Source organism: Mastacembelus armatus, chromosome 22 (genome assembly GCF_900324485.2).
Source record: "Mastacembelus armatus chromosome 22, fMasArm1.2, whole genome shotgun sequence".
Taxonomy (NCBI): domain Eukaryota; kingdom Metazoa; phylum Chordata; class Actinopteri; order Synbranchiformes; family Mastacembelidae; genus Mastacembelus; species Mastacembelus armatus.
This window is the reverse complement of record NC_046654.1, coordinates 1,479,964-1,602,987: the sequence shown is the minus strand read 5'-3', so window position 1 is coordinate 1,602,987 and position 123,024 is coordinate 1,479,964. Positions and strand designations below refer to the sequence as shown.

Here is a 123,024-nt window from a genome sequence, read left to right as displayed (position 1 = left end):
AAAGTATTTACTGTGTGGTATTTTCATCAATTAATAATTTGTTGATTATTTCCTGTTAATCAGTTTAATGTATAAAAAGTCAGAGAATAGTGAAAAATACTCACGTTGGTGACACTGAATGTGTGGGGTTTTGTTGGATCAAGTCTGAAAATATTTAATTTACAGTAAAGTAAATCAGTAAATCCCCCACAGGAGAAGCTGGAACTAGAATGTTTTGGACATTTTGACTTAACAGAACAGTAACAGACTCAAGTATTGTCACCTTCACACAGCAGGTAAAGAAATGCTCAGCATGTATTTGTATGACTCAGCCACAGCTTTGGCTTCATGGAGAAAATAACCAGTGTTTAGTTAGAAAACACCAACAAACACACCTGAATCTACCAGCTTTCAGCAGCTTTGTGTGTTTTATTTCTACATTTCGATCCATTTTAATCTCTGTCAAGTGCTGATGAAACCACTCTGAGCAGCAGTGCATTACTTTCAAAGAGAAATTCACCAAAATGGAAAAGACATGAAGTGATTCTCTTGTTTCTTTACCTGTAAAACGCTGCTTCTTTCCTGAGCATGTTCTGGGGAAATAAAAACTGAACTCGCTGTTTAGTGAAGTTAGAGAAATAAACTCACCCTGAGGGTTTAGGAGACTTTTAAAAGAATCTCATTCAGACTCTATAAAAGTTTTATCGTCAGACTTTCAGACCGTAAATCACTTTTATCCCATTAGCATCTTCAGTGCATCACATGGGGACTGGGCATCGCTCACCCTTGTTACCATGACAACGAAATAGATGCTGCAGCCTCCTCACACACCGCTCCACGACTCAGAGAATTTGCACATCCACATTTATTAAATACAGGGTTATTCTCCTGTTTTCATGTGTGTGTGGCATGAAATGGAACCGTGGTTCCTCAGAGCGTTGCAGAACTTTAACCCTGCAGGTCAAATACGAAACACACTCGTCCTCACACAGTAAATAAATGTTCCTGGATGAGACTGTGTGTCCTCTAATTATGGCGTCATTAGAGAGTAACGAGCACTGGAGGTTCAGCAGGTTCCTCTGAATGACCCACACCTTTACGACACGCTGACTTGTTTTTTACTCTTTAGTTTCACTGTAATTGTGGGGGGACATGTCTGAAAACGGAAGTGCTTCCCCCTCCAGCAAAATATTGTCCAGCTTAACTGTATTTGAAGAATAAAACAGTCAAATTCAGTCTGTGCTTGATCTGATGTGTAGTCTGTAAATTACTATAATTTACAATTCTGAAGTACTATGAAGTACTTCACATTTTCCACTGCATTTATATGACGGCTATATTTACTAGTTAAATTGGTTTAATGAGCATAGAAAATATGCTGCTTTGTTCTGTTGAGCACATCATGTTTACAGTTATGCTTCACTGCCTGATGTCATCGAGGAAATACTGCGGATGAGTAAAACTCTGTGGTACTTGTACTTTGAGTATTTTACCTTATGCTGTTTTGTTTTTCTACTCCGCCACATTTCCATTATTTGTACAACACACGGACGTACTAATGACTTTGCAAATGAAACATTAGGAAAGAAACGAGAAGGAAGATTTAGACGCTGAAAATATTCTGATTTTTTCTAATACCTGGCAGTAATAAGGAAAGTTTGACTCCACACTTTCACATAAATGATAAATAGAAAAAACATTTCTCTTAAAGTCGCCCTAATTTTAAACTAATGCTATTTCAGATGTGAATATAATATTTATGATATGTAATAAAATTGATATGTACTATTCATTTTCTGGGGATATTTAGTTCTGCTGCAAAACATAAACACTCCACTGCTCGACGAACCACGTGATCTGGACCCTGCGCTCTGATTGGTCCCCCAAACTGTCAGTCATGTAGGGGCGTGTCCAGACGGGAGTTGGACGTTGAACAGTCCGGACTGTTCGGACGAACAACAGACGGAAAATGTCTTCGGTCCCTGACGGAAAGAAGCTGGTTCGGAGCCCCAGCGGCCTCCGCATGGTCCCGGAAAACGGTGCCTTTAACAGCCCCTTCTCCCTGGACGAGCCGCAGTGGGTCCCGGATAAAGAGGTGAGATTTGTTTGACGTGACCAGAGACACGGAGAGCAGAGAAGCTAGCTAAGACCCTGAGCTAAGTGCGTCCGGTCGGGATTTTCAAAATAAATCATCTGGTTCTATCGTGCTTGAAAGAAAGTTTCCAAATAGGGAGTGTGTAGACTGTTTAAAACTCAATTTACGAAATTTACTGTGTCTGTGAAGGTGTAACAATATTGCAGTTTCACACCAGACTAAATCTCCATCAGAAATGATATATTTAGACTTGTTAAAGAGAAGATTGGAGAAGATTTATATATAGTTTTAGTTTTACACAGGATTGAGAACTTTTCTACTCTGTGAAATCATAAAATTGAGTGGCTGTTCAGTTTTACAAAGAGTTGAAAATGTTATTTTATTAATTAATTCCAGGGTAATTAAAAACATCCCATTAATACCACTACTAATAGACTAAAGAATCTAGTAACAATCCACGCACCACTGTAAAAACAGTGTTGGTTTAAAAAATGTTTTTGAATAAATTGGTACCCACAGACTTCAGTACAGGTGGGAGATGATGCCTGTTCTTTGGCCCAGTCAGGTGTGTTGTTGCTGCATTTTGGACCAGCTGTTTCCCGCATACAAAGAGTATGAGAAAATAAAACCCTCTACTATAATCCCAAACTCTTGGTACAGAATTTCTGTTCACCATTTAAAACTGTATAACCATAACACAAATTTACTGTACTCAAGTTAAGTACAATCACCTAGAATTACTTGTTTATCCCAAACTGATGAGGGAAAGTAGCTGGTTTCTGTCCACCACTGGTATAAAGGCATACTGTTGTAAATAAAGTGCTTTTACTCTGAAATCAGACAGCTCCACATCCGGTCTCCTCCGCGCTAACCGCGGGGAAATTGAGGGGCTTCGTCGTCGTTAGCCCCCCGGACTGGGCGTCGCAGGCGGCCAGGGCCAGCCTGGAGGCTCCGGGAGTGTGTCACACATGCTGCCCGGACTCTTTGTCACACACACTCCTGATTTTTATCGCAGCCACGGGCTGTTAGAGCCGTTTTCTGTGTTAGCCCCGTCAACACGCAGCTAGCAGTTAGCACGTAGCTAGCTGCTAAGCTAACTGTCCATGCTGTGACTGTTGTCAGCAAAAGTGCAGAAAGACAAACAGCACCTGTCTGCTGGCTGCTCCCACACTGAACCACAGCCACAAAGCCCAGCATTTAGCACCTGGTCAGGAGGAGAAGCAGGGTCAAGGAATCTGCAGGTCTTTAAGAGACTTTAAAAAGTCTCTTCAGTCTTTGACTAAAACAGCTGCAGGACATCTGGACACATTTCACTTAAAAAACAAAAAAAGCTTCTTATTGCTCATTTGGTTATTGTAGGAAAATGTGATTTTAGTCATCCTCCTAAATTGCATTCCCAGTTGTGTTTAAGTCATTTTTAACCGTGTCCATCTGACATCACATGACGTCTTGTGGCTTCTTGTTTATGTGTATAACAAAGGTTTCAGTTTAGTGGCTGAGTTAGAGCTAACAGCACATGCTTTGGGAAGTCATTTTGGAGCTGCTGTTGAATCTGCCCAGCTCAGCATGTTGTGTAACATCCTGTTTTTCATCTCTTCCCGTCTTCCAGTGCCCCAGATGTATGCAGTGTGACACCAAGTTCGACTTCATCAGGAGAAAGGTCTGTTTTGTTTCTCAGCGACACCGTGACAACATGACAGCCTCATACGACTGTGAAAAACAAGATGTGGGAAAGTTGTGAAATCTGAGATGGTTTTTGTTTTGTTTGTTTTTTCCTCGTTTGGATTCTGTTCAAAGGCACTGAGAGCTCCCATGTGACATGTCTTGCCAAGGTCTACTGACATAGTAACACTGTAGGCTTGTTTACAGTCAAATCAGTTCAGAAAATGTTAAACAGCAGCTCGTGTCTGCGTGAGTGAAAATAAGACGTCTGAATGAGAGCTGTGTGACTGAAATGAGAGTCGGTGAATATGCACAGTGTGTTCGAAGTGTCGAGGTCGGTCAACAGAAGTTGAATTGCATGATTGTTTCTCACTTCAGTTACGTTGAGCTTTAACAAAATAGTTTTAGTGTTTTTCTGCATTTTAAAACTCCATGACCTGCAGGCCTGAGGTGTTTCCTATGATTTATCATCAACAGACGATTCACATAACAAATGTAAAAGTTTTAAAAATCTCCCTGTAACAACAGATGGTCTCAGCATATCTGCGCTCTGTGATTCAGACTTTCTTTACCAGCTCAACAAAACACTGACTTCCTGTCCCTTCACTCAGAATCAGACAGAGACCAGGCAGGATGTTTCTAGCGTGACTCACTCAGTACTTGACATGATGCTGTGTTAGTCTGCCTGTCGTGCTGTGTCCTCTACATTCAGCAGAGGCTCGGGGCCCAAAGGGGCCCGAAGGTGAACTCTCTGTCCTCTCAACCAAACAAAGTGCCGGTAACACCGACTGTAACTCGTTTCCCCTGCAGCACCACTGTCGGCGGTGCGGCCGGTGCTTCTGCGATAAGTGCTGCAGCAAGAAGGTGGCGCTGCCGCGAATGTGTTTCGTGGATCCGGTGCGTCAGTGTGCCGAGTGCAGCCTGGTCTCACAGAAAGAGATGGAGTTCTACGACAAACAGCTCAGAGTGCTCCTGGGAGGTGAGAAGTTCATTATCTTGGACTGCGCACATGGGGTTTTATTATGGGATGCTTATATGGTTTTAATTGAACAGCAAGAATAATCACTCACAAAACTTTGATGGTTAGGGTTCCTGGAATTATTAACAAAAGTGATCAGGAGCTTTGGTATATTTCAGATACTCATGTCTCATGTCAGGATATTTTCCCCTTGGTGTTTTGTCTTTAACTTTTTAATTCGGGGCTTTTGTTTAAAAAATCAATGATTAGTTTCCTATTAACTTCCTGTAGATCAACTCATTTATTGTCAAATTGTTTCAGCTCCAGCATTTACAGTGTTTTGTCATTTCTAGATGACAGAATTCTCCCAATGAGCCCCAGCTTAGATCCAAACAGGAGAGCAAAGAAAATCATCACTGAGAATAAGAAGACTGGAAATATTAACATCCTGAAATCAATGAGTTTTGGGTTGGAGTTTGTTTGATCTCTGCGTGTAATGAAGTTAGAATAAAAGTAATAAAGTCAGAGCTTCAGGTTTTCCCTTCACTCCAAACATGATCAGACTCATTTCTAGCTGTAAATACTTGTGCTTTATTGATGACAGGGTTTTGACCAGCTCAGCAGAAACGCCTGTGATCCTTTGATACAAACATCAGTGGGTTTGGAGACGTTCTGTGGCTGTTTGATCATCTGCATATGGTTTAACACCTGCTGCTGGTGCTGCTGCAGATAATCTGCATTTCTGTCGTTATTGTGGGTGGAGTGTGTGCACAGTAGGCTTTTCTGTTTACGGCACCTTTTCTCCTCCAGGGGGAACCTTCGTCGTCACTTTGGGAACATCAGAGAAGTCTGAAACCATGACGTGTCGCCTCTCCAACAACCACAGGTGAGCACTGCGAACACTAAAGGAGCAGTCCGCTTAAATTACAGATACATATTTCTGTCTTACCACTGCTGGTGTCCGAACAGGCCTGTAGTTTCAGTTCTATGTGATGTGTCTGCTTCAAACAGTGAAGACAACAGCAACACATCTTTTCACAAACAGTTTCACACAGCCTGTGTTTATTGTTTTGATATGGAGGCAGAAATATTAGAAACTGATTTCACATCCAGTAAAATTTAAACTACCTGCAGAAAACAAAACCTTAATCAGTGCGTTAAATAATAAGGATGTTCTGTGTGATCCTGGTGGACAGGATGTTAGATTAGGAAAATACTTTCTCAGTTTTTCCTGCAGTGAAGTGTTTTGGTTTCTGGATTTTAATGAGTTTTTCAGCCTCACAGGGAAACTGGTGCAGCTGCAAACTGTCCGTCAAGTTGTTTCCTTCGTTTTAGCACCGGTCTGTTTTTTTTTAATGTTTCAGCTGTTAGCAGTGCAGAAGTGAAATTGGAGTCCAGGTGGTCATTGAAGAAACAGTTGGAGAAACAATATTCTTACATTCAAAGTGGATCAACACACTGAGGATGTGTCAAGATACTGGATATAAAATCCTAAAGTTTGAGTCTCAGCAGATGTTGATGTGTTTACTTTCAAATAGACAGAGCACGAGATTCTAAAAGTAAAAATGTCCTGTTAGACTCTGAGGGATTGATGAAAACTTATTATTAGTCTATCAGGTGTGATTTACTGCGATTTGACGTCTTTTTTCGGACCCAAACTCCAGGTACCTGTTCCTCGACGGTGAAAGCCACTTCGAGGTGGAGCTGTCTCGGATCTCCAGCATGCAGATTTTGACAGACGGGACCAGTCCAGGAGGTGAGTCCGTGTGTGGAGTTTAGAAACAAAGAGGTGTTGCAGATGCCCCAAAATAATCTGATTTGAAATCTGAAGTTTAGTGAATTTTGATTGATCTCGTGTCTGTCTGGAACATTTCCTGATTACCACTAAAAGCTGTTTTTCTGAGCTGATGCTAACAAACTGTTTGTCTTCTGCTGCTTTGACTCTGGTGACCGGGCGCTTCCTCTCTGCGCTCAGAGAACGATGTTCACACTTACACCAGTCTGCTGGACAGTCACTGTCTTTCTGAAGGTTAGCTCCGGGTCTCTCCCCACAGCCTCCGTCTGAGTCGCTCCATCCCCCTTTATTCCTGATCTGTTTCCTGAGTCTGCGTCAAGCTGCCTGAGAATCTAATCACTGATGGTTTGTGATTGATTTTTTTTTGCCACATCTTTGTGGAAAATGAAACACTACAAACGTGGTTTTTCAAAGTGTCACGTTCCACTGCCTAAATATTAGCAGTGATATGAAACGGAGAAAAGCAGAGAAATCCTCGTTTTGGACGCTGGAAACAGATTTAGTTTCAGTATTGGACTGGACGTCTGGTGACTTGTGATGCTGTTTGCTTCTTGGTGTGTGTTTGACTGAAACTGGACCACGGGAGCAGCACAGCAGCTCACAGACTAACCAGCACCGTCTGGAACGTCAGCCATTGTTCTATAGAAACCAGAACACGGGGTTTGTACTGTCAGCGTGTGTGTCCGCATGTTTCCCACCTCCTGCATACAGCATGTGTGTCTCCATGACAACACCTCATCACCAACTGCTCGTCGTGTTGTGGTTTTCTTGAGTCATGTTGACGCCTCCTGCTTTACTGTCAGTAGAATCTCATCATTCATTGGTGCTTCGTTTTATTTTGAAAATCCACGACGTTGTGCTTCTGTTCTGTTTTTGATTTGATCTTTACTGCTCTGACATCTGTGTTATTGCATCTCCACACATCTTAACCTTTGGTTTATTCTGTTTATTAGATGTGTGACTGTACCACACTCTTCTCTTTTTACTTTATCATTTACCTTCAGCTTTGTGATTTCGTTAAACAAACCTGCAACTGTTTTAAATGCACCAACAGAGAAATGCTGAAGTGGATGTTGGTTCTGGAAAATAACTTTCTTTTCAGTGTTTACTGCGGAATAACTTTTCCAAAGTGTTAGAGAGAACAGTCTTTAAATGTCACTTTAACTCTCTTTCCAAACTGACCTGTTAGTCTTTCTGTAAGACAGAGACACAGATTGAATTGTAGCAGCAAAGTTTCTTTCATTAATTTATTAAATGTTAAATGTCTAAACCCCCAAATATTCAGTTGAATATGATAAAATAGGGAGAAGGAGGAAATATTTGTATTTAAGTCTTAAAATAATTCTGATTATTTTTCTCTCACTTTAATTGTTGGTAGAATTAATTGTGTGTGTGTGTGTGTGTGTGTGTGTGTGTGTGTGTGTGTGTGTGTGTGTGTGTGTGTGTGTGTGTGTGTGTGTGTGTGTGTGTGTGTGTGTGTGTGTGTGTGTGTGTGTGTGTGTGTGTATGTAGGGGGGACGTCACGGGCCAGCGGCATGCTGCTCCACTACAAGCCAATGGGCTCTCAGGACGCCCAGCAGCTCCGCATGGAGGCCGCAGACGATAAGAAAGTGGCCTCGTTGTGGCTGGTTGCGATGCACAAGGTGCAATAAACAGACACACAAAACTCTGCTCTGACTTTTCTGAACTTTTCCATACACGTGTCCGGCCCACATGAACTCACAAAACACCACCAAATTAAATACTGTTGCATTAGTGAAAGTCTGTTCATCCAGCATTGTATTACATTAGACTGCAATGACAGACACCTGGTTCCTGTCTCCTGTGGATCAGATCAGCCACAGCTTCAATTCCTTGTCCCATTTTCTGACACTAATAAAAAGGTTTCAAGAAATGAAACGTTCTTATGACGTTTGATCCCGTTTCATCTAATGGCTTAGTTCGCTAGTTGTAACTTTGTTCACTTCATATATTTCAAGGCATCGTAAAAAAGTGAAAAGGGATGTTACACACACAGTTTAGAGCAAGTACAAGAATTATAGATGAGAGAAAAGCAGGAATAAAAACAAAGATGTGAAGAAGCACTAAGCTGTACAGGGCAACACACGTCTTATTTCTCTGTCTGTCTTCCCCACAGGCGGCCAAGCTGCTGTATGAAGCTCGGGATCAGTGAGGTGCAGGTGGTCTGCAGGACCCAGCCCCAGGCAGCACACACCCAAGTGTTTCACACCGCGTCTCACTGGGGTTTGAATTAGATTAACACCGGTTCTGATTCGGCTTATCCGTTTGATTCCTCCTCAGTTGGATACCAGTGCTTACCATGGTCATATTTGCAAAAAAAAATCTTTATATAAAAAACACTTTATTACCTCTATAATCACACGTTTGTACGCCAGGTCTACCACGATTTTACATCTCTGAGAATTCTTTAATCCATAAATCAGGGCATGCAGCATTAAAACTGTAACACACTGAGCAGAGAGACCACAGGAAACGAGCTGCACAACACTAGTTTATGTCTGTGGTTGATTCCTGTTTCTCTGATGTGAGAGCTGGACACCATCCTCTGATACTAGAGGTTGTTTTGGTAGAACATCCATGAAATGTGACATCGTACCTTTGACCTTCTTACAGTTGTTTCATGACGACACAACAGCTTTAAAAGCTGCAGTTCAGTTTTTTTTCTCTGTGCGCAGGGATTTATTTTCCTGGTGAAAGTGATGAGACACTTTTCGATCCCTGTAGGGTCATTTTTTTATTTTATTTGCTGGCACTGCTTCCTGAGATGTCAGCCAAACAGCACCAAGTAGGGACTTTCAGCAGATCCCAGATCTTCCAGTTGAAATGTTGTTTCACATGCGGTGAAGGACAAATCCACCCTCTAACCCTTTAGACTGAAGAGAAAAGCAGAGATTTGTGATGTACTTTGCATTTCATGGTTTCATCCCACCGATGTCAGAGCTTTTGCTTCAGCAGACCTTACTAGCAGCAGATTTCTCTGTGTGTTTTGTTCTGCTGGAGGTTATTCCTGAAATGCAAAGAGCGTCGCAGATTGAAGTAAAAATCGGCGTTAACGTGACGTCACGTGGTGGATATTTCCTTTAACCGAGCGTCTGTGACTGCAGTTTTGTTTGAAATGGGATGAAAGTCGTTAGTGTTTATAGCTCTGCTCTCTGCTGCAAATATTTCCAGACTTAAATCTTTAGGCTGCTGCGTCTAAGGAAGCCACAAACTGTTCACTGATTCTAGTGAAGCATGAACACACACAGACATAAAGAAATGCTTTAAAGTTTTGTATCGGCTATTTTGTTAAATATTCCTACTTTAACACACAGTGTGTACGTACTTACATGATTTTTAACGCTGAATTTGACTAGTTTTTGTAACACTTGTATAAAGTTGTTCCTTTTGTCTGTCCTCTAAGGCCTCAACAGTCAGTCTGTTCTTTTTATTGTTTTTCAGCCAAGCGCAGCCGCTTTGGTCGAGCGTGTTCGTTCGTCAGCTCAGCAGGTTCAGTTGTGCTTCCACAGACCAGTTCTGAACAGAATCTTAGTTTTTATTTAATCTTGAAATATCTCCCTGAAATTTACTACATTCAAAATATCTCAGAAAAGAAGGGCTGAGTTTGTGCCTCTTGTGTATCAGTGCATTGGCCTCACACAGTTATGCCTCCGTTCTTCTGACCGGCGTCTGTATTCAAACGCCGTGTGCTCATGTGTTAGCACTGTGGACAGGTGCAGGTGTAACCACAGGTGCTGCCAAGTCAACCACAACATCACTTTCCACATTCCTCAATAACTTCTCCCCATCTGGACTGAATCCGCTCTGTCGGCCGCAGGCTGATGAAGATTTTTAACCTGTTTCCCAGTTTGCAGCTCTGTTATTTCTGGGTAACACCTTTATGTGAATTAGATGTTGAAATGTGGACAACTGGTTTGAATCGTAATCACCAGTGGACGGAATATTTTTCCATCCAGGTGTTGAGGCCAGCGTTGCATGTTGCATGTTGTAGTTGTTGTGTTTATCCTGTGAGTGTTGGTGATACATGAGAGGCACAAACCTCAGAATAGACTTTTCAGTTTTCTGCCATGTGAATCCATGTTGGGGCACAGAATCAGGGAAAGTCTTTAACAGGTTTTTAATCTGAAACCTGGACTTTAAGTCTGAATTAAAGATGGAGACTGTAGGTTAATACGACACAAGTTTGACCTTAGAGTCTACAGCCTGGCCTTCTTCCCCTGAGCACGACTCAGACTTTAAATCTGTCAAAACCCTGAGCAAACAGAGAAATTAAAACCGTCTGGTTGTGCTTCACTTGGTACCACAGTGTTTTGACTTCACAATAATGTGCTTTTTTTCTTCTGAGCTTGTAGAAAAGACTTGAAATGGTTTTACGGAGGCACAGAATCGACTGACTGTGGGTTTGTGGGCCTTTTTTCTTTATCAGTATCCTTGGACGAAAACCACCTCACCTCTCTTTCTGACAGAGTTTATTTTTCTACGCTGCTCACCTAAGATTTGAAATCACTAGTCGTCATTTGCTTTAGGGCTTTCAGGACAGAGACGGAGAAGAAGATTGTGTAAGGAAAGATGTCTGTGTGGTTCAGTTCAAACATTACCAAGATTTTCCAGTTATATACCTTTTTTTATTATCAATTGTATTGTCTTTATATGTCAGTGCTCTTCCATTATACAGCTGTTTGAGATTACGACAGATGTGAGGGCTGCATGGTTGGAATTTTTTACTATAAGATGCATTAACTCTTTAGGTTAAATCCTAAAACTAGTGTTTGCTCCTTTTTCTAAAACATTCTGCCAAGTAAACGAAGTTTCTGAAAGGACAGAAGTTATATGACCCCGTCAGACTGTCTCCATTAAAACATTAATCATGACTTTCTGTATGTTTGCAGTAATAGCACCAAGTCAGTACTCAACCAATGTTTGTACCTGCACTTTATAACCATCCTGATTCAGCCTGTTTTTATCTCACTGCTTCATTTATTACGCTGAAAATATATACTACAGCTTTTGTTGGATTATTCTGTTCGGAATAAAATCAAGTATTTATACGTTTGTGGTATCTGTGTGATTTTTATTTAAAGGCAGAGACAAACACAGAACCAAGATATTGTATAAAATAGTTTGGCATCAGGAAATATTTCTGACCAGGTGTTTATGGCACCAAACCTCAAGACCTCTGGCCTATAAATATAAATGAGTCCATGAACCTGCAGCAACACTGGCTCCGTCAGGTCTTTCACATTGCTCTAGTATTACATACAGTCTCACTATGTGCATAGAAGAAATTCACCCTGCATAAGATAGTAAGGTGTTAAAATATTACATTTATAAAGTGACAATATTTTAAAAAGCACATCAGCAGCTTTGAAGAGAATAAGACATGTTAAAAATAAAGTAGGAAAACGCAAATTAAATGGCCCCACTTGAATTTAAGATGCAGATGAAAACAGAAATGTGTTAAACCGACTGAGGTGTCATAAAAATAAGCATAAAATACACTAAATATGACTTTATTTCATACTTTCACTGTAATTTCATTGAATTTGATTCCACATTTTTTAACTAGTGAAGAAGCGCCCAACTGTGTGTGTGTGTGGGGGGGGGGGTCTGACACCTTTACATGATAAAAGTATCTGGTGCAGAGCTGACTTTATATTTTTCTGTCACTAGACACAACATGGACATTACTAACTTACATTTCCAACATCTTAGCTCCTGTGTAAAAAAAAATATTTTATTTAAACCCGACCGAGACATCGCGCCACCCCCCCCCGCACCGCGTTGGTCTCGCCCGAGTGTCCCCGCATCAGACGCACATGCTCGGCGTGTTGTGTTGAGCTTTGCGGTGATATTGCAGCATTTAGCAAACGTGCGTGGTCTGGCACGCTCCCCTGTGCTCCGTGAAGGCCTCCGGTACCGGAGCCGAGCGAACAGTCGGTGGGAGAAACTCAAAAAACGCCGTTTAGCGGCGGAAACAGCTGTTGGTTTGCGCCGAGGAGGCTGACACGCGTCCCGGCGTCGTGGTGCTGCGGGACTTCACTGCTCTGTGGGTACGTACGGTCAACACACACTGTTCGTGTATGTGTGCGTGCGTGTGAGGTTGTTTCATGTGACACACACTCAATACAGCGTGCGTGCACGTCGAAGCCATGTTTGCCGGCTAGCAGCTCCGTTAGCTTCCCAACCAGCTGTTCAGCGGCTCCATGTGGAGGCTCGGACTCCAGCTGTTCAGGGGCTCCCTGACACTAATGCGGCCCGTGAATGACACCTGCTGTGTTGGAAGTAAAAGGCACAGGTGGTGACTGTGACACACCAGCGTGAGACCTGCAGGGGGACCCAGAATCCGAAGAGCAGACCAGAGAAACGCTGAGCTAGCCGCCGGTGCTGGGCAGTGCCACGTAGCTAAGCGGCTAATGGAGCAGAGCAGCCCGGAGGTTCTGCACAATCACTGCAGTTTATCTACAGCTGCTCGTGTGTTAACATGCACCGACCTTCTCTAACAAAACCTTCACATCTACAGGCAGCTTTCCTAAAAATGTCCCCCTGCCTGTTGTCAGGGAGTTAAAATGCTGGATCAGGTTAATTAGATCATTAGGACTTACATGATCCACACCTTCATACTCTGTCCAGGTTTATTGGGACACTTTCATCCATTTCAGTTCTGTTTGGTTCTAAAAGTCTGAAATGGAACCTGATAAACCTGTTTTCATGCTGATCAGCTTTGGACCTAGACTAAACTTTATTGATCCACAAGGGATCACAAGCTTTGGTCAGGTGGGTTAGGTGGATCAGGTAGGTCTGGGGTTCTTCTTCTCCTTTGGGCTGCTCCCTTCAGGGGTCGCCACAGCCAATCATCTGCCTCCATTTAACCCTATCCTCTGTATCCTCCTCACCCACACCAACTATCCTCATGTCCTCCTTCACTACATCCAAGAACCTCCTCTTTGGTCTTCCTCTAGGCCTCCTTCCTGGCAGCTCTAACCTCAGCATCCTTTTACCAATGTATTCACTGTCCCTCCTCTGAACATGTCCAAACCATCTCAATCTGGCTTCCCTGGCTTTTTCTCCAAACCATCTAACATGAGCTGTCCCTCTGATGTCCTCATTCCTGATCCTATCCATCCTCGTCACTCCCAGAGAGAACCTCAACATCTTCAGCTCTGCTACCTCCAGCTCTGCCTCCTGTCTGTCTCAGTGCCACTGTCTCTAAACCAGACAACATTGCTGGTCTCACCACTGTCTTGTCCACCTTTCCTTTCATTCTTGCTGACACTCTTTTGTCACACATCACACCTGACACTTTCCTCCACCCGTTCCAACCTGCTTGCACACGTCTCTGGCAGCTGAGATTTGATGTTTTTCCTGTTAAATGGCTCAAACGGTTTGTTCTAGATTCGTTAGGAACAGTTGGGAACCTGAAGGTCTGAGCTCGTGTTGTTTGACCCTGACATTTCTGCCTTAACTCCCAAAACCCTCAGAGGAAACACAAGAGAACGAGACTGTGGCGTCCCTGATGTGTCACAGTTTAAAACCCCTGAAAAGGAAAACTTCAAAAACAAACACTTCCAAATGTCCTTAAATTAAAAAGACTATTCTCCCGAATGCTGAAGTTTTTCCTTTTCTGACTCTCGTGTTTTCCCATCAGGCTTTTTGAGTCTTTGCCGTGCGACACCATGAGCTCCAAGGTGTGTAAGAACTGCGGCAGCTCGGACATCGATGTGGACCAGGCGCGAGGAGACGCCGTCTGCATGACCTGCGGCTCCGTGCTGGAGGACAACATCATCGTGTCCGAGGTGGAGTTTGTGGAGACGGGCGGCGGAGGATCTCTGGCCGTCGGACAGTTCGTCTCAGCGGAAGGTGAGAACGACGACCCGAGTGTTTTCCTGCCGTGATTTAGTTGTTGTTTCTAGATGTTTGTCTATTTATGTCAACCAGCAGCTAAAACTTTACATTGTTCAGATACTGTGAAAATGCTCCTTACATTTACCCAAAGCTGAGGGTGATCTCTTTACTAAGGGGTCCAAAACCCAAATCCAAAACCGATCGATCAATAGATTAGTGGTTCACCTGTTTAAATGTGAGAATTAAAGGGTTTTGATTGATAAAATCAATGGAAAATGTTTAGGTTTTGAACTGTTGGTCAGACCAAAGACAATATTTAATGATGTGACCTGGTGCAGAGGATTCTCACTAATCAGGAAAACATTGATCAGAGACATTGATCCTTGACAGACATTCGAGGTCTGTTTTAAAGAAACATAGAAACACTTTTTTCCAGGTTGTCGCCTTTTTTCTGTAGTTTAATATATCGAAGGATTAAAAACAGGAGGAAACGATGAGTCTCTGCTGATGTTTAACAGGTTTCCTTTAAAGTGCGTGTTGGTCCTCAGCTGATTACCTGTGTGTGACATTTACCTGCAGGACTTTTTCCTCAGGCTCAGTCTGCACACAAACGTCTTAGACGGCAGTGTCTGTGGTGCAGTTCACAGGACCGTCCACTAGAGGCAGCAGTTGATTACACTGCAGTGCCATCAGAGGGACACGTCCAGGGTCTTTTGGTCTGTTTCACAGGAGATTCTGTCCTAAACTGTGTATTTACAAAGAAGGATTTCAACCAATTAAGACAAAGTTAAAACACTGTTCAAATTAAAATAAAAACATCTAGACAAAGTAAAGAAACCAGAACCACAGCTGTGCTGCAGTGAAAAAGTAATTTGTCCTCAGTGCAACAGAAACAACAAAAACGCTGCAGAGAAAATGGTTTAAAATTCACGTTTTCTGGAATAAATGGAAGAAATAAATAAATAAATAAATTTCCTGCGTCTGTTCGTTACGTACTTTGGAGGTGAAAATGTATGAAGCACAAACTGAAGGAAGATAGAAGGAGGTGACGCTGTAGAGCTTTTTCCTCAGAGCATGGAGTCAGTGGTGCTGAGTGGACACAGGTGAACAGCAGAGCAGTCAGATCTGGATGAACTGCAACTTAACGTGTTGTTCTTTTTTAAATATGCACATCTGTCTGCAGCTGGATCCAACCAACCCTCCTTTGGAGACATGCACTTCTCAGGAATGGGGAAGGAGTCCAGAGCTCGGGTGCTGCAGAGAGGTGAGTGACCAGCAGATGGCGCCACTTACCTTCATTAACGTGTGAACCTGTTCGTCTGCTGGCTGATGAAAGTCTGACTGAGCGTGTCGGAGCTTCATGTTAGTCTCTTGTTTTGTTGCTTCAAACTTCAGTGGTTTTCTGTTTTCAGAAGGGAGTTCAGAGAGTTTGTGTTGGACTCGTGTTTGTGTAGTGGACTTACTGAGCCTCAGGATTACCCTCCGTACAGCAGTGACAAAGTAGGAGCAGGTTTTCAGTTCAGGAGCCGACGAAGGCGACTTCAGGATGTTTAAACCTCCAGAGGTTTGAGTTTTACAGCTGGAAGAAATGGAATCTGTGTTTTCTCAGCTGTTTCTGATTTAATCTTCACTGGTTGGATATTGGTGCGAAGTTCTCCTCTGAAAGCTGCTGTGTAGCAACACGTCAGTGTTTTTAACCAACAGACCAGTAACTAAAGGCTTTTTAGCTTCAACTTGAATCTTTTCATCCTGTTTGTTCAAAGAGCTCCTCTCATTTCTGCATCTTAAAGTCACTGCAGGATGATTTTGTCTTTGCTGCTTTGCAGATATTCTCCATTTTGACTCTACACTTTCATGTAACTTAAAAAGTTCTATCATCTCAGCTGTAGGTGGCAGATTCCTCCGTCTCTGACAGTTTATTTGTCAGGCTCTAAATTGAATTGTCCTCATTGTTCTGGGGCCCCTGGAGGCCCCTGGGGGGGGTCTCATGAGTGTCCTCAGAGCCAACACTGATGCACGAGTTTCAGTGTGCTCCAGAAACACACCAACAAGTTGCAGACAAAGACAAACTGCTCAGCTGAGGGTTGTCAGGCTGCCCGGCACAGCGCCAGGGCTCGGATACGATGGCGAGCAGCTGGTTACCGCGGCGACGACCGTCTGCTCAGTTGATGTTGTTTGAGCATCAGAGTCACAGAGCTGTCAGACTGCAGCAGACGCTGAGTAATGATGAGTGTGTAGATACAGGGTGTGTGTGTGTGTGTGTGTGTGTGTGTGTGTGTGTGTGTGTGTGTGTGTGTGAGAATAAAGGTTGTATCACTGTCACATGTTGCTGAAAAGAAGATCAGGTTTTATGAAAATACTCTCATCCTGCTAAGATGATTTGAGCAAAACCATCTTGTGTCTCAATCTCTTAATCTCAAACTGGCGCCAGGAGGATCTAGTCTTAGTTTATCTTAGCATAAAGGCTGGGAAGCTGTGAGTGTAGTAACAAAACCCCCCACCAGCTCCTGTAAACGTCACTATGACATTTTTATACCACAGACAGTGACGTTACTCTTTGTATATCTGCAGTATAGGTCTTCCACTGTCCCCTTTTCAATGACCAGTACAGACTACTGCCCCCTGCTGGTGTGGAGAGGACAAGCGTACGAGCTGATTGGCCGTTGGCTGGAGACCGTGTGGTGCGTTCAAGGGACAGTTTTTGGTCCCAACAAAGGCGACGTTCAGTGACCCAACAACTCAGCCTTTGTTATAGTGTTTTGCTGTTGGCTCGGTGAGTCTCTGCCCTAATGCAGCAGGCCTGCACTAGACCCTGTTTCATGATAGTTAGAAAAGTGTGTGTGTGTGTGTGTGTGTGTGTGTGAGTGAGAGATAGCCCAGTCATGCTCTGTGTGATGGGTCTGTAGGGAAATTTATGGTCGTCTGTGGCTCTGGGAGTCTGCAGGTGACTCAGACAGAAACAGCTCTTCTTCTTCTTCTTCTTCCTGTCCTTCAGAAATGTTCCCCCATGACCGTCTGTGCCGCCTCCTCCTCCCCGCCGCCGCCTGATTCATGTCTGGGAGCGTAGCCCCTGCCCCCTGCTGTTTGTGTTGGACAGTAATGTATCACCAGTCCCCCATGTATCGCTGCAGTGTAGGTGTGATGACTGGAATTTAAATGCAGCTTGAAAAAACTGCTCCAGGGAAGATTTAATGTACAAAAACACACTTTGTCTCAACAGCCTGAACCACAAAGTGAAGCTGCAGTAAAAAAAAAAAAAAAGACAGTCTGCTTCACATAAATGTGTCTGTAGAACCAGAAGGTGTGTGAATATGTTTAATGGTGCAGGCAGGTTTTACTCCAGTGTCCACACATTGTTGCTGCTGTGGTTTTCAGGTGCTTTGACTTCTCTAAGGTCAAATATAAACTTCAACAGGCCTTCGGTTATAAACCAACATGGCTGATGTTTTCTCTCTGCTCTCTCTGAGGGTGGGGGGGTGGTGTCAGGCCCATAGCTCACCTGTTTGTCTTTTTGAGGATCCTGTTGAGGACTTAGTTGCTCTTATGATGCTGGTTATTTATTTGGATTTTAATTTTACACCTGCCCTGATTCCACCTGCAGCAGAGCCTCTGCCCTACTTATCATCTGTGACGGTAACTTGGCAGAACTTAGGGCCCCAGTTAATGTTTTCTGTTTGCTGTCGACTGCATGATGCAAATGTGGCGTGTGTTCCAACAGCATCTCAGAGGGTTTTATAGTGCAACTCCTCCATAAGCAGCCTCAGCCTCAGGGAGACTGTCTGACGTTTGTGATGTGAACAGGAAATCTGGACGTCCGACAGCAGCCAGCTGTCACTCACATCTGGATACAGCTGTATGGTTGTAGCTTCCACCAAAACGCTGGTGACGTCCTGCAGGAGTTGTGAGAGACGTGTGTGTGTGTGTGTGTGTGTGTGTGTGTGTGTGTGTGTGTGTGTGTGTGTGTGTGTGTGTGTGTGTGTGTGTGTGTGTGTGTGTGTGTGTGTGTGTGTGTGAACAACACAACATGAGCTCAGCCTCTCCTGTTCCCAGACATCAGTCAGTTCAGTGGGTCAAGCACATCTGGTTTGTGTACGAGGAGGCTCGACATGCTGAGCTCATCCGAGGTTGTGAAACACACACACACACGTATGGGACATGTCCTGCAGCTCTGCAGTAATTGTACATATTTTGGTCGAGCCTCCACCTGGTGTTACACCTGGTGTGTGTGAGAGTGTGTGAGAGAGGGAGAGGGAGAGAGAGGGAGAGAGAGAGAGAGAGAGAGAGGACATAGTTATGTGGGATTGCTCATGCACGTTTGCAGACGTGTGTGTATAACTGAGCCCTCGTGCTTGTCTCCAGGCATACGTTAATTCTCGTATGACTAGGAGTGTGTGTGTGTGTGTGAGTGAGAGAGAGAGTGTGACTCAGCAGAGCTGCAGCATCATGAAAGTGGGAGTAGCCAAAATCCAATTATCACACCATAGGTCATTCTATAGCACAGTATTGATTAGGTCTGCAGTTACATATTAATTTCTCTATAGATTTAATCTTTGTTTACTTTGAGTTTCTGCTTGAAAATGACATAAAACAAGTGTTAGAATAACTGTTGATTGAATTCTTGATAACAGACTAATCAATCAATCAACTTATTGCAACTACCTTAGTGTTTCTATATTTGTGATAGAGGAAATACTCAAATCAGTCACAAGACCTTATTTTCCAAGAACCGGAAACAAAAACCTTGTAGCGTTTTTCCCCTTTTACCGACAGCAGCTGAGACGAGAGATGCTCAATTGTTGTAGATGATGATGATGATGATGATGATGATGATAACGACCTGCCTGTGTCTGTGTCTCTTCAGCAAAGCAGCACATCAACACTCTGGGTCACCAGCTGCAGATGAACCAGCACTGTCTCGACACGGCCTTAAACTTCTACAAGATGGCGCTCGTCAAACACCTGACCCGCGGCCGCAAGGCCTCCCACGTCATCGCCGCCTGTCTCTACATGGTCTGCCGCACGGAGGGAACGCCCCGTATCCTAAAAATGATGCGTACGCTCAGCACGCAGTGACGCACAGTGTGTGTGTTTGGGGCCGAAATGCTGAGTCAAGTCAAGATAAACCTCCATAACTGAACAGAGCTTTGACTCCTGCATGAATAAGGAAACCCCTCACCTCCTTTCATCACCTGCCTAGTGAAGCCCAGTGTCACATGTTAAATCTGAGTGTGCAGGTTCTGGAAGTGACCCAGACCTGTCACCTTTCTTGTGTTTCCTAAGCTGCAGTTGGGAGTGACGCTTTGTGGTGGTGCTTTGGATTCTGTGCTCAGCGTGTCGTCGTGGATTTACTCCTGAGCGTCTCCAGGATGAGGATGATTGTGTTACGTAAGAGCAGCAGAGAACAGCTGGGACAGGTTTAGCTAATGAGAGCGGGGCCAGGAGCGTGGATTGACTTCCTGCTGCCCACTTTGCTGGGCTTCTGTGTGCGTCAGTGCAGGCCCGTGTGTCGGCGTATGCTCGGAGGAGTGAGGCTGCGGTAAAAATAGATCTGCTTGCTTCCTCTTCCACAGCTGGGTGTGATGTTGTCGCAGGGGAGCATGAGGCTAAAGAGGCAGGGCAGAGAGGTAAGGAAACAGCCAGCAGGTCTGGACCATACAGACGAGGTCCAGAATGTCTGGATCCAGTCTCCGACTGCAGACAGACCTGTTCTGAACGTGTCCTTCTACATCTCAGTCTTTTCCATCTTTTTTTTAAACAATTTTTCCTCTTCCCTGCCTCTTTTTCCACTCCACATGATCCGAGCAGCTTATGCATCCATGCACCAGATACAAAAATAGAACAGAAAGCTCCGTAGGAAAGCAGCAGTTATGTTGTTTGCCCGTTGTTGGAGTTAATCTCTTATATTGCTTTGTTTCTTCTTTTAGACAGAATAAACAGATGAAATCATTGGAAATAAAACGTTAGATCTGTGCAGATCAGTAAGTTTCCACACCTGGTCAGTTCCTCCTCAGTGCAGGTTTGACTGTTTGTTCGGTTTCGCGTTAGTTTGAAAGACGCCGAGGCCTGAACTCTTTCAACCATCTGCTGTTTCTATAAACATTCAAAGCTTTGACTGTGGGAGAACAGCCGCTTTAATCGTCTGATTTAAAAGCCACAGCCGTTAATATGCTGCTAGAACAGCCTCCTCTCTAGTGGTTTCAGTCTTTCCACCAGATGTTGAACCTGGCTGCACGGATGTGTTCCCATTCAGCCCATCAGTGGTCCAGCCCTGATGCTGGTGATAAGGTCTGGCTCTTCCAACCTGGGAAAACCAGCTAAGACCAGTTCTGTATGGAGCTGGTTTTGTGCACAATGGCACAGTGAAGGTGAAACTGTTGTTAGAAGCATTAACTTTTCTCTTAAAGCCATGAAAAACCTGCTCAGACCAGACATCTGTGGGCTTCATCAGTGTAAATATCCAGGGAAATGGATTGATCTGCACTGCTGCTGATTCCATTGAGGCCTTTCAGAAGTCCCTGCTGATCTACCCTGGTTGCCCCCCATCACCAGGAGACCTGCACGTCAGGGTGGACGTCCAGGCCCTGGTGAGGCAGACGTGTGTTCTGGTGAGGTCGGCGTCGGAGGTGGGGGGTTGACAGGTCTGTGTGTTCTGGTCACAGGTGCCGACTCAGCGTGTCATTAAACCCACGACACGGCACTTGCACTTTTTAACGCCACTGCTATTTGTGAGGGCTGGTCGCTCTGTTTGTTGTTTATCTGATGTGGGACGAGGAACCGACTTTATCAAACCTTTGTCTCATCTTTCTGTCTTCTGTGGGCAAACACGTCACTGCCTTAACTGCTTTTGTCAGACATGCTGCTGGATCTCAGTGACCTCGTGCAGGTAAGACTAAAAATTCAACCAATGATTATTTGAATCATTTCATCTGCAGATCATTTTCTTTGATTAATCAGTTTCATTTGGTTTATGTAACATTAAAAACCTGTGACCCGTGTCCGTTAGTTTGTTAGAAACCAGGCTGATGTTGAGTTTTGTCCAGTTTGATTTGATATGAGGAGAAACCTGAGATTTTTGCCTGATTTAAATGCGCAATCGACTATTTTCTTTCAAGAAACCTACAATAATCCCATCACGACAACCTTCAGAAGAAAACATAAACTAAACAGACTCCTGCAGACCCCTCTGTCTGATGTGTGCTGATGCCCACCCTGTTAGAGCAACCACTTAAATACACGTCACCCCTCACCACGGCTCCAGTAATGCAGCTCAGCAGAACCACATGCTCCTGCAGTCGCTCTGCCTCCAGACCTTCCCCTCGTAATTAAAGCCACGTTGAGTGTGTGTGTGTGTGTGTGTGTGTGTGTGTGTGTGTGTGTGTGTGTGTGTGTGTGTGTGTGTGTGTGTGTGTGTGTGTGTGTGTGTGTGTGTGTGTGTGTGTGTGTGTGTGTGTGTGTGTGTGTGTGTGTGTGTGTGTGTGTGTGTGTGTGTGGATAAATTTAGAAACCCTTCCATTAGTCCGCATGTTTAATGGCAGCCGAGTCCCAGTGAGTCAGGGGTGTGGTGGTGGTGGTGGGACATTTCTCGGAGTCACAGCTGGTCAGAGGCTTTTATTTTTATGTGCCCAGCTGTCCTGCAGGAGCTGGGCACCCCTCCCTCACCATCCACACCCCGGCATGTGCAGGCTGGGAGTGGATTTGAAGTGGATTTTGTGGGGGTGGGGTTGGGGGTGCGTTATTAATGCCTGGTGTTTAAGCTGCTGCGGCTGTAGGTTGGTGATATTCCACCAATCACTTTTTTATGGATCCACACCCAGGCCACTGCATTGTTTGGATGAATAGGGAGCTCGGTCAGCCTCGGTCTGTTCGCACAAAGCTGCTAACCTCCAGTTAAGAGTGTTATTGATCAGGCCTGGATCAATACAGACTTTAAATATCGGCCGTTCTCCTCGTCCTACACCCCCGATGCAGCACATCCGAATGTTTCCCATATCAGCTGCGTGTCTCTGCACATGCATGAAGGTTTTTGAGGAGCAGGTGCAGTAGAAAAGCAGACGAGCAGAAAATTTGTCAACAGCTTCTTATTCAGACGTCGTTTCGCTCTGTCAGGGGCAGCTTGTGCTTTTGGCTATGGGAGTTTTTATTGCTAGCTCTTGTGCTGAGCTCTTTTCTCCTTGAATTTGGCTTTTAACAAAGCGAGAGCAGATGTGGTCGTGAGCTCGAAAAAAAAGAAGTCTTTAATGAACTGAGGGTTTTATTTCTGTAGCTGGGTCCATTTTGGATTTTACTTGAAGCAGATTTGAATTACCAAGGCACTTAAAATAATAATAATTTTTTGTTGACGAGCTTTTATTTTGCAGCAAGATGACATTTAGGACATTGTTGTAAAATCAGGATGAGTTGGTTTATGCTTTAAAATGATTTGTAGTTGCTGTGAGACGTTCAGAAACATTGTGCATTCCTTTTTATTTTATCCAAATAATTGGCTGAAAGTGTCCACACTGTTTTTGCCTGAAGAAATAATCCGACTGTATGATTCGACTTTCAGTCAGTCATACGGGTCAAACATCAGGAATCCTTTAATTAAAACACTTTCCCCATGAGGCCTCAGTCACTGCGTCCACCTGTCGGACTCGGGCCTGATGTTTGGAGGGACTGCTACAGTGGTGTTTGACCACAGGGGTTTGAGTTTGACCTTTTGACCCAGAAGGTTTCACTCAGCGCTGCGGAAGAAAAGGTCCTTCTATTCTTCTGGGGTTGTCACTTTCACCCCAGTGCTTCTGTGATTCATTTTATCTTAGACTGATTCAAATATCATGTTCAGACCAGAGATGTTTGAAGTTTTCAGATGGTGTCTGCATGACTGGAACAAAGAAATCAACTTAAGTTAGAGTCACATGTTAGAGAAATTCATAGAACATAAAATATGTGGCTCTTCAGCGTCTAGATGTTCTGCTGTGTGTTTGCTGCTGATCAGGACGTGGACTGTGGCTTCAGGAAGGTTGATGGTGAGCACTGAAACTGAACCAAACATTAACGTTGGAGGCGTAAAGCCAAAACAATAAGCTGAAGGACCCAAAAATGTTCTACAGAATCACTTCAAGCGGCACCTAAATGGTAAAGACGAACAGATATGAGTAACAATCAATACACAGCAGATCAGAAACTTAGAAGTGATTATTTTATTTCCTTCTCCGCAAGTTCTGAGTTTTTGTATAAATTCGCTGTCTCAGAATAGCAGGGAAGCATCTGTGCCCAGGCCCGACTCCAGAGGGGGCTGAGAGCCACAGTCTGTCCGTCTGCTACAAAAACCCCTACCAGAACCCCCCCCTCAAGCCCCTGGAGGTCTGGAGAGTCAGTGTGAAGGAATGACAGCTCTCTGACCTGAGTTCATGACCTGATCCTTTCACTGCCTGCTGCTTCAGATTTCAGCCCAGAACCCTCACAAATGTCCTTCTGAGGGTTATTGCTGTTAATTTGTGGAGATGATGATAGATGTGCAGCCCTGTGGCTTTGTTCTTCCACAGTATTCATCATTAGACCCTTTCAGATGGAGTGAGGGTGGAGGAGGGGATGTCAGAATTTACTGCCAAGCCTACTGGAGGAGTTGTGGGTGAAACACAATGAAACATCTGTGCTGGGAGGTGCCAGTGTGATAACCCCAATGACACGCTCTCGCTTATCCTCCCGCCCACACTATTCTCCCTGAAACACACTGGATAGACCGGGTTTCCAACTTTCTGCTCAGCCTAGTTTAACCTCTAACCATCCACTGGTCCAGCCCTGGGACACTCACACTGTGTAAAACCTAAACTGACCTGAATTCAGTAATTCTAGTCATGAATATGATCCAGGCACAGCAGCGTATGGAACAGAAACCTTAAATATACTGTCTCTCTGCCTTTAACACAACGTGTATGTGCCTGTTCATCGTGTTGGAAAGATGAAATATACAAACTGCACAGTCTGTAAATGTAGATGAGTTTGGTCTTCAGAGAAGAAATAATCAAACAAGTGATTTGGTGCTGGACAGATTGTGTATTTTAAAAAATTATTCCAGATGGACAAATCAAAATATTAGGTACATCAAGCTCATTTATATGAACTGATGTGATAAATTGATTCATTCATCTTTGTTCCACATTTCTGTTGTGAAAATAACTTTTGCCCTCAGAGCTCAGTTACTGATCTAAAATAACCTTTTGTCTTTTTGTTGGAGGTTTGTTTTTTTTTTGTGTGTTTGCTGATGATTTTGGTGAAACAGTTGCTGGTGCTCGTCTGGGAAAGGTCACCCTTCAGGTGATAAAAATAGTGGCGTGCAGATGAGTCAGTCATGTCCTCCCCGCGGATACAGGAAGGTCATGGGGTCACAGCAACAAGCCAAAGTAAAAATCACCAAAAATAACTGCGGAGTTAAAATGTCACGTCTTTACGATCCTGTCAGTGAAAGAGAGAAAATCTCGTCCACAGGCTTTGGTCAGAAATCCACCTGCAGGGGTGGGGGGGGGTGATAATTAGAAATAAATGGACAGAGCGTACGAGCTCTTCAAATAGACCAGCGCTCGGCTTTTAATCACACGTAATGAAGTGAAACGCTCAGCCACCTTCAGGTCGATTATGTAACCAGGACACTTGACCAGACGGTGATGCAACAGCTTCATCGTCACGGCGTTTTGTCCCCTCACTCACATCATCTTTGTTCCCTCCACAGGTGAACGTCTACGTGTTGGGAAGAACCTTTCTCATCCTGGCCAGAGAACTGTGCATCAACGCTCCTGCTATAGGTACTGGGCTCAGCTTCTGCTCCGCCACACTCACAGCACGAGATTCTGTGAAGTCATGTTCTGTAAATGATGAATCGGCTCGTTTCAGTGGCCATTTATCTCACGCCTTTTATGTGGATGTGTGCGACATCTGGCTAATCTCGTTATCACTGAGTCGGCCACTTGTTTTAGTGATTAATCACTTAGTCTCTATGTCACTAAAAAAAAAAAAAAAAGGTGACTCAGTATGTCCCAGAGCAGAGGAGACGTCTTTGGATGCCTTGTCTGAACCACCTTCCATAACCACAACATTTTCAACTTCCAGTAACATAAAAGTTAAAAGCGGCAAACCTGGAACTACAGAAGGATTTGAAGGGATGGAGTAATTCATTTCTAACTTAGAACAAGGGAAATGGCAAAAATGCCTCCAGTTCCTGTGTTTGGCAGGTGGACAGTGTCTTCCACAAGAACCTGTATGTCTGGTTCCACCAAGTAATGAGGACATTAAACCACGAGCAAGTATATCATTTACGCCGATAGTCTGTGAGTGAAATAAGAATGTGGGAGGCACTGACGCTTTAAGACAGCAGTGATTTAAATTGATCCAGTGTTACTCTGGGTATCGATTCACATAAAATAAACTCAAACATTCCCCTTTTCAGATCCGCTCAGTTTAGTCTGGACGGTTCTGTTGTTAACTTTGTGCTACTAAAAATTACATCCATCCGTTCTGTGCCAGACTTGTCACCTCAGTCTTCAGTTCTGTGGACTCCAGAAGATCTAAAGTTACTGTTGTGTAGTTTGCCCGTGTTGTTGGTCAGAATCATTTGCAATGAAAAGCTCTTGTCTACCAGAGCGACTGCTTAGGGCCCTCTCCAAATATGGAATACACAATACCACAGTTCTACTATACAGCTGCTGTCACGCATGTTTCAAACTGCTTTTCTGATTTTAATAGAGTTCAAGTACACACTGTGTAGTTATATAATAGAAATCTAGCAGATCAGGCCCTGTGTCACAGATACTGATTGGGAAAGGAACAGAATTAAAGTGTGATCTCATTTTATACAGAGGCTCTTGGTTATGGGCCCCAAGGCTTTGCAGGCCCCTGATCCTGTGCCCAGTGCGCCCTTCAGTAAAGCCACTGCAGCAAGAACATCATGTTGCCATAAAATCAAGGTGTAGTTCACCCGGGTGCACCCAGGGGGCACTGCTGCCCCTCGAATCCCCAGCCCCCTCGCCCTGACAGCGTAATGATGTGACATCTGTGGCTTCAATCACATTATAACCTTTATGTTTCATCATCAGGTGAATAAGCATTCTTATACAGACACATCTGGTCCTTAACAGCATCAAGCTGTTAACACTTCAACTGTATTTTACAAAAGACACGACGTTTCTGAGGCCATCATCTGAAGTGCAAAACAAATCTGCTCGACAAGATTTTCCTGTTTGCATTTAGAATCATAACACGACATAAAGTCTGCTGCCTGCACTATAGTAACAACATTGTGTATAGACTTGCAATTACACAAATTTGAAGCAGTCCCTAGTTGTTCCAGTTGTGGAGCTCAGCTTGATTATATAACCACAAATCACTGTATTCATGTTGTTTCTACAGCAGCCACAGCCCTTAAACACAGCATCAGAGCAAATAATGGTTAACCCAGTATTTAAATAAAAAATAACATTAAATTAAATAAGATAAAACAGCTCCTTCGCTTTTAAAATAGTCTCTCAAAGAACTAGCCAGGCCATTTAGTGTGACCTCACTGGAGTGTTTTTAATGCTACATTACGTTGAAGGCTGGGAGCCGGATGAACTGAATTTTCCATCAGCAGTCCGGAGCAGCTTATGCGTAGAACACAAGCTCAGGGATCTGTCCTCCCTGTACCCCAGTCCCGTTGGTGCTGTCAGAGGAGCACTGGAATTGAAATGTCACCTTCCCACATTGCACCTCTGTCATGCCCTCCTGGCCAAAATAGCTCAGCTCGTTCCCATCCAGCACGGCGCTCACCGTGTAGAACGCGTCCTGCTCCACCTGAACAGGATGTTCGAACCACACCGGAAACGTACTGCTCGACCCGTCGGACACAAACTTTGTCAGGTTCTGCGCCAGGATCACCCCTTGTCTCTTGAGTTCGATTTTGACGCTGTACTCGGCTTTTCCGCCACTTGACCCATACAGGCCCAAACCAGCGATAAAGATCCTCTTGTCTACTGCAAACTGAATGCTGTCGCACCGGCCGCGATAGCGCCACTGATTGCTCCGGTAGGCTGAGGACTGGAAGCGGTGGCACCGCTGAGGCGCCAAACCCTTCCTCTGAGTCAGAGGGAAGTCCAGTTTGGGTTTCTTAGCTGCCGTGTACCACAGGAACACATTGTGCGTCTCCTCCAGTGTCAGAATATCAGACTGCGCCGCCCCGTTAGCAAACTCATCCAGGGTCATGGTGGGGATGCGCACTAAGAACAGCGCCTTGCCCAGGACTTCTCTCCTGTTGCGGGTGGTGGGCCCCAAACCTTGTCTCTTACACTCAGCTGTGGCCCAGTTCATAACGGCCTCGAACACCACCACCTCCTTAGTGTTAAGTGTCTCCCTTCGCAGGATGATCTCCAGCGTCTGCAGGTCGATCTCGCAGAAGCCCTCGGAGAGCAGCGCCAGCTCAGCCTGGGCATCGATAACCTCCCAGCAGCGCTGCGTCAGCTCGGGCTCCTCGAACAGGCGGCTCTGGGACAGCAGCACGCAGGCGTTCTTGGCCTCCAGGCTCGTTTCCAGGAAGTTGACGCAGGCCTTGGCCAGTGCAGGGACAATGTACTTCTTGGCAGCGTACAGGGTGGCCAGCACCGTGTCCGCCTCCAGGTCGATCTCATCACTGTACATGTACCTGGGAGAAGAAGAGGTCTCCTTTAATCACAGCTAATGAGCAGAAACCTCACTTTAAAGCACTTCCAAGACATCGCTCAACTACTTCAATATTATTCTGCATAATGAGATGTGGTGCAGCATGTAAACTCAGGGCTCTTCTTGTTTCTAGTCTTAATTCCCAGTGCATCAGGAGATTTTACACAAAGTAAAATGGAAATAATTATTCCTTTTCCTCCCAGAGAGGCCTGGACAATGACTTTAACACATCCTACCCTGTTCTCAAAAGACATATCACACAGTCCACGACGCTGTGCTGCTGAATGAGCAACAAAGACTATTTATAACTACAAGCCTGCATACATTGCCCTCTAAAAAGAAAACCGTCAGGCTGTGGATGAGGAAGAAAAAGGGGGGAAATGTTTCTGGTTGAACAATGAGTGCTGAGAAAACTAGCAATTACAAAGCACTAAGCTGTTGCCACTGCTCTCTGTGCTCAAAGCACTTTGGCATTCCCCTCAGCTTAGCGTTGGATGAGTAATAATATGCTTTGAAGTGACACTGACTGAGCTTGTCATCTCTCCTTTGGCTGTCTGTGTGAGGAATGGCGAGTGGCTTACTTCAGCAGAATTAGAAAAGCAGCAGGTTCCACATCTGGGATATGGATCTCAGACTCCTCCTCTGCCAGATCGCCGTAAAACATGGCACAGAAGACGGAGCTTCCCACGGCCAGCACATACTGGGAGGGAGGAGCAGAGGCATTAGAGACACATGCAACCAGAATCGCTCTTCTCTGCTGAGTTCAACAAAGGAGCAGAGAACGGTTCTCCTCAGCGGCGCCGGTGCAGTAAACGCAGATAGTTTCCCTACTCAGCTGAAAGTACATTTAGGTTTAGACACTTAACATTTCTCCGTTCTGGTGCGTCACCACCGCCTTCAGTGTTTTCTCATGTATTCTCTCATTAAAGGAAGTCAAACACCGTTTTATTCCAGGAGGTGAAACGTCTTTACCTTGTGTGCTGGAACCCTCTGCGATCCCCCCGTGGGGCCAACAATGAAGTGGACGTCAGCCATCAGCTCATTGTTAAACATCAAGGCGTTCCTAAAAGCAGAGTAGGTCTCATGAATAAGCCTCAAGTATTGTATAACATCTAGTCCTCCCACACTGTTTTTGCCCAGAGACGCTGGTTATATTCATAGGATCTGGGAGCATATAGCTAAACCAAAAGGCTGCAGCTGATGGTTATTTTCATTATCAATAAACCTGCTCGTTGTGCCTTTAAGTGAATCCAATCTCCATCTTTACTATCATTAAAAAAACCAAGACACAGATTTATGATAGGAACTTTAAACTTTGCTGTGCATAACTAGGTCCAACATCAAGTTTAACACTGACTGTGCAAACTGGGCCGAGCACATTGACCTTATTGCACTTTATGGTGCATTTTATCTTCCTCCTCAGCTGCTGTCACATTAAATGCACTGACCCCCAGTGTCTCATCGCCTAATACTGATCATTTCTGCCTTACTGGACTGAACCCTGGTTCTGGGAGCTGGTGCCGGTTACCTCTCCCTCAGTGTGGGGTGGCTGCACTGCCAGCTGGGTGGGTCTACGTTGTTGTTGTTGATGTTTTGCTGGGTGGTCGGGGTGGTCGCCGTGCTGCCGCCGCTGCTGCTGGCCTGGCTCACCCGCACCTCCTTCGTCTTCTCGGCGTCCGCCACCGTGGTGCCGTTGGCCAGGTTGGTGTTGTTGGTGTTGGCGGCGGGGTACAGCTCCGCAGCCATCTTCTTCTCCTTCGGCTTCTTCTTGCTCGTCAGGGACAGGGTCAGGATCTCATAACATACCGGCAGCCCGCCGGGGAGCCTGCCGACCTTCTTGGACTTTTTCAGGGTTTCTGGGAGCAGGAGTAGATAAGTCAGACACCTCATGATCCGGCCATGATGGAGCAGCCTGCAGTCTGCCGTGGGCATCGGCACAACCGCCCGATCTTGTCCGTGTTAGTATCCGCTGAACCGAATCGCGATCGAGCTCCGGTTGGACCAGAAGATTGCGGAGGGAGGATTCACCCTTTTCTGCGAGAAACTCGGCTCCTACGGCGCCGCTTCAAAGCGGCATCGACAGCGAAGTTTACACAACATGTGGAGTATTTTTTCCAACTTCGACCACCGGGACTTTTCGTCGGCTTGTGGCGGTCACCTCATCCTCTCCGGACGGAGACGCGTCCACGAAGCGCCGCAGCTTGTTTTCCCTTTTCCAGTGAAGTGGGATAATCCGGAGAGTCTCAGCTGCTTCTCTTCTCTATTTCCCCACCCAGGCTCTGTGTTAATCCCCCGCAGATATTTCTCCACTTCCTCCGGACCGGTTGTTGACCGACACGGAGCTACGACGTCCCGTTGCGGCCGTTCGCCTTCGAGCTAAATCGTCATTTGTCGGGAGTTTTTACGAGCTCTCCCTTTTTTTTCCCTTTTTTTTCCCGTCGACGCCCAGAACTCACCGAGAGCCAATCAGATTCACGCACGGTGCTGACGTCAGAAGGTCGACGCGCCTCCCTCCGCGGCTCCGCAGAGTGCGTCATGGACCAAACCGTTCCTCCTCCGCCTCAGCAACTAGAGCTCACTGTTTTAGTACGTAGTAATAAACGTATTGAAAGGAAAGTTTCTTTAGTTGGTTATTTGGGGATATTGATTAGAATAAAACTCGATCCTTATCTTGCAAAGTCTATTTACACAGTGAGGACAGGGAAATGTTTTCAAAGTCTTACATAACACACTTTGTTAGACACACCTAACGAAACTTAATGCAATTAAATCCAACAGCCCTGCAGCAAATCCTCCTCCATGACGGTGATGATGTTCAGTTTGTGCTCAGAGCTGTTGGTTTAGCTGCGTGATCATTTAATTACTCTGACGGGTGTTTCTCTTATTTTGTCCACACCATTCATCTCAATGAGGCTCTGTTCAATAACTAATAGGTCATAATAGGCTAATCTGTCCCTTTTGTATGAAGCAGTTTGTGATGATTCAGCTGCATGAGACATTTTGAAGACTGCACTTTGTGCTGCTGATGTGATGGTGCATTTTGAAAGAAAATGGGGTGGACAAAATAATAGAAACAGCTTTCAATATAACACAGCAAACGTCAACATCATGCAGCGTGTACATGTATGTGTCATAAAACAGACAAACCTGCCATGTTGCGCTTGATTTTTCAAGAGATTTGCTCGTCATTATTGTGACCCCCTATGTAAAACACTGAGCCATTGTTATCGCACCTATCAATCTCATCAGCCCCTACAAACATGACACCAGTCACTGACATTAAAATAGAAAGCCCATCATGGTTTTTACACCCACAGCGACAGAAAATAGACCAGAATGCAATGCAGCTCCAAGTTTTCAGGGAAGGGTGTTGCTTCCCCACAACTGCACAATAACATTGTAATGCCATTCATGCAGCACTGCTCCCACATTTGATTGAAAGGAGCAAGTTCGCCGTCTTTCTTTGGCGGTGGTCGAAGCACTTTTTGAGGAGTGTGGGAGCAGAAGCAGAGTGTAGGCGAGGCAGGGTGAGGGGAAGTGAGTACATAAGACGCTAACCTACAGCGCTCTCTCACAGAGTGACTCACTCATTCTGTTCAACAGTGAAAGAGGTTTTGAGGTGGATATTTCCCCCTTAAACAGCCTCTTTTTATTCTGAGGACATCTTGCCTGGCCCAACATTTACAGACACTCCAGTAAAACTTGGAGCGGCGATGACCGGCTCTGCAGACGTATCATTACAGGGAGCAGAGGGGGAAGGGATCAGCCTGGATCTTATTACCAGCTGGCTCTACCAGCTTTCCACTGGACTGCTCTTTAAAAGCAGCCACTGACTTCAAAGATACTTAACTGCACTGTCGCAGCCGGGACACGAAACTCTTTTTGTCTCCTGGCCACAGTGGAAAAGGATTTCTCCCAATTTCAGTATTAAATTAGACTTAACACAGTTAAACCGTTTTTAGAATAAAATAAAAACAGGCCACCTGCCAGGCTGTTGTTTTTATAATAAAGCAGGTGGATTTTAGCTGAATCCAAATAGTTTTCCATAAAGTTTATGATGTGCTACACAGTACAAGTTTCTCAGAGACATTTGAGAAGCACAAGTTTGAATACACGCTTGTGATTGGATTGTTGCCCGTTCACGTCCTTTTGCCAGCTGAGAAAATCTGGAACGAGAAACAGGCTGCATCATGATGCACATGAGCTAAATGCTAATCCTCCAGTTCTCCAGTGGAGCTAATTAGCAGCCAGCTGTAGGAGACTGGTTTTACTGGGGAGATCACAGGTGTTAGTAGGTTTAAATCTGCTGGAATCTAAAGCAGGATTTTGGTTAAAGAAACACGTTTTCTTTGGTGGAGAAAATAACTAATATGTACCTACATTTTCACTGAATTTCATTTAAAATAGTTTAATTGGAAAATATCCTGCAGACTGAGTTGACCTTAAAATACACGAACATTGTAATCTTCTCCAAATCTTCCTGTCCCCATCAGACCCGTGCCTGTATATTCCCCGTTTCGCCCAGATGCTGGGCTTTGGAGAGAAGAACCACGAAGTCTCCATGACAGCGATGAGGCTGGTGCAGAGGATGAAGAGGGACTGGATGCACACGGGACGGAGGCCGTCGGGACTCTGTGGAGCAGGTAACCATGAGACAAAGCAAGGCTGAACATTACTCAGTCTCTGTGGACTGTTTCTCTATTTCAGGTCGCCAGTGAGTTTCAGTCGTCTGAGAAAAACCTGCGGAGCGAGTGATGAACGCTCTGTTGGCATCCAACGTTAAGGAACATGCTTCAGCTCCTCCTGACAAGCTGCCGAGTGACCAGCAGCATTTGTAACATTTGTTCTTCTAAACCGACTCTACAACAAGCTGAGCCTTGTGTAACAGCCTCTATAGCTAAGGCTGACCTTTGACCTCTTCCTGTAGCAGGCCAGTGAAATGAGAATTGAGTGACGTAGCACCGGCACCCGAGGCCGAATGTGGTTCTTGTAACGTTACGAACAGGCAGGTTTGTGCAGCAACACATCACCTGCCTGTCTTGACAGTTGTTGCAGTCGTGATTTAAAACCTGAGTTTGTTGGTTTTCTGACAGAGACCTGTGGGCGAGGCAAACCTGCCTGAACCTACTCGAGTTTGTCTGCCTGCCGTCCTCCCTGTGTGGGCTTTGTGATGCAGTTTATGTGAAGAAGCCGAGCTCAAAGCTCTTCTCTCCTCGTGGCGTCTCAGCTGGTGACAGCACGAATCCGCTCGGCTCCGACGCGTTACCAGCCGAGACGTCCTGGACTGGATGTCCTGTAGACTGCATGTTTACACTCACGGTTTCAATTTTCGGCTTTCTCTGTTCCACTGCTGCATTGCCTGAATAATTAATTGCTTATCATAAATCATTGAGAGGGATACGCTGATGGAAGGAGGAAAAGTTTGTTCACAAATATGATGAAAAATTTTGCTGTTGATGAGCCAGAAACATGTATCCACAAAAAGCTGCTTAGGATGGAAGAGTTCGGAAACTACATTTTGCATTACTTTGAATGATTGTCACGACGAAGAGGAGAGTAAAGTCACAAATGACAAAGTTAGCTCTGCATTTAGAAAGGAAACAGGCTTTAACAACTTTATGGTTACGTGGTTTCAAGGTAATGTGATGAAAGCTTTGAGAAAGTCCTCTGTGGAGTGAAAAGCCATCACTTCAGTCCTGCAGGCTGTGAGACGTGTGCATGTAGCAGAAGGAGCGTGCATCTATCTTTTAACAGGCTCTTGAGCGAGGCAGCTCTAATGACACTTATATAACTGTTCCCCTTCAAGGCTCACACTGCATTTCATTGCATAATATTAGTGTTGTTACTCCTTTTTAAGTGTGTTTGTGAGTGGGGGTGGACTGTTGGCTCCACAGGCTGAGGAGCCCCCATTCCTCCAGTCCTCAAGGTGTTCATGCACAAACACCTAACAACCACGCACGGTGCTGGAGAGTTTAGTCATGGCTTTGTCTGTGTTCGAGTCATGTTTTCTGTGTTTGTCTACATACGTTCTGTTTTGGAAGGAGAATAAAGTCGTAAGAAAAGGGACCAGTTTACCAAAAGTAAACGTATAAAAGCGCTGACAGGTGTTTCCAGGTACAGTGAACCACCTGCAGGAGTTCAGGGGTGACACAGGTCGAGTTAAGTCTCTTATTTTTCCTGTTTCCACAGCTCTTCTTGTTGCTGCTCGTATGCATGAATTTCACTGCACCTTCAAAGACGTAATCGGCGTTGTGAAAGTGTGTGAAACCACGCTAAGAAAAAGGTGAGTGGAGCACAGAGCAAATATGATAAACCTGGAGTCTAGCATGAAAACTGACTGTATATGTGTTAAAGACGGAGGCTTCAGTGCTGTGCAACTCCTCCTCCAACAGGCTGTCGGAGTTTGAGGACACACCAACCAGCCAGCTGACCATCGAGGAGTTCATGAGGGTCGACCTGGACCAGGAGTGTGACCCGCCCTGCTTCACAGCCAACCTGAAGAGGGACAAATATCAACAGGTACGAGATTAAACGTTAAGGAAGGTGGGATATGTCTGAGCAGCAATTCTTCCATGTTCAACATCAGGAATAAATTCTGCAGCGTGTGAACATGGTAATACCCAAATGTGATATTAAATTTAATTTGATATTTTCTTGGTGATTACATGCAGCCCTCAGGGTTTCTCCAATAATTAATGAAGGATATTAACCTGTAAAATAAAACTGTCAAAGGTCAGTGTGTGTTGGTGGGATTCATTTTTAAATCTTGATAGTTCTGTGATTAAAGGTCCGTCAGCTTAGTTTAAAAGTTCACCAGCTCTGACTGAGACAGTTGCTCATTTTAGACATAAAATCTCAGATATCTTTGGTTTCATTCATTCATGTTAAACCAGAACATGTTAATGGGTTTTGAGGTGACAGTTGTTTATTGTATGTTGTGTTTGTTTTTGTTGAATTCTCTCAAATCAAACTTTTTCCTCCAGTCAAGCTTCAGCTTCAGCATCAAATCAAACATTAGTGCTGTATTTGGTATTAGGGAACGTCTGGAAATGAAAAGTCCGTCTCAAAGCTACAGCAGACTCTGTCGACCACCCACAGTCCATGTGTGAATTATTCTTTTATCCTCAGGGCTTTAACTTGGTAATCGTTTCACCCTGTAGTTACTGTTGCACTGGAAAAAGGCTTTCATTCTCACATTCAGTCGATTTGTCTTCGTCCCTCTAGCTGGAGATTGAGCTGAAGAAAAAGATGGAGGATGTTGAAGGTATGAATGCCTTATCCTTGTCTGTGGCTTTTTGACTCTCTGGCTGTTTGCTTTTCTTTTAGCTTTAAAATGTTTTCTATTAGCTTTTCTGGTCAGTTTGGTTGCACCTTCTCTTTGTCTCGTTGTGTCTGCTGTTTGGCCTTGACTAGATCAGACTGAGCTGAGGTCAGCTACAGCAGGAAGAACTGAAATGCTGCAGAGATTTTTTTAATAAACATGATTTAGTTGCTGCACAACATCAACATGTAATTAACTTTACATTATGTTAAACTGGCTCCAACAGCCGAGACTGAAAAGCACTGAAAGTTTCCCACAGTCCCTGCATCTGACTTTACTTTCTGTGTTGTCGATCCAGAAAACATTGTAGGTTTGACTCTGATGGTTTTCGTTTTTTATTTCGACAGATGAAATTCAAGGCTTCCAGGATGAAATAGATGCAGAGCTTCAGAGGAGCAGACCCAAACTGAGAGGAGTTTACGCCGCCTACGTCAAACAAGGTGCAGAGCAGAGAGGAGCGTGAGGCCGAACAAAGGTCACGCTTTGTAACACTGAACCATCAGAAATGTACACGTGCACATGTGCACAAGTATAGTTCGATCATTGAATCCAACTCAGTAAGAATGTTCTTAATGCCCTGGGACTGGAGAAAACAGTGAAAAAGAACGTCTTCTTCCCAGAAGCTCCATTGGTGAAAAATCCTACAACACCCAGGATGCATTGCACCTGGTCACATCCATTGTAGTTGATGAGAAATGAGGAATCTGGTTGGAAAGTGTCCCTTTAAAGTTCAGTAGACATTGTTCTGCACAGACACCAGTTTATTCGAACAGATTATCTCATTTACATCGTCTGTCTATGCAGATAAATAGAAACAGAATATTTTGCAACACCTGAAGCTCATTTACAGCATGTTTAGTCAATATCCTGCTACATGTCTAAACTCTAACCTGAACCTGGTCTGAACCTTCAAACAGCCTGTGTAAGGTCTGAAAATATCCTTATCGCTCACAGTGTAGTGTCAGACACACATCAGACCCTGCTCCCTGTCGCACTTTGTCTGTTTCCACCCTTCGCTCTTCATCTCTGGCTCTTTAGCTTCATCCATGTCTCTCTCTCTCTCTCTCTCTCACCCACACCCTCTGGTTTCACTCGGTGGGGCTCCGGCTGATTTCCAGTGTTGTTTTCCCCGTACCTGAAAATGATCCGGTGGCATTTCGTTTCTTCTCTCTAATAATCGAGCTGCTTCTCTGACTTGTGGGCCGAAGCCGTGCGTGAGGACATTTTAATTATGGCTGATTAAAGGACACAGTTTAATTAGACACCAGGACTGAGGGAGGACGGCCAAAATTATGAACCCAATTAATCAGCCTGAAAGTGAATATTTATCACCATTTCTATTCTCGGAGATTTGGGACACTCACTGGTTTCACTGCATTTTTAGACCTTTTCTGACTATAGTTGATTTTTATGAAATATATTTTATTATATCGTTTTTAATTGGGAAACTATAACTATGATATACACTTCTGCACAACTAATTGCACCACCTGGCCATAGTGTAAATCTGCAGCCTTATTAATCCCCAGGGAAAGCTGAGGAATCATGAGCTGCATAATAAAACTCAACACAGCACAGGTGAGACAAACTAATTATTTTTGATTTAGGCTTTTTAGCACGGGGGCACGTTTGTCCTGGTCATGCCCACCGTGGCTCAAAGGGGCTCGACGTTGTGACCTCTTAGCGGAACGTTGTCTCTTGTACCTGTTTGGCCAATTTATGATTTTTAGTTTCTGCCGCTGTTGTACAAGAAAATGTCACGTGTTGATTGGACTCAGTGACTGTCACAAACAAGACACCTGGTCGAAACCAAAGCAATTTGCTGATAACCCTGGAAACAAAGGTGGAGGGAGTGTGTTGTTTGTGCAGCATATCTGACTTTAAACACCACAAACCACAGTTTGCATCACATTTCACAGCAGAAAACACCAATGGCAAACATTTATTCTGTTGTTAGAGAACTTATTCCTATGTCTCCATTGTGGAGACATAAGCTCCTGAGGTGGCTTCAATACGTGGACATGAGGCATCGTAACCAAACTGAATAAAACAAATGGAAACATTCTTATACCCTCGTAGACATTACCCAAACAAGGACCTGATGTTGTGGGATCACAAACTGCAGCTTCCCCACATCCAAAATATTTTCGTTCAAGAATTGATTTCGCGGTCTTTAATGAGCGTCTTACATTCGCTGACGTTCTCTCCGGCTCATCTTTGAAGAAACACATTTAACAACTACAAATTAACACCAGCTCCGGTGAATCTTAACTGTTCCCAGTAGATGGTCTGCAGCTGATTCTGATCTCAGGTGTTACTTTGTTTGTTCTTAACTCCTTGTGTCTGCCCCCCCCCCCCACCAGAGTGTGTCGAGGAGGATGACGGCCGTGATGAATCGGAGGATGACGAGCTTCAGGCCTTGGCCCAGCACTTTGGCAAAGACCTGAACGAGCTCACTGTGGAGGCTCTGATCAAACTGGAACAGTCGAGCCAAGAGCAGGAAGAGGTGGGTCAGGAGGAAGATACCCAAAGGCGAAGATGCCCGTCGTTGGCGTCCATCCTGGGCACGATGTCCTCAGCGGCCGGTCTGGGTCTCCCCCACACCAGCAGCAACTGCACCGTGGACGAGAAGGAGAACAGTGAGTGCAGCCTGATTTACAGTTTTAATTCTTATTACATTACATTTTCTCACTTCACAATCCTGTTCGGTGTCACTTCACCACATATGACCCTAACTGGATTGGAGGTTTTCTTATTATGGTCACAGATTGCTGGTTTCTGGAGCATAATAATCTCATTTTTTGGTGAAAATAGCTCTGAGGTTCCTCTCTGTGCCTTGTTCTAGTTCATTTTCTTGGCTGTCATGTCTGTGATCCAAGCACAGGGACGGTGGTTGTATTTATTACGTCTCGGCCGTACACAGAGTGGATGCAGCGGAGCAGCTTGGAGAATCTGCTGCTTTTAAGACCACACCTCAGGCCTTATAGTGTTTGAGTTAAACATTCGAGTAAAAGCAGCAGAATACCAAAATAAATGCTCTCTCAGGTTTAATTGTGATAATTAACTCTGCTCCAGAATGAATTTGGCTGAGCTGTGTGTGAAATTCATCAGGGCTTGTCATGTTCCACCCTTGTTGGAGACATGAAGGGAACGTGTGGGAGACGTTCAGGAGTCGTGATGGATAAAATTCTTCACATGTGGATTTGATCCAAACAGCTGAAAGTTGATGTTGTTTTTGTGGCACATTCACATCAGGTCTCTGAGTTTGGATGAAGCCATTTGAGCTGAGGTGACCTGAGTCACTGCCCCAAGACAGAAAAAACAACTGGAGCCTGAACCCGAGTCCCAAACCAGGAAACTTTAAACTCGAATGATGCAGTTTGACATCAGTGGTTTGTGACTTCACTTTAACTTGAGATGTTTTTTGACTTGCAGCAAACCCAAAGATAAAAAGATGTCACACATAATTTACAGTGAACCAGTTCATGTTCCCAAACTGGTAAAGTTTGGATTAGGCAGCACTGATGTTGGGACTCGTGTTTATGGTTCAGGCTGTGCGGACAGACGGTTAATTAAATGCTTTGACTTTCAGCCTCCTGTCTTTAAACCTTTCTCTTGTGTTGTCTTGTAATATTTTCCATTTTCTCTTCCCTGTCTGTGGCACAGGGCACAAATACGTGTTTCATTCAAAGAGGCTCAGGAAGATCCTTACCACAGCTGGGCACAGCAAACATGCTGGACCCCAGCTGGTCCAGACGGATTTGTTTTGGTTTCCTCTGAGCCCGTGAGACTGAGCTGCCAGTATTCATCAGGCCTGTTCTTTCATGCTCTTTGCTGAGGTTTCATTTGACTTCAGTCTCCGAGACACCAGTTCCACCAGATAATTCTTGTGGCGTCGTTGCACCTTCTGTTTCTGGGCCAGAACTATAACCTTGTTCATGCATCTGTCCTTCAGTGGAAACCACACATGCTTCTCCTGCAGCGTAGTAGATCGATTCTGCAGTTTTCTTGTCTATATATATATATATATATATATATATATATATATATATATATATATATATATATATATAACGTCTTCAGAGTTGATCCTTGAAGTCAGTGTGGCTTGTGTTTACAGGCTCAGTAACGTGAACCTAAATGAACCAAACACAAAAACAGCCTGAACTTTTCAGCTGCGGTTTGGATGGAAAACAAAACAGAAAAGCGACTGTAGGAGTGATCTCTGCCTCTGTCAATGTGACTTATTAACAGTTTCAAAAATAAAACGACTGCAGGGATCCATCATGCGTTGCCTATAATTACCTAATTACATGAGTAGGATGTGCTGCGCCCCCCTGCCCCTCCTTATCTGGGTGTGCAGAGGCGTTGATGGATGCGAGGTAATGGTGCCATGCTGCTACATCTGTCCTGATGAGGAAACCTTTGTTTTTATGGCTCTGAGTGGGAGGATGGGGAGTCATAAGAGGACAGGGGTGGGGGTGAAGTGTGTTTTGATGGATGGAGGTTGTGAGGGAAGGGGGCGGTGAAGTGACCCGATGTTTAGAGAACATCCTCTAACCTAAAGGTCACAGGTTTGAATCTCAGCAGAAGCTTCTTTGTGTCTATAAATATTGACACAGGTTTCTCTAAGTGTTTTCTTCGATTTTAACACACATTTGTTCTCAAAGCTTATTTACGTCATGTGTGTTAGATATTATCAAGACTCTGTCTGCTGCAGTTTGGCACAGCGATGCTTACAGCTAAATGCTAAGGTGAGTTTACCATGCTGTCCATCTTAGTTCTCACTAACCAGTGAAAGCTAAGATGGATTTTCTGATGCTTTTATTATTATTATTATTATTATTTTCTGATGCTTTTATTAGCATCAGCTTAAACGGCCAAAATGTAAATGACTGGTTCCCTGACTCACACCACTTATTATCAAGTGAAAACATAAATGCAAATGTGAAATGTTCCTCCATAACTCAGGTCAAACTGTCTGATCAGCTGGTGAAAACGTCCCAGTGGTGCAGCTGACCCCATGGCATCATGGGAACAGAACAGGGCCGAGGTCTGAGCGAGAGGAGCCACAATAACCAAACTGAATCACAGCTCCCTGAATCATTGGCTCTTACGTTAATTATAAATGTCTTTTTAAAATTGTCTCTTACTTCGCGAGGCTCGTCGTATGCGGCCGGGCGTTAAAGCTGAAACGTGGCTGTGATTGTTTTGTGATCGTTGGCCGGTGGGACCGGAGGCTGATCTCACCAGGGAGTTGTCTGATCTGAGCAGAGCCCGTCATTCCCCTGAGAGTCTGTGTCCGTCTTCTCTTTATTCTGATTTCACCGTGTGCTGGTTTTTATTCGTAATCTCAGATTGGCCTCGTCGAGTTGTAAAGACGCTGTCATGTCGTTTCAAAAAGAATGGCTGTACCAGGGGCACGACAATATTTTTGGTAAAACATAAAACAGCGTGTTAACAGCTCATACATTTTTAAAAAATAACAGTGCTGATGTGTCCTCAACAGATGAACATGGTTGTAGATTTGCTGCTGTAAAAGCACCAATGGCGTTTATTGCTTTGCATTTGGCCTGAAGTCCTGCACAGAAAGAGTCTGGTACAAACTTCAAATGTTTGAGTGCATTGAAGCCAAAACATGTTCCTTATGTGGTTGAAAGACTCTTGGTACCAAATCGGAGTTTGTCCAAAGTGTATTGGACAAGTGGGATCCATGTTTTCCTCAAACTGCGAAGTGGATTTCCAGCATCTTGGAGAAGCTGCCACGGTTGTTCAGTGGATCCAGGCTGCCTCACTGTCTTGTCTCCTCATGTGACCCCACACTGACTCCCATGATGCTGAGATCAGGGCTCCGTGGGGGCCACACCATCTGCTGCAGGACTCCTGCTCCCTGGTGGTGAACACCGTCCTTTAGGACTGTGCTGCAGGTTTGGGCTGGTTGTCAGGCTGCAGGATGACTCTGACCCTGATGTTTGTGTGCTGGATAAGAACGTAAACGTCTGAAGTGTGTAAAACGTTCGCACGGAGCTGCACATTAGAGCAGGTTGAGATGAGCTTTTCTTAAAAAAGAATAACGCACTAACTCGAACCTCCTTCATGCTGCTGCATTTAAAAATGCTGTTTAAAAACAGCCTGTCGTGCCTTTAGTTCCTGTAATCAGACTAATTAGAGTCATGTTGGATGTTATTAAGATGCAGTGAAAAAAAAAAAAACAAATGTCCTACAGGAACTTTTCCTGCATGAGTCAGTTCTTCAGTGTTTGGCTGAAACAGACGTTTTGTATCTGAGAGTTTTTCCATACTTCTGTTTATTTGTCTGTAATTTCGTGTGTGTGTGTGCGTGTGTGTGTGCGTGTGCGCGCGCGCGCGTGTGTGTGTGCGTCCACTGAGAGCACATTTATGTCCATGTCCTCCTGCTCTGTTCAGGTTTGGAGCTGGGTGCAGACCTCTGGTCCTGGTTTGATTCAGGCTTCAGCTAATTGTGGTGGATATGGGAGGGGGGTTATCGTGACCCCCCCTCAAGCTCCGTCTTTGATGTATTAAGTGGACAGGGTACCTTGTCATTAGGGCCGAGCCTTTCATCTCTACGCCTGAGTGTGTGTGTGTGTGTGTGTGTGTGTGTGTGGTTTTTGTGGACGTTGTTCGTTGACGACAGGGCTCTGGAGGAAGTGAAAGAGGGTGTAATTTTAGATTCTCAGGAAAGAAGAAAAAAGGAAAGCGCAGTCAAAGAAGAGCTGTTTGGTTACTATTGTTTATTTACTAGCATGGACACTCGAGGCTCATTATTTCCAGGACCTGGAAAGATGAGATCCTGAGCACACAGTCGTACAGCGTTTTAATAAGGTGCAGCCACTGACGGCGCATCTTCATGAAGAGGAGACGGCAGCACAGCCATAAGCTGTCAGTCATAAGATGGGCAGGGCCTGGGTGTCTCCTAAAGGCCACTTCATGTTGATGTTTTTGTCTGAGAGTCCAGCTGACTGTATGATGTGTTCACTGTCTGTGCTGACTGTGTTGATGTGTTCACTGTCTGTGCTGACTGTGTTGATGTGTTCACTGTCTGTGCTGACTGTGTTGATGTGTTCACTGTCTGTGCTGACTGTGTGATGTGTTCACTGTCTGTGCTGACTGTGTGATGTGTTCACTGTCTGTGCTGACTGTGTTGATGTGTTCACTGTCTGTGCTGACTGTGTTGATGTGTTCACTGTCTGTGCTGACTGTGTTGATGTGTTCACTGTCTGTGCTGACTGTGTGATGTGTTCACTGTCTGTGCTGACTGTGTTGATGTGTTCACTGTCTGTGCTGACTGTGTGATGTGTTCACTGTCTGTGCTGACTGTGTTGATGTGTTCACTGTCTGTGCTGACTGTGTTGATGTGTTCACTGTCTGTGCTGACTGTGTGATGTGTTCACTGTCTGTGCTGACTGTGTGATGTGTTCACTGTCTGTGCTGACTGTGTGATGTGTTCACTGTCTGTGCTGACTGTGTTGATGTGTTCACTGTCTGTGCTGACTGTGTGATGTGTTCACTGTCTGTGCTGACTGTGTTGATGTGTTCACTGTCTGTGCTGACTGTGTTGTGTTCACTGTCTGTGCTGACTGTGTTGATGTGTTCACTGTCTGTGCTGACTGTGTTGATGTGTTCACTGTCTGTGCTGACTGTGTTGTGTTCACTGTCTGTGCTGACTGTGTTGATGTGTTCACTGTCTGTGCTGTTTATTTCCCATCCCTGAGCCTGTTCTTGTTAAGCTGCTGCTGCAAATGCTCTTTTCTTTTCGTTTGACTTCCTGCTTGTTGTTCACCCAGGTACGATACTTGTGCCCCCGGATTTATCGAACAGCGTCTGTCTGGGGGTAATCAGATGAACAGAACTTAGTGCACCTAATCGATGGAAGCAGCGCATATAAATATAAACATCATGGAGTCATAAAACACCGCGGAGTAATGTCTTGAGAGCTTCTCGTTCGATCCGTGCCCCCTCCCGTCAGGGAGGCAGAGATCTTTTCAATACTCCGGGGTTTCAGGGTGGAGGCTGGTCCATGATTTGCATTCACATCTTTCCAGATCAGATCAGTTGTGGTGTCTGTTGAGGCACCGCTTTGAGCTTTAAAAAGCTGATTCATGGAGACGCCTTCATCTTCATGCTCATTATTCTCAGGTTTTTAAAAAGATTTTCTACCAGAAATTCCCAGATTTTTGCAAAAGCAACCGGTGACTTTAAGCTGATCTGATCCAGATCTTATGTCCCAACCATCCCAATAAACATTGCTGCAGGCAGACCATAATTACTGCAGATTACACCCTCTTAATGATGAAAACAGCTTATAAAATGCTTCTAGCTTATAGGAAGTGAAGGTGAAAATGGACAGAAAGCACTGAGTGTAGTTTCTATGAATGAGCGTTTGGTCGCAGTCGACAGCTGCTCTGCAGGGGATGAAATACCAGTTTGTGTTCAGCACAAAACACTGATGTGGATAAGCAGAACCTCAAAAAGCTGCTACCACGACTGAGGACCAGTTCTTATTCACTCGTGTTTCCTCTGCTTGTGCACGATCTACATGAATGATTTTATTTTGCTTTTCATCCGACATGCTCTGGTGTGAAAAAAAAAAACAAAACAATCCATTAAGGTTGAGTTTTTCCAGGCAGTTCTCTGTTTTGGACTCGAGAACATCGCTCTAGTATGAGGGAAAGTATAATTTACAACATGCCATGTTCGATATGTTGTTTTCTATCCATTAGCTCAAAATAATTACTCCTGTCCACCACTAATTACCCTTCTTACAATGGACTGAGGCTAATGAATAAAGTTCCTACTCGTCTACTTTGCTCACAGGACAACGTTCGATCTTTCTCCCCGCCCAAATAAAAGCCCATAATTATTTATTGAATGAATTATTGTGTTTCTGTTCAATAAGAGCTAGAATGTTAGTGCTGATGTGCCAGCTGGAGATTCTTATTTAAAACGGTGGCTGTGATTTGGACACAGTGAAGAAGTGACAGCTGAGCGTCCCCAGTTAAACTCTGCTCACCCCCGTCTCACCTCGCTCCGTCATCGAGGGCCTGTCCTGTCAGAGGAGGAGCGAGCCTGAGGGCGGTCAGGCCGGCCGGCCGGAGAAACGTGACTCCGACACCTCTGGGTGACTTTGTCACATCGGTGTGTCGCCGAGGTCTCCGGGGAGCCCTGCTCCACACCATTAGAGGCGGCATTGATTGAAGCACACTGTTTTCGGTGCAGCACTTAGTTCAATCAATGACGTTTGTCCTGACCTTAACTACCTCGATGAGCTCTGCTCCCCAGCTCTTGTCAAACCGCTCTGCTGTTTTTATTGCCTGCAAACATTTGGGGAAAGAGCCATTTGAAGTGTGACAACATCTACATTTCACCGCAGCCTCTTTGAGGAATCCATTCCATTTTCAAGATCTGCCTCAGTTTCACACCCATTTCTGAAGCTATTTTACAGGTTATTTGGCCGCGTTTAAGAAAACCGACACCGTTCCCCAGACAAGTTGTCGTCCTAAAGCATTTTCTCCCTGCCATCGTCCTCGCTAACAGCATTTACCGCCGTAAATCTGGGCTCTTGGGGCTTCGGGGCGTGGTGGAAGCTCAGAGAGATCTGTGCTCTGACAGCAGCTCTGCTGAGTCAATTATCGTCTTTTAAATAAAGCAGCATCTGTCTCATCTCTCTGTCCACAGAGGAACGTCCTCATGGATGAAAGAAAACGCAGAGTCTCATCTTCTCTTTCAGCAGCAGCACACTTTACCTCCTCAGCTGTCAGATCTGAGGAAAAGAGATCTACGCTTTTTTTTTTTTTTTGGTGTTGTCTTTTTGGTATGCTAATGAGCACAGAGGTCACTGGTTTGATCCCAGCAGCCGCCCAGTGTTCCCAACTCTGATCGAGGATTTGAATCTCAGCACGTCGGTTTATTCATTTATTTTTTTTATTCCTTATATGATTTGACTCCATCAAACGTTTTAATTAGTCTAACTACACTAATGCTGTCTAACTAGTGTCCTCACATACACGCGTGTGTTAAAAAACATAAATCTCAGCCCCTGACAGATAAATATTTGATTTTCCAGCATTGTGGAGTCAACAACAGTTTGAAACCTGAGACTATCTTCTGCTGTTGGATGGTAAAAATCAGCCGTAACGTCCCTTTAATTAATTATGACTTTTTACTAATTCATGCGTCTAATCCATTCACAAACTTCTCCATCTGCTGGTTCCACTGTGCTGCTGGGACAGCTGGGCCGGCCTGTGAGTGCAGGATGGGTGGGGGTGTTTACGCCACCCGGGGTGGGACAGTAGAGCTTAACAGACATATGGTCGGGTGGATGCGACCTCTCGGAGGAGCGGAGTGACAGGATTGGACGGCAGACAGGCGATGACAGGACGGGGAGCTGGGCGTCACTGATACTCAGCAGAAACTGCAGAAGAAGAACGGTCTAATGTTTATTTCAAGGCCTCGGTGCCCTCTGTGGACGGCCAATCATACGCTTTCAAAGAGTCAGTACAAGCTAAGCCACTTCAGCAGCAGCAGTGTGGTGTGGAATAGGAAATCAGCCTGTGTGTGTGTGTTAGCAGCCAGTCTCTCTGGTGAGATGGCTGTAGCGGCCCGTCACAGCAGCCAGCTGTGATTGGAAATGATGTGCGTCTTCTGGCCCGGGGAGGGAAAGGGAAGTCGTCTCGTCTGCCGCCGCCAGCCTGACGGGAGATGACAGCTACCGTTTAGTGGGCAGGCAAAGGCAGGAAACCGTCTGCCCCTGGCTGTTACATCTCAGCAGATTTCACTGTCTCGCTGTCCTCCCTTTCCCCTCTCACGCAGCAGGACAGAGGATTTTATCGCGGGTCCCTCCCAGGTCAGCCAGGGTTTAGGACTCGCAGTGGGCAGAAACATATGAGGAGTTTTCTGTGGGGCCCGGTCACATTAAATAGACTAATCAGCCCTGACGTTGTGTCTCCTGCCTCATCCTGTGAGCAGCAGCAGGTTGACGCTCATGTCTGCAGCTCACTGAGCATCTTCTGTGAATCACGTTGAATCCAAAGTTCTGCTGTCGTGAAGAGCTCACACCTGTCTGAGCTCACACCTGTCTGAGCTCACACCTGTCTTGAGCTCACACCTGTCTTGAGCTCACACCTGTCTTTGAGCTCACACCTGTCTTTGAGCTCACACCTGTCTTTGAGCTCACACCTGTCTTTGAGCTCACACCTGTCTTTGAGCTCACACCTGTCTTGAGCTCACACCTGTCTTTGAGCTCACACCTGTCTTGAGCTCACATCTGTCTTGAGCTCACACCTGTCTTTGAGCTCACACCTGTCTGATCTGTCTGAGATCACACCTGTCTTTGAGCTCACACCTGTCTGATCTGTCTGAGATCACACCTGTCTTGAGCTCGCACCTTTGAGCTCACACCTGTCTGATCTGTCTGAGATCACACCTGTCTTTGAGCTCACACCTGTCTTGAGCTCACACCTGTCTTTGAGCTCACACCTGTCTGATCTGTCTGAGATCACACCTGTCTTTGAGCTCACACCTGTCTGATCTGTCTGAGATCACACCTGTCTTTGAGATCACACCTGTCTTTGAGCTCACACCTGTCTTGAGCTCACATCTGTCTTGAGCTCACACCTGTCTTGAGCTCACACCTGTCTTTGAGCTCACACCTGTCTGATCTGTCTGAGATCACACCTGTCTTTGAGCTCACACCTGTCTGATCTGTCTGAGATCACACCTGTCTTGAGCTCGCACCTTTGAGCTCACACCTGTCTGATCTGTCTGAGATCACACCTGTCTTTGAGCTCACACCTGTCTTGAGCTCACACCTGTCTTGAGCTCACACCTGTCTTTGAGCTCACACCTGTCTTTGAGCTCACACCTGTCTTGAGCTCACATCTGTCTTGAGCTCACACCTGTCTTTGAGCTCACACCTGTCTGATCTGTCTGAGATCACACCTGTCTTTGAGCTCACACCTGTCTGATCTGTCTGAGATCACACCTGTCTTGAGCTCGCACCTTTGAGCTCACACCTGTCTGATCTGTCTGAGATCACACCTGTCTTTGAGCTCACACCTGTCTTTGAGCTCACACCTGTCTTTGAGCTCACACCTGTCTTTGAGCTCACACCTGTCTTTGAGCTCACACCTGTCTTGAGCTCACATCTGTCTTGAGCTCACACCTGTCTGATCTGTCTGAGATCACACCTGTCTTTGAGCTCACACCTGTCTGATCTGTCTGAGATCACACCTGTCTTGAGCTCGCACCTTTGAGCTCACACCTGTCTGATCTGTCTGAGATCACACCTGTCTTTGAGATCACACCTGTCTTTGAGATCACACCTGTCTTTGAGATCACACCTGTCTTTGAGCTCACACCTGTCTTTGAGCTCACACCTGTCTTTGAGCTCACACCTGTCTTGAGATCACACCTGTCTTTGAGATCACACCTGTCTTGAGATCACACCTGTCTGCCATCCTGTGAGAAATGGATGGATAAGGACTGAAACCTGGTCATGAAAGTCAGAGATCTTTGTTCTAGACAAATCCAACATCCTCCCCACTCCAGTTGTGACGTCACGTCTACAGCTGCTGAATGTTTCTCTTCGTAGAGACCGATGGACGGTATTTTTAATTTTCCTTGTCCTCGGCCTGTCTCTGGTTCACTGTTGCTCCTTCATTAAACAAATTTTGGTCGGTACCAACCACTGCAGGGTGGGAACACCCAATAGGTTCTGCAGTCTCTGGCCCAGTCATTCAGTCATTCAGCCATCACAGTCCGGTCCTGGTCACAGTCACTCAGATCCTGATGCTGCCTGATAAACCCCCACACTGACAGGTGTCATTGGAATGAGATGATCCTTGTTATTCACTTTATCTTTAAAAATAAATTTGTATTATGGGATAAGATAAAATATTAAAAAATACTCTGTTCTTCCAGCAGAGCATTTAAAGGTTCAGGTGCTTTAGCTCAGTTTGTTCCTAAAGAAATAAACTGACTTCTCTTTGTCCTTGGGAGATAAAGTCTCCAACCCACTGTGTCCTCTCTGACCAGCCACAGTCCTGGTCCAGCCTCCTCATCTGTTCTGCTCTTTGGTTCCTGCCACATTTGGACCCGCCACTGTCGCCTGCTTTACTTTTCCTCTCCCGTGCTTCTCCATGGCAGCTGTGTACAACAGTACATTATTTATATTTATCTGGTCATAACCCTGTACCACCACTTTGGGACCCACTGGCTGAATGGCTAACTCCAGTTTATTACATCTGTGCCCTCATTCTCCCAGTTATGGCCACCATTTCATTTCTGTTCTGGCCTTCAGGCAGAGTGGACTCTGGACCAGGAGCGTCTCTGCTGATAAGCTGCATCAAAGTTGATGCTTGCTGATGGCAGCAGTAAAAAAACACGGAGCTTAAACAAATAAAACGAGTATGAATTCTCATGTTTTGCATTGACATTGACCCAAAATGGCAGAAAGGATTTTTAGGATCTTGGTCCCCCCCTCTGTGAACCTGTGGCGTCACTTATAGAAGAAGTGCCATCTTTCTGTCATCTTCACTCAGAGAAAAGAACTTCCACACCGACATGTTCACACACGACTGTGCACGTGGCTGTGACGTCATTGCCTGGCAATAAAATGATCGGCAAGAGCGAAAAATCGGCCGATCCTGGTCAGTCGGTGCATCTCTAGTGTTCAGTCATGTTAAAGTCCGTTCGATAGAGATATATACCAGAATCCTTTGCTGCTGTTGGAGCTTTTCTGTTCAGTTGGGAATGTCATTCCTGCTTATTCTCCCCTGGAAAAACAAAAATAGAAAATCAAAAACAGACGGAGAAATATTTGTAAAAACCTGAAGGAAAGTTGCTCCTCCAGGAAAAAGTACTTTTCATCACAAAATCGTCTCTGGAGCTCTTGAACCCTCAGAACCGCAGGACGTCCGAGGGCAGATTTTGTCCTTTGAGCTGACGTCTCCGATTCTGATTCCTTCCAAAGACGGTTTGTAAATATTTTCGTGCCGACGAGTGAGTTTGGTTTGGTGCATGGAAGACACAGAGAATTGATTCATGAGTGTGGCGGAGGCAACGTTTGGCTAAACATTCATGTGGTGGCGAGCTGACATTTCTAATGTTTGGCTCTCATGCACAACAATGCACACATTACACTGCTCTCATTTTTGCGACGGCGTTCTCCACATTCCTCCTCCGAGGCTGCTGTGCCGGACCACAGGGCCCGCTTCTTGTCCATCAAAGAGTCACTTCATGACATTCTTGCATCGTAGATCCACTCGGTGCTGCTGATTTATTCATCCTCCTGTTACTGTTTTGGAAAGTAGGCCGAATATTGAAGCGGGACAAATCGACAGGGCATGTCTTTGATCAAAGACTTTTATTCACGGAATGGAAAACTCGCCTCGTATTGTTCGAGAGACACGTCACTTTCAATACAAACATTTGTCTCAGTTTTGTGAGGACACACAGTTGTGGTAAATGGCAAACAAAAGCTGGTGTAATGTCTCTAGTCCAGCGTTTAGTCTGGTTCGCTTGCTGCCGCTTATTTTACTCCTGAGTCCCTCTAATGGACAACAGTGCAGTTTGGGTTCACATGAATCCTCAGTAAACTGCACTGCAGAGCAAACAAATCATGATCCGCTCAGTTTAAACAACCAGCATCAATTAAACCCAATCAGGAGCACAGGTTCACTGTCAAACAAGTTTCCATTTCTTTGTGGCGTGGATATACACCGTGGTCAGTTTATTAGGTACAGCCTAATGCAACAGCCCTGCAGAAAATCCTCTTTCCAGTTTTTGGTCGTCTGTTGTCAGCTTTGCGTTTGCATTAAATTCACGGCATGATACTGTAATTACAAAATGTTGCAACTAGACAGAGAAGAGTTTTCTGCTGCGTTTTAGATTGACCCAGATTAGACCACTTGCTCCTGTGGATTTTCACCTGTGTTGATTTAGGGAAACTAAAACTTCTGGGTTCACGTTGGGAGAGACTCACGAGCCGCTGTGAAAAACAAAAGTGCTCTGGAGGAGAGTGAAGGGAAATAAAAGTTGTGCGATCTGACAGCGGCTGAGCCTGAGCTGACAGCGCACACACACACACACTTAATGGGATTTGTTGACAACAAAAACACAGTAGATTTTAATGAAAATGTTCCAAAGCTACACACACCCAGAGGAGCGTCACTGTAGATATAAACACATCTGCACTGTGCCTGTAGGACTCTTATCGGCTCCTATATGTACAGTACACACCCCCCCTCCCTCCCTTTGTTACTGGGGGAGGAGCATACTCTGTTTGGGCCCCTCCAAGGTCGGGGAGGTCAGGTTTTAATGGGCTCTCCCGCCCTGCCCATGTCAGCGAGAATCTCTCTCTCTATTTATTGTCTCGGCCGACTGGTTATTTCTCCGGGGCAGAGCTGGCATCGAGCCTTATTACCTCATACCACTGCAGAGAAGGATTTTACCCTTTCTCTTTTGCACGTGAGGCACTTTCCTGACAACAGCCTGATCCTGGGATGTTGTAGCATGAACTGAAAGAGGGATCTGTAAATTATAATGGATCTTTACCAGAAAGAATGAATCACAATCACAGTTGGATTTATTGCTAACTTGACTTCCTGTACAGTCGCTCTCACTGTGTTTGCACCAATTACGGTTATTGCACGTGGACGGATATTGGACTGGGGCTTGTTCTCAGTGTTCTGTTGTCAGACAACATGGATTAGTGTTTGTGTTCCTCAGTGTGATGGCACGAGGGAAGAAACTGTCCTTGTGCCTGGTTGTTTTGGCGTACAGGGACCAGAGTTCAGTTTGTGATCCAGATGTGAGGGGTCTGCAGAAATCTCGGTCTTCCCTCTGACCTGTGAGCTGTACGGGTCCTCGATGGAGGGCAGGTTGGTGATTCTTTCTGCAGCCCCAGTTGTCCGTTGGAGTCTGTTCCGTCTGAACAAAACCAGTTCAGTGATGAATGAGCCGACAACAGACTCAGTCATTCCCCTGTAGAGCTGTACCACCTCCTCAGTCAGGTTGGACTTCCTGAGCCACTTCAGGTCCTGGGAGATTGTGGATCCCAGGAACTTGAAGGTCCCCACTGTTAATACAGTGCTGCTGAGTACAGTGAGGGGAATTTGAGGGTGTTATTTCTCTGATATGAGCAGAAACATGACTTATTGGTGTGTGACTGCCTGTTTCTGTAGCAGAAATATCAGTGTAGTTTTCCTGCGTATGAATCTTTTTCATGTTTTGTGGCCTTAGAGGGAAAGAACTATGAATAATAGATGTTAGATGAAGTCGCTTGTGAAGTACAAGAATAAATATTGTTCCTGCTTTAACATTTTAGGCTTGTCATAGATTGATTCTTCTGCAAATTTCATCAGGTTCTTTTAGTGTCAATAAAAAAAGAAGTCTCATTTAAAGGAAGAGTTTAACATTTTGGGAAATCTGCTGATTTAGGGTTGATTGGACTCTTATTTGTGTAAATATAGAGAGAGAGCCTGGACACAGTTATCACAGGGCTGAGCAGGTGGATAAATAGTTGACATGTCCCTTCCTCTGAGACACGTTTCTGTTTGTGTCGATTAGCAAGGTTCACAGCCAGGCTAGCAGTTTCCCTTTGCTTCCAGTGTTTATGCTAAGCTAAGCTAATTGAATGTTGCCCCAAAATGTGGAAATATTCCTTTAAGACTTCTGTTTAACTTTCTGTTAAACCAACTGATTTCTCATTAATGCTTCAGTCTTTCACATGTAAAAAGCTGCACTGCTTTCAAAACACACATGCACAGAGGAGCCAGTTTTATCTTTGCAGCAGCTGATTCCACGTTTTCCCAGTCGTCAGATGACTGGACTGATGAAAACAGCAGCCTTCACGTCTCCCTCTCGCCCCTGCAGCCCCGTGGCCGAGCTCGGTGCCGGTCGGGGGGGTTTAGTATCTAGGAGGATCAGGATTGTTGCTGACATGAAGAGCTGTGAGTCGGGATAATGTGGCTGCGTTTGAAGTGTGGATGATGGGTGATCCTGCAGCACCAGGACTACACAGCCCCATTCATCCTCCAGATCACACTCTCTCTTTGTTTTTTGGAAGGGGGGTGGAGGAGGGCGGAGAGGACAGGAGGTGTCAGCAGACTGATGCTTCCTTTTAATTTAGCCAGAGGGACTTTAGTCATTTTTCTTCCTGCTCTCCTCTGGTCTTTTCCTTCTCCACAGATCATGCTGAAATGAAATGCAGCTCAGGATTAGAAGATCACTGAGAATCCTCTTAAACCTTCGTTCTGCCTCCTCTGTCGTCCTGTCTCAGCCTTTCTCCTTCTCCTCGTGTCTTACCCCTCGTGTCTTTCTTCATGTGCACGGTCTCAGGCTTTAACTCCCCTCTTCCCTCCTGCTGCTTTTCTCCATCAGTGTCCTTGTCGCTCAGCCTCCTCCCGACCTCCTTCTTCCTCTTCTAATCTCAGCCTGTTTGTCTTTCTCTGCCTCCTTTTCTCTTTTTCTCCTTCTGCTGCTGAATCTCTGCTGCTGTTCATCGTTTCTTTTAGTAAAACCCAGGTAGCAAGTCTGACACTTAGCAACGTTAGCTTTGTAGTTGTTTGGCTTCATAACAACATATCTACAGGTCTGGGCTTGTTCCTGTTACAGTTCTGGTGCAGCTGTGAACATTATTCTCCCACCAATGGCTTCAGTGCAACAAGAGGCAAATACACATCTAAATGTCTGTGTTTATAATCATCATAAAGATGTTTGTCCTACTTTTTTTTTTTTAATGCATCAATATATTTGAGACGTGTATCTTTAGTATGATCCTCTGAGTTTGGAGCTGAGCTGTACAGATTTGTCGACAAGGACACAATCCAGGACCACACCGGGCTCATCCTTTAATATCTCTCAGCCTCGTCCCTTCAAAAGGCCGTCTCCTTCACCTGTTAGCGTTCACTCCTGCAGGGCGCGTGTTCTCACTTTCTTTGTGCTCTCTCTTTTCTTCTTTGGTATTAGAGAGACTCAGCAGTGCAGCAGATTATTCTCCTGACCACATCACACAGACTTGCCGCCACCCAGAGACAGCGATGCGTGGGAGGAGGAGGAGGAGGAGGGTATTTCGGTGTATTTCTGAAGCAGCAGGGGAGGGTCGAAGGGTAAATGTGGGGTCAGGTTACCTGTCTGTGAGGACCAGGAGACAACGTGCTGATAGAGTTTACAGCTCGCGGGCATGACGGCGCTGGATTCCTCACAGATAGATCAGACCTCTGCTGTGCTGTTGTTCTTCCCCAATTTGTCTCGACGCCGCCGGTGTTTGCCAGAGGAAATGTGATTTGGCATCTTCTCAGACGGCTGCTCAGCACGCCGCTGTGAGCAAACACGAGCGTCCGCGCTGTGACGCCAGATGAGGGGCTCACAAGTCGCAACGAGTCAGGACGAGCAGCTCCAGCAGAAATAGCTTTGAGTTGAAATATTTCTGACCTGCAGTCGATGAAGAAAAGGGTCAAATTCATGTTTGTTTGTGTGTTGGAGGTTAATTCACATCATTAGACATGAGGTTTTAGATAAACTGACTCTTTGTGGCATTAACATGACAAACTTTCTTTGTCCAACTAATTTATCACCAAAGATCTACTGATAACTACAGATCTGTGTGAATAAAACTTTTATCCTCTACCCACCCAACGCTGCCTGTTCCTCATCCCTTCCCCTCTTCTTTCAAACCATTTCTTCCATCAGCCTTTGGCCCGATCCGTCCTCCTCGTCTCTCCTCTCTGGAGGTCCGAGGTCTGTTCTGGGGGTTTTACTTTTGGAAAGCAGCAGCAGCGTCTTGGACGAGAGAAAAAAGATGTTCGGGGAATCCTGTTTCTGTATTGACGTGCAGGCAGAGCCGGATCATCGAGCGACTGAGCTGCTGCCAAAAAAACCTCCGGCTTCTGTCAGAAATAGTTTCTCACCGTGCGCAGGCTCATCAGGGAGGCGATCTCTGTTTTCCTTTAGAGTTTGGAAGTTTTGTGAATGTCCTGCAAGTCTTGGCTGCCTTCTCTTTTCTAATGAGGTGATGTCAACCACTTCCTCTTACTCCGAGTGACACAAACCACTTTGGCCTTCAGCTGTTTCCACTGATGAAGGCCAGACGGCTGCAGATTCTGTGTGTTCTGTTAAAGAGGACACACCTCATTTAGTTGTAAATTTACCGTTTGTGTATTTCTAATAATGATCACGGGGAACCTCAGTGAAACTTCATCAACAAACCTTCAAAGAAAAATGTCCCTGTTGTATTTGTTCATTTTCCTCTTTGTCTCGTCCCCTGAGTCAGTTTTTGTCTTTTGTTGGGTTTTCATCATGGAAAGGAATTTGTTCATCAACCCAGACAAATGAACTCTGAGTGAAAAGGACAAGCTCAGCTATTCAATCAGGACTGTGGTGATGGAATATTTAAGGAGCCCAGGGTGCTCAGCCCTTAACAAATGGAAAATCCTTCATTACTTCTCTGTAATTTGTGGCGAAGTCTATGCATACGGGTTCTCCTCAGGATGCATGAGACGTTTGGTGTCCTGTTTACTCAGACGTCTTTTGTTTAACGTGTTTCTGTCTCATTTTCCATCGAGCACTTTAATATCAGAGAAGTCAGCTTTTGTACTGAGCTGACACAGCTCCTCATCTACTCGTACACTGACAATTAGTAAGTATGATCCAGGAAATCTCAAATCTTTAAACACTTCCCAGCCCAACATGAAACTCTGGTATCCTGAGCTCAAGTCCAGACCAGTATCTTTTATCACCTGCCAACCTCCTCCTCCTCCTCCTCCTCCTCCTCCTCCTCCCTCTCCCTCAGTCTTTGTCAGTCAATAAAAGGACAAAACCTGGAAAAGTAGAATCAAATCTCAAACGTTAAAGTTACCTTGAGGTCTGAGCTCTGCAGATTCTTCTGCACAATCACAAAGAGCGTTTTATGGCTTTGATCAAATTAGTGAGCATAGATATATCGAAGCCGTGGCTGAATAATAACTCGGTAATTGCTCCCTCCCCCTCCTCTCTCCGGGGTTGGACGGGTCTTATCAGCACTTGGTCTCGCTGCCTCCCGGAGCCCCCGATCTGTCCCTGAGCTCGTCTCCGTCTTATCTCCCCCTCGCACTTCACAGAGGGGAAGTTCTTAGAGGGCTGGGCCCGACAGATAGCGGCTGGCCTGTCTCTTCGCTCAGGAGCGGCTTCTTTTTTTAAGGCTGCAATCTGCAAACTCAAATGGCTGATTATCCCACACCTCTTCAGCTGCGCAGCAAACACACCCTTCACTGTCTGAGGATGGGTGCACCTGTCCGTCCTTAATGAAACGGGAAAGCCGCCTGCGGACTCACGTGGCGCCTTTCAAGCTGCCGCCCTGTTTGGGAGTTTGAACTTGAGGAAGGAGGACCTCTGTGAACATGTTAAAGTTAAATGACTCCTATAAACCTGCCTCTTTAAGATGTGCCTTTCCATCTTTGCTGCCTTGGCTGCTGTCTGATGTCTGCAGGCAGCCAGGGAAGAGTTGCACTTTGTTCCCAAACATCTAATCAAGGTGATAGATCTTTGGAGTGAGAGCTGATGAAGTCCTGTTGGTTTTCTTCTGCTGTCGAAACTTATTTCTGCTCCTCAAAAGAAAATCTTTTGTTTCTTTATCAAAGTCGATCAGATTTTCCTTGAACTGTGTGCACACATGGGGGTTTCAAATGCCTCTTTCTTTTATCAGCACATTAAAACGTCTCTTGTCTCATCTTTGCAATCAGCTGCATCTGAGAAAGACGCAGGTAAAAGCGAGAGAGAAGCGCGTCTCAGGCTGCACAGCGTGAAAAATGCAAATTTCCATTTCGGCATCTCCCCGTTTTCAAAATAGAGAGTGTTGCAATCTAGAAAGCATATCGTAATTGAAAAGAAAATGTGTTAAGGTAGAGCCGCTTAAACACGAGTTAAGCCTATTAACGTCTTATCAGAAGTCACGGTGCGTTTTATTTGCCGATTAACCCCCGACGGAAGATGCTCCGTGGAGAGGAGTTTCAGCCGGATGTTGCTGTTTTTTCTGGTCAGCTGCTTTTTCCCCGTTTTATCCCTCAGGGCCACAGAAGCTGCTGTGAAAACTGTGAGTTACAGCAAATTTTCTAAGTGATTTTTGTCTCTGACAGATGATGCTGCTGACAGCGGGGAGCTGGACCTGAGCGGGATAGATGACAGTGAGATAGAGCTGGTATGTACCGTGAGCTCCGCTCTGTCTACATGTTTTCAAAAGCTCCTAAAATGCACATGTAAAGAAAAGAAAAGAAGCAGTTTACATGGTCTCTGCTGTAAAGTCAGTGTTGAGGCTGTTTCTTAGTCAGCAGGTTGTGTCACTGTGTCACGTGTCAACACATTGTGATGAAATTCAACTAAAACTTTGCTCGTGTGTGTGATTGTTGCTGCACATCCCCAAGAATCTCAGAACATCGTGAGAAGGGATTTTTTAAAAATGTATATTATAATCAATACATTTTTCATAATCCCTGCACTCACTGAATGAAAACTGCAGCAGCACCTATAATGGAAATATTATTGCTGTTTATTGCTGCTTTGTTTTGGTGCCTGGTTGCTTCGTTTTGACTCTCACTGATGATTTTGGCTCATATGTGGTTTATGAGGCTGAAAAGACATTTATTTATTTTATTTTTTTTACACAACTTGCTGAAGGGTGAGGTAGAAGTGCTCACACTGTCCTTTAGTTAACAAATACGCTGTATTTCCAGCAGTTAATAAATCACTTCACACACAGAGAAACATCACGTCACGCTCGATGTAAACAACCATCACATTTACAGACTCATTTCCTACTTCAACCTTGACCTGATGTAATACTTGTAATAGTTGTGCACACAGTTTTCCTGCCTCCAAACACAATACGTTAATGTTTATGTTATATTTGCAAATCTCTTTTACAACTACAGTGTTTTAACTATCAAAGTGTCCAAAGCTTCTGAAAACAAGACCCAAGTTGTAATAAAGTAGAATAATCCTTTGCTTCGTAACCTTTAACGACCTGCAGGGGATTTCACCTGTGCATGTTAGAAGAGTAGCGTGTTTTTGACATGTTGACCACGGTTCTGTGTTTGCTGGACACATGAAACCATGAAAACAGTCACTTCATGTTTCCACCAATGAGGAATCTGTTTCAGTGGGTCAGTGTCTAAAATATACTAATCACTAAAGTTAATCTTAATCATACACAGCACAGAGTCACTATTTGTCTTGTGTTGCATTTTTCTAATACAGACCAGGTGTTGATATCACTATTATTAATTATTGAGCTGGATTTTACTGCCAATAGACTGTGGGAGATGTGATCAGTGTTTTTCCTCCCTCTCTACAGTATCTGCTGAGTGAAAATGAAATCAAAGTCAAGACGGCGCTCTGGATGGCAGAGAACTCGGACTACCTCAAGGAGCAGAAAGGTACTTTCATGATGCAGCTTGATTTCTGTGCTCGTTGTGTTTCAAGATAGAATTTCACTTTCTTGTGTTTGTAGTGTCAGGTCTGTCCCAAAATGCACCTTTCAGGATTTTATCAGACTCTACCTGCACCCACCTGCGTTCAGTCCGTGGTGACTGTGTGTGGGATGAGATCTCACAGCTGGAAGGTCCTGGATTTAGAAACCTCTTTTTTTTCCATTTGTTGTTGTTGTTGTTGCATGAACCCCAAGTATCGGGTCCGGTCGGAGACGCCCAGAGTGTTTTTTTTTTTGTTTTTTTTTTTGTGGTTTAAAATAACGCCTGGTTTTTACTTTCAGAGAAGGAGGCCAAGATAGCGAAGGAGAAGGAGCTCGGCATCTACAAAGAAAAGAAGGTAAAAAGTTAAGGGTGGCCTTGTTTGTTGGCACTAACATGTTTGTTGCACAGTCGGAGAGGAAAAGTCTTATAAACAGTCGATCAATCAGGCTGAAAACAGGCAGCCAGACTGTAACAGAGGATGTTATCTGTAACCTGTCCAAAAAATCCACCCATTCCCACCCACAGCTCCATCATTCATCCTTAGCCGACTTTACTCAGACTGTTTGTTCTTAGGCTGAAATAGTGTTTCCCAAAGTTTCTTTGGCTTCTGACTCTCAAGCTGCTCATTGGAGACTCAGCTTGTCTCAGGACTGAAATTGATCTTTTGAGTAATTGTTTGAAACCAGAGGATTTTGAGACGGACATTTGAGAAGCAGAACCAGGAAGTTGGATAACAGACAAATCAACTCAGCAAAATTAAAGAGTTAATTAGGTATTGGCAGTTTGTACAGACAGAAAAGAACTGAGGAACCGGTTCCCTCACATTTCCATTACTGGTTCTAACTAGCTGGACTAACTAATGAGACATGCAGCCTCCTCGTAGCACTGACCCAAGCAGCTGCTCACCGCTGGATAAATAAATAACACGAAGGACGTTGTCGTTATGATCGTGCAGGACAAAGTTAGCAGCACTCTGCTACTTCTGAATGGTTGGAAATGAGCTAATTCATAACGTCCTGAGATGGATGATTGGGGTCGGATCTCTGTGAACTGAGAAAAAGGATTTTGAAGTTTAATTGCCTGAAATCAATCCTGAAGAAACTTACGAGATGTTGTGTGAAATGTGTGTGAAAGTTCTTAGTAAATAGAAGCTGCTGATCTGTAGCCACAGTTTGGAGCGAGGTCAAGGTTAATGTGGAATGATTGGAGCTGGGTGATAACCCCAATCTGCTGCGTTAATTGTGATAAATGGCCGATTACATAAATGTGCTCTGCTGAACGTTTGCTGGCAAAAACATCCCTTTGGTGCTCTGACATGACCGACGCTCATTTTTACAGGGAAGGTCCCTCCAACCTGCAGCCGAAATAGAAAAACGTTTGACCTTCGTCTGCTCAGAAACTGTCGGAGAAAAGTTTGATCGAGTAGAATCGGTGACCTGTTTGTGATGTGGCACATGTGCAGTCAGACTGGGGTGATGACCTTCAGTATTTGGGATGTAAATTTTACCACTTTGTCCAAGAAAGAAGAAAGAAAATGGGTGAATTGACATGAAATTTGGTTCAGACACTGAAAATTCCCAGAATCTTGATAAAAATGGTCATAACCTGATTTTTTTTTTTTTTTTTTTTTTTTTTTTGAAATCTACATCATCATCAGATCAAATATGTTTAATTAATTGAGTTTAATGGTTTAAGATTTGGGATCACCAAATATTCAGCAGCTTATTTCAACTTTTTTTTTTTATTTGTCATTTGAACAGCCCAGAGGCCCCGCGAAGAGACGACCCCCGATCCGGGCCAGCACCGCTGACGAGGCCATCGAGAAGATGCTGGAGCAGAAAAAGATCTCCTCCAAGATCAACTACGACGTCCTGAAGGACCTGAACGTCAAGCCCGGCACCAGTCCAGCTCGCAAGGCCGAGTCACCGAAGCCACAGCCGTCTGCCGCCAAACTGACTGGACGCAACCACAAACCAGCACCAGCACGAGCTCAGCTGAGCCTCAGCACGCCGCTCAGCACCCTGGGAAAAAGGTTGGTGGGCCGCATGTTTTATACTTGGTGCTTTTATCAGGGTTTGTGTCCTGGATTGTTCCATGACACTCTTCAGCAGTGAGTGTAGGAAACAATTATTATCCATAGAGATCCTTTTCCAAATTCACTATTGCCATTGCACCAACATCCATCATCTTAAATACAAACGTAAAGAAATAATCCTCTGCTGCATTGATCATCATTTAATCCGACTCAGCCCTTTGTGTCAAGCAGTAAAAAATGTTCTTAATGTTCTGTGACTAGAGAAAACAATGAAAAATCCTGCAATACCCAGGATGCATTGCGCAGTGGGCTGTCCCCTTGTTAGCTCCACTACCTGTCATGTCAGCCATCAGCACAGGCCTGATAAACAGCAGCTAAAGTACATGAATCCATATTTAATTATGCCTGGGCCTCCTGTCAAACCATTAAATAATCTTCAGTGCAAACAACAGATGCTCGACTGAATAAAGGCGAGATGGATGGAGAGCGTTTATCCGTTCTTCCTCTGCCACTGGGGTCAAACCCACCCGTTTTTTGGGTTGTTTTTTTTTTTCTGGCATGCGATGGTGGATCCGCTCCCCGACGACGAGGCGGCACTTCTCCTGCCTCTCACAATAATCACCTGCGACAGGAGGACAGATGCTCGGCTTTTTTCTCTGCCAGGATTTGTCCCCGGCTGTTTCTCTCTCTCTCTCCCTTCCCTTCACGACACCCATTCACAGGACTGATCCGCACCAAACCTTTCAGACGGATTTAATGGGTTTTCTGCAGCACGGAGAAAAGCTGAGGGGGTTTTCAGTTTGTTTGGTGTTGGGGGAAATTGGTTTCCTATGGCTCAGTTTTTAAACCTTTTCCAGCTCTTAGGTACCATCTTAAAGGTCTCTAGGAGTCCTATAGGAGCAGCTGATTAGTGAATAAGACAATATACCCCCCCCCCCCCCCCCCTCCAGCCCCAGGGTTATTTGAGCTCCAGTCGTCTGGCTTCTGTTTACTAGGCCTTTGTAAACCTTGTCCTGGACTCCAGTTTGATCAGTCTGCTGTTTACTGCAGTCGGGAGTCGAATAAAAAATATTTATGAAACACAAATGGGTTTGTCACTTGGCTCGCTGCACACTGACGGGATGTAAACACAGATTAAACCAGGAGAACAAATGTATTGCGGAGCCAGACCAAAGCCTGCGAGAGCAGACGACAGGTCATGGAAATAAAGACGGAATAAAGGGAGTGGAGCAGGAAGAGACGCTGCCTTTAACGTGACCCCGTCAGAGGCGTAATGGTAACGATGATTTAAAGGCTTCAGGCTCCTGTGGCTCAGCAGCTGAAGTTTATCAGCTCGGATGGAAAAACAACATCTATAAAAACTCTGAGATTCACAAAGAATCGATAAATGGAAATGGGGGAAAAATGAAAACAGAAATACCTAAAAAATAAAAAAATACTGATAAACAACAAATCAGCTGATCGACTGACAGATTCTGATTGATGACACAAATGATTTCCCCTTTTAGAGGACGATCATGTGATGCTTTATTGATCATTATAAGGAAATTAGTGTTGTGCTCCTGGCCCTTCACAGGGGGTCAGAGGTCACCTTCAGCACACTGTCCGTCAGCCTGATGAGGCTGTTTTATCTCTAACTCAGCGTTTATATTTTTCCAGTTCTACAAATATGAACATCCATCCATCTTCTTCCACTTATCTAAGGCCGCGTCACAGGGGCAGTAGCCAAAGCAGGGATGAACATTTTTAGCTTTTTGTTGGTTGGACAGAAGATTTCTTTGTCATTTTAAGGAATAAACCAAGATTCCTGTGTGTTAATTGTCAGTCAGCATATGTTCCTTAAAACTGGTCCGTCCTGGTCCGTCCTGGTCCGTCCTGGACCGTCCTGGACTGTCCTGGCTCCCACAGTAAGTTAACCGCAGTGTTTGTCAATGAACCGAGGGCTGCTGGATCTGAGTCGCTCCAGTTGGCTAATGGCTGCAGCTAATACGGCGAATCTCTTCCATGGAAAGCCGACGTGCTCCGTGAATGGAGGAGCACCTTTGGGTGTTCTGGCTTCACTGGCACACGCCCTGTCTGTGCTTTTTAAGAATGGACGTGCTCCTGTCTCGTCAATGAATCATTGATGGTCGTCTGTGATTTGAATTATTCATCCCTCACTTTCTTTCACTTTTCTTTCTTTTCCTGAATGGACTCTTGCTCCATCCATTTATCCAGAAATCGCTGAACTCTGCACTTTGTCACGTTGAATGCACAACAATGTTTTCGACCCCTGCGGTTTTTCAGTTCGCAGTAGCTCTACCCACAAGCCATTAGTAAGAAGAAATGCCCCGCAGGCTAGCAGGCAGCACTCTCCTGTTCTCTAATAGCATGTCAGTGGCAGCTTTGCAGCTTTGGAAGGAAAAAATCAGAAGGGAGACAAAAAGCATCTCAACCAGCGACCGTTGAGCGCAGAATGGTCCCTTTCAGCCCGGCGGTCGAGGAGCAGACCGTTGCTCCGGCCCTGAAAAGGTTGTTGTGCTGGTTATTGAAAAAGGGGAGAGGCCTGGTGTCGGGGAGACTATGAAAGTGCAGGAGAAGGCCCGCTGACACTGCACCCATTGTGCCTTGTTTCGCAGCCTCGCTGAGGAGCTACACTGAGGCATTGTGCTGCTCCGACCTCCCCTCCCTCTCCCAGTGTCTCCTCCAGGCTGCTCCCACAGCTCCACTGGAGGGTTTTGCTCTTGTTGGTTCAGGCTCAGTTTTAGATCCTGAGTTTTTCTCTTCTTCTCCTCTTCTCTTCATTATTTCCTCTGTCCTGCAGCTTTTTGCTTTTCGCTGCCTTGTTCGCTTCCTCTTGTGTATTTTTTTTGGCTCATAGATCCTGTTTGGATTATTTACAGCTTGTTTTTACTGTTACTGGGCCTGCATGTTGTCGTCCTTTACTGTATTTCTGACACGGGTTTGATTATCTGGTCTGTGTGAGTATTGTTGAAACCCGACTTCCAGTGTTTCAGCGTTTTAGCTCGCCATCATGACAGAAACGCACAAACCTGGTTCCATGTTCTTTTAGCCTGCAGATGTGTCTGTGGGCTCCAGGCTCAAGCTGAATGGGCTGTTGTGGACAAGTCTGTGCAGACACTGCAGTGTTGGAGTCCACAGTCGGATCATTATAGAAAGTGACTGAGTCACGACTGGAGTCTGGGCCGTCGGTCTTGCAGAGAAAACCAGTAAAATGTGGCTGTGAGGACTGATTGTATAACGTGGGCTTCTACAGTTTACAGCTGTTGTCTCCTACAGATGTGACATGTTTCCTGAAAATGAACTGCTGGTCTCTGGTTTGGTTCAGGAGCAGCCCTGTGTGTGTGTGTGTGTGTGTGTGTGTGTGTGTGTGTGTGTGTGTGTGTGTGTGTGTGTGTGTGTGTGTGTGTGTGTGTGTGTGTGTGTGTGTGTGTGTGTGTGTGTGTGTGTGTGTGTGTGTGTGTGTGTGTGTGTGTGTGTTATTCCCAGTCACAGTGTGTTTTCTTTTATTACTGCTGAGACTAAATAAAGTCAGTTTGTTAAAATGCTCATTAATGTGTGAGGTGTCTCGTATTAAAGCTTCAGGTCCAGTCTGCCTTCTCTACCTCAGCACATCTTTCCTTCACCTTCTGCTTTTCCTGTCTCCTCTTCTTTCTCCTCCATTTCCTCCCACTTTCTTTTCCATCCTCCAAGTTTCTCTCTCTCTGCTTCATCCCACTTTTTAGCCCAGTTTATTTTCCCCTCATGTCCTCTATTTTCTCATCTCCTATCTAATCTTTGGTGTGCGTGCGTGCGTGCGTGCGTGCGTGCGTGTGTGTGTGTGTGTGTGCGCCTTCATCAGCATCAGCTCCAGGCCTGTTGTGTCACTCTGCACCATCAGGTCTGCTCTGGCTTTGGGCTTTTGTGGCTCACTAACAAGTTCTTTGTCTTTCTTGTGCTCTCTGTTGTTTTTTCCCTTCCCTGTTTTGTCTCTTTCATCTTCTCTCTTGATCTTTCCGCTGGTGTGTTTGCACTTTAGAGACACGGTGTAAATTTGCCTCCGTGCTCAGACACATTTGATGGCAGGACTAAAACTAAGCAGTGAAAATGGTGGTGAGAGAGTTTGGAGTAAACAGAAAGCAGCTGCAGCTGTTATCACTCTGACATCTTGTTAGGTTCAAAGGTCAGGGTGGATTTTTTTTTTTTTTAGTTTTCATCAAACCGATGCTTCAGGTTTTGGGGATTTTCCCATCATGCTTGTGTTCTGATCTGTTGCTGTTCCCTTCCACAGGCTTCTGTTACCTGCTGCTCACTGGACTGGACTTCCTCGATCGATACTTGTTTAGTGGAGTCATTTACTGCCATTTGGATAAAATCCTGCTCAGAACCTAATTGACTTTTACTTTACTGTTGCGGGAACATTTCTGGCTTCTCTCTGAAGAATTTTGGCCAATTGCATCGATTGTTAAAGTTGAAATCGAGACGTTTTTACTTTGGTTTATCGACAACCTAGGTTTATTCCTTTTGGCCACCCGGAGGGCTGAGCTGTAAACTAAACGCTGATTATCTCCTTATACGGTTTTTGTAGTGAAACCACTGCCTGTTTCTGTCTGTTCACGAGGAGCAAAGTCAACATTTAAAGTTCTTTCAGGTCCAGGTCCTGGTTTAAAGACGGACAAAAGTACCTTGTTCACCAGAGATCAGTGTCTTCATGTAGTCAATGTTTTTGTTTTCTGCAGCTTTAATGTTTCCTTGTGCATAATTATTGCTGGTTGACCTGTCCTCGAAGGGACCTTTATAGTCCTGAACAGGTGGAACGTCCAAAGAAAAGCATTATTCTGTCTGGTAGAACAGTTTTTTTTTCCATCAGCTTTCCTGGACTTGTGTCCTCGGTGAACTAATTCACGTCTTTTGCTGTCTGAGCATCAGATCGTCTTTGCTGCAGATTATGTTTGTCCTCAGTGTCTCTGCAGCTTGTCTGTTTCTCTCACGTCTTTTTTTTTTCCTCCTGTTATCTCATCTTTACGTCACTCCCATTGACCCTCCCTCCCTCCCTCCCTCTCCTGCTGTGTATTCCTGCTAACTCGGCCTTCAGAGGCCAGCGGGGCCCTGCTGTACTCACGGTCCTGGACAGTGTTTGGGTTCAGAGGACTCATTCACTTCTTTCTTTTTCCACCCCCCCTCCTTCTGTCTCTCCACCTCCTGCCAAACAGACCCTCCCTGTTCCCTCCATTCCTGCTGCAGGATGGAAAAGCAGTCTTCCAGAAATAGCCCAGATAATTGCCCTCCAGTGATATTTTTCCTCCTCTCAGTTCTCTTTGCTTTCTTTACTCCTTCGTCTGTGCTTTCCTGAATGTGCCTGATCCCAGAGCTTTATGGGGAAAGGAAAGAATTCCTGACTGCCTTGTTTTCCCTCAGAGGGATTGGAGCCAGGGAAACCATTCTGGTCTGTGTTGGTTTTCCTGAAATGTAAATCGGACCCGACGACTTGAGCCAGAGCTGGAGGAAATCTGGGCACCTCAGCAGTTTTCTGGCCAGATGTGGCTGCTGCCACGGCTTCTCTGAGGTCGAGATGGAGGGAGAAAAAGGAAGTAGTTTTCATGTTGTTTTTTTTTAGAGCAGGTGTCATGAGAAAGTCAAAAGGTCACCTGTGAGTTTAAAAACACAGAGGAAAATGTGGCCCCTCCGGTTAAAGCTGTGAAAGGGGAGGAAGGTGGGGTCGGACTCTGCAGTTTCAGGTCTTCCTGCCGTGCTCGCTCGATCGAACAGGATGTTTTTCGATCGTTAAACGACCAGCTGTGTTAGGGGAGGGTGTATAATTTGTCTGTGGTTTGCAGCCCCTCCCTGTAAGCCTCTGATCTCCCAGCACTCCACCTACCCTTCCCCCTGAAAACTGGGACCGGCGGAGGTTAGCGCCAGCCAGGCGGGCAGAGGGGGTCATGGGTGGTACCAGGCCCAAGCCTCCCACCTTCCGCCCTCCAATAATTATGTACAACAGTTAAGTTTTTAAAATGATCATCTACGGAGGTCAAGTTTATTTGCACAAGCCAAAACAGCAGGCGGACACAGTCAGAGAGCAGCTGTGAACATAGTGCAGCTTTTAAAAACCTGATGTTTCTCTTAGCAGTTGGTGGAAACCAAACACGGAGCAAAAACAGATGGAACGTTCTGCTTAGACTGAACAAACATGTCTCCAAATGATAGAACTTTATTCATTTTGCAGCTGCAGTGATATTGTGTCGCTGATGCAGCTTGTTGGATCGGCCACGAGATCCGATACACACAATACAGGTTGCACGCATTTGCATTTACGTGACTTTGTTCATGAATTTATCAGAGACGGAACATTAATTAGACGGTTTCTGGGCACGGTTTCAAAAAGCAGAGCAAAAGGAACATGAACTAACATCAGTGCATATAAGAGGATCCACTTTAAATGAATTGAACAGCAGTTACAGGACAGACATGTACAAACAAATTAGATCTTTACAAGTGATCTTTGTGATGGAGTCTGTGAGAAGCAGCAGACGCTGACATCGGAGGAGCCTGACTGAGCGATCGTTTCCTGATAAATCGATTTTCCTAAAAACTTTCTGCAGCCTGATTCAGATCTGATGATGCTGTGACATAACCATGGAAATACAACACATTTCACATACGTTTACATTCATGTCTTTAGGTTTCATCCAGAGAGATTTTCAGATATTTAATCCCTCCCAGACAAACCCATTTCTTGTGAAGCTCTGGGAAATAAGAGCACCTCTTTGATTCTGGACATCCGGCTCCGCTCGCAGCAGCGACAGCAGCTTTCCCTCTGCAGCCTCTTCATCCAAACAGCTTTCAACGGCCAAACCTTTGTTCTCCGGCGCCTCTCACACTGTAACTAATGGGACAGCCAGGCCTGGAATTTCGAGGGGAACTCTAAAACTGGGCCATTTGGAAAACATCCCAGTTTTTATCCACAGCTTAGCCACAGAAAAAAAGAATTAAAAAAAAAACAGTCCAGCCAGCAGCCAAAAATGTTGACACTAAAAGAGTCGATGCTATTGTGGTAGTTCGTGGCCTCACAGGGCAGAGTGGCTTAGCAGCTGAAGAGTTTTCCCCCGGAGCCACAAGAAGAGACGCCTTAACGCTGAGATGCTGCCTCTTTTGTCCCTTTTTTATCTGCACTCTCAAGTTGGTCTCCACTCTTTTAAAACCCGAGATCATATATTAGTTTCATTTTTATATTTAGTTCCCCTTCCCCGCTAAGTTTTATTGACACCATCCCCCCCAGCTTTTTCCAGTTGTCAGCCAGTGGCTAAACGGCCTCCCTCAATCGCCTTTTCAGCTCAGGCTTAGTCTCATTGGCAGTAAGCTGATTAGGAACGAGCTGCTAAGCCCGGCAGAGACTGATAGCCTAACGGAGAGAGTCGCAGCGTAGTGGAAGAGCGAGACAGACGACAGGGAGGAAGCTGGTGAGAGGATAGAAAGTGAGACAGGTTAGGAGATTAATAGATGTGCAGTTTAGTGTGGTGACGTCAGTGAGGTAAATATACACTGGAGAGAGGCTGAAGGGAGTGGCAGTCTTTTCTACATCGGCCTCTTGTAGAAGACAGATCTTGTTTTTGAGCAATGTGAAAAGTTCTCCCACTTGGTGAGCCTGGCCCGTTGGACCTCTGAAGTCCTGTTTGTTTGACTAGCGTGAGCGTCGACATCAGTCTGACGGCTTCTCCGCCAATTCCAGATGTTGATCTGTCAGTGAGAGAGAGAGCTCCGATTGGGTCAGTGTAGTCTCCATCACACCTGTTTAAAGTGGCTTCACCTTAATTTTCCTTCCTCAACCAAAGACCAAGTCCTGCCAACAGCAGCTTCTTCTCAGACATGTTCTGGACTAGAAGCAGCTAGAAACCGTCTGTAGTGTGAAAATGGTCACAAACGCTGCTTTGGTTACTCTTTGTATATCTGCAGTATAGGTCTTCCACTGTCCCTTTTTCAATGACCAATACAGACTACTGCCCCCTGCTGGTGTGGAGAGGTGTTTCCTCTCACCAGGCGCAGAACGTACGAGCTGGTTGGCCGTCAGCTGGAGTCTGTGTGGTGTGTTCATGGGACAGCTTGCGGTCCAGGTGAAGGCAGCATTGGGTGATGCACGTGATCAGACGCCGCGCTGTGTAACGCCTGTAAAAACTTTATTCAAAGCCGAAGTGGCAGCAGGACAAACCAGCTGCAGATTGGTTTGTCCAGTCATCTCTCACAAATGTTGCTGTGATTTATTAAAAATAATTTTTACTCTTAACAAGTGATGCCCAGTGACAGCCTGTCCATCCTGCAGCCGCCCTCAGTGTTGTTCTTTAGTGTGATGAGTTTCTTTGGTTGATATTTCTGAATTTGCTTCTATAAAGTAGTTAAATCCTAAATCAAACAAAGTGAATTTAACAAGATTCCTATTTGAAAGACTTAAAAAAAACACAGGCAGGTTCACTGGTTTCTTTCTTTAACTTGTGTTTTTGGAAAAGACGCGGAGCAGCTTTAATCTGAAAACAACACGCAGAGTTGTGGGCCGACTCTCATCATTCAAATATGTCGAGATGAAACATGTTATTGATCACAGCGGAGGTTGTCAGTCTCGTTCTCAGAATTAAAAGATGAAGCATGACAGGATAGAAAAGCAGCAGTAAACACGAGTCCTGAGAAGTTAAGACGAGCAGAGTTTACAAATAAACTGCAGTTAAAAAAACAACAAAACATTTTTAGGGCGACTATAATAATATAATATAATAATCGATGATTTATAAAACACTAATATAAGGATATTTTTAGTGTTTATTAAATTTAACTTCTGACACTTCCTGTACTGCTTTGTAAATATAATATTTAATCATTGGTTCATGATACGTGAACAAAACTTAAAATTTAATAACAATATACAAATCATTCACAGACATAGTTAAAACTTATTATATACAATAATTTTGAATGTTTAATTTCTTAGAATAATGTCGATAAATGTCTTAAACACTTAAAAATGGCCATTAAAACCATTTGATTTCATATTTTTCTTGTTGGAGATATTTTAGAGGGGAGAGGACAGAAAGAGAAAAGCTGAGGCAGGAGGAGTCGAGCTGAAGTGGAAATACTCAGGGATAAACAGAAGGAGCTGAAACATTGACCTTTTCAGAGAGATTACAGGAAAACGACGCGGAACAATCGCAGCACTCGGTTACTGATGCAGCAGCCTGCACTACCGAGGAGAGGCCATGATTAAAATGTCCAGTAACAGCCGAGCTGCAGCGGCAGTGTAACAGTAATCTGTCAAACCACGGTAATTCTGTGTGAGGAGGAGACCAGAGGGAGGTTCAGTCTGACCAGAATAGAAGGAGGAGATATGATTCAGCTCCTTTTGGACGGAGCAGCTTCGCCTGCAGTGAAAGATTTCTGCTCTTGATGGATGAAGTTTTGTAAAAACATTTAAAAAATCTCAGAAAATCTGAACAGAAATTACCTGAAAAGATGATTTTCCCTACAGAATCAGGACATGGTTGTTGGGGGAACTAAATCTAAATATGGCCCCATCATTTACCCCAGGGTGTGATCTATAGATGTGTCGCACAGCGAGGCCTCACTGGGTGTCGGGAGCCACTCCCTGCTGCTGTAAAGCGTCACCATGGAGACAGAGGGCTGCCGAAAAGTCTGCCGCCGGCATCGCTGTTGGCGGCCGTTTGACCTCTGACCTCCTGGAGTGGCTCCAAGCTCTCCTGGTGAGCTCAGATTAATCACCGTCGCGCTGAAGCGTCTGTCGTGATGCAAGATAGATTGTAAAATGAGTTTCACTTGATGTTGGTGCATCCAGAGGTCAAATTAGATTTTTAGATTTTATTTTCACAATTTGACTTAAATCTGAGTAAAACAAATCAAAACACAAACAAATCTTGGTTAATTAGCTCAAACAGGGACTCTCTGAATTAATTTCATATAATAAAAACTCTTGGTGACTGTTACAGTGATTAATCATCATTTTTCAAGCAAACAAGCAAAACTTTTTCTCTTCCCAGCATCTTAGAGATAAATCTTCTTCCTGCCTGTAATTCCTGTTAAATTAAATCAGGGCAATGCAGTTATCACAAAGTAAAACCAATAAAAACCGTCAGAGCATGAACCACAGAGGAGTTAATGAGCTCAGTGATATAAAGTTTCCCCCAGTCCAGTTTGTTTCTGCGCTTCAGGTAAAAGCTGCACTTCCTGTCTCACAGCCACTGCAGAGACTAAGCTGAGATCAATGCGAAGAGGTGACCTGACCGACGGAGAGCAGGAGAAGCTCCTCTGCCTTTTTAGAAAGTCATTAACACATTCACCATGTTCACAGGAGAATACAATACATGTATTGTGTCCCCTCTAACCCCCAGGAAAGGGCAAAGGCAGTAAAACTAGCACTGTAACTAATCATTATTTTTACTATCAACTAGTTGGTTACTTGTTTGCTGTATAAAATATGGTGACACCTGATTTTGACTGAACATCGTTAAAGATGAAGGGAACCAGGAAAAGAAGCTGGAGGCAGAAAATTATTTGTATTTCTAATGAATTTTCTGCAGCTCAAAGTAAAATGAAGCTTTGAGAGAAGTTTAAATGAAACGATTTATCAGTGATGGAAACCAGTCTGTGATGGTCTGGTGCGTTAAAAGTCGGACCCCGGGTTTGGAAGTGCAGCTGAGCTTCTCTGAAGGACGGTCTGGTTGCCATGGTACCTGAGCATATGGAGGTGTTGAGTTTGTCCCCGCTCTGTATCCACCTGGTTTTCAACAGCAGCACTTCACTGATGCTTGTGGGAAGTGCTGGTCCTGGTTGCTGCTGTTGCTATGCTGCTGGGGAGAACCGGTCTGTGGTCTAAGCTGATGGTGGTTTCAAAATTCATCGTGGACCAGACACTGAGCTGAATTCTGAACATGGCAGATTCTTACCTTTTGGCTGTTGTGTGGTGCTGCAGGGATGTGGTCCCGTTGACCCACAGCAGCATCGGCGAAGGTCCAGCTCAGGGCTCGGTGCAGGCCGGTCAGCTTCCTCCTCACCCAAGTAAAACCACTGTTCTCTACTTTAGTGTGCACATGGGGGGAGTAGGGCTGAAGCAGGAAAGGACCAAACACAAACTGAAACTGAGGTCGTGGCTAAACTGTAGAAATTTATTTTCAAGATTCCCCTCAGCTGCCTCAGTGTCCACATACTTCTGGCCATGTAGTTCATTTAAATGGCTGGACTGTTTTTTCATCATGATCCATTTTTGATTCACATTTTCATCTTCAGTCTTGTTGTTGCACATTAACAGTCTGACGTTGGTGACGACGCCTTAGTGTGTCAGATGTTTTATTATGGTCTGCAGGTTTATATGTGTCGTATAAAACCATCCAGTGTTCACTCGTAATGTTCTTTAAAGACAGAGAGCCTGAAAAACACTGAAGCCTTTTTTCTAATTAGGACTTAAAAAGCTGGAAACATCAAAGTCTGATTAGTTCTAGTCCCTTGTTTGTGCTTTTTATTTTTAAATGCTCTTTTACTTCTTGAGCTGTGTTTCTCTTAATTTCGGGGCTGATTCAGGGAGCTGCTGCTCTGTTGGACTTATTTCCTTTCTTTCTTTGGCATTTTGCTGGTGACTGTTAAAGGGCGATTTCGCTGCACCAGCGGCACCATCGCAGTCGGAGAGTTGGCAGCCACATGTGAGAAGAAATGTAGATGTTTGAAATGTAGGCATCATGTAATTTAAGCACTGAGGTGTGTCTAAGATCTTCATTTTCTAGTTTATTTTAGAAAATCAAGTGTGACTTTGTCGCCACAAGGTCTGGCTTTATAGTGTGTGTGTGTGCGTGTGCGTGTGTGTGTGTGTGTGTGTGTGTGATGATACTCCCTTGATTTCGTTGGCTTTGATCTGCGTGTAGATGTGTGTTATTAGTATGTGATCCCTCCCTGTTGGTGTGATCAGCAGTGTGTAGCACCGTGATCCTCCCCCTGGTCACGCCATAGCCCTCTGGCGACACACACACACACACACACACACACACACCTCCTCCTTACAACACACTGGTGTTTCAGAGAAGACTACGTTGTTTCAAACACGTTTCCCTCCATCAGAAAGCTGCACTGCAGATTGTTCCTGTCGCAGTAACTCACATTAGTGTGTGTGTGTGTTTAGCGCACAGCCACCCATCTCAGTGAATGGATAATCTGTTCACAAGGTCCAGTCATGGTCCCCAAAATATCTGCGAAGGACAAACACGACTGAGCTGACCCAGAAATCCATCTGGAGAAATGTCACAGCTCTCATCAAAAGGCCACAGATGGGTTAGTGGGTTATTAAATACACCACTGTGTGTGTGTGTGTGTGTGTGTGTGTGTGTGTGTGTGTGTGTGTGTGTGTGTGTGTGTGTGTGTGTGTGTGTGTGTGTGTGTGTGTGTGTGTGTGTGTGTGTGTGTGTGTGCGTGTGTACCAATGAAGGGATGGAAATCCCCCAAATGAAAGGGGCTGTACCAGCAACACTGAAGTGACACTGTAGTTGAAATGAAAGGCCGTGACAATGGATTTTCTCCGTCAGCTTCTCGTTAGCAGCAGAGACGCATGAAGACGCATGGTGGACGTGTAGTGAAGCTGTCACATGACACAGATCTGTGGCGGTTTCTGTTGGTGATCCTACGTGATGTCAGATAACCCCCCACCCCCCACTTATGAGAATTTATTTAATCAGGTCTGTCTCCTCTGGTTTTCAGCAGAGACCTGTGAACCACTTGGGCAGCAGACAAAACACTAACCAGGCCCAGTTTCCTCCCACTCCTGACATGACGCTGGACTTTCATTAGTGAGGACTCACAGCTCTGTTCAATTATAAAACCACACTGCAGAGCTCCTTTCACCCCGAAGGGCCCGACTGTGGCCACCTGTTGCTTTGGTTTTAATCTGGTGTAGACGGATCCAGGCTTCAGGTTTCTGTTCTTCCATTGTCTCATTTAAACCAGCAGAGTTACAGCTAACCCCAAATATTGTTAGTCAGTAACCAGGAGTGTGGGAAGACGAGCGGTGGAGGATTTCTGTCCTGCAGGATGACACGCTGCACCATGTCAGCATCGGTTTTTATTTCGTGGTCCAGCGTCTGGAAAAAGACAAATTTGACCAAGACGAGACAAATCTTACTGGTTACACACAGTAACAACAGTGATGCTCTTATCAAACATCAATCAAATGTGTGTGTTTGCACATTAAAGTCTCCTCTAGACAGTTTTTCAGTTCAGCAGAGAGATGCCCCTCCCTGCTGGCACACTGGGCTAGGTTAGTAGTAGTGGTAGTAATAGTACTCTCAGTAGTAGTGATAGTAGTAGTCACAGTAATAGTAATAGTAGTCACAGTAGTAGTGGTAGTAATAGTAGTCACAGTAGTAGTGATAGTAGTAATAGTCAGTAATAGTAGTCACAGTAGTAGTGATAGTAGTAGTCGTAAAAGTTGTCGTCGTAGTAGTAATAGTAGTCACAGTAGTAGTGATAGTAGTAGTAATAATAGTCAAAGTAGTAGTGATAGTAGTCAGTAGTAGTGATAGTAGTAATAGTAGTCAGTAGTAGTGATAGTAGTCAGTAGTAGTCACAGTAGTAGTGATAGTAGTCAGTAGTAGTCACAGTAGTAGTGATAGTAGTAGTAGTGATAGTAGTAGTAATAGTAGTCACAGTTGTAGTGATAGTAGTAGTAGTAGTAGTGATAGTAGTCACAGTAGTAGCGATAGTAGTAGTAATAATAGTAAGTAGTAGTGATAGTAGTAGTAGTAGTAATAATAGTCACACTAGTAGTGATAGTAGTCACAGTAGTAGTGATAGTAGTAGTAGTAATAGTAGTCACAGTAGTAGTGATAGTAATAATAGTCACAGTAGTAGTGATAGTAGTAGTAATAGTAGTCACAGTAGTAGTGATAGTAATAGTAGTCACAGTAGTAGTGATAGTAGTAGTAGTAATAGTAGTCACAGTAGTAGTGATAGTAGTAGTAATAGTAGTCACAGTAGTAGTGATAGTAGTAGTAATAGTAGTCACAGTAGTAGTGATAGTAGTAGTAGTGATAGTAGTAGTAGTAGTAGTGATAGTAGTAGTAATAATAGTCACAGTAGTAGTGATAGTAGTCACAGTAGTAGTGATAGTAGTAGTAGTAATAGTAGTCAAGTAGTAGTGATAGTAATAGTAGTCAAGTAGTAGTGATAGTAATAGTAGTCACAGTAGTATTGATAGTAGTAGTAGTAATAGTAGTCACAGTAGTAGTGGTAGTAATAGTAGTCACAGTAGTAGTGATAGTAATAGTAGTCACAGTAGTAGTGATAGTAGTAGTAATAGTAGTCACAGTAGTAGTGATAGTAGTAGTAATAGTAGTCACAGTAGTAGTGATAGTAGTAGTAGTAGTAGTAGTGATAGTAGTAGTAATAGTAGTCACAGTAGTAGTGATAGTAGTAGTAATAGTAGTCACAGTAGTAGTGGTAGTAATAGTAGTCACAGTAGTAGTGATAGTAGTAATAATAGTAGTCACAGTAGTAGTGATAGTAGTAATAGTAGTCACAGTAATAGTGATAGTAGTAGTAATAGTAGTCACAGTAGTAGTGATAGTAGTAGTAGTAGTAGTGATAGTAGTAGTAATAATAGTCACACTAGTAGTGATAGTAGTCACACTAGTAGTGATAGTAGTCACAGTAGTAGTGATAGTAGTAGTAATAGTAGTCACAGTAGTAGTGATAGTAGTAGTAATAGTAGTCACAGTAGTAGTGATAGTAGTAGTAATAGTAGTCACAGTAGTAGTGATAGTAGTAGTAGTAGTGATAGTAGTAGTAATAATAGTCACACTAGTAGTGATAGTAGTCACAGTAGTAGTGGTAGTAATAGTAGTCACAGTAGTAGTGATAGTAATAATAGTAGTCACAGTAGTAGTGATAGTAGTAATAATAGTAGTCACAGTAGTAGTGATAGTAGTAGTAATAGTAGTCACAGTAGTAGTGATAGTAGTAGTAGTAGTGATAGTAGTAGTAATAATAGTCACAGTAGTAGTGATAGTAGTCACAGTAGTAGTGATAGTAGTAGTAGTAATAGTAGTCACAGTAGTAGTGATAGTAATAGTAGTCACAGTAGTAGTGATAGTAGTAGTAATAGTAGTCACAGTAGTAGTGATAGTAGTAGTAATAGTAGCCTATAGTAATATTGGTGCTAACAAGAGCCACAACATGATACAGACAAACTAAATACATGAACACAATCCGTCTGGTTGTTGGATTTAGCTACAGTTGGTCTGAGCACAGGCCCCTGATGTTTTGACAGGTGGTTGTAGTTTTTGATATTAACTTTTCCAGCTGATGGAAACTGAGGTCAAGCTTTGACCCCTGACAGTGTTTTAATGTGATCTGATTCTTCAGTAGGTGAATTAAGTGTGTGTGTGTGTGTTGAATGGGGTCAGTGCTGGATGGACCAGCCAGAGGAGAAGAAAACACAATCAGTTCTTTTGGCTGAATCTGCGTCTCCCTGTGCCAAGCTGCATCATACTAGCCCACAATGCACTGCAGCCTGAATGGACACAGCTCTGCACAAATGACTGTGAGAGACTGTGTGTGTGTGTTGCTGTGAGTGGGGTTTTTGTGATTACTCCTCATTTAATTGTGCTGAAGGAAGAAGGCTGTGTGTGTGTGTGTGTGTGTGTGTGTGTGTGTGTGTGTGTGTGTGTGTGTGTGTGTGTGTGTGTGTGTGTGTGTGTGTGTGTGTGTGTGTGTGTGTGTGTGTGTGTGTGTGTGTGTGTGTGTGTGTGTGTGTGTGTGTGTGTGTGTGTGTTCCTATGAGGATCCAGTTCCCAGCTGGAAAATCAAGTTGGAAGCTCAGATTTTCATCATTTATTTACATCCAAGATCACAGAACAAGTTTTTTGGGGTTTTTTTTTCAGCCCCAGTCTGCAGATGATTGGTTCAAGCTAATTGTGTCATTGATTGGATCATTGGTTCGTCAGTTTAATTATGCACAGCTGAAAGACAGAAGTAGTTGAAACAAGCAGTCTGCAGCGACCTCGTACAAACTTCTCACCTCGACGCTAACGAGCGGCAGCACAACTAAACGCCACAAACGCACAGATCTGTCAAATGACAACAGGCTAATAGAAAACAAAACGGGCTTTAATGCAGGAAATGAATCATGGGGTGAAAGTGATAACGAGACAGAGGACATGTGTGTTAATGAGTGTGTGTTTTCACGTCATTAGAAAAAAGGCTCCAAATGCTTTGGGAGTAAATATTGGTAATTCTGCACGAGAGGATGATCAGTTTCAGTTTTGGCTCATTTTCAAATGTAAATTAAATGTTAAGAGCTGAGGCACAGCCTTGTTATAGTCTCTGTGATGAAATGCTACTGTTAGCATGTTAGCATTCTCACATTGACAACGCTAACATGTTTAGCAGATATAATGTCCACCCTCATAGCAAAGTCGGTTAGCATTCTAATATTTTGCTAATTAATGGTGTTGGACATCAAGTTGCAGGTATTTCTGGGATGAGCCAATGTCAGAGCTGCTAGTTTGATCATAGTTCTTCTGCAAAGATCTTTCAAAATGAATATTTCATGTAAATCCATGTCATTTTCTCTCTAGTGATGCTGAGGACCCAGAAATTGATTCAGCTGAAGTTAATGAAGTCGATGGGTCATGTCTCTTATTTAAGAGAATTATTATTGTGACTTAGAGAGCTGGGATAGGCTCCAGCAGATCCCCGTGACCCTGGCTTTCAGGAAAAAGCGGGTATAGAACATGGATGGATGGATTATAGTGACTTTTCCAGCAGTTTATCTCTAGTCAGTGTTTGGTTTGTCCATTCTGGGCTACTGTAGTAACATGGCAGCCTCTGTGAAGGGGGACCCGCCCCCTGTGGAGATATATGAGACTCAATGATTCTTATTTTCACACACGAATAAAAACATAACACATTTAATTTTTCTTTAACAGGAACATGCACTTTAAAGGGATAGTTCAACATTTTGGGTTTTGCTGTACTAGATTCTTGACTATTGGTCCTGTTATGTACAGAGTCAGTGCATGAAGGTGAATTTGATCGTGTTTTGATTATTGATTCACATGTAATTGGAGTTACATGCAGGTCAATGATCCTTTAATAGGATTTTGGATGTGGTCTTCGATTTCCTTCTGTCCTTTTTTCTTTTGCTCACTTAAACAACCCTCATTTCTGACTTCACTTCCTCTTTCCTTCCTTACTCTCATCCTATTTCCTCATTTGCTTCCTTTCTGTTTTGCATCCTCTGCTTCTCTCCTCACTTTCCTCCTCACCCCCTCCCTTTCTGCCTGTTGCCTCCCTACACCTCATCCTCCCCCCCCTCCCTCCGGCGTCGAGGTCAGGGCCCGGGGGAGCGAGTCTAGTCTAGCACATGTACGGGGCCCTGAATAGTTCGCTCAGCAGGGAGCGACTCTGTAGCCTGGCAGGGATTTTCTAATGAGCTTTGAGGAAGACGGGGGTAGTGTTGGGTGTGAAGATGCCACATCGGCTGTTACCGGCCCTCCCCCTCTTTCCTCTGGTTAAAGCAGATTAATTAAAAGCTCACTTGCACTCTCTCTTATCAGTGAGTGCGGAGCTGTTACTGTAAGCCTCCAGGGAGGGCTCAGCGCCGGGGCTGCTGGGCAGGAAAGGGGGCGGGGAGCCTCCGGGAACTATGCTAATTCCGGACGGTGGGACGGCTGCTTAGGAATTACCGCCGGTGGGACGTTCTTGCTGATTATCTCTGCGACTGTCGAGGAAGAGATTGTGCTCACAGTCGGTCTGTCTGCCTGTCACTCACAGCTCGCTCTCATTTCACTTTCACACCATTTTTTTTTTTTTTCTGTCGCCTGAAGCCGAAGGAGACCAGCCGTGGTGATCTTAATGAATTCCTCAGCCCACATTGTGCCTCCACTAAGTCCTTCAATATACAGCATAATGAATATATGTCATTTCTGAATGTGCAGATGTGCTTTTATTATTCTTCCCGTCCTGCATTGTGAACAATGGGCAAGTCAGGAATCAGCACCATTGTCTTCAGCAACACTTATTAATACGAGAACAATCAATGATTATGTTTTACAAGTTTTCTTCCAGCAGCTTGTCCTGATCAGTTTTACTGCGACTCTTTTAAGGGACTGTCTGAAAATTAATGGGCACCAAAGACCTTTATATTCTTACTTTTGTGTGAGTTAACCTGTCAAAATAAATTGGAAAAGGAAATCTTTAAAGTTCTTTTCATCAGGTGCCACAGTGAAGCTGATATTTCTGTTTTCGAATAAAATTCCTTGACTGTTGAAGTGAAGACATTCCTGCTCCCCTCAGGGTTTTTCTAGCGCTGTCATGAATTCAATCTGTTCTCAAATATCTGCACACTGCCAGCATGCAGGTAACCACAGTGCTGAATATCTGCGTTAACAGCTCGGTGCACTGGAGCACACGGTGCTGGTGTCAAATCCAGTTTGTACGGCGTTTGTAGCTGCTGTGAATCCAGTTTAAATGTGAGGATAATGGTTTTGTCTGTGGCCTGGAAGACGTCCATCCTGTTGTGGTGGTTGGTGAACAAATGCTGACATTAGTTGGAGAGCAGGAGGAGCGTGAGAAAGGTGTGATGGGTGGATTATCGTGTTTAAACGTTTAGAGAGGAGGAGGTTGTTGTTTCTGAAGTAGTTCGATGTCCGACAAGCGGTTCTGATGCAGTCCTCTGCTGCTTTAGGATGAGACCGTGTTGCAGGTCTTGATTAAACAAAAGGTCTGGACCCTGATCGTTCTCATTCAGTTTTCCTGTGTGTACCTTTATGATGAATCCACCACTAAAGTCAGATTGATCAGATCAGTGAAGATAGAAATGTCTTTATAGGAAGAAACTGCAGCCCATAGTTTGTGTTGATAATATCAGTAACAATACAGGCCTATAAAATCCAGTATCGCCCAGGTTGACCTTTTCAAAGGCCACTTGGACTTATATTAAAAATTCATTTCAGTACGTTCATTATTACAGGATTTCATTGTTGACACAGTACATCCAAAGAATTTCATTAAGACTGTGAGACTCTGCAGTTCAGTGTCATCCTCTGTCACATCGTTCTCGCTCTGTGAATCAGGCTCCAGGCAACAAACTCAAACAGCAGAAAATGGAAATGAAGGACAAGAAACTGGTGTAAATGAGAAGAAGAAGAAGAGGAAGAGGAAGTGTCCTCGGTGCTGGCAACAAGGAAATGTGATCTCAGAGTGAAAGATTTTATCATCAGTCTGGAAATTAAGATCATTACTTTTGGGCTTCGAGAGGTTTATAAAATGTAATTTTTCCATGGACTCACTGGAATTTCAGACGTTCACTTCCTCATTGTCCTCGCCTGAGTTTGTAGTGTCACAGTGAGAGCAGCTGAGTAAAAACGTATCTTAGCAGATGTTGAACCTTTTTGGCTTTTTTTTAGCAGTTGAATAGAAATGAGACGTTTTTGATGGTGAGATCATTATTCTCATTTCTCCTGCATCACATGTAGTTTTTCAGTGAACATCCAGAGGAAGGGTTAGATCCAGCAGAATGTGCCATCAGTGTGTGAGAGGGTGAATGATTGTATGGCACCATCAGTGTGAGTCTGTGAATGGGTGAATAGTGTAAATGTGTAGAAAAGTGCTGTTTGTATTGGCCTAATGCTGCTGCAGCTTATGGACTATTCTACCAAATATTTCAGCAATTACTGAGTAATCAGATAAAATAGTCTTTAGTATTTTTAAACAATAGTACTATTGTGTAGTACCTGCCAAGAAGCGACAGGTTACCTTGAGATGACGTTACCCTGTGAGCCGGTCTGGTTCACAGCTGGAGGCTGTAAGAGTCAGTTTATTTGGTCCATTGCTTCCTTGCACTTTAATGAATTATTAATTTAGTTCACTACTTCCTTTCCAGCCAGATGCTTTCTGCCCAGATGTTGACGCATTGACGATGTGCTGTTGTGATTTGTCAGTTCTACTTTACAATATACACACACACACACACCGTGTTGTCATCTTTTTTAAGTTAGGAATGATCCCAAACTTTGGACATTTTCTGCCTTTAAGGACGGTTCCTCACTCTTTGATACTGAAATGTGTTGTGCAACGGTGATTATGGTCCGTGTGGAACAACGATCCCTAGGGGAGGAGGATTTTTTGTAATGGAATTCGTCGACTTCCTCGAGGATTCGTTGCAGCCCTAAAACCTGCTTCGACCAAGAAGCACCAACATCAACATTCACCTTTTTAATGACGGAGACATAAAGCTGCAGAGCAGCTACAGGTTTGGTTTTTAACCAAACTGAGCTGCACACACACACTGGGTCTTCAGAAACTCATATACTGCAGTTTTGATGTTGCTTATATTCATTTAGTGAAGGATATGATAGAAACAATATACACAGTGTGTTCCCTGAGCTTTAAAGGTGCTGACTGGTTTTGTTTTGACCTGTCAGCTCCAGCTTCATGCTAAACTCAGCTAAAGGCCTCCTGCTGCGAGCTCCACACTCAACACGCAGGCTGAGGAGTAAAAAAGCTGATGTTGTGTGTTCATGTGTGTAAGTGTGGTGCTGATGTTGTGTTGCTGTTTTGTGTTTGCAGGTTGCAGCAGTTCATCACCGGACAGCCCAGGAAGAAGCTCGCTGTGGAGCAGGTGAGCTGCTCTTCATCTTCACCACGTCTGCTCCTCGTCTGCATCACTCACTCACTCAGAGCAACACACACACACACACACACACACACACACACACGTCAGGCACCCAGTCAATCACTGGGACAGATAACGTCCCTTCACCTTTTCCTCTGACACTCACTCAGTCATTCATTCACTGTTACAGGCTTTTATCTTCACTGTCCTCGCTCTCTTTAACACACACACACACACACACTCTCTCTCTCTTGTCATGGCTGTTATTTACCAGAAACACTGTTTTTAAAGCAGCTCCCAAAAAGTAGTTTCTAAAAAAAAAACTATGGAGAAGTGGAAGCAGCTCAGACGTGATGAAACACTCAGTTGTAGGTGATAGTAAAAAAGAAAAGTCACCACCTGGATTTCACTAAGAAAATAGTTAAGAGCTTTTCACTGGATAATTACTGCAGTGATTAATCTGTTTCCCCTGGCAACAGGTTGTTTAACCCACTGATGCGGCTTCTCATTACTTAAACAACAGAAGACAGATCCTGTGGTGGTTTCACAAGGGTCAGATTATTGATCTGCATCACACGGAGGAGACAAAGAGATTGATGAAACAGCTAAATCTGGGTTAGGAACTGTCCAATGCATTATTAAAAGGTGGAAGGACGGTGGTGAAGCATCATCTTCCAGGAGGAAATGTGCTCGGAAAAAAATACCAGATCTTGGTGAGAAATTGATGTAACTGGGCGGAAGGAGAACCAAGGTTTCTCTGGTTGTTGTCTTCCTGAACTGTTCCTCAGATGAAGACAGGAGGAGACAGGTCATGGGTTTGGGACTATTTTCAGTGGTGGATGAATCCACATTTGGTCTGTGATGAGTATCAGGGGCAGCAGGACGGTGTTTGTGGGACTTAGTGTCTGTTTGTGGTGTTGAGGACTGAATCCTGGAGGGTTTCTAGTAACTTTCCGACAGCAGCGGAGCCTAAAGGAAGAAGATATTTCAGTCTTTGTCTTCAGATTTGTCAGCAGCATGAAAATTGTAAATTCTTGCCTCGTCTCTCTGACGCGTCACAGACTGTCAGTGTCTCCTGGTCGGCCGTTCGCTGCTGATTGCTGAGACGTCCTGCAGAGCAGACTGGGCTGAATAAATCTCCTGTCAGGCCGTGTGAGAGGTGAACCTCGCTCCGTCTTTGTTTGCCCTTCCATTATTACTCCTCCTCATCCCTCTGCTCCCTCCAGGGCGTTCGCTGCTCTGACTGGGGCTTAAAATAAAATAAAAAAGGCCTTAAACTTGAACATAGAAAGTCTTAAACAGCAGTTTTAGTGTCATCTTTAACCTCCTGCAGTGATGAATCCACAAAGAACAAGGTTGGACGTACAAGACGTGTCCTGACTGCTTTACTACACCCAGTCAGACTCCAGGTCTTTCAACAGTTAATTTCCGGGTGTCCTCATTCTGCACATTTATAGCTTCACTGCTTTCACCTGCCAACGTCAGGGAGAAATAGGCCACGTTTCCAACTTTGTTTCTTAATTTGATTTTAAATTGGGCCCAAATTCAATCACAGGTCGACTTACAGGATCTGACAAAGTCTCACATTTGTCTCCCTGGGAGCTAAATCCACATTTTCCCTCCCCCGTCTCACTCTCCCATATTCCTGACTGTCTTTTCATCCCTTCTTCCTTCTCACTTCTTATTTCTTAAGATGTATTTCTCTCCTCATCGCTCCCTTAAGAAGCAGAGTGACAGGAGTTAGTTTTTGGGAAGTTAAAGTCCAGACATGTTGGACGGGGACAGTGTTGTGGGTGACTGACGTCTGGACAAACCTGTTGGACTCGTTCTCAAACAAAATGAACCTTTTTTTCCACAAAAACCAGAAATATGTGAACAGGTGCCGGTCTAAGGTAAAATGGAGCCCCCACACTGACGGGTGCCACTGGAACGAGATGATCAGTGCTGAGATTGATGTGGCTGATTGGTCTGTAGACACATAATGAATTAACTGGTTTAGCCCTGGACTCTGGAAATGCAGCAGAGTTTTGGAGGGAATGTGAGGATTTAACGGAAAAAAGAAAATCTAAGCTTTAAGTGAATGAGGCGTCGGTCTGTGGCGTCTGTGAATGAGACGTCGGCCTGTGGCGTCTGTGAATGAGGCGTCGGCCTGTGGCGTCTGTGAATGACCGTCGGTCTGTGGCGTCTGTGAATGAGACGTCGGTCTGTGGCGTCTGTGAATGAGACGTCGGCCTGTGGCGTCTGTGAATGACCGTCGGTCTGTGGCGTCTGTGAATGAGACGTCGGCCTGTGGCGTCTGTGAATGACCGTCGGTCTGTGGCGTCTGTGAATGAGGCGTCGGCCTGTGGCGTCTGTGAATGACCGTCGGTCTGTGGCGTCTGTGAATGAGGCGTCGGTCTGTGGCGTCTGTGAATGACCGTCGGTCTGTGGCGTCTGTGAATGAGGCGTCGGCCTGTGGCGTCTGTGAATGACCGTCGGCCTGTGGCGTCTGTGAATGAGACGTCGGCCTGTGGCGTCTGTGAATGACCGTCGGTCTGTGGCGTCTGTGAATGAGGCGTCGGCCTGTGGCGTCTGTGAATGACCGTCGGTCTGTGGCGTCTGTGAATGAGACGTCGGTCTGTGGCGTCTGTGAATGAGACGTCGGCCTGTGGCGTCTGTGAATGACCGTCGGTCTGTGGCGTCTGTGAATGAGGCGTCGGCCTGTGGCGTCTGTGAATGACCGTCGGTCTGTGGCGTCTGTGAATGAGACGTCGGTCTGTGGCGTCTGTGAATGAGACGTCGGCCTGTGGCGTCTGTGAATGACCGTCGGTCTGTGGCGTCTGTGAATGAGACGTCGGCCTGTGGCGTCTGTGAATGAGACGTCGGCCTGTGGCGTCTGTGAATGACCGTCGGTCTGTGGCGTCTGTGAATGAGGCGTCGGTCTGTGGCGTCTGTGAATGACCGTCGGTCTGTGGCGTCTGTGAATGAGGCGTCGGCCTGTGGCGTCTGTGAATGACCGTCGGCCTGTGGCGTCTGTGAATGAGACGTCGGCCTGTGGCGTCTGTGAATGACCGTCGGTCTGTGGCGTCTGTGAATGAGGCGTCGGCCTGTGGCGTCTGTGAATGACGCGTCGGCCTGTGGCGTCTGTGAATGACCGTCGGTCTGTGGCGTCTGTGAATGACCGTCGGTCTGTGGCGTCTGTGAATGAGGCGTCGGCCTGTGGCGTCTGTGAATGACCGTCGGTCTGTGGCGTCTGTGAATGAGACGTCGGTCTGTGGCGTCTGTGAATGAGGCGTCGGCCTGTGGCGTCTGTGAATGACCGTCGGCCTGTGGCGTCTGTGAATGAGACGTCGGCCTGTGGCGTCTGTGAATGACCGTCGGTCTGTGGCGTCTGTGAATGAGGCGTCGGCCTGTGGCGTCTGTGAATGACCGTCGGTCTGTGGCGTCTGTGAATGAGGCGTCGGTCTGTGGCGTCTGTGAATGACCGTCGGTCTGTGGCGTCTGTGAATGAGCCCTCGGTCTGTGGCGTCTGTGAATGAGACCTCGGCCTGTGGCGTCTGTGAATGAGACGTCAGCACAGACGTCGTCGGTCTGTGGCGTCTGTGAATGAGACGTCGGCACAGACGCCGTCGGTCTGTGGCGTCTGTGAATGAGCCCTCGGTCTGTGGCGTCTGTGAATGAGACCTCGGCCTGTGGCGTCTGTGAATGAGACGTCGGCACAGACGCCGTCGGTCTGTGGCGTCTGTGAATGAGACGTCGGCACAGACGCCGTCGGTCTGTGGCGTCTGTGAATGAGACGTCGGCCTGTGGCGTCTGTGAATGAGACGTCGGCACAGACGCCGTCGGTCTGTGGCGTCTGTGAAAGAGACGTCGGCCTCTGGCATCTGTGAATGAGACGTCGGTCTGTGGCGTCTGTGAATGAGCCGTCGGTCTGTGGTGTCTGGAAAGTATCCAGGCGTCTGTGAGTGGAAACTGTCAAACTTTCAAAATGGGAATTTTTAGTGGGAAATAAAACTCCACCAGCGGTGACTCCTCTGCTTTTACAGCTTCTTTCCTTCTCCCATGTTCCTCCTCCGGTTCCTCCTTCAGTTCCTTCCTGCTCCCTGTTTTCAAATCTCCTCACATCTTCCTGTTAATTTCAGCAGCCCTGCTGCTGTTCTCTTTTCCTGTCATTGTCCTTCCTCCACATTCCTTCCATCCCTTCACCTCCTCCTCCTCCTCTCCCAGCCTTTGTCTCCGTCTCCATCATGAGCTGCTGGCAGCTCTGAAAGGAGGCGCTCCGGGAGCTCAGGCTCCGTGAGCCAGGAAGAAAACATTGCCACGAGGGGCCGGGTCAACAAGGCTTGTTACTTAGCAACCCCCCTCACCTCCCCCTGGGAACAGGAGGCAAACGGCTGAGGCCGCTCCTCGTCTGCAGCTCCTGTTATGTAATGTTGTTTTGTTGCAGCTCCAGAGCTCGGATTGAAGAGCGATGTGCGTCCTGGGTGTCGCTTCTGTTTGACACGAAGCACAAACCCATCGCCTCCACCCTCCTCAGCGACACCTGTGCATGTTTCAAACAGACCACAGGAGGAAATAATCAGTTTACAGGTTCTGACAACTGAAACTGCTCCAGCTGTTCCATGCTGCCCTTTCCCATCGTCTCTTTGCACATTTAGTGTGAGTCAGTCTGAGATGTGGGTTTTCACTGCGGCTCACACGAGAAAGGGGTCAGGAGGAGAGAGGCTTTGACCTGCTGCAGCTTCTGCAGGCGACTGTGAGGCGGCCCGGCACCAAGCGATGCTCCGTACAGCCAAAGTTCTGCTTCACGGATTCACTTTCAGATCCGATTGTCTCGACATGATCTATAAATGATGTTTTGACTGACGAATAGTTGGGTTCATCGTATTTGTTCGAGGTATATCTGCACATAGTTTAGCAGATATTTAAGTTTTCTTGGTCATGAAACATTTCCAGGTCACATTGAGCGGTTTGGTGTGAAAGACCTGCCAGTCCCGTTAACGGGTTCCTGCTTTTGGATCATGATCTGGATCCGTGTATGTGAGACTGTGATGTGGTTTCCAGTTTGTTTTGGTTACTGGTTTTACTACAACTGTGTCAGAGCACGACGTCGCCAGAACCCGGAACGTGCTGCCTGTGATGTGGGTCTTGTTTTTGGTGATTTTCCAGTAAAACCTGAGCAGCGTTTCCTGTAGATGGATCAGGCTGCTCCTCGCTCCTAACGAGCAGTTCTCTCATTAGAGGATCGACGCTTGGACACCGTCGCCTCAAAGTGGGAATACTCCAGAGTCTGAGTATCTGCTTCTCACAGTGTGTTTGTAGTACAGCGTTATCCGTGTATAAATACGAGCCTGGTAGTCTCTTGTTTCACAGACCCTTCATCCTGAGCTGTTCAACAGCTCTCACCTCCTAATTAGTGCGGCGCACATTGTTTATGCTGTTTTCTTCTTAATTATTTTTTTATTTCCTCATATTACCACCTGTGTTCACCAGCAGCTAATGAGGCGTCCAGGTTTTTACAGCCCGGTGAGGTTACAGTCAGCGGGGATCAGAGCGAGGAAGCAGGAGAAAGGAAAAGTGTTTCAGGTTCACGCTTTGTGGTTTTTGTGTCGTAGTTCTCTCTTTGTGTAATCGTAATATCTGAGGATGAAAAGAGGGAGGAAGATGTGCAGAAAAGGAAGGAGGATGACTCTGAGCCACAATGAGCAGCAGGGTGTAGCGGCATAAAGGAAGGATGTAGGTAAAGGTGAAAGGGAAGGAAGGAAGGAAGGATGGAGGATGTGAAAGGCAAATTGGAGGGAGAGGTGGCACAATCGAAGGGCCCCAGCAGGTACTGCACCACGCTGTTGCTGAGGAGAACAGAAATATCTCTGCCACTTTGTGGACCCTCCACCTGCTTCTCCCGCTGCTTCATAATTAGCCCTGGCTGCAAGGGAAGTGAGAATGTGCAGGTAAAAACTGAAGGCGATGAGTTTCTCGGCCAAAATGCGGATTCTCTTCTATTCCAACGCTGAAAATCTGCAGCACTGGACAGAAACCAAAGTGAGACGTCTCATTTTGTCTAGTGTCTGAGGCATAAGGCAGGTAGGAAAGGAGGAGGAAAAATAAATCTTCTACACTGTGCACACCGATCGCCCCCGCTGGAGTCGGCTCATCTCTTGGCAAAACAAAATAAAGCCCAGGCTGAAGTTGAGAAGCGGCTTTTTAGAATCAGATCAGATGCACCCGAGTGTTTTCCGAGGGGAAATTTTCTGTCATGCAGCAGGAAAGTATTAAAAACACAGAGCGAGTGCGGGGAACGTACGGGAGCCTGGATTGGAGATTTGGCATGTGAGCTAAAAATCTGGTCAGCAGCTTCAGATCTGTGTCGGCATGAGGTGAAACAGACAAAAACTCTTTACTGTCAGGTTAAAGGTGCAAAGCAGGGAATTTAAGGTCAAATGAAACTACTGTTGATTACAGTTGATGCTTGTTTGTATTGGTTATGAAGAGAACAGCTGAATTATGGGATGAAACTCCAACTGTTTGTCCTCAACACCAACAAATTAACAGCTTAACTTCCTGTTTCATCTTCATCTTAATATTTTAATTATGCCGATCTCACGTTTGCTGAGCCTCCTCGTCATAACATATTGAGCTGATTGGCCTGTTGTAATAAACCATAATGTTTGAGGGCATCTTTGTACATTTATTACAGACGGCAGAGAGAAACGAGGCAGAGACAACAAATTAAAGCCACAACTAAAAAAATAATTTCTTTTGTTTTAAATTATATCAGAAAACAGTGAAAATGCATTTCACAAATTCCTAGTCTTGTTTTGTGAAACTCCTTTCACTCTAAATATCTTAACTCCAGTCAAATGCAGCAGTTTAAATTTGTCTCCATAGCAACAGTAGTTAGGGCTTATGGGTACTGTAGTATTTGAAGTAGTCCACCAAAACCATGGAAATATGTAATGATATACATATATATGAGTATATCCACCATACCAAACCAATAGAAATATGTGATGATATATATATATATATATGTGTGTGTGTACACACCAGCAGCATCTGAGCAAACCAAAGTGATATTTGCAGGTGCAGACCCATGTCAGCCCTGCAGACCCATGTCAGCCCTGCAGACCCATGTCAGTCCTGCAGACCCATCTCAGCCCTGCAGACCCATGTCAGTCCTGCAGACCCATGTCAGCCCTGCAGACCCATGTCAGCCCTGCAGACCCATGTCAGTCCTGCAGACCCATCTCAGCCCTGCAGACCCATGTCAGCCCTGCAGACCCATGTCAGCCCTGCAGACCCATCTCAGTCCTGCAGACCCATCTCAGTCCTGCAGACCCATCTCAGTCCTGCAGGATGAGACACATTCATGCTGGTGGGTTAGAAAAGGAGGAGTTTTAGCTGGAAAGATGATGTGGTCTGTTGTGTTGTTAGGGTTGTCTGGATCAACACTGATGGTCTGTCTTTAGACCACACCTGATTGGCTGTAATGAGGCCTCCATCTATGTAGGCAGGTACTGTTCCCGACAGTCTGCAGTTGAATTAGTGCAAAACCTGTGGGTGAGTCTTTTTTTTTGGCTGAAGACATAAGTGATTTACAGAGCCCTGGTTGTGTTGTTGTTGCTGTGTTGTCGTGTCGTGTTGTGTTGTTGTTGTGTTGTCGTGTTGCGTTGTGTTGTTGTTGCTGTGTTGTCGTGTTGTGTTGTTGTTGTGTTGTCGTGTTGCGTTGTGTTGTTGTTGCTGTGTTGTCGTGTTGTGTTGTTGTTGTGTTGTCGTGTTGCGTTGTGTTGTTGTGTTGTAGCACACCATAAATGTCGTCATTTCAGATGGATTTAAAAATTGGCTGATGTTTTTGATTTTGCCTGTGCTGTTCTTCTTGTTTGTGTCTGTGCTGTATACACTGTGGAACAAATGAGTGGGAGGTCAAGGTGAACAAATCCCATTTCTGTGCTTTTACTTCTCATTTGGTGGAGCTGTGGAGGGAAAACGGTAACGTGAAATGGAACATTCATACCGTCTGTTCCTCTGACGTTTGTTTTCTCGTCGTTTCCACCCTGGAAAATGTCCTCAGCCCTTTGTCCTCTACTCCAACTTTTTATCCTACCACTTGTTTATTCTGTCCGACTGCTGCCAACACGTCCTGTTTCAGGCTGAGCAGCACCGGCTCCGTTGTTGTGTCCTGGCGTGTAACTGGAAGGTTAGAGAATCTCCTGAAAGTCGTCAGGTTCATCGTGAACAGTTCACAGCTCAGCTGAGACCGTGCAAAAACAGTCGCTCTGATTATATTTAGCTCCCACACTCACCCTTCGTTTTTAATCTCACAGCTTTTTTTTATGACCTCCGAAGGGCGTTTCTGCCCTGAGGCTCTGCTAAATTTCTGACCCCTCTGTCCAATATAAAGGGTTTTGCTGCAGACTGCGCATTTTACAAGAATCTTAGATAATGAGAGGAGGTCTGGTCTTGCTCTGGTGCTGCATTTCAGTCATACTGTATATTCAGATGCTGCAGCAGATGAAATGTCTCCTCAGTACACAGCACAGACTCCCCCTGTCCTACAGCTCACACTATCGCACTGCACCCAAATATTATTTTTATCACGTTAAAGGAAGTAGGGCATGTGAGACCACGTCTAGCTTAGATTTCCCTGAGGGGAACTCCAATGTCACGCAGAGGAAAATATTAAAAATACCAAACAACATGGAACCAACAATATTTGCTGTTTGTCCAGGTTGAAAACTCCAAACCCCTGCCGGTGGCTGTGGGAGCCCCCGCTGACGCGGTGGTGGTGGAGAACGGGCCGGTGGTCTACGATGACGCGGCTGCCGATGATGAAGATGAGGAGGAAGAGGAGACCTGTGTCAGCGCCATGGAGCTGCTGGGCAGCAACGGTCAGTTCAAACTGTTTTATTTTACCGTAGGTGACCCTCCAGTTACACAAACGGAAATTGGCAATTACCTTTAACAACCCAAAAGCTGCAGGTCGAATCACTGCAGCTTCTTCCACCTGCTGCTTTTTACAATACACAACATATCTGTGCTCTTTATTTTACAGTTCAAGTCATTTTTGTCTGAGTGCGTTCCTTATAAAAATCTGCCAGTGTGTCTTCAGACATTGAATATTTATAATTTTGTTCGTATAGACACACACACACATGTTGTGTTTATGTAGAAAATCAAGACAGGTTTATAAAATAGGAATTAGGTTAAAATATGTTCAGAAGCTGCAATTTCTTTGCTGCATCACGTACAAACTATTAGTTTGATAAAGGCGAGTTTATTTGTATAACAGAGTATATTGTAATACACTGAGTATTCAAAGTGCTTTACAGAAATAAAAGACAAGTTAAAGTACAGAGGCAAGAATTTAAACTAAAACAGTGAAATGTAGATTTTAAAAAGAATAAAACATTTATGTAGAATTAAACTAGAAGAGGGTAAGTGCAGATAAAACTCTTTCACTTGTCACATTCAGAGCTAAAAAGAAAAGTTTTACAAACACATTTGTGTCACATCGTCACCTTAGAACCTTTAAGCTGAAGGTTAATCAATAATTGAAGCAGAAAAATACATTTCTGGATTAAATAGTTTGAGATCATCTGACTGATCTGTTCTACTGACGACTGGCTCAGATAATCTCTCCACACCGGCAGATTCTCTCAAAGAAAGCGATGCTGCTCAGGCTTAGTGACTTGATGACTGAGCGGTTTCCCATCACTGGATCTGAACATTTAAATTTCGTTGGCCGTAACAGCGTCGCGTTGCTTCGTCACGTGTCAGACACAGAGTGTGGAATAGTCCGAATCACCTTTCTAATGAATGTTCTTCTCCGGGTCACTGCTCCGTTTCTGCTCGACTCCTGCTAGTTTTAATGAGCCCTCGGTGACATTACATCTCTTCCCTGTGACTTTAAGGTCTCAGACTCTGCCCCAGTGAAAGCACTGAGCTACTTAATTGATTCCTGCAGGCAGATCCTTGTTGAAAATGTTGTGCCCTCCAGAGAGGGGTCAGAGGTCAGGGTCGGCCCCAGAGCAGCACCTTGGAGCCCAGGGACAGCTGAGCAGCGACAGCTTTCGCATCTCACTGATCTAAGCTGTTGCTGCTCCTCATTAAGTAACAAAGGAGAGAACGTGTGTTTAGGAAAACATGTTTATTTCAAAGTGTTTTACATCAGGATCAGAAAATTGGTCCATTGTTTATTAAAGAAGTCAAAGCGCAGTAGAAAAACGATCGAAGGCTCATTAAAACAGTTTTTACATGATTCAAGGTGTGCTTAGAAACAGGTTTGTATCTGGGAATTTACTTTTATATGTTTGTAAATTCACATATTTTCCTACAGCCCCATGCAATTGGCTGCGTTGTTCTGTCAATCATGTGACATCATCAGACAATCAGGTAAAACAGTCACTTTAACACCTGACATATTAACCTGTGTAGGCCTGAGGACAGGTGAGGTTACATCAGCCGCTCAGCCATGTTAGCATGCTCTTAGCATTAGCTCACTAAGTGCTAAAGCCTAAAAAGTGCTGCATTTAGGTTCTTTGTCCTAAATGTTTTACCTGTAGTGTTAATTATTTATTCAAGTCATACAGATGTAGATGAGAGACAGAACTAACATTACGTTTATGACAAAACATCTCAGACCAGCAGGAACAGCAGCACAGATTCAGAACCTAAGTCCAGACAAGCTTTTAGCATGTAGCGAGGTGTGGCTAACATGATGCTAACATTGGTTGATTGGTTGCTGATGTTAAACTTCGCTCTGTCCACCTGTAACCTCACCTGTCCTCAGGTTTACACAGATTAACATCAGGTGTTGAAGTGACTGTTGTACCTGACTGTGGGTCATCCATAATGTCACATGACTGACAACTGCAATCCAAAGATGTTGATTGGTCAGAAGTTAAACATCCTGCTCTCTGATTCTTTCATGAATCTCTGTTCACAAAACCCGACCGTGGAGTAGATGTATCAAATCTGTAAGCACACGTGTTGCACAGGTTTTTACCTCACAGCTTGTTCAAACCTGTAAAATAAGAGTTTGCAGGCAGAAACCTAAATGTTTGATTCCAAAATTAAGCTTGTAAGTACAGACCTCTGTTTCCAAGAACACCTTTGTGTTCTGTGATAATTAATGCTTCCTCTTGTGTCTTTCACCCTCCAGAATATGGCTGTGACGGAGATTACGACGATTGATTCTAGCAGGGGCCTCCCTGAGTTCTCATCCCAACACAGTGGCTGCAGCTACAGATGAGAGCTGTGCTGACACAAAGAATTCACAACAGAAATCAATGGGACCTGTGCAAGAAAGTGGAAATGAGGGATACACCTAGTTGGCAGTTTATTAGGTACCCCCTTCTATAGCTACGACTTGGTACTGTATAATCCAAGAGTCCTGCAGTACATCCTTCACAAACACCTACTGGGTCAGAGCTGGTGATGATTCGCTCCTGGAGTCTCTGCTGCTGTTGAACACACTACAGACACAGAGAGGTCTTCCTCACTGACAGTCCAGACCAACAGCAGCACAGACACAATGATCAACAGCTCTGAAAGAGGATTTACTGCAGGACTGTTGGACTAGACCGCCTTAGGTTTGTGTACCTAATAAACTGACAACTGTGTACAGGTAGGCTATGGAGATCATCTGCAAAGACAGGAAGTATCCCAGCAAGCAGTGGTTTGTTGAGTTGCAGGTCAGAAGACATGTAGAGATTGTAATTGGGCTCAACATAAGAACGCTTCATTGGGAAATCTAGTCATTTAAATTCTGCTAAAAACAAGTGACACCAGTGCAGATGTTTAAGAAAAATGAACTTTTTAAACAGCGTTAGCTCAGTCTCAACCTCCAGTCTTTGAGCCTGCCAATAGCAAATCAGTGTTTACTGTGAAACTGGATATTTGTCACCTCTGCACAGAAACTTTCCACCTTGGTTCTAAAAAAAAAAACAAAAAAACAGAAGCCTATTATGTTTGAACTTGCACTTTACATTCACAACAAGTATTTAACAGTATGCAACTTTCTATATCTGTTGTATCTCAACCATAACATGAACTTAAAAACAACTTTACAATCAGGTAGCGTGAGATCAATCATCCTCAGTATTTCTGTCCTATATGGTTCAGGTCACTACTCATTAATGCCTTAGATGATTAATGCACAGGTGTGTGCTCTGCTCTGGTGAAGCCAAACTATAATGTTGTTGTTGCCTTTGAACACTTTAAGCAATCCCAAGTTGTGTCTGTTACTGAATCTACAATAATGAAATTTTAGATTCAGTTGATTTAAAGAACAGATGATGGTTAGATTTGTTTTTATTTGCTATATAAATCTAAATATTTAGTTGATTCACTACACTTAATGTGTTCAATTTTCCTTATGTCCTTTTTACAGGCCAGGATGTAAATGTGTTCTCTGTAATAATATATTTTCCGAATGAGGGAGAACAGATCAATTTTATATTTAAGCTTGTTTGATTTTGTTTGAAAATGACACTTGGGAGGTGGAAGAGTCTGTGGCCTTTTCACTGTGTCCACACAACAGTATTTCCTGAGGCATCTCGGTTCACACCCACTGCCTCTGTCCTGCTGCTGAGTCCTGATGTGACATCTGTATACAGTTGTGTGCATTTGCTGCTACACTAAAAAGTTCACTAAGTGGAAAAATTGTCTTTGTCCTGTGTCTTTTTTTTTTTTTTTGTGAGAAATACTGTTTAGCAGTTTAAAAGCCTCTGCACACCAAGTCTGATATTTTAAACCAAAAGTGTCAAATTAATAAATTGACTGGAATATGCTGGCAGACTGAAACCATCAGTTATGAATGATTTTGGAACAGGAACGTTAAGGAATTTCAAAAAACTGTACTTCAATGAGCATGCAAGGTTTCAGTTCCCAGTGAGTTTTTGGGGAATGGAATAAATTGAGAATAAGCAACAGCTCACACAGATTACTCCCTTTCCTCTTTAAGAGTCACTTTGAAAAAGCTGGTGCACGACTGACGTTAGGGCTGCAACTAATTACTATTTTAGTACTCGATTAATTAGTGATGTTTTCAATTAATTTTTTTAAAAAGAATATAGAGGTCTAAACAACTGGTGTGATTTCCTTTCTCTACGTAGCATAAGAAAATACACAATAACAAAGAGGCAAAACTAAAGACTGGATGTTGTCATTTCTTCTTCTTTCCGGCCTGTTGTTCTTTAACTACAACGGTTCCTGCGTCTGTGATGTATGTCACTGTTGTTTCTGCAGACACATCTTTCTGTTAAATAAAAGTAATTTGAAGTAAACCCCACAACGTAGCTAGTCCTGCTTCTGGGTACTCATTTTTTTAATTGTTTTGAAAAATGGCATATTGGTCCATCGCTGCCACTGTTACCATCAACAAAAACTGGAAGTGTCTGCAGAAACTACAGTAACGTCACAGACACGTAAACATTCTAGTAAAAGAACAACAGGGGGCGACAATCACGTAAAATACAAATTTGTATTTTAAATGTCTATGGCGACAATGCTGCAGCCACAAAGAAGAAGACATGACAACATCCAGTCTCTGGAGATGAAAAAATGGCCGTTTTTCGTTATTTCTATTTTGTTATGCTACATAGAGAAAGGAAATCAAACCAGTTGTTAAATTTCATTTATCCCCTTTAGACCAATGTAAAAGAGAAATGTATTTCAATTTTAATTTTTGAATTTTAAACTGAAAATCAAATAACCACTCTTTATTTTTTTTTTTATATATCTGCTTTTGAACGGAAAATCCAATGACCAAAAGATACACGTAGCGTTTTCTCATTGCCAAAATATATTGAAATGACATATTTTTCTATGTAGCTCTGTACTTCCAGTCCCCCTGGGTGTTTACATACAGAGTCACGTGTTATGTTGCCGATCAGCTTGAACATTAGGGGTAAAGTCTACACTGCAGACTGGGTCTCATCTAATTTTTATGACAAAACTCAGACTTGGAGTGCAAATGTGTTATAATAAAGAAATGTGCACGTGCTGCCTTTATAATAAACTGATCTTAGATGTACTACCATGTAAACCCAATGAAAAGACCACAATGAGTAAGACCAAAACATCTAAAAACTCTATGAACCAAAGAAACATGTACTTACCTACAGTAGAAGACTTCCTGTGGACTGGAGTCCTCCCTGAAGAGTTGACTTCAGACTAAAAGAAGAAGAAGAAGAGTACTTTATTAATTACTAAGGGGAAATTCAATTGTTACAGCAGTTTTTCTAATTTAAAGTAATTAAATTTAATATTTAAATTATATCAATAGTAATAAATAAAGCAATTAATTTGGATAGAGAAAAGTTTAGTTTAGTTTTTGGGGTGGTGTGGCCTGAATCTCTCAGTCTTGGCTTTAGGAGGAATAGAAAAGCAAAATAAGTGTTAAAATGAGTGATATGCAGACCTAATGTATTTAAAATATACTAATTCTGATTGGCTTGTGTTAATAAAAAAGTGACTTGAGGCTGGTCCTCAAAGGTTTAAGGTTATTTGGACATATGTGAGATAACTTAAGACTTTCCTTACCCTGCTCAACGGTCAACCCCTACACACGTTATACATCCACATAGCCAGAAGAAACTCTGCTAAAGGCTCAACACAACTCAAACAACAAGCAGGTAAAATGGACACATATCGACAACAAGCTGAAAACGTGAAAACACATGCTAATGCAACAAGCTATGCACCGTTTGAAAGCTAACACTCAGCAGGTTCCAACACTACAAGTCCTATTTCTCTACCACTAAAACTCACTGAAAGACCAGCCAAGGATTGTGGATGATTGTGAATTTTGTCTTACCTTTGCTGTTTCCTGATTGTACGTTGTTTTTATATAAAGGAAGCTTCATTACACTGAAATGATTCCGACAAGAATCCATGGACATTTCCGCTTTTGGTAGGACTCTACGTGGGGGGGTTTCTATAGGCTGTAAGCTTTCGAAAGAAGTGTCAATCATGCAAATCGGCCAATGGGCTCTCGAGCTTTCCTTCTGCGCAACGCCCACCGAGCACCGTGTAACAGGAAGCCAAACTGCGACCTCTCAGCATAAGAAGAGATGGCAGCTGAATTGTTCTGCATTTCTGCGATTAATTGAATTATTTTTATTCTGTACATCAAAATAAAGAATAGCCATCAAGAAAATAAGTAAAAGTACTGGACATATTTGTACAATTTGGCACTATTGGATTGTTCCTAGACATTTCTCAACTAAAACCTTTACAACTTTGATCTGGTTTATTTTATTAGCACCACACTTGTCACAGATGACAATCAGATGTTGTTTTCAAGCTTTATTGGGTTTTTAGGCAGCAAGCGCATAATTATAGAGGGGAATTTAAATATAAATTCATAGATTTTTTTTTTTAGGCAGAAATCAAATACAAAGTTTTTTTCTTGTGTTCCATCTTCATTTGCTCTTACCAGGTAGAATATATATTTAAATTTACACATCTACAGTAATCCCCAAAGTCTCACCTTTACTTTGATACCAGTATTATCCATGGAGACCTTGTAGATGCAGAGAAAATCTATAAAAAAAACAAACAAAGATTTAGATAATGCCTTAGCCACTCTTAAAAACATGTAGTATTTTTATGCCTCAAGTCTACAGTATTTCCCTGTGTATTTCACTTACTTTAAGAAATATTTTTACTGTCTATAAGGGCCCACACATTCTGCCCTCTCATGCCACCGCACCAAAACCTTTTACCATCCCATGTGAAAATTTCAAGATAAAAAAAAGCCCTCGGGGTTTGTATTTTCTTGTCCATGTAGGATTGAACTCAGCCTGACCTATTCATGACAGACAACAGCACCAGGCCAGTTCATGAGCTGACAACCAGCCAACACTACAATGCTTTGGATCAGATAAGACAGTTCGCTGGTTTTGCTGGATCATTTACCGCATGTACAGTATTACAGCTTTCTGACAGTGCTGTTGTTTTCAGACATATCAGGTGTTTCTGAGGCTGTGAAGAGATTCTATAGAAAGATGAGTCACTCATCAGAGTGGGAGGAAATCTGAAACTGAGGCAGCTCTTACACCAGACAATGCCTGCTGAGCCCTGACACGCAACGTTCTCTCCTCAAGAGTTACCCCCATTATTGTTTCAACATCAGAGACAAAAATCCTTCCTTGGCACGTTCAGATCAATGGTAAAACACGTCTGTCTAGACGTAGCTGTGATTATCGCATCTTTTAGATATTCAGGTTGAGCAAACGTTTCCGTGTTAGTAAAATGAGACACTGCTCTGAAGCTGAAGCTGTTTTCAGCCTTAGAGAACATCTAAAGCCAATTGTTGCTGCTTGAATCTGTCTGTTTATCTTAAACTGACTTATTTATCCAGGTTTCTCAGGGTTAATAAGAGCTTTTTCATATCTCATTTCTAAAACCTATTTTGAATACATCCATTAGTGGGTTTTAACAGAAACACTGAAATTCAGAAGCCTTTTTCCAAACCTCTCAATCATGACCCCCTCTATTGTTCTGTTCTCACTTCGGCAGACTGAGAACTATGTTCTAACAAGCTGCATGCAGCTACACTGATCAGGAATAGATACGGACTAGTGTGGACAAACAGCTGTGCAGGATGTTTTGGGTTTTAAATGGCCATATTTCTTTAAGCAGCCGCTTGTTGACTGAAACCCATTGGTGGTTAGATCCTGTAATGAGGGCTTCATTAGAACTACTAGAAATGCACACAGGTTTTCTACAGCGTTGACTCTTATTAGGAGACAAACAGGGTTATTCTGTTAAAAACAACCTTTCACAGAAATAACTGCTATCCCTTGTTCTCTTTTCCCTGCTTTACAAATGCCCTACAGGCCTGGCAGGTAATTTCATCATCTACAGGAGGAGCTGCACTTTATAAACCAGCTGTCACTTCCTGAGAAAATGTGCCAGATTCTTGACATCTCATTTTGGACTGAAGTCTTCATACTTGTGCTGCTCGGTGCATTAAAAAGAGCCACTGCAGACGCTACGTAACTAGAACATTTATGTCAAATGTTGGACAAGATTTCTGGAAAAGCGTCTGGAGGTTGAACATATGTATTGACTCAAATGGGAAATCTGGATTTAAAAAATCCAAGGACCATCATTTGTTTTAATTCTGTCCACATGACCTCAGCGGTGACCTTCCTCTAAATGATGAGGACGATGCACCTAAATGAAGCTAAACTAACCAAGTCATCTCATCCTTTATTATTTCCTAACCTTTAACTGTCCTTGTTAAAGTCAAACTGTTTAAGGACCAGAAAACGCAGGAATCCTGAGATTTAATTACCATGACCAGTGCAGCTAAATTTGTCCTATTAACACATTATTAGACCGTGTGAAAATGTCACCGTAAGCCTTGAGCTCTCTGGGAATTATCAGCTCTTCATACACGCCAACGTCTGAACTCCACTTGAAACAGAATGACGCCTCAGGCCTTTTGAAAGAGAGTTGAGAAAACTATTAAATTACTCTCTGCCTGACCCTCGACTTGTGTCCCCTTTTCATGACGACTTTTCTCCTAACGGGGCCTGGAAAATAATTTCATGGTTTATGATGCTATGTAATTGTGCTGTCAGGTCGTCTTTCTAAGGCCCCTCTCGGTTTTCCCCACACACCCCTTCTCGCCTACTTGCTCTTCTTTCCCCAAGGCCCGACCGTACCTCCGCAGCTTTCTGTATTTGCCACCCTCCAAACCTTACCCCGCCACACTTAGAAGTTTTACAGAAACTTAATCTTCCTCCAACACCAAACTTTAACGGTAACCTTTCCATTGGAGCCGAGGGAAGGGGGAGGCAGGGAGAATAAAAATAAAGTTGGCTGTTTAGTTCTGCAGTGTTTGTCATCTCGCTGTCCTTTCACAGTGAGAGAGAGCTACAGGCAGAAGGATTCCTCCTGCCTGTGGAATATCTACTTTATACAAGTTGATTAAACAAGAGTGTGCAGGGGTTTTTTTTTTGTTTTTTTTTTTACGCCTGTTCTCTTCGAGCTGAACCAGATTTTTTTTTTTTTCTGCTTTCGGCTTCCAGCGTGACTCTAAGGAACAACTCAGGATTTAAAAAGAGAACTGAGTCTTCCTCTTCCTCCTTCCCTCTTCTCCTGTTTCTGTTTCCGTCACATAAATAAGTGCAAGATGTTTTTTTTTTTCCTGAGGTGATTTTTGTCTCTTTCTTTTCCTTTATTCTTCTCTTAACTGTTATCTCGCTGCATTCCTCTATGCATCCAACTTTCATCTTTCTTCTCTGTTGATCCTTTCCTCCTTTGATTCTCTTTTCTCTGCTCTTTCCCCTCCAGCAGTTTATCCTTACTTGATGTCTCTTTTTAAGGTGAAATGAATCTTTGTGTCTTTGTAAGATAACTGGAGGTGAAGGTGACTAGTCACAGGGTTAGTTTATGAGCCTAACCCTAAAACAAAGTCTCAACTTTACAACAAGTATTGACTTTCCAAAAATACAATTCAGACCTTTCCTTGCTTTTGCTTTTTCTCTTTCCAAAAATCCCCCAATTTCTAACAAATATCCTCACTTCCTGAATGACCTTGCTGTACTTTTCAAATGTCTTCTCTTTATAAAATGCCATCACTTTTAGAAATTCCCTCTTTTTCTGAAAATAGCTGCACTTCTGAAACTCAGAAAGATGTTTTTTCCCCAAGCCAGGACCAGGCTGCATCATTTCTTGCTAGAGCCATTTTCTTAATAGTACCCGACTCCCCACCCTCTCCCTTCTCTGCAATGCGTTTTCCTGCATCAGCATATCAAACCCACCTCGCCCCAATCTGCATCACTCCCCGAACACCACAGTCTCCTCCCCAGTTGCCTTCCTCACCCCAGTTATTTCCCAGGACCTGAGCTTGGAGAAATTCTTTCACTCTCTTTTGTATGCATGCTCTTGCTAACCTACCTCTGCTACAGGCAACAGCATCCACTGTGTAATAAATACATGGAGGTTCATGCTGCCCCTAGTGCCCGTTTTGCCTGCCATCAGCAGGATGAACGGTCCTGACAGGTAGCTTAAGGCGGGGATGTTGAGCTATTCTACACCATCCCATGGTCCAGTGGGAACTTCTGAAGGACAGAACAACTATCAGCTTTAAAAGTGCGAAAGACTTAAGACTTTAAAACTAAACTTTTCCTTTTTTCGTTATTTCTCATCAAAGTGGCCTTTTTTTTTTTACCAAATCTGTCTTAGCAAACTTCTGTCTTACTAACATCTGAAGTCAAACTCTAACCTGACTGAACTTGAAAACCTGTTTCTTTTTTTAATTCAGGCCTCTGATGAATGACTCTTCTGTTATTAAAAACTCAGACTATATGAACAAAAAAAACAACCTGTTGTTTCAAGGGTTTGATATTTTTGAAATGGACTAACAACCAAAGTGTCCACACATTAATGTAGGGCAAACTAGCAGTATCTCTCTAAGAGATAATTGTGTGTCTTTGTAGTCTTGAGGCAATTAATTGTACAGTGGGGAAACACTGGACAGGACAAAGATGCTCCCATCATTTTTAAAAGTCCAAATCAAGTCTGAAGTCTCTTATGGCTGAAATGCTGCGTGACACCCAGCCTGCTTAGAAAACTGCACTGACAAAAAAACATCTAAGAGTCAGGATAAAATTTGTTTCATTCTTATTTACTTATTCAATAATCAGCTATATAATTAGCTCTTATCTATATATGAAATATCTCTTACCATGCTGTGAATTCAAAGTCAATAAAAAGCTGCTTCTATGTTGTTTTCCACAGTTTTATTGGTCTAATCCAGATTGAACTGAATTTAAGAGCAGTTTTTAAGTCTTTTGAATAAAGTTAAGGCAGGTTTTATTAATACACTGTAAACTCTAAATGCTGAACATTACACTGACGTACTGTAACGACTGTTGCTTTGAAATTGTTGCTGAGGCCAATTACTGGTTTTTAATAAAATGAAAATGATAAACTGAGTCTAAATCCAAGTCAAGTCTCAACATGCTCATTCTTATGACCAGGGCAGTATTTCAATAGCTCCTTCCATTCACTAAGTGTTTTTTTTATCTATTCTACAGATTAAATTTCACCCAATGGGCCAGATGTGTCTGCATTTACTGAAAGAAGCAGTGAGTTGAGCTGCGGAGAGGAGCGGTCTGGAAAGTTACCGTTTGGCTCTCCATTTTAGCCATTTGACATGCTATTGAAAGACTCAAGCAAGAGTCACAAATTCTGTGTGACCATATGTCAGTTTGCCAGTTGTATCTGAGCAGGAATAGGTCACTGTCACTGCCACAGTGCTTCTAAAAAAAAAAAAAAATAGAAGCAAGAGTGGAACTGGCTGCTGGAGACTATGTTTGCATCTTTTCAGAAACGGAGCTGGGAAAATGCCACGGTGCGACACTGAAAACCCTTCCCTGCTCGCCGCTGAGTGCTGAACCAGATCAGTCTGAACAACATAGAAAATGAAGAAATTTGTCTTGGCTGTGGAGCCATCCAGCCTCTTGGCTTCACAGCCAAGCTGAATCCGCTGCCACAGACCACCGAGCTCCTGTGCCCCCCCGGTTCCCAAACATAAATCCTTGACTGTTTTTGGCTCGGAGCGTGGCGCAGTAAACGCACAGAGGAAGAGCAGGGAGCATCCAAATTGTTTCTCTGCGGCCACAGATGAGTTTGGTGCTCAGAGCTCTGTTTTGATGTATAGTCCCATCTCTGTAATTGAATTCATAAGGGAATAACTGAATCTCCACTGGTGGGGACAAATCCCATGACAGCCATAACACACACACACACACACACACACACACACACACACGTGTTCCCATAACCACAGGCTCATACACAAATGGACTAACACGTGTGCATGACGCCAACATAATGTCCACGCATTCAGAGAAATGTCTGACGAGCAAAACATATCTGAAAGAGCCAAATTAAAAAACACCATGCTGCAAAATGAAAGAATCTGTGCAGCCACTGATTTTGTGATTTGCAGGCAGAAAGACATTTAGATTTTTAGTGGGTTAAAATTAGATGTGTTTTAGACCTCTTCATTACAAAGATCTGCTACACAACAGGCTGAATTGACAATATATAAAAGTGCTGCAGATCCCAAACACAGTTAAACTTTAGTCATTTAAACGCTGCTTACACACACTGATAATCTAATTTACAAGTATTTACTTTTTAAATGAATTCAGCTTTGTTTTAACCAAACATCTAGAAATCCTTCAACCTGCAAATCCCCGTTTATGTAAAGCCCTCAACCTCCACTGGACTGTACTGTCATGTATTTAGACTCTTTTCTATCCGGAGGAACATGTCAGGCAAGTAAGTACGTTACTGGAAGAATATTAAAAATATAAACTCACCAGTGGGAGGGTGATGAACACAGCAGCAACTGTCAGAAGAAAAATAAAGCAAATGTCAGGAAGGTATAAAGTGAAGGAGTTACAATAACAGAGGCGATTTTTGCTTTAAGTACATACAACTCAACATCTGTAAACTCAGACCTTGACAGACAGCGGCTAAAGCAGGATCTGGACAGATGAGTTCTGGAGCGAACAGTTACAGGGTTTAAAAGTTCTTAGCATAACCATGTGGTCCAGACTTCATCTTTAGATCACTGCTCATAATATGATTTGTTGCTCAGGATCCAGTTGAAACCAGCAAAATGTTCCTTGACATCACAAACAAGAACAACCATACAACTACAACCCAGACCAAATGCAGGAAAAGAGCCAACTTTCAGGGTCAAACGTTTCTTAATACTTGGTGCTAGACACGTATTTCATTCAGTACCAATGTCCCATAGATCAGTGAGGAATCTTTAGATATTCCAAAAACTTTAACACTTACCTGTTAAAACCCCACCGCCCATATTCGGGCCAGAAAATGTGTTAGCTAATGCATCTCCAAAGATCCTGGGCCTAATTTGAATCAAGTCCGACAAACTAACATTACATCTCATATTATCATCTCAGCAGAAAAAACCTCACGATTCAAATGGTGTAATTATCACTACAGTTCTTTAATGTTAAACAAGACTACAAACACAGCAAGATGGTAAGTTTTACCTTTGCTAATGAGGACAGATCCACACCTGGCCTCCAAGTTTTTAGTCCAAAAGACGTAATATCTTTGAGAAAAGCCATACAACCATCGTCGTTCACTTTTCAGTCCCCATTAAAACGTTTTAATTCCGTTTGTTGTCCGGTTGTTTTCAACGTTTATTTACCACAAACAGGAAAACAGAAGGTAGATTTAGATTCGGCAGACTAGTGTGAATAAAATCCGCCCACAACCAAACTTGACTGTCAGGTTTTACTACGAAAACCAATGGCAATCAGGACTCACAGGCAAAAGTAAAATCAGCCAGTCACATTGTCAGTCAACGATGATTGACATGTGTTGTAGCCAATGAAATGACGTTTCCAATGATGTGACGTCTGTGACGATGACTCGGCACAATCAGAAGCTACTGTCCCGCTAACAGTCGCTGTACAGGCTAACGACGCTAGCGCCATCTTGTGGCAGAATAAGGCTGGTCTGAAGGACTGTCCAGGTCCCGCTCTCCTTCTGATTCAATTTTAGAAAATTCAAAATGTCTCCAAACTGTAGGTTTTAATGAAGCAGGCGTCGCTCTCCGCCATTTTCTCACGTAGCTCATACACTTAAACGTACGAGCCGGAATACAACGGCACGCATGCGTGTAGGCCGTTTGTAGTCCGGTAGTGGTAAAACGTCTGACATCATTAATAAACACAGATAGACAGCTAAAACTGATTAAACAGATCGTTTCTAAACAAACCTCATCAGTGGAAGTGGAACCAAGATTCATTTCTCATGTTTTCCTGGCCCAGTTTTTTAGTTTACACAAAGTTGACTGACAACATTCACACCAGCTCAGAGGATCCAAACATAGGGAAAGTTTTCATCTGAATCAATCAAACAAGATAGGTGTGAACGCACCCTGAGCCCAATTTTAGTCAGAGGATTAGAGGCTGTAAAGGCACCTCTCTCTCCAAGCTTCACATTCAATCTATATTCTTCTTAAAGCAAAGATGCACATCATGTAGTCTGTCAAAGCATGTCAGGAAAAACATTTGCCTGTGGTTCATAACTAGCTAATACCACTAGTTATTAACATTTATTTACTGTCTCCCCCTTTTCTGGTTCTAATTTTCCATCTCTGTGTTCTTCAGATGGCTTTTCCCAAAAAGCAGGACTGCACACAGATCTGTTCAAAGTGGAATAACGCTCTTGAAGGCAACCATCACGTGTGGTGCACAGAAGTGTAAATGAAAGTGTATAAACTTGATCTGTACTTGATCTGGACTTGATAAACTGAATATGCGTGTAAATGCATTCAAGATGCAGGCCCTCACAGCAGGACACGGAGACATACGCCAGGCAGCAGATTTACTTTGATGGGAGAAACAGAGCAGTATGATGTAAGCCCCCTGTTGTGGACATTTAAAGCTGTGTGTGTGTGTGTGTGTGTGTGTGTGGTGGCCCTGTCATGTTGCTTTGTAGCAGGTGTGCGTCTGCAGCTGTACGAACGTGCGCTCCCTCTCTGGTGGCGGCGTGTTTTAAGGTGGTTTGTGTGTAAGCGTGTGTGCACCTCCTCTGTTGTTTTGTTCTACTGCAGCCCTGTAATTACCTTGAGTCAGATCTGCTTCTGTATCACAGGTGGGAGACAGAGAATTTAATTACAGGGTGGGAGCTGTGATGAAGCCCACCTACGTTTGTGCACTTATGTGATTGAACTTGTGCGTGTACTTGGTGTGTGTATTTCTTCTGTTTGTGTGTATGTATTAGTGTGTCGATGGGTGTTTCTCTTGCACAAACTGTATACTTAAGTTATAAATGTTGTTGCTGCAGTTAGCTCTGTGTCTACGGGTTTGGCAGACGCACAAAAGCATGTTCAGGTGTGTGAGACAATGACAGGGGTAGGCGGGTGAGCCTGAGAGACTGAAAGACACAGTTACAAAGGGAGGGTCTGACCGGAGAGCAGGCTGAACACCTGGCACCTGAGCACAGGCAACATGAGCCAGACTGAAAAGACCATGCGGAGGATTCTTCTTCTCTGGTCTCACTTCGCCTCCTCTTTCCAGTTTGGACTTTTCCTTTGGCTGTGATCCGACAAAAGCTTTGTGCTTTTTGCTCCAACACAAGTCATGAGCATCAGTCATTATGGAGCTTAAAGGTGTGCTTCATCACCCTTGTTGCCAAGCAACTCAAAGTTCGACAACATCTTAGAAGCTGCCTAATTAGCTTTGCAGTGTTCAGGGATTTGCCCTCCAGGTAAATACTGGACAGGTTTGTCTGTCATTGGGCCCAGCAGCACCTGCTTTCAGTCTTTGGAACTGGGCTTGCAACCTGTTGCCAGAGGATGATATGATGGGATGCAGATACGTTCACCTCACACTGTGTTGCTTTATTGACTAGGTTGCTATGAAGCAAGTCATCCTGCATAACACTGAGGCTCACTGGCTCATACATAAGTGTGATTTTCCTCATACAGCAGCCTGTGTCTCTCCATGGAGAACCTGACGTGCAACAAAAGGCCACACTGATGCTGTGACGTGACAGACGTGACAGCCATTTTCAAATTCGACCTACAGTTAATCTCACAATGGCCGACAATGAGTATGTAGCAAGGCTTTCTCAAAAATGATGAGTCATAAAATGTCCTGCTGTTAAACTAAAGTTTGAGCACTTATAAACTACCCTAAACAATAGAAAGGACATTTAAAAAGAGCCCACAGACAAATACCAGGGTTTCATAAAGATCATGCAGAGACGCTGATGTCAAAGCCAGAAAAGAAGAAAAATGGGAATTAGTATCATGGAGACTCTCTCCAAGTAAATTATGTTGTGGAAATAGTTTAAAATGTAGAAAATGCTGCAGCTCCTACAACACTATTTTACACTAGCACTAGCTTGTGCTGCTGATTCTGATGTGTGACAACGTACAGTAACCGCCACAGTAACATCTGAAACCCCCTTTAAGCAGCTAATCATGGAGGGACTGTCGCCACAAGTTGAACCGCTTTCCAAACAGACGATGCAACTATCATGTCCACCTGATGCAGCATTGGCTTTGGAACCAGCTCTAATTTTTTCATTCTTCACATTACATTCACTTTTAATTTAACACTCAGCCCAACACCATGAGAGCCTGTCCAGATAAAGCTGCAGATAAATTTACAAGTCCTTGAAAAAATTTCACCTTAGCCCACAGATTCATCCACAACAGTGACTATATGACATTACAGCTGCTGAATTTAAGCCACAAAAACCTGTGATCTGTTCATGTGACTGTGTCTTTTCTCCAAGCAGATTCCTGCCTCTTAGTGCCAATTTATTTCCACAAGAAAATGTATTAGATTTCCATCCAAAACAGCTGGACCAGCACCAGCAAATATGAACTACAATGCATACTGACAATTTTGGAAACTGTGGCTAAAAAGCCTAAGTTCTGCTTCAGGAAGTAACAACACTCCAAGGACTTACTCTACCAATTACCTTTATCATCCGTATCTAATTTTGTACTAAAAATCACCCTAATTTTGGAACAAACCCTGCATTTTTTTCTGGATAGCCTACTTTGTTTTACCTTTCAAAGCCGCCTCTGTTAGCCAAACTCATTTTCGGCTTCACACACCAGCCGCTTCCCTCTGCCTGCTGCATTAGTGCCAAAACTCATGGCCTGAAAACTCTGCCAGTACACTGCAGCCCATTATTTCTTCACTGGTCAGTGATGTGGCCAATCCAGAGAGGACTCAATCATACTGACACGCAGTCAGTACAAAGTCCAGGTGCAAAATACAGAATAATGACTTCTTCATATTTCACAGACAAAACAAAAGGGCACAGAAAAGTCCTAGCTCATTTATTTTCTAGGCTGAACAGGGATTTGGACCAGAAACCAACCCCAGTGCAAGTAAGGACCTGGCTGCTAAACAGTAACAACTCTTCCACAAAGAAACAAATACACACTTTAACAGGATTAATTTTAGAGTGAAAACAAAGTGACTTTCATGTATTTGGAAATGCTGACAGTGCAGTCACATTTGTGGGATTAGTTCATTCTTGTCTCAGACAACAGATCCACAGTTATCAGTTTGCACTCTTAATACGACTGAAGCTCCTCCAAAAGTCCAGATCTGTTCATATTTAGCAAAGGCTTTGTACCCAGCGATGATAATAAACCCCAAATGATTTATTTACATTGTATTAGAGAGCTAAACACAACATTTAGGAAATGCAGCTTTGGTTATGGGCCAGGACGAAATGCTGAGATTTATTAAAACCAAACTTGCAGTAAAAGACTCATCAAGCAGAACAATAAAAGTCCAAAAGAATTTTGCTGTTTTGAGTTTTTGTTTTTGATATTAGTTAATTAGTTAAATCTCTTCTTTGTTGCAAAACTTCTGTTTGGTATTAAGATTCCTGTAGGTGTTTCACATTAAAAGTCTAACAAAAACAGAGACACATCTTTTTGTCACACTCAATGAAATAAACAAAATCTCTAAAGCCTAGAAATATGCATTATTTAGTATAAAAGATAAACGCATTACAGAATTACACTCTACACAGCTTCCATGAGCTGTATTGAAATCAGTTTTATCCACTGCAAAGCAGGTAATGATCATAGATGACAGAGAGGTGAAGAGACGGAGGATCATCCAAGAAACATTGGCTCATTGAGCTCCAGTGGCTGCCCAGAGTCGCTCAGGCCGACCTGTCAGCCTCCCTCCATCCATCCTCCCCCGCCACCTCCCTGCTGCCTTTATCTCTCCCCCATCACTCAGGCCAATGGTGCCCTTCAGAATAAAGGTTAGGAAATCTCATCGGCACACAGCTGTGCACGTCTGCTGCTGTTCTATTTATTCACAAGTATAAATGTATACTTGTTTTGTCATTTGATCAAAAGTCATTGCTAAGTGCTAACTGCTGTTCCTGCAGACACTCTGGATCTGCCACTGCTAAACTACCTCTGTTTTCTTTTTTCACTCAAGACAATCCCAGCGTTCATGCTGAAGAGACACTCAGGGCAAATCTGGTGGTGATAATGTGACCAAATAAATCAGCTGAACACTCTTGTACTATGGCCTGAAAAAGTAATGTCTCAACATCAGTGTTTTAAGGACTCATAGTTATCTCCCTAGAATAAAAAAATAAAGTCATCTCCACTGTACCACAGCTCAGGTTAATGCTAATATCAGCACACTAACTGTCCCTTTACAGTCTGTTACACTTCAGCTTGATAATGTACTGATGCTAATGGTCCTGTGTGTTTTGTAATAGCACAACAAAGCTAAAACACCAGGGGCCAGATGTATGAAAAGTGCACCAAACCTCTGTATCAGCCTCTTCCCACACATAAAGTGCTATTAATAAAAGAAGAATGGCGTCTGCAGAAGAAATGTCAGAGGATCACAAGTCATTAGGCTCTAACCACAGGGGTCATACATGTCTGCACTACATTTTATGGTGATCCAGTTCACACCTGACCACTGTGTGGGATCCACAGACCAACAGAAGACACACTACACCTCTAGTGTGCATGTGGTTGTGGCTGAGGAGGCAGAGCAGGTAGAATCTGTAAAATATGTTGATCTTTTTAACTTTGAGTTGAAGGTGACATTTCAGGTGACTATCACATCAAAATTTCAGAATTTTAGTTTGCAATGAGAGAAAAATCAAACAAAAGCAGAAAATCCTTCTCTTTTCTTAGAGAATACTTCAATATAAATCCAAATAGTCACTGATCAACCTTCTATTTATGAACATATACACAAGTCTGTTGTTGTTTGTGCAGATTGCTCTGTTAAATTTACTTACACATGCACAAATATGCTTATGTGCACGAAACTCAGCACAAACTATCACAGCATGTGCAGGAGACTGTTGTCCTAACAGACACAAGCTTACGTCTCAGCTGCCTGTTGACATGATGAAGTGAGACTCCTTCTGTTTCAACGTCCTGTCCCTGTCTGTCTGTCTGTCTTTACCCCCCCCCCATCCATCCTCTGCAGCTGTACATCCACATCCACCCGCTGCCAGTCTGCTTCCCTCTCAGCAGATAAATCATTCATCCCCAGGCACCTCTGCACGCTGCTGCGGACTCCCGTATGCGTGGGAACAGTGCATTATGAGCTACGTCCACACGACCTTGTTTTGACACTGCGGCGAGCCTCATCAGACCACCTTCCACTTTCTGCATCAGTTGTTTGCCAGACAATGTCCACTGAGGCTCAGGCACAGAACCACACAGAATGATGGGTCAGTGCGTCATGAATTAATGATTATAGCTCTCCTACCTGAGCGCTGGGAGTGGACTGCTATTAGAGACATTTTGTTGGGGGGGGGGGGCAGCTGCAGGGACGGAATATGGTTTTTCAGGGCTCAGACAAGTCAAACTGTTTACAACACTAAAGTGAAAGTGTCAGCTGTTTATTGGAGAGCTGAGGTGACGATTAATCTCTGCTGACTGTATGATGACATAAAAGACCCACGGGACTATGGTTGAGAGGCTGTTTAGCCCTTATTCAGCCAGGAAGACACTTAACAGCTAAAACCTTCAATATCAGTGAAGTGCACACGGCCTAGTACCGACGTTTCCCCTCCTCACCCCTGCCCCTCTGCCCTTCTCTGATATAAATAGCAGCATTTCGCCATTTGTGCATCTTAATCAGTCCAAGGGTTTGGTGTTTGTAAAGACACACAGATGTTTTCTCTCTCACTGTACAATAACTTAAAAAAAAAAAAAAAAGAATAAAAACAAAACATGATTTCTGCAATATCAACATTGTTATTATTGGCCCTGGGCTACAGAAACAGTAAAAACCAACAACTTGCCTGTAAACAGCAAATGTACAGAAAAAAAAAAAAACACTGACATTAAAACAGTGTTGACAGAGGAGTTTACAAAATGGAACCTGAACCAAAATAACACCACAAGATGAGAAGAAACCCCCCCACCACCATCTCTACCCTCCCACCCCTGCAGGTACGCAGCAGGCTTTGCTGTGGGGAGTGACATATGCCCCCCCCACAGACACACAGACACACACACTACTTCAAAACTTCCTTATCCCTGCCACCACATTTAAAGCATCTAAGAGTGTGGACAGATGCTTTAAAGTCTCGAGGCTCTGTGGATTTATTGTGTTTGTGCAGTTTTCTCTGTGAGGAACGCAGGTTTATTCTCCTGCCACTCTGCAGGGTTCAGCATGTCCAAGGAACACACTCACCGCCCTGTTCCGACAGGGGGCCTGTCACGTTTTAGAGAATAAACAAATTATCACAGTTACAAATTCTCTCTGTCCTGTATTCAAAGGAAGAATTCACTGCTCCACACAACTCAGCCCTTTATTAGTCAAACACCAAAATAAAAAAATGTTATTTATGCCAAAGGGAAAACTCCTACAACAGAGTTTACAAAGATCTCTTCAAAGAGTGAAGTTAACTACTGACATAAATAACCCACATTTGAAAGACAAGAATCAGGTTAATAATTAGCGAAGCCTCCCTTTAAGTTTCTCCATCTCAAGATCAGAGTGAAAACTACATTTCTCAAAACGTCAAAATTAAAATGAGGTCTGGTTCTGGTCTGATTGGAACATCACCGTCTTGATTCGAGTAATCACGGGTCGTGTTTGTTCGCCTCCTTGAGCAACACCACTTATTCTAATGAGCGCACAAGACTCCCAGCTGCCTCTGTTTGGGTTCGCGTTATTTACCGAGCAATTAGTCACGAAGCACAAGCTTTGACTGGAATATGACTGTATAGAGTGACAGAGCAACCTGCCTGCTCACACATTTAAAGACTAGATTTTTACCTATGTTTCACTCTCATTCAGCAACACAAAGATAATATAGTCTTCTGTGCAACGCAGTTAAAAAGTGAAGGAGAAAGAAAATAGAGCTGAGACATGTTTAGTTTAGGCTTTCACTGTCTTTAAAGGTGTACTAAATGAGATGTTTAAATTGATTCAAATCAAAAGAACCACTCAATACCACTTGACTGTCCGATCCATATCTGATAGAGCTACTTCTCATTAATCACTTTGTTTGTTTGTTGTTGTTTTTTTGCATGTAATAAACTAATTGGTGTTTATAAGATAATTCAGTGCATTTATTCTTCACCAGCATTATCTAAATAATCAAGGTAATTAAAATTCACTGCAATTTAAGATGCACACACTGTATCCTCACTTTTGTTAACATCCTGTTTTGAAAACCCCTCATGAGTTCCTGGAAGTTGTCAGTATTTCATCGCTGAAACAAATCTCAAACAGGTTGTTGCTGATGAAACACACTGACTGACCTGATGCAGAGACCTGGATCGGTTTCATCATCATGGCAAACACAGGTAAGTTATTAGGCCTGTCAGTGGAGACTAGACCTGGTTGACATCATTTTGATATCCACCCATGGAGCTCTCTGATTGGCTGGCGGTCCCGTGGAGAGGGTTCTCATTACAGGTTGTTGTTCTGATATCTCTCTCGTCCAGACCTGCGCTCAGCACTTTCCGCTCGCTTAATTGACAACGGCAGCTCGCAGAGAAATGATGCTGAGATGTGCTCAGCCCGTTAACAAATACTCTGCTGCTCGTTGTACATTTACAGATTAGCCTGTCGCCTCTGCTCAGCCAGTAAACATAAATAAACTGGGAGGTCTCCATGTTCAGTGCTTATTAGATCTGAACAAGAAAATGATGGACCTAATTAACATGGTGGAAATATTTGGTTTACACGGCCAAGAGAAAAGCCTTCAACTGTCTTTTTAAATAGATATTTCAATAGATTTCTAGACATGGATCATCGAATGGCAGTAGGAAAACAGACACTTGCTGAACCTGAGCATATAAATATTTGACACTTGAACCTCCCTTAGCACAATCTACATAATGGACTTGACTGTGCAGCAGGGTGAATCATGCAAAGGAATACTGAAACTCACTTGTTTCAGAGGAAAACAGACTTAGACAATTACCGTGATTCGCCTTGTTTTGTCTCTTCTCTTTTCCTCATGTTCTCCCTGCAGTCATGAATATGCAGAAAGACGATATTTACGGCTGCTAATGAATATTCTGCACAAAGTCTGCTTCGCAAATTAGGCGAGCAGAGGGAATTGGATAGCTACTAGGTGCTTCTCTCAAAACAACATCAGAGGAGAAAATCAACTAACTCTGCTTTTGAAAGGCTAATTTGATGTCATTATTATTATGGTTCATGAGCACACAGTCCCAGATAATATACAAAGGAATGTGCAGCCCAGAGAAACAGGAGTTTGCTTTTTCCATATAAGCATCTTTTCATAGACCTGTAGATGTAGACGTCTGCTCAAGGACATTTGAATCTAGACTCCTTCTCACTGCTCTCAGGAGCAAATTAATCCCTCAACGCCAACCAAAAAAATGAAATCTATTTTTAGCGGTTCATTAAAGCCACTTCTAAACTGAGTCCAACACCAACACTCAGATTGGAGTAATTGGAGGGGTGTGTGTGTGTGTGTGTGTGTGTGTGTGTGTGTGTGTGTATAATGGGGGAGTCATGTCCCACTCAGGATTGAATTTGAATGTTTGCGTTTTGAATGTGCAACTCCTGCATCACTAATGAGGATCTGTAGTGTTAATCAAAGATGCCGCGGGTGCCAATCAACATGATTACAGTAAAGAACTGCTTAGGATCACAACAGCAAAGGATTCTGGGAGCCGAGCACAAGGCTGTTTGTGAGGGGGGCATGCGTGCCGAAGAACAAAAAAGATGGATAAAGTGACAGGGACGGATAGAGACAGGTGAGTATTAGGTAACAGGTTAGACCTTTTGTTGTTACTCCAGCTCATCCACCCTGTGCTGTCAAAGTAAACTACAGACACCACTAACCAGTTGGACGTGTAAAATGTTTGGTGCACTGTGCTGCTGCTCAAACTGTCCAAGTGCATAGACTTTTAGCATCTTGATTTCATAGAACCACAGTGTCAGCACCATTTAGCTAATTAGGTGCCGATAATCAAATTTGGGCCAATCTACACATCCTGTTATCAGAAGATAAATCAGTCCCTTCTGGGAGGTGCCAGGTCTGGATGCCTGGGTGTCTCGTTTTGGATTTTTGTTTATTTGTAAAGTTTTGAATTGAGTTTTTAATGCAGATTATCCACAGAAATGTGATTTCATTTCACTTTGGAAATAAACTCTGGATTTAGGATTAGCATATCTGCACATGCAAAAAAAAAAACAGTAAAGAAAAACAAACTGAAAACGAAAAATGACTGAGCCTGTGAGAGCCAGAAACCCCTGGAGGTTTCAGAAAAAAAAAAAAGAGTGACAGAGAGAGAGAAGAAAATAAAAATGACAGACAGACACAGGTGAAATGGAGACGGAAACCAAATGAAGTCACGTTTAGAGCTGACGGTGAGCGTGTAATGAAGTGTGTATATCATTGAGGGAGAAAGAAAACTCCCCTGATCTCACTGGTTTCTTTGCCCTCCCCTCCTCCTGTCGGGCCTGTGTCGGTATCATGGTGATTGGAGGGGAGCGGCGGCTCTGCAGGCATCTGCTCGTTTTGTTAGGAACTGTGTGCAAGTAAACACTTTCTGCTCACAACCATCTGTCCGAGCTCAGATCTGCATGAGAGCTGGCAGACTTGGCTGGAAGAGACAGAGGGAGAGAGAAGAGATAAAGAGGAGGAAGAAAGGAAAGTGATGAAAGGAAACCAGACACATGGAGAAAGGGGGCAGGGAGGACGCTGACAGCCATGTAAAATATAGGATATTTCTAATCAAATCTTTTGTTTTTGGATGCACAAACCAAACAATAGACTAATGCCAGTTCCTGCCTCAGCTAAAGAAAAAATCCAGACCTCATACCACACTGCACCAAGTGTGGAAATAAATGTGGAACGTTAAAAAAAATAAAAATAAACGGAAAAATTCCTGCCTGATAGCACCAAATAACAAAACTGCATGTTTGCATGACTCAAAAGGAAATGTAATTAGCACCAATGACTTAAGAATGAATTAGTAATGCAGTCTGTATATACATGTTATTGAAATATTCAAGATGAAGGTCGGGTGCTACAAACCAGCAACCGGTATCTAACGTTTTAGCTGCAAATGCTACAAAAGTCTCACGTCAATAAGATTAAGAACTGGGACATTATTATTCTGTACAAGAGCGAGATAATCTGAGCAGGCAGGTTGATGCAGCAAAGACTTACAACAAGAAACATCTTAAATAAACATCTGCACTTCAACCAACATGGTTCTGTCTTCAGAATCCAGAATTTAGAGTAAAAATAATACATCATCTCTTCATTAAATGGTCCTGCTGAAATGATGCTGCCTTTAAAAATGCAAACTCAATTGGAGGCCGCTGTAGTTCAAAACTGAAGACGCAGGAAGTGGGAAAAAAAAAAAAAAAGCATAAAAATAGAAAAAAAGGAACCACAAGTGAAAATTGCGATTGAGGAGAAAGCAGCTACAGTCTGTGTGTTTACGTGGAACTCCATCTGCTTGTCTTTATGACTGGTGTTATCTGTCTGTCTGACCGTCTGTCTGTTTATCGAGCTCTCACATACACAGAACAAAGGAGCAAATAAAAACAAGCTGGGGAGGTGCACACCCATCCAGGGCTTTCCATCCAAAACTGAGCCTTTCAGACAATCACAGAACCAAATCTAAACATCTGCTCTTCAGTTTTGTCAGCCTGTCATCACACAGGCCATGTTGACTTTGACACAGTCTTCACCGTTAACTGGCTGGAAAATAGGAATGATTAAAGTTTGTGTTGTGTAGCCAACAAGCATAACAGGAGATTTATTTTGTAATGCTGTTTTCCATACTTCTGTATGATCCGATCAGTCAGCAGATAGATTCTGGTATTTATGTAGAAACTAACAATATCTGAAACTATTCATCTCAGTGAACAGTAAGAGAAACATTCAATCTGACAGTAGTTTTTTTTCGGTAATTCACTCCTAATTTCTGGGAAAGGAAGAATCCCATATTCACACAATTTTCTTGCTGCCACCAACATGCAAATTGCCATCACATTCTGTCAGTAAACACATTTGCTATTTGTCTTTCTTACAAGTAAAATTATGGCCACCATAAAGACCATTCAACAACACGTTTGTGGAATTTGTGTTTTTGTGGTAAGAAAAGCACAGCGACACCTAAACAGCAGCCTTCCAGTCAGTGCCTTAAGGGACACACTTTATCTGTCTTATCTGTCTTTGACAGGACAAAATGTCAGTTTATTTACACACTGTGATCCGGGTAGAGGACATTCTTCTTCAGCAGGTCAACCTGTCAACTTCTTCACCTGAATACAATCGTGCTTTTCTTTATGCTGCTGCTAAAGCACTCTATCCCTGTGCCCGTTTGCCTGTTTATCCTTTGAGCAGCTGAATGTGAGCTGAATGATGGTGGCTCTACCTGCTCTGACCTTATTCTGCCTCTGTATCCTTCAGTCAGTCAGACACATCCTCTGTCCGCCTGCCTGTCACAATCTCTTGTTTTCATCTATCAGTTGGTGCAGGATTCATGACTATGAACTTGCTGCAGGAGCACATCAACACCTTTACTGGAAAACATGAATTTACATACTGTATGTAAGCAAAAACAACACAGTACACACAGAAGGCAATGCATACCAGTTCACAGACACCTTCAGTAACCAACCCATCAGTCCTACAGAGGCTTACACCTGGATCAGGTGTGTTCAGTCAGTCAGAAGCTGGAAGGGCAGGAATAGTTAGAAAACAAGAGCAATTAAAGTTTATAGCCAAGCAGCAGGTTCTTCTGTTTAATGTGGGACACTAATCGTAGAGTTAGTCTGACTTTAAACCTGAGTCACTTCCCCCCAGATTTATTTCAGAAAGGAAATGACATGTAACATTCATTTAATATGAATTCTTGGTGTAAAACAAAACAAAGCATTACCGTAACTACTGTAAATAAATACTGACCGATGCACAGTTTTTTTAGCCCAGGACTTCCAGGGTAGACATTCAACCCCTGTGCACTAGTTTGCTAAATCTTAGCATGTTATAATCCAACCATTTAACAGGTCAAACTAACAGCCTTAATCGTACATCATTCAGGAAATGACTAAAACAAAGCACTAAACGCTAAATATAACCACAGTCCATGTATCTATTTGTACAACTGTGTTTATTTACTTCATTCCTATTTTGTGCTGCAAGACGGTGCAACAAAACTGAATTTTTTCCACAATAGGAATGAGCTGCTGTAACTTTCATGTCAGGACATTTTCGGGCTTTGGTATTAACTTTGCAGGCTGTATTTGTACACTCACTGAGGAGAACCGGCAGCTGTTTACAGGTCGTCCCTGCAAACACTCAGGTACTCTGCCTGCTTCGCTTGATTAATTAGAGCAGAATGGATTTGGCTGGCTGAACGTTATTCTCTGTATGCACAGCTGCTGAGGCTGGACGGGATGGAGGGAAGATGGAAAACACAGTGACTGAGCACTCACTTTAGTCTCAAGGGCCCCTATTTTTTTATCTCTATAAATAAACAAAAGCATTTACACCAACAGAAATGGCATTTCTGAAACATGGGTTATAAAATCTCTAACCGCCTGCTTTTTAACCTGTTATTATTAAAAACTAAAACACTAACTAAAGGCCAGAAAATGTGACATCAACCTGGGGAAACTTGAACAGGTACAAAAACTGGGTACTGTCAGTGAAATAAAGAGAACATTTAATACCAAGGAAGGCCTGAGCAAAAAGGACAAAAAGTAAAAAAAATATATTATTTTCCTATTTTCCTATTAATTCCCCCCTGGCTGTCCACATATTGGATATTTTTGGCGCTTCGGAGAGCTGGGACACAGGTCTCCTCCTCCTCCCCCCTCATCAGCAGCTTTCCTAGGCGAGGAGAAAGGATCAACCTGGATTTCTGATGTGTCTGTTGCACTGCCATAGATAGAACATGCCAGGGGCTCTGCTGGGTAGATAGCTAACAATTGATCTCCCTCTAGACGGGACCCCCAGACTGGTAAACCCAACGCCCACATGCCTTGCTCGCCTCGCTCTCCTCCCACGCTGTCTGTCTGTCTGTGTGGACGAAGGAGGAGATTCAGCGTTTCTGCCCCACGGGGTGAAAACACACTGACAAGACACAGTCAAATACGAGAATAGCAGAAACATGTCTGCCTTTTATTTTTAACAAGGGATGAAAATTTGCTTCCAGACAGGATGTCTGTAAACATCCCCTGAGCCAACTGTGTCTTGGGCTTGAACCAGCAGCTCCAGTGCAGCAGGGTTCACACTGAGACAACACAGTCATGCCTGAAAGGAACAGCTCACCAACTCCCACCATGATTCCCACCAGTCATTCTGGCTACAGCAAGAACTTCATGCTCACATAACTGATGCTAATGTGCTCATACTTGCTGTACACTCAGTCAAGACTCATTCAAATCAGTTCGGGTTAGACCAAAGATTAGGAACAACTCTGCCCTAAAACAGCTTCAACAAAAACTGAGTGTTAAAAGCCTCCTGGGGGCAGGATTTATTCCAAGCCTGCAGCATCACACCGCATTAGGTTTACCTACGTGGACCTGAACTGGCAGCATAGAACTGAGGATGGAGATGACTCCTGGTCTAGAGTTAAATACAGTCTGATTCCCAGCACCTGTCAGGGAGGGGGACAGGGAGGGACCCTACATTTAGTGTCAACTACTGGAGAAAAGTCCAACAACTATTGACATACTGATGGAAGAATACCTCTGAAACAGGGTCAATTCAGAACAACTAAATATTTAGAGGATGGGACATTTGGAGATGATCTTACTACAAACAACTCCACTAATACTGAACAGAGAAGTTTAGACGAGCATCTGAAATATTTACACATTTGTATAGATGTACAAAAACACCAACATTAGTGACCTGGTGACACTGTACTGGTGACATACTCTAATATCATGCTAAATTTCTGTATGTTTCCAAATACATTACAGTACCACATGTTAATATGTTCTAATAACCGTTCTTCTCTAACAATAAACTGAAAGTTGGCTTTCTCTGTATCTGACTCCTGTTTCTGTCTAAATATGAACTTTGGACTGCCATAAAATCTAATTTTAATTTAAACCCGACAGTTCCTCCAAAATAGTTTTCTGTCAGATTTTGAATTAATGCTGAGGAAGGTCTGATGACAGATTAAATTATTTTCCTAGTGACATAGTCATCAAACATGCAGCTTAAAGACATATTTCTAAGCAATATTACTCTTGTACAGGTAAGACTCTTGCACAACTATAATCTTTATGCAGAAAAACATTAGTTTACACCCTCCCAAGCTTATTCATCTGCAACTGGTCACTGGAGGGTTAACAAGTGCCTTTCGATTTCATTTCCCTCCTGTGATTTATAGTTAAGGGCTTTTGCTTTAACGTCTGTGCCAACAAAGTGCCATTCCTGCAGTTTTAGGATTTAGTTTGACCAGGAGGTAGAAAGGTCGATTATTAACCAAAAAACACAGAGCTCGTTATTTCTGCCAACATGCCCTTGAGCTTTATTTCCCCTTTCACTGCTCATTTGCTCAGACCAGGTAGAGCAGAGTAGGAACATCTATAAGTAAATCCATAATTACATGCAGTCCACATTCATTCCCACTATAGCGTATAACACAAAGAAACTCTCAGCACAATGTGTTTACATAACCACCTTTCATTTGTATTCTGTTTCCCTGCTTATTTTACATTCTTTTCATGTGTGTGCTGCTATTCTGGTTCTTCTGAATCCTGTTACTCTGCTGTTGCCACCACTCTTTCTTCCACGGGGATCGGCAAAGTTTAATCTTGAATTTAATACCTGAAATTTGACAGTTAAATCCACAGCACCAGAAGGAGTTTTAGCTGCTGAGTGCTGGCTAAAGCTCAAACTAACCCTGAATAGTGACTGAAGATGAGGGACAAGCTCTGCAGCAGTAAAGTTTAAGGTAACAGAGAGTCCTGAAAATCTGGAAAAATCTGCAGCTGATATTTAAACATTTTATGTTTCTTAAACTCTTCGATGAAAGAGACTGTATTAAAAATGAAACCTCTAATATCATTATTGCCATTAATTACTCGTCAATTCATTTTTGTTAATTAATAAACAATCACAATATAGTGAGGTAATTTAATGTCTTCTTTTGCCTGACCAGAACGTGTTGGCTTGTCCAAAAGCTTCAATTTGAGCCGCTGCATTAAACAAACTGATTATCAAAATAATTGCAAGACAGTTTTCTTTTAATCAAGTAACTGATTCATCAATTAGTTGCTGCAGGTGTAATTAGGTGTAAGTGCTGCTCAGCTTTAATCTGAAGATGTTTACAAATGTATGTAAAATCACATAGAAATAATCACACCAGTGTTAAATGCAGCAAACTGTGACCCCTGGTTATCTAGAATATCATTCCTAAACAAACTAACAATGCTAAAACAGTGTACACAGTATTTCAAATTTGCAGATTTGACCATTTTTAAGACAAGAATATGTGAAAGGCCTTAAAAAGCAGCATTTACACTATTCACACAACTGCCTACAATCAGCAGCTCCCACAATGGAGACACTTTACCTGAGCTGTAATATAATTATACTTGGCAGAAGACATGAGACAATATAAATGAAAAAAAACAGAATTGCATGACCTCTCATTAGAGGGTTAATTAATTACTTTTGTGTTGCTTTTATTAGAGAAGCTAATAAGAAGCAGTGGCTGACTTTGCTCAAATCCTGTGTTTGCCAGGAAGATGCCAGGGAGTGAAAAGTCACTAAGTCCTGAGGAAAATGGTCGTGAAGGAGAGACACTGCATATGAAAATATATATACTTCCATCTGATGTGTATATAATAATTTCATAATCAGCCATCAACAGTAGCTGGACTGTTTTGTTTAGTGTTTGAATTGGCAGTGGCCGTCAGAGGACGGAGGAACAAGAAAGAAAAGGATGAAAGTGGAAATGAAGCCTCATGGGGGACGGCATGCGATCAGACGGTTTCCCACAGTTCAGCAGGATCGTGAGAAAGGCGGCGAGGATTGAGCCCAGCTGTCCAGAGTGTGGGCTAATTGATTTAAGCTGTTTCTACGGGGGGATTTACCTTGCCAGTAATTAGAGGTGATTTCTAACAGCGCTGCAGCTCACTGGGCTGAGAGCCCCTGCAGATGGATTTACAATCAAATCCATCAAATCCAAAAATCTCATTTTTGTGTTTTTTTTTTTAAGCCATCGGGTCAAAATTTGTAAATCTTGTGACAAAGAGTCTTAAGGATTTAGTTGCTGATACACAGATGCCAAAAACAAAAAAAAGCCAAATCTAGGGCTAGGTGGTCTAGGCTTTCATTGAATTTAAGACGGATAAAATGCATTATAAGAACACCAATACCATTATAAACACAAACCGAAGCCACTATGAGCCTAACAGAGTGCATATTAAAAATAAAACCACTTTCTTAGGAGTTCCTCTGTTCCTCTGTTAGGAAAATGCCAAATTTTCTTCAAAATCCAAATGCTGACAATGGTATCTCTAACTCAGAAGAAATGATGGGTCTAAAAAAAGTTACTATTCAGTTTTGCCACAGGAAATTGAATTAAGGAAAAAGTAGTAGTTACTGCGCACTGGAACAGCCTAATTATATGAAGCTGAAGTTCTACATACTACAACTATCACAGACACATAAATATAGAGCTAAAGATTCTCAAACTAAAATACTGAAAAAAATGCTGATGACTCAGTTCCAGCTGAAGAGGTCTTGGACTCTGGTGACATCAACAGATAAAAAAAAAAAAACATTAGTTATAGCCCAAACTGTTTTTGGTCTTACTCTTCCAATGTCTTCATTATTACCTTATCAAGAACAGCCATGAATCTAACTTTAGCCCCAGTCCCAGTCCCAGAGTCCCAGTCCTCTGGCACTGCTGTCTAAATATGGAAAACCCACATGGAGTCAGATTTTCCATTTCTTTGGACAACATTTCAAAAATCCAAACGGTGTCACAGATGCAGAACAGGCAGATATGAGCCGGCAGTGTAAATTCCGTATTTTGAAGCAGCGCCTGGTTTCCCTGAAGCGTCACGGTGCCAAGTTCGACTATTTTAGGCCGGTCTACTGAGATAACCTCCTGGGTAAAAGGAAAGTGAGGAAACCTGGTTTACTGTGACACAGCTTCCCCCTTTTTTTGAGTCATGTATCAAGACTTCAGTAAACGATTGATGAATATTTGGATGTTGTGGTGTTCTAGTTAAAAAACAGTCAAGACAATGAGGCACAGAGCAATACATTAAGTAGAGCAAAATAACTACGACTCTCAAATCATTTCCAGCACAGATAAGTTAACCACAGGGGGATGAATTCTTATTCTCAAAGATAAACATCCTTCTAAAATTAACCTGCTGCCATAACTCAGTACAACAGATTTTGGAGCCTGGGTGCAGGGATTTTCTCCCATTCACCCACAAAAGCATCAGTGGGGTCCAGCACTGGATCACAGTAATGTTCCAGTTCATCCCACAGGTGCTGGATGGGGTAGGAAGTTGGGACCCTGCAGGCCAGTCAAGATCTTACTGAAACAGGAAAGAGCCAAGCACAAACTGCTGCCATGAAGCTGGAAGCAAATTACAGTCTAAAATATCATTCACATGCTGTGACACTACAATTTCCTTGCATTTAAATTAAGCAGCCAAACCATGAATCCTAACCCTTTAACCCCTTGGATCCTAAACCCCTTTTCCACAGTTGTGTTACTTTTCTAAAATGTCCTTCAAGTGAGTGGGTACTGTTAAAACAAAGTAGACTGCTTCACAGAAATTCTGAAGAATCTCCTGCAGGTTCCGGAGTAGACATTTAGAGTGACTCCCGAATGAGGCGCCTGCTAAGGAGCACATTTTCATAGTAAAAGATGACTGTCCAGATGGCAGTTACGATGGTGTCGTGCTGCTCAGAAGCCAAATTACTGGTTACAATCCTCCGTAAATAAAACAGCGCTCGGTGCCAAACGAGCGTGTCGGTCTGCGTGGATGTGTGGGAGACTAATGGCTTGGAATTAGCTGTAGCCTGTGTGCCGTCTGTCAGCGCTATCGGCTGGTAAATGGCACTTCGGGAGATCTGGGTCAAGCATGCCTCCACTGCACATAGCCACCCGCCTGGTGCTGTGTAGAATCATGGGTACGCTTGTTTGTGTGTATCCCTGCATTGGCTTCCTTTCTGTTCATTTCACTTTTCGTTTTACAGGAAAGTTTGTCATGCAGACGAAGCGAGAAAAAGGTGCGAGACTATTCAGTGTGATGAAAGTTGCAAATGAGAGACTGTTTTCTGAACTAATACCAGTACATACTGGTTCTCTAATGTCTGGACATTTCAACTAAAATGTCACATTGCATGTCTCCTTGCTTGTTTTGTAAGAGCACCAATCCAAGGCCCAAAAATATCACATTTAAAAGGACATTAAAGAGAGATGAGTAGTGGAGCCTCATGCCTCAGAGTGGGCCAGCAAATCTCTATTAATGACAACAAACATGACTTTCTCTTGTAATATTTACATCCTTTCAACTACCAGCTAATACATTTATAATCCATTTCTGAAGTACAGCACAACACAAGCCTTCTGCTGCTAACTGAAATCATTTTTCTATCCTGGTAAAGTGAATCAGGACACACAAACATTTATTTCTGATGCTCAGAGTGTCCCTGTTCCTCTCCGGTGTGTTTTATATTCAAGTCTGCTCCACTGGACACGGCTCAGATTATAGCAGCAGCAGAGGAGTGGACTCTGCTCTGCTGCTGCTGCTTTTCTCTCTTGTCAGTTTTTAATATATTATCTAAAATTAAAACACCTTTTCTTGAAATGAACATCTTTTGTTCCTTTGGAGAAAATGACTTTTGGCTCCGTCCAAAGTGCTGAGTCCTGAGCTTTCACAACTTTGTCTGCCCTCACTGGAGACAAATGAAAACACTGTGCTGACTCCATCAATATCCACTTTAACCTCATCCTGCAGCTTCAAATGATCTTAACAACTGTATCAGCAACTTTTACACTGACTGCTCTTTTTTTTTCTCCATCTCTATCTGCAAAACCACTGACCAGGCAACCCATTCCCCTTCAAATAAAATGACTGATGACCTTTGACCTTTGCCAGGAACATTGCAGCTAACCACAACGTGCATTCCCTTTCATGTTGTCCTTCCTGTTGCATGTCTGTCCTCGGTGTAGTACAGTATGTTAGATAAACAAAAAGGAAAAGCTAAACTGCTCTATCTCTTAGCAGAAATGATCTCTGACCTCTCCTGGCTCTTCCTATCTGACTGTGATGCTAAAAAGAGTGTGGCATGGTGATTGGAAGAGTAGGTACTGGTAAAGTGACAGCTCTATCAAATTGAGGCTAACAACATGCCACCTCCAGGGTGTGGGATAAAATGAACACAGAAAAAAAAGACTTCTCAACCATTTTGCAGCTAGCTAAAGCCCCCTGGCAGCTCCACTGCCCTCCTGGTATAAATGAAATATTCATCTCATGCATATTTGGAGGGAAAGCTTTAAGAGGCTCTTTTATAGATCCTCCTTCATTACA

At 43.8% G+C, this 123,024-nt stretch overlaps 3 protein-coding genes and 1 long non-coding RNA gene across 5 annotated transcripts; 2 read left to right on the top strand and 2 right to left on the bottom strand.

Annotated features, from left to right (window-relative positions):
* Nucleotides 1–1,881: 1,881 nt before the first annotated feature.
* On the top strand, nt 1,882–11,562 carry zfyve21 (zinc finger, FYVE domain containing 21). Its single transcript, XM_026302694.2, has 7 exons — nt 1,882–2,074; nt 3,684–3,734; nt 4,547–4,715; nt 5,505–5,580; nt 6,359–6,450; nt 8,002–8,132; nt 8,627–11,562. Exons 1-7 carry the CDS (start codon nt 1,949–1,951, stop codon nt 8,660–8,662), a joined length of 681 nt encoding a protein of 226 aa, XP_026158479.1. The 5' UTR covers nt 1,882–1,948; the 3' UTR covers nt 8,663–11,562.
* Nucleotides 11,563–12,313: 751 nt separating this feature from the next.
* brf1a (BRF1 general transcription factor IIIB subunit a) lies at nt 12,314–93,083 on the top strand. 2 transcript variants are annotated; one of them, XM_026301121.1, is made up of 19 exons: nt 12,314–12,560; nt 14,156–14,367; nt 15,536–15,616; nt 19,214–19,387; nt 21,204–21,235; nt 25,061–25,133; nt 32,508–32,657; nt 34,204–34,297; nt 34,407–34,533; nt 35,239–35,278; nt 35,683–35,775; nt 37,699–37,974; nt 56,466–56,527; nt 57,680–57,761; nt 58,097–58,152; nt 59,558–59,829; nt 80,416–80,467; nt 89,169–89,328; nt 91,602–93,083. In XM_026301121.1, the coding sequence occupies exons 2-19, from the start codon at nt 14,184–14,186 to the stop codon at nt 91,631–91,633; spliced, it is 2,040 nt and encodes a 679-aa protein (XP_026156906.1). In that variant the 5' UTR covers nt 12,314–12,560; nt 14,156–14,183; the 3' UTR covers nt 91,634–93,083. The 2 variants fall into 2 exon arrangements, with proteins under 2 accessions (XP_026156906.1, XP_026156915.1); XM_026301130.1 differs by lacking the exons at nt 12,314–12,560; nt 14,156–14,367; nt 15,536–15,616 and adding an exon at nt 15,825–15,916.
* Nucleotides 26,385–30,431, bottom strand: LOC113126970 (BTB/POZ domain-containing protein 6-B). The gene is made up of 4 exons (XM_026301143.2): nt 29,543–30,431; nt 28,987–29,077; nt 28,596–28,714; nt 26,385–27,997 (listed from the first exon to the last, which is right to left on the bottom strand). The coding sequence occupies exons 1-4, from the start codon at nt 29,944–29,946 to the stop codon at nt 26,965–26,967; spliced, it is 1,647 nt and encodes a 548-aa protein (XP_026156928.1). The 5' UTR covers nt 29,947–30,431; the 3' UTR covers nt 26,385–26,964.
* Nucleotides 91,564–120,353, bottom strand: LOC113126976 (uncharacterized). Its single transcript, XR_003295353.1, has 5 exons — nt 120,304–120,353; nt 101,791–101,819; nt 95,934–95,986; nt 94,561–94,615; nt 91,564–91,694 (listed from the first exon to the last, which is right to left on the bottom strand). It is a non-coding gene; the product is annotated as an uncharacterized LOC113126976 (long non-coding RNA).
* Nucleotides 120,354–123,024: the final 2,671 nt, after the last annotated feature.

Coding starts and splice junctions, on each gene's coding strand:
- LOC113126970 (XM_026301143.2), bottom strand. CDS start 29,946: ATGCCCACGGCAGACTGCAGGCTGCTCCATCATGGCCGGATCATGAGG. Junction 28,715..28,986: donor AGAGGGTTCCAGCACACAAG/GTAAAGACGTTT, acceptor CCTCCCTCCCAG/TATGTGCTGGCCGTGGGAAG. Junction 27,998..28,595: donor GCTTTTCTAATTCTGCTGAA/GTAAGCCACTCG, acceptor TTCTTCTCCCAG/GTACATGTACAGTGATGAGA.
- zfyve21 (XM_026302694.2), top strand. CDS start 1,949: ATGTCTTCGGTCCCTGACGGAAAGAAGCTGGTTCGGAGCCCCAGCGGC. Junction 2,075..3,683: donor AGTGGGTCCCGGATAAAGAG/GTGAGATTTGTT, acceptor CCCGTCTTCCAG/TGCCCCAGATGTATGCAGTG. Junction 5,581..6,358: donor CGCCTCTCCAACAACCACAG/GTGAGCACTGCG, acceptor CCCAAACTCCAG/GTACCTGTTCCTCGACGGTG.
- brf1a (XM_026301121.1), top strand. CDS start 14,184: ATGAGCTCCAAGGTGTGTAAGAACTGCGGCAGCTCGGACATCGATGTG. Junction 35,279..35,682: donor AAAGATGGAGGATGTTGAAG/GTATGAATGCCT, acceptor TTATTTCGACAG/ATGAAATTCAAGGCTTCCAG. Junction 80,468..89,168: donor AGAAGCTCGCTGTGGAGCAG/GTGAGCTGCTCT, acceptor CTGTTTGTCCAG/GTTGAAAACTCCAAACCCCT.